At 46.8% G+C, this 144179-nt stretch overlaps 3 protein-coding genes and 1 pseudogene across 3 annotated transcripts; 1 reads left to right on the top strand and 3 right to left on the bottom strand.

Annotated features, from left to right (window-relative positions):
* The first annotated feature begins 16142 nt into the window (after positions 1 to 16142).
* LOC149343385 (uncharacterized) lies at positions 16143 to 18068 on the top strand. Its single transcript, XM_089542382.1, has 2 exons — positions 16143 to 16505; positions 17409 to 18068. The coding sequence occupies exons 1-2, from the start codon at positions 16169 to 16171 to the stop codon at positions 17744 to 17746; spliced, it is 675 nt and encodes a 224-aa protein (XP_089398508.1). The 5' UTR covers positions 16143 to 16168; the 3' UTR covers positions 17747 to 18068.
* A 14655-nt stretch (positions 18069 to 32723) lies between these two features.
* Positions 32724 to 83479, bottom strand: LOC149343384 (phospholipid-transporting ATPase ABCA3-like). The gene is made up of 17 exons (XM_089545891.1): positions 83345 to 83479; positions 82396 to 82568; positions 75035 to 75248; positions 71531 to 71704; positions 68206 to 68463; positions 59405 to 59592; positions 57131 to 57419; positions 55424 to 55577; positions 53102 to 53227; positions 49711 to 49968; positions 46723 to 46971; positions 45611 to 45765; positions 40184 to 40342; positions 38741 to 38922; positions 35825 to 35998; positions 34286 to 34508; positions 32724 to 33049 (listed from the first exon to the last, which is right to left on the bottom strand). The coding sequence occupies exons 1-17, from the start codon at positions 83453 to 83455 to the stop codon at positions 32828 to 32830; spliced, it is 3309 nt and encodes a 1102-aa protein (XP_089402017.1). The 5' UTR covers positions 83456 to 83479; the 3' UTR covers positions 32724 to 32827.
* An 854-nt stretch (positions 83480 to 84333) lies between these two features.
* On the bottom strand, positions 84334 to 97670 carry LOC149343383 (phospholipid-transporting ATPase ABCA3-like). The gene is made up of 10 exons (XM_089546949.1): positions 97526 to 97670; positions 96487 to 96782; positions 95094 to 95345; positions 94351 to 94654; positions 92752 to 93000; positions 89656 to 89844; positions 88464 to 88648; positions 87044 to 87169; positions 85768 to 85885; positions 84334 to 84527 (listed from the first exon to the last, which is right to left on the bottom strand). Exons 1-10 carry the CDS (start codon positions 97668 to 97670, stop codon positions 84334 to 84336), a joined length of 2058 nt encoding a protein of 685 aa, XP_089403075.1.
* Positions 97671 to 116996: 19326 nt separating this feature from the next.
* On the bottom strand, positions 116997 to 121617 carry LOC149343382 (uncharacterized; annotated as a pseudogene).
* Positions 121618 to 144179: the final 22562 nt, after the last annotated feature.

The following is a 144179-nucleotide window of genomic DNA, read 5'->3' as shown; positions in this document are numbered from 1 at the left end:
TGGCCCCGGCGGCCACGTTTTGTCCCAGGCGCAAAAATTAATCTGAAGCCCTGAACTACGGCGTCCTTTATAGCCAATGTGTCGTCACGGGACGTTAAAAGACAGAATTTACAATTTAAATCCATTTGGCGAAACCGAAACCACAACTAATTTTTCTATCTAACCTGAAGTTGTAAGAAGCTTCAACGAAGCCAAGCCAAGGCGAAGCCAGGACTTATTTGGCACAGGGGCCCAGAAGCAGCTCTGGTGGCTGTCGTCATCGTGCCTGGAGTATACTGTCGGCACTATACTCTCGTGTTCGAACGCGCGCTGGGTTTGGTTTGCAAAGGTGCACTTCCAAAGGCTCTGCCTACGGAGGACGCCGAAGGGTTTCAGTTAGTGAGCTAGCAGTGGAATCAACGTGGACGCTTTTAAAGATCCGGAAATTAGGTGAAAAATGGCAGAGCTCGTGTTACCAGAAGAACCTCGGACGCTTGCTGCATGACAGCGTGAGTACCATGCTTCGTCTTTGTCTAAGTGGAAGAAATACACCTGCTATGCGTTGCACCTTGGATGCCAGCATGGAGAGAGCGTTAAAGCCCTTAAAGCGAAGAACAGGAGCTGGCGACGAAGGCCATTACCCTAGGCGCTGGAGCCTCGAACGCTTGATACGTGCCTCAGCTCCGAACGCGCCTGCTCCACGGACGCGTTCACAGAATCCTGGCTCGTCAACCATGTAGCCTCGTCGAACAAGGCTTCGCGGGCCACGAGGCTTACGTTGACACAGTTTGACCCGGGAAGACAATTTTGATACAGTTTGAGGCGAGGAAGACTCCATTGCGATGGCGGCTACCAAAATAACGGCGCGTTCTTCGTGGCTTGGCTTCCCAGACAACACTGCATCGACGAGGTTCGAGTGAGCGCAGCACGACCGAACGAACGCACTTTGACTGGCTTTGGTTCCTGTCGTCTTTCATCGCTGCGCCGGCGCCAATCCTGCAAGGCGTGGTGCTGCCCTGCCACTACTTGTGTGCGCCTGGAAGCGGATTTATCCAAGCAATGCGCCCGCCACAGTAACTGCGTGACCTCGACCTCGCAATAGTTAAATAAATTTATTTTGACCAATGGAAATGCCGGGTATTTGTCGTATATCGGTGGACGCTCCAACCGATTCGTGGGGTACGGGGCTGAATGAGGATGAGAGAAAGAGGCAAGTAGAGGTGGTCTCCGGATTAATTTCGGCTACCTGGTGTTACTTAAAGTGTACTGACACAGCACAGCACACGGGCACCTTTTGGATGTCGCCTTTATAGAAACGCGGTCGCCGCGGGCGGAACTTCACCTGGCGCTCTCAGTTTCAAGAGCCTACGCCTAAACTACTGAGCAACCGCGGCGTGTGACAAACGCTACCACAGATATTAATTCAAGTATAGTGACAAGACCACGAGGTAGATAAGTGACCGAAATGGCAAGGCGCCACGAAAACTGACGAGTGCGCCGACAGGTTTGTCCATTGCTTAAGAGCACCATTTTAGGCGTTGGGATCTAACAACAACCGTCTCACGACTTTTAGGTTGTTCTATTGTATGCGGATGTGCCGTCATGATAAATACTGGGTTTATTTACATATGGAGTAGTACATCACTGCTACCTAAGAAGGAGATAGATTTCTTCGGACTTGGTTCTACGTGGTGTCTAGCTCGAGAGCATAGCCGCCGCGCCAAAGAAACACTACGATCTTAAGGCCGCAAATTATGAGACTTGCGCACTGTTGGAAAGTGCAAATTGGTCTTAAGGTTTGGTTTGGTTTATGGCGTTCAACGTCCCAAAGCGACTGAGGTTATGAGAGACGATGCCGTAGTGGTAGGCTCCGGAAATTTCGACCACCTGGGGTTCTTTAACGTGCACTGACATCGCACAGTACACAGACCTCTAGAATTTCTCCTCCAAAGAAATTCAACCGCCGTGGCCTGGATCGAACCCGCGTCTTTCGGGTCAGCAGCCGAGCACCATAACCACTGAGCCACCGCGGTGGCAGTCTTAAGCAGAATGCAGCACTCAGGATTTCGCCTTTCACCAATTTAGCCGCTAAAGTTCCTCGCAATTTTTTGGAGACTGTTACTGGGTCTTAAGGAAATGACGCAGTAACTGTCCCCAAAGAATTACGAGGAACTTTATAGCGGCTAAAGTGGTGAAAGGCGAAAGCCTGAGTGCTGGATTCTGCTACGCGATTGTTTACTTCACATTCTGTTGGTGCATTAATTAACTGCCAATAAATGAATCTTAATCTGCCTTTAGGAGTGGAACGCGACAGCGTGTCGTAGCGCTGCCAAGGAGTCCACGGAACGCCACCACCTGTTCGGCGCGATGCGTTGCCCTTTGAACGCAACGCTTTTTGAGGAAAGGAAATGGCTCTCTAATTCTCTGTCATCTTTGCGGACACGTGAACCGCACCGCACAGAAAGGAAGTAGATTGAAAGAAGAAAGGAAAAGAGGGGCCGTAATGAAGTGAATGAAAATTGTATTTGAGGAAAGGACATTACGCAGTAACTGCCTCACATAACTCGGTGGATACCAGTCGAAAATTGTATTTGAGGAAAGGAAATTGCGCACTAACTGTCTCTCATATCTAGGTGGACACCCGTCAAAATTCGCGAGCAGTGACGTCACGACCATTTCGACCAATCTGAAACGCGGGCGAATTTGCTAACACGTCTTGGTCACGACAGTATGAGCCATTAATGGCTTTGAACAGACAAAGGCGACGACTGATTTAGAATAGTTGCATATCTAATATTACACAATGTAGGTGGGACAACGCAACGCCCACATGAATCATCATACACGCCTTCTGCGGAAAACTGCTACAGTATCGATGGTGCCGCACAAGCAAGACAGGAGCTGCCACCTGTCGCGCGGCGGGCAAAGCATGTCTCATATCTGGCATCCCACCTCTTCCTTGGCGACGAAGTCCCTTAGTAGTCAGTTGCTGGAGTTCAGTGGTAGAAACTCCTAATCTGTTGTTGAAGAATGAAGTTGTATCTTAACAATGCAAACAAAATTAATTGTTATAGAACTGTCACATTTTACGAGTTCCAAGGTATGACATATGAGTAAAGAAAAAAAGACTCTGAATCATACATCATTCCAAAGGAGTCCCTCAATCACATAGGAGTCCAAAAAATGGCTGGCGTTTATTTCATTTGTACCAATGAGACGAGCGTAAGACCATTCGTTATCGCTCCGCACAGTTGAGCCCTTAACGGCTCCGACTAAACGAGCGCGGAGGCGCGCGCTCTAATCACGTGCTCATGGCACATGTTGTGAATGTGTAGGTTGCGCAACCACGGGACAAACCACGAAGAAAGAAACAGACACACACACAAGCGCACTAGCAGCTGTTTACTTCTTCCTGGGAACCCATACTTATACGAGGTCTGTTAGAAAAGTATCCGACTTTATTTTTTTTTACGAACACCTGATGCATTTGAAACAAGCAGGCTCGCATGAGCTTACCCTGAGCTTTCGTGCGCATGCACAAATTTTTTCTCGTCTGTGGATAGCGTCAGTCACTGGCACGCAGCGTTTGAGTGAGGCTGTGCGCAGTGCTCTCGTCGGTTTTTTATTGCAAGGAAAATGGCGGAGCGACAGCAGCAGCGCTACTGCATGAAATTTTGCCAGAAACTAGGGGACAGCCCTGTGGAAACCATTCAGAATATTCAGACGGCTTTCGGTGACAATGCTATGACCAGCACCCAGATTAAGCAGTGGCACAATTCGTTTAAAGACGGCCGCACATCGATGCAGAGAGAGCCACGCTCCGGTCAGCCATCAACATGCCGAAATGACCAGGTCATTGCCAAAGTGAACGCTGTGGTGACGCGGGACAATCGTGTGACTATCCGGGCAATTGTGGAAGAGGTGGACATCACCGATGTTTCTGCACATTCCATTATCACCGAAAATTTGGCCATGGAGAAAGATGCGGCGAAATTCGCGCCGAAGCTGCTCACGGTGGAGCAAAAGCAGCTTCGAGTTGAAGTCTCACAGGCTATGCTGGATTCCACAAACAGTGACCCCTACTTCATGAACACCATAATCGCTGGTGACGAGTCTTGGGTGTACAGGTATGACCCGGAAACCAAATCCCAGTCGTCACAATGGCAGCATTCCTCGTCACCCAGACCAAAGAAGGCCCGCCAAGTGCGCAGCAATGTCAGAGTGATGCTGACTGCTTTCTTTGACTCCCTCTGTGTGGCACACCACGCGTACGCACCCCACAAAGTAAGCATTGACCAAAAGAATACTACAGGGATGTCCTCCGTCGCCTGCGTGGTGCTGTGCGGCGCAAGAGGCCGAAGATGAGGTCAACAGGAAATTGGCGCATCCATCATGACAATGCTCCTGCACATTCCTCGCACGAAATTCACACTTTTTTCGCGAAAAACCAGACTACTGTAGTTCAACAGACTCCTTACTCTCCTGATATGTCCTCCTGTGACTTCTGGCTGTTTTCCAAAATCAAGAGGTAATTGAAAGGAGCGCGATTTGAGACAAGAGAGGACATTATGGCTGCAACGACAGCTGAGCTAAACTCCATTCTGAAAGGGGCTTTTTCGGAATACTTCCAACAATGGCAGCACCACTGGGAGAAGTATGTGGAGTCCCAAGGAGACTACTTTGAAGGTGATTAGGTTTCCAACGCTCCAGTTATGCACGATTTTTTTCTTCGGCAAAAGGTCGGATACTTTTCTAACAGACCTCGTACACCTGGCCACGCATGCTCAAATGCAATCTTTAACAACAATAGTCATGCCAAGGGCTGTTAACGCAGACGCGAACGCAAAAAATTGATTTCGGCTACGTACAGAGCCACGGACTTGTCATTGATACAGTCTACAGCGTTTTCCTTTATGTGGAAAGCTTCCAAAGTAAACAGTTGTTAGTGCTCTTGTGTGTGTCTCTGTGTCTTCGTGCTTTGTCCCGCGGTTGCGCAACCTACACCTTCACAACATCATGCACCAACTAGGCCCAATGCAAGTTTTATTGAAGTTCATGCCACATGGTAAGGCGCAGGCTCGGTACAGCGGCTCGGCATAGTTCGGACGCTGAAGCTTCCGGTTCAAAACCAAAACTCTTATGCGGCTCGGTGGCTGCCGCTGGCCTTGCGGACGACGAGGATACATTTGTGGTTGGCACTCAGCGCTGTCCGCCCTTGAATCGCTCAGTAAAAAAAGGGACGAAACTTCTTCTGGGTGACTGATGACGTCAGCAGGACATATGGCTTCAGCTGAAATACATGTATCGTACTATGCTTGCCGAGATGGTTGGGTGAGAATGCCAACACACGAAAATATTTTATTGTTTTCGTTGTTATCGCACTGCTCAGTGAAACGATAAGCACCGTTGAATCTAGATGCGAATTCTCATGAGGCACAGACACTTGGCGTTTGATGAATACTTAGCACCAATTACAAAACAGAGGGAACGGCGACTGAGATCATAGTTTTCTTCGCGAGAAACTTAGGCTGCTTCCGAATCGCCTGCGGTTTCAGGGCGTTTCGTTGCAATATCAAGAAGTCGGTCAACCACCTCTGTTTCTGAAGTGGGAGTTGCTGCTGAAGCGAAAGTTTGGGTACATGTCCAAACAACAATTGGAAGGGGGGCAAAGTTGGCGCTGGCGTTCACTGATGTATGGATTGCAAAGGCAGGTTCTTGAAGTTTTATAGGTCAGGACTATGTTTCCAGTGCACAGATCCTGCGAAGAACTGTACAGTTCCGTTACTTCTTTCAACAAGGCCATTTCTTTCTGGTCGATAGGCAGTTGAGTAGTGAATCTCGACGCTGTGAAGGCGGATGAAAGGTTTGAACTCAATGGATTGATATGCTGAGCCATGATCCATGAAGGCAGTGGCTATGGTGTGCTTAAGTGTGAGATATGCGGTATGAATGATGGATGACACCATGTGCTGAAATCGAAGAAACGGCTGCTGGCACGACGAAGCAATGTGCAAGAGTCTACAACGTCCGAAATATCTCGTTCCGAACCGCAATGTGTTATGGTGATTTCAATGCTAACTAGAGAAAGGGATGTCTGAGATTGGTATTTTGAGACGGTACCAAACACTACGAAATGTAGGCCGATTATGTTGTTTGCAGCATTGGCCGCATGACACATTCATTAACAGCCTACTCCACGTTAGGCCACCATAATCGGACCTGCACCTCCTGTATGGTTTGTTTTGAGGCCAATTGTCGTGTACTGTAGTGTACAGGTTGCAAAATGGCTGAGCGAAATGTGGCTGGGGCTACCATGGCATATGTTCCCTGCTGAGGGCGACGATATAAAATGTTGTCAACAAGGCTGAACGCTGCTGACTCGTCTGCTGCTAGATTATGAACAATATCACTGCAGTTGGGGTCGTCTTCTTGCACTGTAGACAGTTATGGAGTGGACAGTGTAATGGCACAAAACAATCGCGACAGGTGATTCGCTACTACGTTCTGACAACCTGGGCAGTGCTGTACGCAAATGCTAAACTCTAATAAATCTATGAGTGTCGACGTAGTACAGCAGGATGGTTTTACAGTCTTAGTCAAGCAGATGACAGTTCAGTTATCAGTTAATAATAAACTTCCCACCAAGCAAATTCTGCCGGAATTTCGCAGTTATGGCGCAGTGTACAGCGATACATTCCCGCATATTACTGTGATGCTTACGCTTTTCTGTTGTCAGGCGGCGACTGGCGTATCACACACTCTGTCATTTCGCACTGTGGACAACAATGATTAGTTTAGTCGGGGAACCTGCTTCGAGGTACGCAAGAAGAGGCGGCTGTGTGAGGGCATTACGGATCGCCTGAAGAGGTTGCTCATATAACAGAGTCTAATGAAAAAGTAGATGACTTTAGAGGGCTTGGAGAGGAGCTACGAGTCTTGCGAAGTATTTGATAAAACGGCAGTAAAAGTTGGCTGTTTGTACCCACAATAGCACTTGTTTCTGGTAGAAGCGACGTGGAATGCGGGTGGATCCGCTTTGCAATTGTCACTAACACCGATACTTCGAAGTTGCGCATACAAAGGCGGATTCTGCTCTCGAAATCGACATGTACCGACAATATTGAGCATCTGCCGCGAAGGCCAATCTGGGCAGAGCGTAATGTGTTGACTTCTAAACCATGCACTGATAGGCGGCTATGTACAAGTCTTTCTATGAGCTTTAAGAAACAGGATTTTAGAGCTCTCTGCTGAATGTTATCAATATGGAAACCTTCCTTAAATCCTTTAAGAGTAATGTTATTTTCGCCACCTTCCAGGCATGCAGAAGCCACGTAGTTTCCAAAGATTTATTCACCACATCGACAAGGTACTGAGTGAACTCTTTAGCTGCAATCTTCAGCACATCGGCCGTGACGCAGTCCCAATCAGGAGCCTAGGATTGCATTGACGAAATTAAAGTTAGTAGCTCTGCTTTGCCAACTGCCACATAGTCTCTGCAGGGGTATAGGGCTAACAAAGGTGCTTTCCGCTGCTCCTGAAATGCAATGCGAGCCCTTGTGCGATTTGCTATAACTCATCTTTCGCCTCATGTGGAAACACCAAAACCGAGCTTATTCACTGCATGGCAGCGCAGTTCATAACCCGTTCCATAAAACGAGACGAAGCCTTTCTGTTGTTTGGGTTTCACAAATATGTATTCAAATTTTGATTTTATTCTCTCGCGCTGGGTTTAGGTACCGTAGTTTTCATGAATTTCCATTCAGGTGGCGCTAACAGATAATCTCCGCTGGCTACTGCATTAGAGCATTGCACCATCGCCGCATCCGAACATCCCGCGTGCGTCCTACCGCATTCAGAGTCCGTAAATAGCTTTTGAGTGCCCCCGTAATTTTTTGCTAATTACAGCTTGTGAGCATGGACCTACCTTCCAGTGAGTTTATGCTAAAACGTAGCATTGATAATACACTAAATGTACTACACTAAAAAGTTTTGTTTTCCTTTTACGCCGCCACAGTTAGTTTCTTTGCCCTGCTAAAGATAAAACGAAAATCAAACAGATGCAGTCCAGGCCCCGGCGGCCACGTTTCGTCCCAGGCGGAAATTAATCCGAAGCCCTGAACTACTGCGTCCTTCATAGCCAATGTGTCGTCACGGGACGTTAAAAGAATCTACAATTTAAACCCATTTGGCGAAACCGAAACAAAAACTAATTCTTCTGTCTAACCTGAAGTTGCAAGAAGCTTCAACGAAGCCAAGCCAAGGCGAAGCCAGGACTTACTTGGCACAGGGGCCCAGAAACAGCTCTGGTGGCTGTCGTCATCGTGCCTGGAGTCGGTGGTCAAATGTTTAGGGGAATCCCCCAAGGTGGAGTAGATTTGTAATAAGGGAGTAATTACTCATTGGCATCCACCCGAGCGCAGCCATACGGCTACAAAGGAAAGCTAGACAGCTTTCTCAGAAACTTCGTAGTTAAAGAAAAATTCGTCCTGGTCCCGGGTTCGAACCCAGGACCACCGCTACACCGGAGCAGTCGCTCTACCAATTGAGCTAACCAGGACGGCAAGCTTATGGTAGGACGAGAGCGAATTAATCAATAACTCGAAGTGGGAACGGTGTAGCGGTGGTCCTGGGTTCGAACCCCGGACCAGGACGAATTTTTCTTTAACTACGAAGTTTCTGAGAAAGCTGTCTAGCTTTCCTTTGTAGCCGTATGGCTGCGCTCGGGTGGATGCCAATGAGTAATTACTCCCTTATTACGAGTATACTGTCGACACTATACTCTCGTGTTCGAACGCGCGCTAGGTTTGGTTTGCAAAGGTGCTCTTCCAAACGCTCTGCCTACGGAGGACGAAGAAGGGTTTCAGTTAGTGAGCTAGCAGTGGAACCAACGTGGACGCTTTTGAAGATCCGGAAATTAGGTGAAAAAAGGAACAGCTCGTGTTACCCGAAGAAGCTCGGACGCTTTTTGCATGTAAGTGTGAGTACCGTGCTTCGTCTTTGTCTAACGGGAAGAAATACACCTGCTATGCGTCGCACCCTGGATGCCAGCATGGAGAGAGCGTTAAATCCCTTAAAGCGAAGAACAGGAGCTGGCGACGAAGGCCATTACCCTAGGCGCTGGAGCCTCGAACGCTTGCTACGTGCCTCAGCTCCGAACGCGCCTGCTCCACGGACGCGTTCAGAGAATCCTGGCTTGTCAACCATGTAGCCTCGTCGAACAAGGCTTTGCGGGCCACGACGCTTAGTGACACAGTTTGAGCCGGGAAGACTGTTTTGATAGAGTTTGAGGAGAGGAAGACTCCGTCGCGATGGCGGCTACCAAAAAATTTAGGGGGCACTCTGACTGTTTAAAGTGGGTAGAGGCGGAAGCGTTTTCCGCACCACCTTCGCTGTTTCTGTGGCACTGGTGGCGTCACATATAATCGAGTACTAATTACTATGTGATGACAAATCACTAATTAATGGTTAATTACTGATTAATTCCTGAATACTAATTAACTGCTAATTAATGATACTTAAGCTTCGCCTTTAGGAGTGGAACGCGACAGCGCGTTGTAGCGCTGCCAGGGAGTCCACGGAACGCCACCACCCGTTCGGCGCGATGCCTTGCCCTTTGAACGCAACGCTTTTTGAGGAAAGGAAATGGCGCAGTAATTCTCTGTCATCTCGGTGGACACCTGAACCGCACCGTCGAGGAAGGGAGGATGTGGGAGTGAAAGAAGATAGATAAAGAGGAGCCGTAATGAAGAAAATGAAAATTGTATTTGAGGAAAGGAAATTACGCAGTAACTGTCTCACAAAATTCAGGGGGGCACTTTTTTTTACCTAAAGTGTGGTCACTGATGTGTGGTTAAGATGTTAAGCTTCGCCCCTAAGAGTGGAACGCGACAGCGTCTTGCAACGCTGCCGAGGAGTCCATAGAACGCCATCGCCCATTCGGTTCTACGCCTCGCTCGTCGGTAAATTGGTTTTTGAGGAAAGGAAATGTATCTGTCTCTCATTTGTCGGTGGACACCTAAACCTCGCCGGAATGGAATGGAGGAGGATGAGAGTGAGTGAAGACACCGTATTCACTAGACGCGCCTTTTTTTCATTCCAAACCATCGAGCTGGCATGGCGGAGTGGATAGCATGCTCGTCTCTCACGCCGAAGACCGGGGTTCGATTCCTGAGCTCGACGAATTTCTTAATCGGTTTTATTTATTTGTATGGCCTCACTAGTAAAGCTAATTAGGCTAATTGGGTAATTAAGCAATTAACCAAGCTCAGTCCCACTTACTTGGAGCATCACTATACGATCCCTTCAATGGGTTGCATGGTTACTAGCCAAAGTACAATTGGCCCCGTTTGAAATTCGCGCACTGTGACGTCACGACCGTTTCTACCAATTGAAAAGCGTGACATTTTCTGTCGACAACTGCTGCTTACAACGATGAGACATTAAAGGCTTCCGGCTTAAAATAACGGCGCGTTCTTCGTGGCTTGGCTTCCCAGACAACTCTGCATCGACGAGGTTCGAGTGAGCGCAGCACGACCGAACGAACGCACTTTGGCTTTGGTTCCTGTCGTCTTTTATCGTTGCAACGGCGCCAAACCTGCAAGGCGTGGTGCTGCCCTGCCACTACTTGTCGTCGCCTGGAAGCGGATTTATCCAAGAAATGAGCCCACCACAGTAACTGCGTGACCTCAACCTCGCAACAGTTAAATAAATTTATTTTGACGAATGGAAATGCCGGGTATTTGTCATATATTGTTGGGCACTCCAACCGATTCGTGGGGTACGGGGCTGAATGAGGATGAGAGAAAGAGGCATGTAGAGGTGGTCTCCGGGTGAATTTCGGGCACCTGGGGTTACTTAAAGTGTACTGACACAGCACAGCACACGGGCATCTTTTCGATGTCGCCTTCATAGAAACGCGGTCGGCGCGGGCGGAACTTCACCTGGCGTTCTCAGTTTCAAGAGCCTACGCCTAAACCACTGGGCAACCGCGGCGTGTGACAAACGCTACCACAGATATTAATTCAAGTATAGTGACAAGACCACGAGGTAGATAAGTGACCGAAATGGCAAGGCGCAACGAAAACTAATGAGTACGCCAACAGGTTTGTCCATTGCTTAAGAGCACCAATTTAGGCGTTGGGATCGAACAACGGCCGTCTCACGACCTTTAGCGTGGTGCTATGGTATTCGGATGTGCCATTTTGATGAATACGGGGTTTATTTATATTTGAAGTGGTACATCACTGCTACCTAGGAAGGAGATAAATTTTTTCGGACTTGGCTCTATTTGGTGTCTAGCTCGAGAGCATAGCCGCCGCGCCAAATAAACACTACGATCTTAAGCCCGCAAATTATGAGACTGACGCAGTGTTGGAAATTGCAAAGTGGTTTAAGGAAAAGAAATGACGCAGTAACTGTCTCCAAAAATTGGCTGTGGTTTAGCTTTGGTTAAACCTGGAGGATTGCGAAAGCAACATCTGCGCGCTGCCATATACTGTTGCGTGAGCTACATTGCCCACAGTCTCCCCGTTTCGCGTGCTCTTGAATGACCCTACTGCGCATGCGCGAGGAGCAAGTGACGTCACTATGCACAGCTGGCGTGCTTCGCCGCTCGCGCTAGCCTTCCTTTCCTTAAAATGACCGGGGTTAAAACTTCGACAACGGCAACGCCAATGAACACAATGAACACCGATGGCCTATGGCTTCAGTGACGCATTTCTGGCACAACCTTGTCAATGCCTGCTGCTCACATCTTTCTCTCATCACCCTACGTACCTATAAGCTGGATTCAGGCGTCCACTGACCCAGGGAGCCATTATACGCACTTCCTTTCCGTAAAATGATCGAGTGTAAAACGTGGTAAACGCCAATGAACACAATGAACGCCAACGGCCTTTGGCTTCAGTGCCGCATTTCTGGCACAGCGTTGTCAATGCCAACGCATGCAGCGCACACCTGTCACTACCGCCACTTAGCTTAAAGCACGATTGAGGTTTCCTCTGTTCCAAGAAGACAGTTATGCGCATTCCTTCTGGTTCAGGTGTCCACCAAGATGTGGAGCCTTTGCCCTCACCTCAGGTACGTATATCCTGGCATAGCATAGCTAAGCCACTGCCAGTTTTTTATAAATCACAAACAACGTAGACGGTGAGGCGCAATCGTTACTGCTCATCAGAGAGTGAGAGAGAGAGATATTGTCGGCGAGGCGATGGAGAGCGCGCTGCGGCGCCGGCCGCTCCGGTGGCGGCCCCGGCGCGCCAGCTGTGTGCCGCGTGAAGCCACCCGCTTCCCGCGCATGCGCAGCTTGGCCTTTCCAGAGCTCCGCGAAATGGCTCGGCGACTAGCGTAGTGTTGCTTTCGCAACATTATCTTGGCGGACACCCGAACCGTGTCGTAAGTGAAAGGATAGAGGAGGGAGTGAAAGAAGAAGGAAGAGAGATGACGAAGTGGAGGTAAATTATTTTTTTGGAAAGTAACTATCTCCCATATCTCAGTGGACACCTGAACCGCGCCGTGAGGAATGGGAGGAAGGTTCGAGTGAAAGAAGGGGGACAGAAAGATTTGCTGTAGTGGAGGTCTCCGGAATAATTTCGAACAAACGGGGATCTTTTAACGCGGACGGACATCGCACAGCACACAGGTCCCTTATGCGTTCCGCCTCCATCAAAACGCTGCCGCCGCAGTCGGGATCAAACCCAGGTACTCCGGCTCGGTAGACGAGCGCCGTAACCACTGTGCCACCGCGGCGGGTCTGTAGTGAAGGTCGGTAGCGAATCGGATACGTTTAAGTTCATTGCGAAAGACTACGCTCATGAACGGCGCCTTTTGCGTAGTGGCGGACGGTAGCCACATTTCACCTTTAGAATTACCTCTGACGTCATACCAGGGTGAGAGATGGGCTACCAAGTCTAGTCATCGCGCAGCGGCGGCCGGTAGCCACGCGTGACCTGTAGTCGCGGCGCACTGCGTTCCTTCTGTTGGAGGCGCTGCGCTTTTGCTTTCATAACCTACCAGGCTTAACCAAAGCTAAGCCCCTACCAATTTTTTTTTCTTTTTCTGCAGAAAGGAAGTTGCGCAGTAACTGTCTGACTGTTTGATCGACACTTAAAACCTATCGTAATTTGAAAATTGAGACTGTCAAAAAAGTAGCTAATTTTCAATTTTAAATTTTGGCAGAAGTGGCCCTTGAAGTAGCAACTACCTCGAAACTCGCCAAGGTCCATAGTAAGAGACTCCATAGTAAGCGATGGTGAAGTTGTTGTTGTTGCGACTGTAGGAAGAATGGAAAGGAAAGTGCACGGGCCTGCCCACTGGCTCGGGCTGAGTCACAGTCGCTGCCACATGCAGATGAAAATGTGAGAGGACAGAATGAAACGAAAAAGGCGCGTGGCAACAACCGCGTCCGCCGATGCGACGACGCCGGCTGTAACAGATGCCGCAAGCTGAAATCCCCCTGGGACTCGGTGGAGAAGTACACGCCACACGCTTTTACATAGCGAACGGCGCGTCACGCGATTTCCGGCACTTACGAGTGTGCCGTCGGCTCCGGATCCGCAGCTGCGGCGAGGTGCTGCGAGTCACGTGGAATGACGTCAGAGCCAAGCCTCTGCTCCTCCTGGTGTGAAAGGTCAAATTGCAAAGCCACCTGACCTTCAACTTTGTACGGGAAGAGTGGAGCTATCGCTCTAAAATTGAGTCGAGGGCGAAATTATAAATATCTGGGCCCCCGCGCACCAGGCATTGGCATGGCATGGCCGCTGAGCGCAAGTGCGCCTCCATTGAGCGGCCGTGGGCATGGAGTGAAGGGGAAAACGAGCTGGTTCGAAGTTGCACTTTGCGTCTGGCTCCAATCCACCTTCACACGCACACAACTCGGGCAAAGACAGCCTGATGGGATGCAAGGATATAGTTCAGTACTATAGACTAAACCCGAAGCTCTACCCGGAAGCTGATCGCAAGCTGTGCAAAAAGGAGTAAAAATCGGGAGTCATGTACAGAGGGGCACATACCCGAATCCGCACATGTGAAGCAAATTGTATCCGGGCAATACGACGGTAAATACAAACTTTGCAAAGGAAAGGCAAACAAGAGCCACATCCTATGAACGTGCACACACTTGGCCAATATTCAGGGACCATTAGAAATGTAGAAACATGGGAGGCTCCGATGCTCAGCTATGACCCAGATAAGCAGAAAGAAGTGATCAATGAAGCACAGGCATGCCCCATCTCCCAAGGGATCCTGGCCCACTCCTAGCCTTGCAGTTTCACGTGCCCACAGAGGAGTATTTTTCTGAATAATTTTTGATAACGATCAGAAGAAAAAAATGCTTGTGAGAATTCTTTCAGAACTGTTAAATGGCTTCACTCGATAGAGAAAGGTAATAGCTTACTGTCCCGAAAGTTGCTTCTGGACCACTCAGAAGCAATTGTCAATCATTAATATGCTTCAGATGCACGAATGCCTCCATGTCTTACAACATACTATGTAGGTCTCGGTACAGTCGACTACGCCATCAGGCGTCCCCCCTTCCGCCATTTTGTGTTGGGCGCTGTGGAGAAGTTTGAAGGCCGTCGCGATTTTAATCGTATCGTACGCCAGCATATCAAATGCTAAAATGGTAGCCGAGAAGGACTTCGCATGCATTACTTGCATACAAGTTTCGCACATTCGGCCCCTTTAAGCTTGTCGATTATCTGAACCTATGCAGTTGCCCTTTAAGCATCGCATTTCTTTGCGCTTTTGCCACTGCCTGCTTACAAGTTGACCAAGTTGCTTTGTGCAGCAAGTGACTATGTGTCCAAGCGGCCCGTTCCTCTTCCCAAGTCGCACACTATGTTGCGCAAGTTAATTAGCGTTAACTCTCAGTCAGTGCTTACATTTTACACACCTTGCGCAGTTTTACACGCATTCAGCATGAAGAAAACTCCTTTATGAATTTCCCTATGGCCCTGCCTCCTTCAAAAGGGCACATGAAGTGTTATCGCCGAATCTGATAGGCAGAACATCAGACTCAAACGAGTATGGTCTTGTTTGATCTGCTTTTTGGTCTTCCAAGAATAATTTGCAGTTCAATGAGTTGTTACCATGAGTACGTGAGCATCCGGCTGGAATATTGAAGGTGGGGGGTTCGATTCCCAGTTCCGCCTGGTCCCCATCAGTTACAAAATGAGTACAAGCTTTCCTCAGCCTGGTGCTCGGCTTCTTCAGGGTGAAATGCTTCGGAAATGGGTCTTTGATCTCTCCACCTTGAGCAGAAGGAAACAACCTTTCGTTATTGGGTTCTTTGGCCACAGATGCTTTTTCAGGGTGAAATGCTTGGAAAATGGGTCTTTGACCTCTCCACCTTGAGCACAAGGGAAGAACCTTTCATTATTGGGTTCTTTGGCCACAGATGCCCTTTGCGCCATAAAAATTCATCATAATTATCATTATTTATGGGCTGTCTCTCATGGAAACGTAAAGCAGTGCTGTACGTTTTGTAGAGGAGTGAATAATGAAAGTTTGCAATGTGTTCTGCACGGCAAATAATTTAAAGTAGGTGCTTTGACCAAAGTAAACGAATCTGCTTGAGGTGCCGCTCAGCAGCGGCCTCTAAAAATATAACACTAAACACAATTATTTGGATGCATTCTATCATCCTTGGACAGCAAATGAATAAGAGTATCATGATTTACTGGTGCCTTAAATATCAAGTCGATCGGGAGCCGTGGCTGGTTTTCCTCTTCAAAAATGAGGCTAAATTCAGGACAAGGAAGCAGTAAGTCAAAAAGAAAAACCTGGAGAGAACAAGTGGGCTCCGCCTTAAGGGGTTGACCCGATTGAGTTAATGGGTTTAATCCTATATATACGGAGTTAATAATTATTGACTTTGCATTCATAGTGGTGCATAGATTGAGTGATGCGCCACTGCCCTGCGATGGGAGGTGCTGCCACCGGTGGGGCTTGTGCGTACAGGAAAATGCACGGCAAGTCATAAAACAGCGTCACTCATACCTGCAGGTTCTCTTGTGATGTCCGTTCTAATGAACTCTGCAGCGAAGTAATAACACCCAACATCCTGCCTAGCCCACTTTTTGTACTTTCGCATCTGCCTTGTTCGTAAAAAAAAACACTCACATGGTGGTTTCTTTGTTTTCTGCAGTGGCCCTAGTTTATCCTAAAAGGTGCCTCTGCGGCCCCGCGTTCCATGTCGTGGAGGAGCGTGGTGGCAGTGGCGTGTCGCACGCTTCTACTCCAAAGAATTTGGCGTCATTGGCTCCTCACGTTGCTGGAGGTCGGCTACGTGACCCTCTGCTTCTACGCGACGCTGGAAGCCGACGTTCCGGAGCCGCGGTCCCTGGCTGACCTCAAGAGGATGGAGTCTGCCAGCGTGGCATTGGGATACGCGTCTGTACACCGCGTACTCTACACCCCTACCACTGATTACTCCGATGAGCTAGTTAGGAGGGCTTTCGCCTCCGTCGACGACCCTTACGTCAGACTGAAGAAAAACGCCGTCCAGAAGGGAAGACGCCAGCTGAAAGGTGCGCAAATTTAATTTTGTGTGACACCGAGATGTACGCTGATATATTCGTATACCTGCGAATACCATTCTCCTGTGAATGCTGCATGACAAACCAGGTATACTTCTAGACGCATTATCGCACTCAGTGTAAGCTGCAACGCACATTATGCGCTAGGAGCTTAACAAAACAAAAACAATGACAACGCTGACAAAAACAATGTGCAATGAAAATCATTGCACGCTGTGTGCTCTTTGTGAGGACGCATTCAGTTACATTAAAGAAAAACAGCTCAGCTCGTTGATTTTTGAGGAGTTGTGTCATACTGAGTTGCATGAAGGCCAAGCAGCGTCGGTCGAATGGTATAATGATCAGCCGTAGAAAATTCACCGATAATCTCTGAATTTCGATAAGAACAATTGGCGGGAAACAAATGAATTTTAAGGCACCTTTTCCGTGCAAGAACAGCCGGTTATATCTTGGGATTTGTAAGTTTTTGAGCAGTAATACTAGTGTAAACTTCGATTCGTTGCTGCATTAAACACATCAGTATCCACACTCGCCAGTTTGCACACTTTATTCGGAAATACGCTTTCATCTTCCGGTTGCTACCACACCTATAGCGCCACCGGTGATCTGCTGATAATACACCCCAACTAATTGCGCTTCAGTTAATGCAGATTAATGTAGAATGTAGTTAACGTGCTTCAGTAAGTCATATGAAACTTGGTGTGAGCATCAGCATAATTTCTCCAAAACGCTTCCACTAGATTTTTTTTTTTCAAGCCTCACAGTTCAACTTTATATTCCGGCGCCTATCTTAATAGATTTTGTGCGCTATTTGTCTGCACGTCTAGAAAGAACTCAGAGAAATGGAAACAGAAAACTAAATGTTTCTTCGATATTCCACTTCTAATTTTCTAGGAGCACAAGCGACCAACACTTCCACAGAACAGTTCAAAGCGGCACAGCGTCCAGGTGACTTCTACACCGGGAAAGTGGACAAGTTTGCCGTGTTGGAAGCGTGCGAGGCGGCTGCTTCGAGCGAACCACGCCTACCGTGCATCCTGTTCCAGGACGCGTCAGGTGGCGGGAGCCTCGAATACAGCCTGCTATCGTTTGTGCCCGACATCGAGTTTGTACCAGAGAAATTTCCACTAGGTCGAATGCCGCTCATGAAGCAGATGTTCTTCGACAAGAAGGTACTGGGTAAGAACCCAATGTCCTTCATCGCATATATACGGGAGAGAATGATGATTTGAGAGAGTGAATATTCGAAAACAAATATCCAGTTTGGTGTGGTTGGCGATGGACACGAGTGAACGAACAATGCAAGCAACTGTAACAGTGAAAACACTGACAATTGGGGCGATTTTTTGACGGAAGAGCGCAAAACACCAGAAAAAGAGAGAAGCGCAACGCTTGTCCAAGCTGCTGCCCAAGCTGCTGTCCTGATTGGTAGGACACGCTCAGTTGGGCAGCGCTAAAGATGACAATTTTTTAGACGAAGAAGGGAGGTCGCTCTGTTTGTTTTTCTCTCTCTTGTACAAGAGAAATTGTCCTCTTTAGCGCTGTACATTTCAAAAGTCGTAATAATAGTTTGTCGATGCAAAAGCTGTTCATTGATAACGGTGAAATGGTATAGTCACATGCTGTGCAGCTGCCCTTGTAGCCTTTGTTTCCTTGCTAATATACCTATATTGATCGTCACAAAATGAACAAGGGAGGGGAAAACCTCAGGTTGCTTGAGCCAACGTTTCGGCAAGGGGACTTGTCTTCGTCTGGGCAAAGCGTTCATCATTGGCAGGGATTAAATAGGGCCTTCGCTCCGAGGAGGAAGGGCCCGGGGGTGGGGAAGGAAAGTGGTGTGAGAGGGGATGCGTGTCAGGAAGGGGAGGGAGGTGAATCTTGATTCGTTAAGCTGCAATAGTGGAAAAACTTATATCCCGAGGGTGTGTAATGAACAAAGGCTTTGAAGGGGCTGCGACGGGGGGTTGGCGCTGGGTGGACCTGAAAAACTCAGATAAGATGATTATTCAGCGTGGTACAGGGAAATGAGAACAAGGCAAACAAAATAGGCTGGCACTGGAAGGAGAACGAGAGGGGGGACATTTCTAAGGAAGGACAAGGCAGGGGGGGGGGGATGGCTCGAGTTCAGAGAAAGCCAAAAGTAGGGGGCAGAGGGGGTAACAGGAATGTCATGGTTTCCGAGAACTGATACTAGGGGTTTGGAAGAGAAAAGCCGGAAATGTGGTAGAAGATATGACGTGGGAAGGGTGCAAAGAGCGATAGTATACTCAGAAGTACTTGTATTTGGGCGTGTTGGTTCATAACTTTTCAGGACGACACAGGGGCGCAACAAAAGACACGGACATAGAAGCAGACAGGGGCAAGGGCTTGTCCCTGTCTACCTCCACGTCCGCGCCCCCCATCGCGCCCCTGTGTCCTCCTGAAAAGATAATATACTTATGCGAGGTTCTAGGAAATGGTCTGACCACGTGCAAGACATTTGTTAATTTTGTTGGGGTGCATTTATTAGGCGTCCTCAAGAGACCGAACCGCTGTGCAGGGTCTGGCAGCGTAGACGGGCGTAGCCAGCACCAAGAGAGAAGAGAGCGGGGGAACTTCGTCGTCGTCAGGCGCAGCGCAGTGTCGGCGCATGGTGGTAGCGGAACCTGTCACACTTGGCACACTACAGTTTCCCCCGGGTGAAAAGGAGCCATCCTGGCGTCTTAAGGGGAAGGAAGAACAGAGGGGTCGTAGTACGGCTTCAGTCGGTCGACGTGGACGGTTTCGCGGCCACGGCGACGCAAGTCCGCAGCGGGTGCAACAGGCTCAACAATATAATTGACCGGAGATGTTTGCTTGAGAACCCGGTAGGGACCACGATACCGATGCAGCAGTTTCCGCGAAAGGCCGGGAGGTGTGGGAGGCACCCAGAGCCACACAAGGGAGTCGGCAGGGTAGGAGGTAGAGGCCGCGGAAGTGTCGCGGTCATGTTTTTGCTGCCACTGGGTCTGCGTGGTAAACGAGCGAGCAAGCTGGCGGCATTCTTCGGCGTACCTGGCAGCGTCGGACAGTGGCGTGGACTCGGAAATGTCGGGTCGGTAGCGAAGAAGAGTATCCATCGTGCAGGGGGGCTCGCGGCCATACAGAAGAAAGAAGGGAGATAATCCAGTGGTGGTTTGTGTCGCAGTGTTATATGCGTAGGTGACGAAGGGAAGAACTTGGTCCCAGTTGGAGTGGTTGGCGTCGACGTACATGGACAGCATGTCACTGAGGGTTCGGTTGAAACGCTCGGTCAGGCCGTTGGTCTGAGGGTGGTAAGACGAAGCGGTTCGATGGATAATGCGGCATTCCTTGAGGAGGGCCTCAAGAGCGTCAGACAGGAATACGCGTCCACGGTCGCTGAGCAGTTCTTGAGGAGCACCATGGCGAAGAATCAGGTTCTTTAGAAGAAAGGAAGCCACGTCGCGGGCGGAGGCAGATGGTAATGGAGACGTTTCAGCATAACGTGTGAGATGATCCACGGCCACGATAATCCAGCGGTGACCAGCGGGAGTGGGAGGGAGGGGGCCGTAGAGGTCTATGCCAACGCGGTCAAACGGGCGGGCAGGGCAGGGTAACGGTTGCAGTGGAGCAGGCGAGGTGTGAGGCGGACATTTACGCCGTTGACAGGATGGGCAAGATCGCACAAAGTGGCGAACAAAGCGGTACATGCCACGCCAGTAGAATCGAAGACGCAGACGCGTGTAGGTTTTCAACACGCCGCCGTGGGCACACTGTGGGTCCGCATGAAAAGCGGCGCAAATGTCGGTGCGTAGATGGCGGGGGATCACTAGGAGCCATTTGCGTCCGTCGAACAGGTAATTGCGACGGTAGAGGAGACCGTCCCGAATAGAAAAGTGACGGGCTTGATGTAAGAGAGAACGGGACGAATTATCAGTCGTAGGACTCGAAAGGAAGTTAATAAGACTGGCGATCCAAGGGTCTTTCTGCTGCTCGGTTGATATGTCGGCAGTGGCAAGCGAGGACAAGTCGTAAGCAGACACAGGAGCAGGCGATGAAGCACTAGGTAGCGGCGAGCGGGAAAGAGCGTCCGCGTCATTATGCTTGAGGCCGGAGCGGTAAATGACATGAATGTCATACTCCTGCAATCGCAGAGCCCAGCGAGCTAGGCGGCCTGACGGGTCTTTGAGAGAGGCCAGCCAGCACAGGGCATGGTGGTCGGTTACTATACAGAACGGGCGACCGTAGACATAGGGACGAAATTTTCCAATGGCCCAAATGATGGCCAAACATTCTCGTTCGGTAACAGAATAGTTGGCCTCCGCTTTGCTCAAGGTCCGACTGGCGTAGGCGACCACATATTCACGGAAGCCAGGTTTGCGTTGGGTGAGAACGGCACCCAGTCCAATACCGCTGGCGTCAGTGTGGATCTCAGTAGGCGCAGTCGGGTCAAAGTGGCGCAGGATAGGAGGCGAAACCAAAAGGCGGCGCAAGGTGTCGAAGACGTCATCGCAAGCAGGCGTCCAAGCGGAGAGGTTGGAGCTGCCTGCGAGTAGCTGGGTCAGAGGAGCGATGATCGAGGCGAAATTTAAGACGAAGCGACGGAAGTACGAGCAAAGGCCAACGAAGCTACGGAGCTGCTTCAGTGAGGTGGGCTTCGGAAATTCGGCAACTGCACGAAGTTTGGCGGGGTCCGGAAGAATGCCGTCTTTAGAGACTACATGTCCTAAAATGGTGAGTTGTCGGGCAGCAAAGCGGCACTTTTTCAAATTCATCTGGAGCCCAGCGTCAGTAAGACAAGTCAGAACGCGCTCCAGGCGGATGAGATGAGAAGAAAAGTCCGCAGAAAAGACGGCGATGTCATCGAGATAGCAAAGACAACTCTCCCACTTGAGTCCACTAAGGATGGTGTCCATCAGGCGTTCGAAAGTTGCCGGGGCGTTGCAAAGGCCAAACGGCATGACGTTGAACTCATATAAGCCGTCAGGTGTTATGAAGGCAGTTTTTGAGCGATCAGTGTCAGCCATAGGCACCTGCCAGTAACCTGACCTCAAATCCAGCGAGGAGAAATACTCAGCTCCTTGCAAGCAGTCCAGGGCGTCATCGATTCGTGGCAGGGGATAGACGTCCTTGCGTGTGATGTTGTTGAGCCGGCGGTAATCAACACAGAACCTGATGGAACCATCTTTCTTTTTTACCAACACAACAGGAGACGCCCAGGGACTGTGAGAGGGCTGTATGACACCCCGACGGAGCATGTCGTCCACGTGATCAGAAATGACGCGGCGCTCAGAAGCCGAGACACGATAGGGGCGCTGGCGAAGAGGGGCGTGTGTACCGGTGTCGATGGTGTGCGTAACGACAGACGTACGGCCCAAGGCAGTCTGAGGAAGATCGAAAGAAGACCTGAAGCGCTGGAGGAGGGCGACGAGTTGATCACGTAGCGCGGGTGGAAGGTCAGCGTCAATGGCACGGTGGAAGACGTCGGAGGGCGGTGGATCATTCTTAACATCACAGGAGCTGAGCACATCGACATCGAAGGAAGCGGTGGTATCAAGAATAGGGTAGGGAGGGCAGGAATCAAGTTCTTCAATAGGCCCGAGGCATTCACCTCGGAGCACTGCTGACGGGCACGAAGATGGGTTCGAGACGTAAATTGCACTTTGTCCATGGTCGATCGTCAGAACAGCAAAGGGAAGCAGGAGGCAGGGATGGCGGGAAGCGGTTTCGGAAGGCGTGAAGAAAACAGTTGAATGAGTGACGCCGGCACAGGAGAGGGGTACGAGGGCAGCAGAAAACGGAGGAATGTCGGTATCAGTCGCGACCACAAGTTTGGCAGAATGCGTAGGTACGTCGCAAAAGGGAGCGTCACACAGCGGAGAAAAGGCGATTTCAGCTCGAGCGCAGTCAATAACGGCATGATGGGCCGAAAGGAAGTCACATCCCAGGATGATGTCGTGTGAGCAGTGAGACAGCACAATAAACTCGATGGTGTACAAAACATCTTGAATGAGGACACGGGCCGTACATGCGGCTGAGGGATGAATGCGCTGTGATGAGGCGGTGCGAAGCGAAAAGTCAGAAAGTGGGGTAGTCACTTTGCGGAGTCGGCGGCAGAGAGCTTCACTTATAACAGATACTGCAGCGCCCGTGTCGACGAGGGCGAGAACCTTGGCACCTTCCACGAACACTACGATTACATTAGCGGGACGACACGGAGGACTTGAGGAGTTCGAAACAAGCGCAGTTCTTGCCCCCGGAACTGCGGCTGTTAGTTTCCCTCAAGTGCGGAGCTAGAACGTCGCAGCATCGGAGAAGGGGAACGGCGTCGAGGGGAAGACGATCGGCGAGTGGTGTAAATTTGGCGATCAGGGGAAACAAAGGGGGGACCAGGTGGACTTCTCGGCGAGGATAGTTCGGCATCGTACGGGTAGGAGCGCAGATCAGGTCGAGAAGGCGGAAGGCGCTGGCGGCAAAGCCGCGCGACATGGCCGGGCCGACCACAGGCGTAACAGATGGGTCGGTTGTCCGCAGTACGCCAGGGATTCGTAGGATGTGGGCGAACTCTTGAGAACGGAGCTTGAGACGGGGGCTCAGACGGCGGCGGCGGACGGAAAGAAGGGGCGGCCTGGTAGGAATCGGGTGCCGGCGTATGTCGTGGCCTGGCCACTGCTTGGGCGTACGTCAGGGGTGCTGTCACAGGCGGGAGCACAGGGCTTGACGGTAGCAGGTCAGCGACTTGATCTTGCACGACACGGCGAATGGTAGGAGCCAAAGACCGGGTCGAGTCAGGAACTTGGCGGGCGGGGTCTTGAAAATGTGATATGAGGGACAGCTGGCGAGCGACCTCTTCACGAACGAAGGCTTTGATTTGGTTGGGAAGAGGGGAGTCCTCAGGAGAAGTACCGCCCAGGGCCAGTGTAGAGAGGGCCTCGTCGCAGACACCGGCACGCCGTGTGGAAGCGCGCTGCTTGCGGAGCTCGTCGTAGCTCTGGCAAAGCTTAATAACCTCACTGACGGTGGTAGGATTTTTCGCGAGGAGCATCTGAAATGCGTCGTCAGCGATGCCTTTGAGGATGTGGTGGATCTTGTCCGCTTCTGGCATGGCGGCGTTGACACGTTTGCAGAGGTCAACGATGTCCTCAATGTAACTTGTGAAGGTCTCGTCGGTGTGTTGAGCGCGGTCCCGTAAGCGCTGTTCGGCACGGAGCTTGCGCACCGCAGGGCGGCCGAATACTTCCGCAAAACTCTTCTTAAATACGGGCCAAGTGGGTAGGTCCGCCTCATGGTTTCGAAACCAGAGGTTCGCCACGTCCGTGAGATAAAAGATTACGTTACTCAGCTTGATAGTGTCATCCCATTTGTTGTAGCTGCTCACTCGCTCATACGATGACAACCAGTCGTCAACATCTTGGTCGGCAGTGCCACTGAAGAGGGCAGGGTCACGCTGCCGGATGGCGCCAGAACAAATGACGGTGGTTGAACTGGCCGCCGGTGTTGGGGCAGTCTCATTTGGCATGGTTGACACAGGCGGCAGCGTACGGCTCCGGAGTTCCAGGTTGGTAGGGGACGAACCCAGCACCTCCACCAATTGTAGGGGTGCGTTTATTAGGCGTCCTCAAGAGACCGAACCGCTGTGCAGGGTCTGGCAGCGTAGACGGGCGTAGCCAGCACCAAGAGAGAAGAGAGCGGGGGAACTTCGTCGTCGTCAGGCGCAGCGCAGTGTCGGCGCATGGTGGTAGCGGAACCTGTCACACTTGGCACACTACAATTTAAAATGACGCTAACCCTGAAATGTACCTGAGAGATTCCAGGTTTGCTCTGGACATGTTAATCCCTGTTGGTTGCAGTGTTTTAAATTTGTGGATTAGGAATGCTTCTCTGTATTTTCTGTCCATAGTCGATTTGAAGCCTGACTGAAGAATGAACAATTTGAGTTCGTCGAATTTGTGATGGCGTTGATTAAAATGGGTCGACACTGCCTTCTGTTCATTCCGTGTTGTGTCAGCCCGGTGCCCGTTTAATCTGGCACTCATTGTTTGCCCGGTTTCTCCGATATATTGTTTCTGGCAGAAGGAGCACTGGAGCATGTAGATAATATTGGACGATGCGCAGTCAAAACTGGTCTTTATATCGAAACTGAAATCGCTTGCCGTACTTTTAACCGTAGTGTCCCTTTGTAAATGTTTGCGTCTCCCTCGCGCCATACACACCGCGCTTATTCTGAAACCCCTTCCTAAGAATGTCCACCCTGAATACCATCAATCCCGCCGAGTCGTTCGAGCCAAAGCTCTCCATAAAGAATATGGCACTTCAGAGGATGTGCGCTGGGTGGACGCCGCGTGTGGTCCAGACCGTTCGGTAGCTGTGGCTTACCATCCAGCAGCCCCCCTATTTACCCATTTCATAGACCCACCTTGTACCCCGGAAGAAGCAGAGGAAGCAGCTATAGCAATAGCCATTGCCCAAACCAATGCGGCTTATATACTAAGCGATTCCAAAACCGCCATTCTTAACTTCGCCCGCGGACGCGTCCATCCCCCCGCGTGGCAGATATTGAAAATGTGCACCCTAAATCCCGATAGGCGTATTGAGCTCGTGTGGGTGCCGGCTCACTCTGGCAATCCCGGAAATGAGGCCGCCGATAACATAGCCCGAGGACTTATTTGCCGGGCAAATGGCGACCCCAGCCGGGATTTCTCGAGGGAGCGGGCACACACGTTCTCAGAACTAACTCAACAAGCACGCCTTGCCCGTCGACTCTATCCCCCTCCCCACCCCCGCATATCCCACTCCCAACAAATCCTCTGGAGGCGACTCCAGACTCGAACTCTTCATACCCCTCAGCTTCTATCCTACTTCCGCCATGTTTCCCCAGAGTGGACTCTCTGCAGAGAACCGCACGCCACCCTGGACCACATCCTCTTCGGCTGCCCTACCGATCCTCCCCCGCAGGGACAGCCCGCCATCGGTACATGGGAGGAATGGGAGGCCCTCCTTGCGTCACAGGACCCAGACGCGCAACTTCGCTGTGTGAACCGTGGTGCCAGTGCCATGGCCCTACGAGGCCTGGACACATGCGCGTAATGTGAGGGCTGTGCGGTGGCCCTGAGACCTTGTACGGTCCAAACTCACTTGCTTAATAAAGTTTTCCATCCATCCATCCATACAGGGTAAGAGGCGCATACAAGTGACCAGCATGGCGGCAAGGCATTACACTTTTCAATTGCGTGGTGCTAGTTGATCCCTCGCGCGCTATTACCTCTCGTCCCCAAACATTCGCAGGAACATAATTAATAATGCGAAAACCTTTTTAGGCTATGTCGGCGGGGTAGTGCCACCAAACCGTGTCCGCAAAACGTCTCTGCGAAACGTGTCCGCGGCAGTTGTGACGTTGTCAGAAAAGGTAGCATAAGCGAGTGGCTGTAATCGAAAGAGAATGATGTGACGATGTTGCGCAAAAAATATTACGTCGATAGGAAGATTAGTTCATTAATTATGGCTAAAAATGTCGAGAAAACGTCGAAGTTGCGTGTCCATCGATATACTTTGAGCGGACCGGAAAACAGCCGTGGGTGGCAAAATAGTGCAAAAATAGGCAAAGGAGTGAAAATAACGTTTGAAATGAATTGAAATGTGCTGAGTGATAATTAGTGGAACAAAAAGTTTTATTGACATAGATTAATTATTTATTAGCAATAACCATTGGAAGGTTCAGTAGGCTGGACGCGGATATAGTAAGTAGATGGGAAAGCGATCACGGCGCCAAATTTCAAAAACCAAAATGGTTTATTGAGATAAAAATGGTGTAATTACTCTTAATATATCGATCTTTAATTAAAGCATAGGATAATTACGCTAATTCAGGAGTTAAATTAACAAACAAAAAGAAAATGATAAAGAGAGGCAAAAAGACGCGAGAAGTGCGGAGAAGGCGTGAATGCTTTCGCATTCTCCCAGTGCGGGTCCCCGCAGTTATCTCTAACTGTTCTGAACCCTTATTAAGCATTAGGCATTTACTCCAACATTTTAGTTTAACAATAACGAGCAAAGCATACGCCGAATCGAAAAAAAATCTAAAAAGGGAGAAAAGGATTATTTTAAGGAAATTACAATCGAATACTTATATATATTCTGTCAAATTCAGCTACATGTTCACAAATTCGTATGATCCGCATTGCGCCTTCTGCGTTGAAGTGGCTGATTTATACCATATGGTATGGGCCTGCCAGAAAATTTCAGCCATGCCAAGAATCAATGACCCAACAACTGAGTACTGGGAGGCGGCGCGGCCCAGCTCACATTCAGAAGACCAGCTTTCGCTGGTGAACCGGGCCAAAGCGGCGGCAAAAGGCAATGGGCTCCTGGAATGCGGGCCCACCCAGCCATCTAATGCATTAAACGTTTTAGAGCGCAGCTCTTTGGCGTCCGTTCCTGGGTTTCGCGTCGTCGTCGGCGTTGTCGTCGGCCTCGTAACCAGCTCCGCCCCCCTTTCATCCCCCCAGCGCTAGCAGCGACCGACTGATACCGCTGGATGCCGCTGACGCCGCTAGAGAGTCAAGATAACGTGACTGCATAGAACACCGTCGCCGCCATGCAGAAAGAGGAGGAAAGGGTCCCCCCCCCCCCCTGTTCTTGTGTGGCTATAGGGTGCTCTTCAGTTGCCGACGCGCCGGTTATTTCACGTAAGCCCCGGCACGTCGACGAATACGTGACCACCTTCCCACGGCTAGACCTGGTTCTTAGCGCTGCGGAAGCGAGGGTATCATATTGTTTGTGTCGGCATCGGCGGCGTTGTCCCTGAAACCAACTCCGCAGCTGGGGTTGACTCACTATCGGCGTCAGCGGCATCAGTCAGTCGCTGCTATCTCTTCCCTCCTCCCTTTATCGTGTTGTCCGCTTGCTGCGCGCGCTTCTGCCCCCATCGTTTGCCGCTGGGTGTACACGCCGCCCCCCTCCCCCCTCTTCCTGCGAAAAATAAAAAAAAATTCTGTGGTAGCGCATACATGTGTTGCTCGATTTCTTTGCCTCAATCTATCGAAAAGGTGAAACAGCTTATTTGCTGCGCTCAAATTTCGCATTAGGAAGTAACGTAATCGTCGGTAATTTTTTTTCTCTCTCTCTCTAGTTGATTACTGGCGACGCGCATTAGCCTCACTTACGACTGTCTTGTGCCTAGTGTGCTTCTGCTTCCATTCGGGATTCTTCTCTCAGCAGCCGCACACCCAAGCAAAGATTGTGCTTTTAAAGAAGTATAGACACCTTACCTTCGGGTGGGTGTTTGAGACATAATGCACTCTTATACACGGATTACCACGTGGTATCCTCCTACGACCGCTATATAATTTATAAACGAATTTGTTCCTCATGCTGTTCAAAAGGGTATGACAGAAAAAATTTGGCAGTAGCTTAGCTGAGCTAGGCCAGGATATGCGTGGCGAAAGCAGTTCCGTCTACCGACATTTCGGTAGCGTCCCGTCGTCGTCGTTCAGCAGCTTGGGGGGGGGTCTCTTCGCGAGACGTTTCTCTCATTCTTCGGGTGTCTCGCCCACCCGCTTAGCCTTTCTGACGCGCCGCAGAAGCTGTGCGTGGTGAACCACCTGCGCCATCTGCTGGGCCAGCGCTGAACATTGCGTGAGGGGTGCCGTATGATGGCGCTTCTACTACACGCCAAGCATGGAGGAAATTGATAGGAAACGTAGTAAGTTTGGTACTCGCATGATTGTGACGTCTGCAATTAACATGACCATAATTACTCATGTAGGACTTAATACATATCTCGAAGATATATTTTTAATAACTGTGCATTCGCTACACGCGCCGTTATTCACCATCAAGCGTTTGTCCGTACACACACACACACACACACACACACACACACACACACACACACACACACACACACACACACACACACACATATCTATATATATATATATATCCTTTCTGTACATAACCATGTAGAATTATTACCATGAAAGAAAACAAACAAGTGTCGTGGCAGAGCGGCAGCGTCCCCATCTCGCGCGCCGGCGGCCCGGCTTCCATTCCCACATAATCGCCAGTTTTGTTTCCTTATGACTGTCAGTCCGCGCGGTGCCATGGTTGCCATGGTAACGGTCATAGTGGCCGGTGCCAGGCACCGCGAAATTCGCTTTTGTTAGCCTAGTGTAGCTTTCGCTATAAAATTCTATGATAAATTATTTAGCTGCCGCAGGCGAATACCTCATGGAGATTCACGCATAGTAGTGTTTTCGACATCATTATAAAGAAGAAAGCATGCCGCCAAAATTAGGCGTAAGACAACAGCGCGCGCTTGGCATTGGTTACCTGCACTTTCAATGCCGCCTTTTGTTTTTGCTTTTATGGGTCAATATTCTCTTTCTGGGCTGTGTCGCTGTGACTGCGATAGGTTCTTCGTCATCTGCGCTGAGCTGCAAGCGCGAGTTCCTTAATTGCTGGGGCGAGTTTACGGCACCTCCTCATTCGCTCTAACCGTATAGCACGGCCACAGTTGTGCTTTGTCTCGTTGTTTGTAGTGTTTTCTAGTAGAGCGCAGCAGACCATGATACAGGAACAGATTGCCCCTTTTTTAGCTTTGCTGGCATCTGGGACGAGTTGCGTAATTGCAATGCATATGCATATTTTTGACGGTAGCACCGCACTCGTTCGTAATATGCGAGCGTTCGTTATATCTGTGGCCGTTTTATGTAGGCTCGACTATATTCGTCGGGTACGGCATCACATATTTTCGAGGTTGCATATGACGCCAGAAAACCCAGGAAAATATTACGTGGGAGAGGAAGAATCTATATAGAAATTTATTTTGAAGGACGTGCTGGTAAAGTTAGTGTTTTCAGAACTATTTACAAGAATTTCTCATACGTCTCATTTGGTAGAGGACCGCATTTCAACAAAAGCGGCCCGTGAAAACTAACATTACCAGCATCATCAGCCTGACTGCGTCCACTGGAGGGCAACGGTCTGTAACATGTATCTGCAATTAACCCTATCCTTTGGCTGCTGCGGCCACCGTATCCCCGGAAACTTCTTAATCTCACCTGCCCGCCTAACATCTGCCGCCTCCTGCTACGCCTGTCTTCTCCTGGAATCAACTCCGTTCCCCTTAAGGACCAGCGGTTATCGTGCATTGCATTACATGCCCTGCCCAAGCCCATTTCTTCCTCTTGATTTCGATTAGGATGTTGTTTGTTCCCTTACCCAGAGTGGGTGAAGGAACAAACGCTAACAGGTGACGGTTTATTGCATTGCTCCAATAAATACTGGAAGAATAAAATAAAAATAATAAAAGTAAGCAAGGAACACCTTAAGTAAGCAAGGGTTACCTTTGCTGATACTGTGAGGAGATGCATGATCCGCAAGACGCCCGCTTTCTTCCGCAAAGGCTACGAAGCAGCAACGGGCACATCCGCTGCCTTATGGTAGGTAGCTTTGAAGGTTGAGGCAATCGCCATCGAGAAGCTGCTTATAACAGCGCTTTTCGCTTTAAAAACGTCATAGCGTGCACATCTAACAGCCTTCTTACTGCAAGTCTTTTGCAGTCTGTTTTTTTTTTCCAACCGCCATGAAAAGGGGAACAGTACGAATTAAAGCCCACATAATTCAGGCGGGCTTATTGTATTTATTCCATTTTTGGCCACAACGATTTCTCTAAGTAGAATGTTTCAAACTTTTTTTATTTCTTTGTCCTCACTTGACGACACCAAGAAACTAAGTACGGTAACCGAAATTAATCCTCACCCTTCATGAAGTTAATCCCTCGAACTCAAAATGCAAATTTGGGACGCTGAACTATATATCTGGGATGCGGAACCACATATCTGAACCACATATATCCCAGAAAAGCGATGAATTTAAAGGGTAACGGAGTGGATTTCGAAAGAAGGAAAGACTTGCAAAGGGACGTAGGTGGGAGCGTTGAGATCAGGTGTCTTCGGCAAGAGCTGGCACAGGACAGGGTTTGCTGACGAGATGCTTAAGAGGCCTTCGTCGTGCAGTGGATGCAGTTATGCTAATGATAATGATACAGGGCCAAGCACGAAGGCAATATTGGAAGTGGTTAACAAACCTTCACATATGATACACAAGAAAAACCACACTGAAAGCAAACCACGCCCGACATAGAATGTGCATGTGCATGTGCATGGCAGGAAATGTGCGGAGATTATGCGACCTGCTCGCTGGATACGGGCACGTAAGTTATGGGGTAATTCTCGACAATTGGAGCTTTATCGTTGGGGCAATTATTGGTGCTGTTCCTTGATTTAAAAACGATGTGCATCGGTGTTATGCTTCCGTCAATGGTTTTCTTATGTTATTTGTCACTATTAAGCTTTCCCTGCCGAGGCAAAGGAAGTTGTATAGTACAAGACGATTTGGTCATACCCTGAATGCAGATATTTCTCCATGGGCACTGGATGTTCTCAAAGGAAAGATATTCTCAGAGGGGCTGTCAACTAAGGTGCGGTATTCCTGGGACGTCAAAGGACTGCGCTTCAGAAATATGCTCAGCAAGAATTTTCTTAACGCTTTTTGTAGAAGCTGAGTTGTGTGTAGTCAAAAGCCGAGTTTCAGCATCTTCGCGTCTTTCCTTCTCTTCAATCAATTATTGCACGCTCAAAGGTCGGCCCTCCTTGATGGCACCACCACGGGACTTCCCTGTGGGCGGACCTTCATGACCCGCCAGGGCAACGCTGCTGACTAACCACGGGAGCTGCGTAATATGGCAAACCAACTCGCCCAACAAACTACACTGCTAAACCAATAGAGGCCTCTGAACTAAATTACGCAGCAGCCCGCTACATAGGAGAGCGCGAGCATGAAAAATTCAACGGAAAGAGCTGGCAAAGTTTGGCGCGACCTTGCGAGTTCTGTGCTTCGTGTTGAAGTGTGTTACTTGGCTCATGTGTTCATGACGAGAGAATATAAAGTATAAATTGAGCGAGTTTATGTACTTACCTCAGAAAGTTTTTCAGAAGCCCTTTAAGTTGGTTCTGGCATTCTCAACTCCATCGCTAAATGACGGAAACATGATGCCCGGTTGACACGCTACTATTCGCTATGCTTATACTGAACACAGAAATAAACAGGCTGGTATATCAATCCGCTATGGGTTGTGGTGTGCTACAAAGCCCGAACGTCAGCTTACTTACCCTTGGTCCTCGACAAGACGAGTTTGACTTCAAACTACTACTTCGCTACTGAGGTGCCCAACAAACGGCATCGAGAGAGAGGCACGCATTTTCCGGATAGAGTATCCTACAACGAGTGCACAATGAAACAGCGTCGTAAGCAACGCAGCACTACAGGTTGTATCTGGGGCCCCTAGGTGCTGCGCTGCTCTTAACCACACAGCTTAATCAGCTTTGCCGCTCCAGTAGACAGCATCAAACATGACAATCGCTAAACATTGCTTGCGCTACGCAAAGCTGTCCACGGACCTAGCGTTAAAAGTAAGAAGAGAAAATTTTTCAACACACGGATCGTGAGAAACGTAGATATGACTTTTATTTATTTTCTAAGACCCAGCCACATTCAGGGGCAGGGCTTGGAGTACGTTGCAAGTTACAGCAGAAGAAGCATTTTCAATTTAGACCGATAGTAAATTTCGCTTACCAAACACACATGTTCAACAATAAAATACGCGAATATAAACTTATAGCAAGCGAACCACAACACACCTCAGGATGTTAGCACCCATGTCTCGAGCTGAAAAAAAAAATCCGGGCATTATGAGTGATTCTCACCGGTAGAGCATTTACGTGGACTATGGGCTACGCTACCACAAAAACAGCAGTGTACAGAGTGCGGTCGGCAGTAAACATAGCAGGGATCTTTCAGCTTCAGAAAAGCTTTTGTTTCTGCATGAAAAAACAATAGTCCCACTCCAACCTAAAGCACTGCATATTATCGGCGCCTTTCTTGCTCAGAACGGCATGTAAACATCAGGAGAGTAACCTGACAGGGCATGAAAGGAACCTCAATGTATTGCATATTAGCAAGGCACCAGTTGTGTGCTCATGTGCCAAGTCATGTAGGTAACAAACCGTATTAAGAGGCACCAGTTGTGATGTAGAAGGTATTTCCTCTTGCGTGCGGTGCTTTCATGACAAAACTTGCTGCTTGTCCCCTTAGAGATAGCAACGCCAACGACACCTTCGCAACAATGCCATTTTGAAGACGTTCTTTAATTTAATAACTCCTGTTAACTCCCCCACCCCCCTTTCGGTATGCGGTGACTCAAAGCATTGAGGTCAGATGGGAGCGTGCAGCATATATTCTTGTGGGCACCGGTTTACTAGTCCCCGCTGCCTTCATAGTCCCAGCGTGGTGACACCTGTCTTGGGCGGCTCTGCCGCAGCGGCAGCGGCTGCCTCGCTGGCCTCCTTGCGCGTTACGCTGAGGAAGATCTGCTCGAGCGAGGTGTCCGTGATGAAGAAGTCCTGCAGCTTGAACTTCTTCTTGATCTGCGCCATGCCCATGAACATGTCGCTCCAAAGCATGCGCACTCGGGACATTCTAAACTCCAACAAGCCCTGCGTGCGAAAAGAGACGTTTTGAGAGACGTCTGGCATCTGGCTGTTGCTTTGAAGTACCAGCAGCGCTTTCCCCGAGAAACTTTTCTGGGAGAGCAGAGGAGGCTCTCTTGCGTACAGGCAGGCAGGCTAAAATTCTCTGCTTATATGCTCAGACATCGGGTAGTCATGTGAGTAATAGCTGTTACAACGGTAAAATGTGGCGTGCATTGCTATCCGTGCGTTATTTTATGACCTGTAACGTTGTCTATAACGTTTTGTCATTTTTGTCATCTTCTACTGACTCCGGCATTCGCTGCGCTTTGCTCTCTGAAACATGTTTTTACCGCCCTGTTCTAAATTTCAAATTTTTTTCTTTAAATGTTCACATATAAGCTCCTGCCTATATTTCCACGAAGCAGGATTCAGTGCAGGCGAGAGGAAGAAAATTCGTTAACAAGCTGGCAAAACGCAGCTTGCTGTTCTTTTTCCAGCTAGATACGACAACGCACTTCCCGCACCTCAAAACCAACGTTCGTTTCGGTACTTTAGTAACTATTTCAACTGTAACCCGCAGACTGCCCAGAAAGGAGCACATTGCTTACGTGTAATTTTCAGCTGCGGTCAACATTTTTTTCTTCATTCCTGGCGACAAAGCGTTCATTGTTTTCCTCACGTAAAAAGGTGACTACATAAAGGCGTCAAATTGTTTTAAGTTTCTATTCTTCACGCAGCCCAAAGGCGCTTAGCGAACGCAGAGAGAGTGAGAAACAGTGTTTAGAAATTATAAATGAATCATTGGAGACAAGAACCCAAAGGAATTCACGAACACTTAGGCTCGGCACTCATACCATTGCTTGCCTACACGGCTAGCAAAAAAAAGTAGTTATGCAGTTTTCTACGCAAGACGACCGTACCCGAAAATTCTAACTAAATAAAAAAATGCGAGTTTAGTCGGCTTCCATTTATGTCTTTCGTTTCTTCACTTGGCGATTGCGAATGACCATGTCCAAACATTCGCAATTTTTAACAATATTTTCTTCAAAATTTGTGATTGCCTTATTGTAAATAACATTTTTGGTTAGGATACAGAGAACCCCATAAATAGATTAAGGTTTAGGATTGTTAGGACAACTTAAAGAAAGATCCTATCAACACTTACCGGTCTGTCCGCCACCCTCATTAAAAATATTTTCCGTGGCCGCAATTGCCGCCTTATACCAACCGGCACGTGGTGCTCGACTTCCGAATCCTCACCTCGTAGCTGTGCACGAGCTCCGCCCGGCGGAAGACCTTGCGCACAGTCTGCGCCACTTCGCGTTGGTAGTCGAGGTCCTCCTTCCGGTCCGGGTACGTCTTCACCGTGATGGTGTAGCCCTTGCCGAACTTGTCCTTCAGGTGCGCCAGGGAGCCGAGGCACTGGAGTTTGCCTCCTCCCAGGATAGCGATCCGGTTGCACAGAAACTCCACATCCGACATGCTGCACGCGTTACAGGAAAATGTTAAGAGAAGCGAGAAAAATGCCAAGTTTCTGATTTCAGAGACCATCTCATTGCAAAATACAAGGAGGTAGGTCGTAACGAAACGAAAAGGGTGCGTTTTAAGGAGCTTCAAATAGAATTAAATTTTTTTCAGGAGCAAGCTGTAAGCCGCAGCGGAAGTCAGTTATTTTAAAAATCAGTGTAGATAGGGAGCTAATTAACTAATTAAAATTTTATTGGCACAGTACCATGGTCAGTGCCATGAGAATTTCAAAGCCATGGGCCATGCGATGGCAGATCAGTTTTTGTTTTTGCAACGTCATTCTCTAAGTTCGGCTCAACGAGGAATCTCGGCGCTTTTTTCCGCATAAAATCGGCCATGAGCGAACGAGGTGCGAAGGAAGCTCGGAGCAAATGCAGTGACCGCTGATCACGTCTTTTAACTCCATGCAATGCCCGATTCTAACTGCCTGCGCTGTTGTACGACGTCATGCAAATTTTTTGGTTTACTACTTCTTACAAAGAAAAATAAAGTCGTCGCAGAGTGCATAGCCGCTAAGCGGAAGGTAGTTCATGCGATGGTGCTCTTGAGAAGGGAGTTTAAATTTTGGACTCATTAGTGGAACGTCGTCAGTGGAGGTTGCTTTTGCGTCTAGCTCCCTGCACGCTTTGAGCACTCAGTTTCGGTTTTGTGCAGGAAAATGCGCCGGCTCTCCTCGCACTTTACAGCTTTACAGGAGCACTTTTTCTTCCTTTAAGTAACTAATGTGGCAGAGTGTTGTCCGTGGCTTACCATTCCCAACTCCCCATTACCACTATCCACCATCCTACGTTAATTTAAAAGTTAATGAATTTCAGTTTTGCAGCAATTGAGTTTGGATACTGTTTGTTTCTTCAAAGATCTTGCTGATTCTAACTCTGTATATTTGGCAGTTTTTTAAAAAGTTCGCTGAAACCCCGGTCGGTATACGACTATTCTAGAGTCGTTCGTAAAACACGAGGCATAGAATACGAGGGCTAAGCTAAACAATGGACAACCTTCCAATCGCAGTAACACGAGTGAAAAAACAACGCTGTCTGCAATGGTGGAATTACATCGTAATGATGCTAGCTATCGGTGCCCAGTGTACTTCCATTAGTGATGAAGGTTCCCGAGAGATTGTACACACAACTGCGACACGGCAAATCTATTCACGATGGCCCGCACTTCTTCGTCCTCGTGAAGAGCATTAAAGGTGGATACGTGACATGAATGAGAACACGGTGAACATCTGCTAAGCGCCCTGCATAGAAATCGTATAAAACAAGAACTGACCTGTGGGAGGTGAGAATAATAGAAAACTTGGCAGCGCGCTGTAGGGCGCTGATGTAGTTGACGATGCGCTTCCGTGACGTGGTTCCGATGCTGGCGTAAGGCTCGTCCAGCAGAACCACCTTCGGCATTCCTATCATTGCGATGCACAAAGACAACTTGCGCTTGTTCCCCGCGCTGCGAAAAAGCACATAGAAAGAATTAATACACTCGAGCACAGTTTTATGAGAACATTCAGAACGAAGGCAAAGCCTTTGAATTTTTTATGTTGAATTCATTAAACAGTAACGCGCAACTCAAATTTAGCAATCAACCAATGCGTAGTTTGCTTCCATCTAGTGCACATGCAATGTCTTTTTGCTTCCTTGCCTGTTAAACGCAGGACGAACAACTTTTCGTTAAGCGAGACTAGTGCGCTGAGGGGATTCTGCGATGACCCAAGTCGAAGCCTTTAAATATGCGCCTTGTCCTAGAAGCGGTGCCCTTCGAAGGCGTTTTAATACTCCGGCGAAAGTCTTCTAGCGTATGGTATGGAGCGTGTATTAAGCCTAGGAAAAACAAAGGGGGTAGTGGAGAGGGGATTGCGTGGCTTTAGGAGTTGCTTAGGTAATGTGAGCGTATCTGCGCAAGACACGAGTAAAAAGCGGTTGATGGATTAGTGGCAGAATATAGGTAAAAGAGGCAAAGAAAGATTGTTTCTGCCAATTTCGCTGTGCCCGAAAAATTAGTGGACTATGTCGTTCATAAAGAATGAATATCTCAACAGCGTTGTTAAGTAAAAACTTGAAAACCGGAAAAAGAGGGGCTAGAAGTAACAGCATCCCCGCCCCCCCCCCCCCCCCCTCTCCCCCCCTTCGTCCCCACTCTCCATCCGAAACATAGCATTATATAGAGACCGCACGAGCGAGCGAGACGGGTATCCTTCCACTCATTCGCCTAATCTCACCATAATATTTGTGAAATCAGTCAAATATCTGAGGCAGAATAAAAAAATGGCATGATATTAAAAAAAAAATTCCGCCAGATATTTTAGCGCTTACTGGGTCTATGAAGATGCAAAATCTTTAAGGGCTTTACTGCCCATCGGAAAGAGGTCGCTACTCTTGGCTCCGCCACAAAATTCTATTCCTGTGCCCCGACGTTGCGTACCTAATGCCACGCTTTGATTTATTTTTGCAAAAGGTTAGCTACATAACATGCCTAGAGTTAAGTAGTAAACAAGATGCGCACACGCTGCCTGTGAGAGCAAGCCAGTGGGTTAGAAAGAAAAAAACATAAGAAGCACAATACACGATTGAGGTGACCACTCGGACAGATGCAACAGCAAATGTTCGGCAGTTTATCGTTCATTAACAAAGTGGGGTCAGCATGTCAGAAATATCTGCTTGAGCAAAGGACTTAGTGTTAAGATGGCACACAAAAAACCGAGGACAGGAAGGGCGCTGCTCCTGTTCACGGCTTTGCTTTTTTTTCGTTGTGACTGACTGATTGGAGACCTTTTAAAAAATTGTCAAGCGAAACCGAAATGAACCGGCACAAAATGAACTTCAGGTTCTAGCTAACCTAAGAAACAGTGAAGACCACCCATGTCTTTAAACAAGTACACTGCGTAGACATAGGTACACATAGGTAGGATGATAGCTGATTTTGACATGCACGTAAGTCCGGCTGAAAAGGAAGATGAAGAAATTTATCGAAGGAAAATTTGAGAAATCACAGGAGATTTTGCGGGTATTCCTAGGAATGCATTTGCAGCGGCTGAAGCCGGCGTGTTGAGCATGCATCTACGAGTTTTTTTCTTTCTTTTCAATAGTAATAACGTAGCCGCTGTGATCCCAGAGAACACCTATCATGTCCGCTGCCTGTGCTGTGTGCAAGCCGATAACCATGGAGCCAGGTTACGGGAGGGATACAAATCACAACCATGGCCGTTCACCACTACTTCGGAGACATTTTGCGCCCTCCCCGGATGAGCTCATAATCCTGTGCTAATGGGAACCTTGATTAGTGGCTTGATCGTTGGGATTGGTGAAATTTACTTCATTTTATTTGAGAGAGTCAATTTTGAGGCGCCACAATATTATTTCGAAATGCCACATTTTCGGACTACATCAGGAAATTGTCTAATCCATCTACTTGGCATAAAGATAAAACTTCAGGCAGAAATTTACTCCCTTCATTTTTACGCGAAATGTGCATGCAGTTCCTTAAGGAGCAGCTAAGTATGTTTTAGAATTCGACGAGTTTTAAGGGATGGAATGTGTGAAACTTGCCGGCAAAGCATGCGAAGTCTGTGCTAACACGTAATCGCCGATTAAAGGCCCGTCGGCTTTCATACTTCTCTGCAGTACACAGCAACGGTTACAGTCCACGGTAATTTCATTACGTACGGCAGCGCTACGTTTCCAGAAACGATTTATTCAAGGAAGAAAATCAACTTCGCGGAAGGTAACCCACGAAGCATTGTTTGGTGGCACCGGACGACGCACGGAATCATGTGGGCGAAGGCAGCGGACAACTAAAATTTTGCTGATGATGACGTCATCACAAGGTTCTCCGCACTTCCTCAGCGCAATAAGGAGAAGACAGAACAATGTCGCGGTTTTAATCGGCGATTTCGTCAACATTTTAAGTGCTACAGCAAAACTACTTGGCGTGCTTTACCTGAAAGCATTATACGTTCCACTCCTTGAATTACACTGAATTCTGAAAAGTCATTAACGCTTCTCTTTAAGAGAAGAAATGGCGTCGCGCAGCCAAACAACGGCCGTCACCTTGAAGGGACGCGCTGTCGTCGAGGCAGCTCGGAAGCTACGACCTCAGTGCGCACCATACACCTGGGAGGGAGTGCAGTCGGCCACACAGTCTTCTCCAGCGCTCAAAGACGCGCCGCACATACAGTTTCACGTTAGAACGCACCTGTAAGTGGACACGAGGTGGTCCCTGATCTCATCCAGGTGAAAGATGTCCATGAGCGTGTCGAGGTACTGCATGGTAAGCGGAATTCCGCGAAGCCTCGTGTAGAGCAAGATGGTCTCCACGCCCGTGAGCATGTCCAGGAGACCTTCTCGCTGTGGGCAATAGCCCAAGTACCGTCGGAACTGCGAAGCGCGTGGCGGCAACCGAAGTTTATTATGAAGACACTAAGCTGCACAGGAAGGACGACTTTATTATCCCTTACTTTATGCCGAAGAAATAGACATCTGCCTTGTTGGGAACGAACGACTTTGCGCTTGCGGGTGTGATTTTGAAAACTCCCATTTTTTCCACATATCAGTAGCGCGTGTGTACCTCTCTCCAAAAATTAATTTCGGTTGTTAAGTTAATACAACAGCCTTTCATCTTGAAATTATAATTCGGAAAAGAGTTGGCCGACATTACGCTTCTTGGTATTGCGATTGTGAGGGCAGCTGCTGCGGAATCTGAACCATAGGCGACCGTATACAGAACACGTAGTGCTAAACGGAGGCGGATATGGGTTTCGGGTTTCTGCAGCACGCACAGCGACACGCTGCCGCTGAGCTTAAAGCTCTCTCTCATTGAGTGAATGCTCACTGAAATCACTTTAAATGACATTACAGACTTAGGCAAGTGAGAACGAGGCAAGAAAGTATATAAGCTCAGATTAATGCCATTCGTCAGAAATTGCACTCATTTCCCCGCTTCAAAGTTGGCTAAGGCAGTTACTTGGAATTCAGTGGCCTCTTCAGCGCAGTTCGCCACCTTATTGGCTGTTTGTCCACTTGACCGATTCCGTAAATTTCGAAGGAATTGTCTGCTCCGTTGGGGGGCACACAGCCTCATGCAGATTACGAACAATTCGCACCGTCTTTGCTCGAAAGTACTTCGAAGACTAAATAATTGATCTGGCGGGCCATGTATAATACACAACACATCGCACTATGCGCCGGTGGCGGCGTGAGTACTCTTCTGCCTGTGCAACGTTCATGCTGCATGTTTGCATAGCCAGAGGTCGTAATCGCAGCTTGCGTTCGACTTCATCACCACAGGATGACATTCAAATCATTTACTGGAATGAAATAGTCGTACAGATATCAATACCAAAAATTAATGTGCTGACTTCAGGACGAGGCCACAAACCGTAGAACAGCACAAACGACAGTTTCATGTGATTTTTCATTTATTTTACACAGTCTAGTCACTTCTTGAAGTTAGCGTATTCTTTACATTAATACGCATAACACACTAGCCCCTTTTAAAGCAATACTGAAAGGTATCAATAAAAACTACGAGTTATTCTTTGCCTCCTACCACCGTCTCTATTAAACCATCAGACCACGTGCTCCCTGGCTGCGCAGGGGACAAGACAAAAAGGGCCGCTGGAGAGATGCGCTCGCTGACCTCCTTCCCTTCGTGCACAACAGAGAATCCGCCACAGAATGCGTCTCCGTCGTGTGGAAGGATCTGTCCCGTGAGTATTTTGAACGTGGTCGTCTTCCCGGCTCCGTTCACGCCCAGGAGGCCAAAGCACTCTCCTGAACGAAGCGTGAAGCTCAAGCCCTGCGTCGGTGAAGACATCCTCAAATCACGTTATGCACTTCCTGCTGACCTATGCCGTCGTACCGTGCCCTAAAGAGAATACATTAGAGACATGGAGAAAGATTTCATGCTGTTTCGAAGAGGAACGAAGATGACACAATTGGTGTAGTGCATCAGCGTGGTACTCGAGGTAGAATTTTTTTTTTTTCACAATGTGTTCATTGACAACGGGCATACAGCGTAGAGAGGACCACTCAGAAATCACAAAGATGCTCGCGTGAGTGCAGTAAAGAGCACACTTAGCGTTAAAGCTCGTCATGCAGTGTTTGCCCAATTATTGAGCAGTGATCGCGTTGGAGCCATGTTCTCTATACGAAGTAAAATATTTCCTTGCATGTATGCAGAGTCTGCACTGAATAAAAAGTAACCACGCTGCAGAAGTAGGCGGCTGCCTTACACTTACATAAAGCCCGATGCTCGTGACCACATCGCTGTTTTAATACAGCAGCGATTTTCAAAAATAGTTTCCGGAATTACCAATTCTCGCGCAAAAAACTGATTAAGAAACCCTGTACACCGGCAGACAGTGCTATTCGTCGCCAGGAATACGGACGTCTCGACGGCTTTGGTATTTCCTGCGGTTGTTTTATGATTGTTGCCCCTCCCTACGCCGGAAAAATTCAAGGCACGCATTATACAAAAAGGCCTGCGTCCTCCGCATTTCAGTGGACGTGAAACGCAAAAGGCGCCCATGTTCTGTGCAATGTCAGTGCATGTTAAAAATCCAAGGTTGTCGAAATTATTCCGAAGCTTTCCACCATGGCACCTATTGTCTCCTTCGCTCCCGCCTTCCCTCACGGCGCTCTTGAGGTGTCCACCGAGAAGTGAGACTATGCCATTTCCTTGTTTAGAAAACCACTAATTTACTCCAAAAGTTCATCGCTCACTTTTTGATTGTGAAAGAAATTGCTCCATGAATCTCTAGGCAAGATCCGAATATGGACAGCAAACACCTTGACCGCATTTTCCTTTAAAACGTCATTATTACAATAAGATGAATTTGTTAAAATGAGCATGCCTTCTTTCTTCTTAAAGCAGCGCGAAACACAGGACGTAGTCCTGTGTTTCGCGCTGCTTTGATATGAATCCGTTCCAGCTTGCCAAGGTTCCTGTTCTCGTTATGGCTTCTTTTAAAGGTTTTTTTTCATTTAACTCCATTCTTACAATCATTTGCCTAAAGTATGGCTATATGTCCGCGATATGCCTAATATCTCGTTTATATGCTACTCCGAGGCTTTCAGTTATGTTAGCTACAAAAAGTTCTGAAAGAAATCAATAATTTTTTGTTCTGGGTTAACAAACAAGACATGCTCATGCTTTAACCATGAGCATGTCTTGTTTAACCCAGACTTTTGTAACGTATGTGGCGCTAATTAACAAGCAAATGGACGTAGCAAGCGCTATATATGCAGCAGGAAGTCTTGTAGCTTTAACAAGAAGCACAAATATTGAAGTGAATTGATCGGGCCGAAAGTCAAGAACGTAAGTTCACGACTTTGTTCTGTTTTGGTTTCACACTGAGTCGAACGAGGGGACCGCGCATCATTTGGCCCGTATCCTAAAAGCAGCAATGGAAGTGCTGCTTAGCCGTCACGGAAGCTAGAACATAATGGTTTCGTGCCATTTGTGCATGGTTTCGTGTTGACAGTTGATCGTTACGTTTCTGAAAGTGCCACTGTGCTTACATGCAACGCGATATTTTATTTCATCATGCAAAAGCCCTTCGCCGGTTACAAGGCTGTGCACGAAACGCTACTCCATACGACGCCGTTTGGCTAGGAGCTGGAGCCTACCGATCAGTGACGGATTGCCTCAGTGCGCAGATCAAGGCCGCAAAACTCCAACAGGGTACTTAATTCCGAAGACATTTGTCTCATCGCGTTCCTGGTTCCAGCACTCTATTTTCTCCCCTGACCTACAGTGACCGGTACTGAATTGCCAGATACTTGTGACAGGTTGTCAGGAATACTGACCCGTTCGTGTGACCAGCTGGAACTTGTGCTGAGTAACAGCTAGTCATGACATGCATGTCACTTGGCAGCGTTTAGGTTAGACAAAATTACGAAGATATACTGCTAGGGCCGGGATACATGGAGCGATTTTACGCCGGCCGCCGCCAAAATGGACCCGCCAGATATTTGACACGCGGCGTCCGGTGAGACTGGAAGCGGCGGCTCCCGCTACCAATAGCAGTGCAGGAAGCCCGCTTTTCTGGTTTTGCTGCTTGCGCCTACCGCCGCTAACGTGCTGCCTTGACCGACAAGCTACGCAGTGATTTTGGCGAGGAAATGCTATGATCTTGAAAATAAACGCTTGATCAAGCATTAAATGTCGCTTTTTGGATAGAACGCGACCTTATCTTAGATCTTAATGCCAGCGCTTCCCCCTTAAGCGAAGGGGGTCGAAGAAAACCGCGCCGATGGCATCCGCAGCTGAGCGGGCATCCCAAAGCACCCTTCCTCATGCATTCGAGAAGGGGAATCCTTACATCTATGCGCACGGGCTAAAATTGCTGCAGTGGTGTCGAAATGAACACTTCGTGATTTTAACAGAAGGGTCAGAGTCGCTGCTCTCAATGACCTGCTCACTTGTGGTATTTATGTCCTGGTCACAATTGCTTCCGCGTCGAGGGATACACGGCGGCGCACTGCCGCTTCTTGGTTCCATATATTTGTGGACGGGCATCGCACCGTTGCGAAGTTTTCTGCCGTGCGAACTTCGTCAAAAAAAAAATTGGCTGAGACCTAGCTGGGTTATGCTCGGTAATTGCGAAAGGAATTTCCCCTGGCTGCGCCTAGGTTGGCTGGTGGTGTGTCTTGGTGGTGCTCTTAGTAAGGATTATGTTATCAAAGTTAGTTAATGACGCTTAAGGGTCGCCTTTAGGAGCGGAACGCGACGGCGTGTTGTAGCGCTGCCAGGCAGTCCACGGAACGCCACCACCCGTTCGGCGCGGTGCCTTGCCCTTTCAACGCGACGGTTTTTGAGGAAAGGAAATTACGCAGTAATTCTCTGTCATCTCGGTGGACACCCGAACCGCACCTTACAGGAAGACAGGAACGCCACCACCTGTTCAGCGCGATGCCTTCGCGGTAGGCGGCATTGCAACGTAAGGCCGCCGGCGCGCTGCGCGCCCGGTTTCGCGGCAGATGGCATGACATCAGACCGCTAAGCGCGCCGCGCGCGGCAGGAGCGGGAGTTAGGCCGCGCTTGGTAGCTGCGTCCTCGCTACGCGACGGCTCAAGTTGGAGCCCCGCTCTTGCAGCTGTGACGTCAGACCGCTAAGCGCGCCGCGCGTGGCTGGAGCAGGAGTTAGGCCGCGCTTTGTAGCTGCGGCCTCGCTACGCGACGGCGCGAGTTGGGCCCCTGGTTTTTGCGGCAGATGGCATGACGTCACAGCAGGGGGTCAGGCTAAAGGTCATTGGTAGCTACCGGCCTCGCTACGCGACGGGCTGAAAGTGCAACTAGTATTGCTTTCGCAATAAAAAAGTCGCAAGTATCCCGGCCTTTAATGCGTCCCCATAGCCGCTTGGCGGCCCCTTGGCTCGTGCTTCCGCATACACCGACACGGTTATTGCCATCATATAGTGCTTTATTACACATCATCGTTCATATTATTGGCGGCGCTAAATTAAACATCATCGTCCATATTATCGGTGACACTAATTACTATCCGGCATAATCTAAGTGTTTTGGTAATGGAATTCTACTGCGCGGCGTGAAGTGCTTATACAAAGCCCCCATTAATCCTTCTAAACTAATGTGCCTCGGAAATGTTGAGGAATCATGCCTGGCTCCTGGCCCAAAGAATAGCGGTTCGATTATTCATAACCAATTTTGCTAGTTTCACAAAAACTGATTTTCTGCACCACAAGCCTCTCGACCAATCAGGATTTTCCAATCACACCGACACCTAGTATTCAGCCGAACAGGACACGTTAATACTGACTTTCTTCCTAGCTTACTGGGACTCGTACTGAATAGTCAGCACTTCGTGGCATGTACAGCATTCGTGACATGCTTGTCACCAATGCTGACCTTTTTCTGCGCCGCACTTTTAAGTACCTTTATATTACTACCAGTAAATACTAAATACTAAGTACACTTTGGCACTTGTTATTATGTCAAATGCTTGATTTTGCTGTCACAGCTAGAAAGACCTCACACAACCACATCTATACTCCATCACAGTAGTTACTCGCAGCACTACCAGAACTTCGATGGGTGCACAGGCAGCATTCCGACGCCGCGGAATGTTGTGCCAGCATAAAATAAGGGCATGGGAACATGGGATAGTATTCTTTAGTGCGCGCCTAACCCTCTTTCACATCGACCATTAACGTATGCTCGCGTTACCTAGGCTATTTCCCGTGTTTGTAAGCGCGGTTCTTGCGTGCTCTGAGATAGTTTTGAAGATGGCGGCGCCCTTGAAGGATCCCTCGCTTTGGACTGAATTCGTCGCTGTTACTGCCGTTTTCAGTAGGTTCATTGGCTATAAATTGAGAACCACGCTTTCGCTTCGTCTCAGCGCCGTCACAGCCCTAAAAGGAAGTGTTTCTTTGTTGACCAAAATGCTTGCCGTCTTAAGAACCAAATGGCGCCGCCACTGTGTTGAGCTGAAGATTCAGTATTCGTATGTCTAAGTTGAATGCTAAGTGCGAATGTGCCAAATGTCGTACGTTGCTAGCGTCGTTTTAGAATCTTTTCTAGCCATATCTCTGTACGCCGCAAGCAGGACGAGCAGAAGACTAGGATGGGAGGAGGAACACATGGCACTTCAAACAACGCACAGTTCTTATTGTATAACTAGAAGACACTTGTTTGTATTCACGCATGCTGCACATTTTCAATCTCTGTTTTCTAACCGCTCCCCTTATTAACAATTTTGTCTGTACTAGTGTCGTCAATAAACGAATGATGCGATCTGTATTTGGAACTGAAGAGCCGTAGCACTTCAATTTGTTAACGCATTTCCAAATAATACTGTGGTTAAAATAGTTATGAGATCAATATCCCCGCTATTACGATTAAAGGCTTTCACCATTATATACGCGCTGTTACCAACGGATACAACGATGCAGAGATGGACGCGTGACAATGTTCTACGAAATAATGCTGAACAGAACTGCGCATTCGTTAAGCGGCATTAAGAAAATGGCTCCCCATTATGAAGCAATTATAAGCTGTTTCGTTCGGACGTCTTTTGCAGGCATGTTCGCCATCTGGGCTTGCCTGTAGAACTAAGTTGGTTTCGGTGTAGCCATAGGCCTTCTTCAGGCGACACACAATCATGGCCGGTTTCATATTCTCGGGCGCCGGCTGCTGCTGGTAGACCATGGCCGCCACCACCTTGTCCTCTTTAACCACGTCCGTGTCCTCGTGCTTGGCTGCCTAAAGAAAGAGAACATTGACCTCAGTAACTTGTAACTCAGTTGCTTGTAATTTGAGCTCACTAACTTTAAATGGTGACACACTGCGAAGGCTGACTGACGAACAACACTAAGTAAAAACTTGGACATGAAACCAGCGGTCACATGCACACACACCACATTGCACTGAGCTGTGGAGAGAGTTCGCCTTATCACAAATCCGCGTGAACTGTTAAGATATAAGTCTGCTGCGATGAGCAACGATATCGAAAACGTCACTGCTCAGCCCGCTTGCTGCTCCCAGTCGGGCGATGCGAAAAGAGCACTTGATAACTGCGCCGCTGTATGACGCGTGTTCGTATGCGTGGCTGGCGCTCTTTCTCGTCGCATAGTTTCGGCCTCACCCATATGCGACCACGAAAATTAATTACATTGCAGCGGCGACGGGAGCGAAAATAACAAAATTATAAAAACTGATATAGATGTTACACTAGGCTACGACCCTCTCAATAAGCAAAAAGTCTGAGAGTAGAAGTTAAAATAGTTAATTATTCACTGCCAGTTAACCAGCCTGTTAGTTTCGCGACTTAGCTGCAAATGAAAAATTGCTATGCCGAACTTATAACGCCTATTTTTATAATTAGCTTACAGTATTAAGTGGACATGTGGTAGAATCATTATTAATGCAGTGATGAGCATCAGATCTTGTTGTTTCTTCTTCGTAATTTAATTCTGTCGAAAATGACTACACGTAACAATACTCATAGCGTACACTTTACCACTTCTCACTGTAAGCCTACATTCCTTTCGTACGAAATCATTACTGCCACAAAGGAAGAAACACTCGAGAGATGAGATTATTCGAAAGGAGCCGGGAGTTTCCAAATTGCATGATGACTCAAAATTAAAGGAAAATAAAACTGACTAGCTATTTTTAGACCAACTTGAAATTCCCTGCGTGGGGACGATGTGAACCTACCTTGGTGGCTTTTCCCACTCTGAGTCCATGAACCACGGGTTGGGGTTCAAGCTGGAACTGGTCTTCTGGTAGCGGCTCAGTCAAATACCGGTACAGCTGGCGCAGCCAGTAGCGTTCCCCAACGAGAATGAGAATGAAGAGAAGCGGGCCCTCCACAACTAGCGTGACCACCTCGAAGAAGACAGAGTAGGGGTGCACGTCCAGCGGGCCGATCGCGTATATCGACGGATCGGGTTCTGTTTGGTCTGCGGAGAGACCAGAGCATCCTTTCAGGATGGCGCCACTCTTGCAACATAAAGAGCGGAGTGGTTTGCACGGTTAGGACAGTTTTACAGGCAATGTATGAGGCAGCTGGCGCGACATGATTTCAACCCTTCCGCTTGGCTGCACCTGCCACTTAACCCGTTTTGCTGAACCAACAAGACTTCAAAGACTTCACCAGGCTTTACCAGCATGCATAACGGCCTTTTCGCTCGTGACCCACCGAGTGCTAGCGCACGAAAAGAACTGGAGGATTTTCCTCTCGCTACTTTGCTACACGCAACCCGCCGCTTGTCAGTCTTCGTGTTTCTTCTACCACTTGCATTTTCCGCTTCTCTGAAGTTGAGAGGGGGATTTTCTCTATATACACATTGCAACCTGCCAACCATGGCAGGTGGTAGCTGGCAGGTGACGCCGTAAGTAGGACACACAACGGCCTTTTCGCTAGTGACCACCTAGTGCTAGCGTACTCCACCTGCCAAACGCGGCAGGTGGTAGATGAAGGTTTCATCTGCAAGCTGGACGGCTTTTTCGCTTGGGTGGCATCGAGTGCTAGCGCAGTAATTAGCAATGGCGCCTGAAGGGAAAATGGAGAAACCTTGTACAACACCTGCTTCTTTTCTGTGCCAGCCACATTACTTGACGTTCAAACAGATCCCATTCCTCAAGTTGCATTCGTTTGAATGGTTCCGATCGTTTACGTCTCGCTAAAAGCCGTCGCCTATATGGAAGAGTAGCTTCCGTTACAGCGCGATCTGCTGATATGACTGCCAAATGCTCCCAAGAGAAAATAAAATTATTTGTCCCTTTTCCGCAGTATATTGCTACTGATGGGACACCATTTCCCAATCACTGCGAACGCGCAGAGGGTGCAAAGACGAGCGAATCAGAGAGCGGAATAAAGGGTAACAGGAAGCGGTTCGATATATTGAAGCCGTCTACTTTGAAATCGAGGCGTTCACCCTCTCTCATAGTGCACACAGTGCACCGAGTGCCCCTCTCTCGGAGTATCCCGGATTTTTGAAACACCGCTCCTGATGATTTCAAGGAACATGGTGTATTATTTGGTTGTTCGTTTTTGGCAAGCTCAGACTCCGTAACGTTATTTTCCAAGAAAATATAGTGGCATTTTGCCCTAATGCTTGATGTTTACTACATTCTCAGGAAACTAAGAAATGACTTACTACCCACGCCGAGGCATCGCTATATCAGGAAATATGTTTATTAGGCGCGTAGGCCTTGCAGCGTACAATACTTTCACGACGTTTCTAAAAACGGAGGTGTTCAGAATTGTTCGAAATGATTGTTTTCTAAACCATCTTAGCCGAAATAACTTCGTAACAAAAACTTAGCAGCTGTTTCCGGATTGTTTTGGATTAGGTCAGGGTCACGTGCGTTGCCTAATGAGAATAAATTTTTCACCTTTGAGCACGAACTTCATATTTTTTGTGCACTGAGCGGAAGCCCCTTCTCACAATTCAATATTTGTGTGCTAGATTATGTCAGTATAAAGATCACAGGTTCTCTTCTTTCCTTCCTCGCACCAGAGGTGCCCCGCCAGAGAGGGGTGCGTTCACTCGAAGACTGAAGCTTGATCTTCGCACCAGGGGTGCCCCGTCAGAGACGGTCTTGTGAACAGTTGAGATGCAGGGGTAAGGCGAATACTTGAAGTTTATGTACAGCTATTTACATTGCATACAAGTTCAGGCACTAGAGACAAATTAAACAGCAAAGGACAAACAACAAAAAGGTGGAACTGGCTAACACTAGAGGAGGCCCCTACTCGGCATAGCCGAAGATGCATAGCACCTGACCTTAGCGCAGAACCCTTTTTCTGGCTCCGGGGACCGGTTTTAAAGCCCTAAAGGCCCGGCCCACATTTCGTAGCTTCCAATCATGTTGTGCTCTTAACATGATTGGTTCTTCCTTCAACAAGGTAAACCACCCTCTCTACCACTAAATAAATATAAAAGAAACACAAATACACATTCGTGCCAGTACGTGCGCGAATCGGTACCGCGGGCGGGGGAGACCCGTACTTCCTGGCGCGTTCGCGAGCGACCGCGTTCCGAGAAAGGTGACGCTTCGCTTTGAGCGCTCCCAGCCGCGTTCCGATGACCCCGCGTACACTAACAATCCCTTACAGTGTCACAGCCAGATTTGGCTCACAGCCAGTTTTGTGTCCTTTGTGCAACTTATATCTTTAAAGAACACATGTAACTGTGCATGAACACAGGGAAGGCCTCTCAAGGGCTTTGTCGATAATGTGCATGAATCGCTGGAAGAAAAAAAAGATATGCAGGAGTCATAAAATGATGCGACAGGTCTGTGTCATCAGTATGATTTGTACATTTGTACATCCCGGTTTTCCATTCACCGCCTCCAAACTGTGTATTAAAATTTAACTTCGCCTCGCTTTAATTTCGCGCGCGCGTACGCACACGCACGCACGCACACACACGCACACACACGCACGCACGCACGCGCACACACACACACACACACACACACGCACGCACGCACGCACGCACGCACACACACACACACACACACACGCACGCACGCACACACACACACACACAAACCCGCATATCGTATTTTGTCGAAAAAGGATTATACTGTCAGTACAGTAAAAAACAGGATGCTATTCTCCTTGCTGCTTTCTTCACTCAGCGGAGAGCACCGGCGCAAGCGTCGACGGAGGACGACAAGCCGACACTCACGCTGACAGCACTGTTTCACCGACTTCTTCGCCTCGATGGTCCTGGCTTGGCATTCAGAAATCAGCGCCTCTCCGCCAGCCTGACAGATGGCGTTCTCGGCAGCCAGCTGCATCAGCTTCATCATACCGCGCGAGTACGAGTAGTTGGGCAGCAGCCGCGCGATCTGCAGCACCAACTCGAGGAGCACCGTCAGGGGGAAGCTTTCGAGCGTGGCAGCATAGTGTTCCATGAACACTGAGCCCAGGCAGCACAGCGACGCTGCGAAGGATGCAGGAAATGAGAACAGATGTGCTACAGCAATAGAGTCAGGAGCTGATTCCGAAATAATTTACTCAACTTTAGAATTCAGCTTTTTCTTGGACCCATCCTGGAAGATTTGTGCTAAGTAATGGTGACTGAAAGCTTTGCCAGAGTCTTCAGCCAAGACAGGCACCCTAGGACTTCAGGCTTTCTTTCATTCTCAGTTATTTTGGTCATATCGTAGAAATTATAAAATTGCTTGACCCATATCAATTGGCTTGTTCTGGGTCCATAGTCAACACATGATACATACGTCATTAGAAAAATGTTTAAAGCATCGATAATGCAACCTTGGCTCCTTGGCTCTGGGGCAGGTAGTTTTTAGAGTCTCGTATACACCGTCTTTTAACGTAAAAAGAAAGATAATCTAAATTGAACGGCTTTAGATGGAATCTTCGAGATGTTTTCAAAAGGCAATCAGTGCTTCTTATGTGGCCTTGCGGTACGCTGCACGCTGATTTCGTTATGGTTAGCAAAAGCGCTATTGGGCACTGTGGCGCTTGCACCGACCGAAATGAGAAGTCCACAGCGGAAAACTGAAATTCTCCATAATCTATTTCCTAATTTCCAATGCGTGAATGTGGGTCCAAAAAGCCTTGCAGCGAAGTCGACCATGAGGTGGAAAAGATGTGAATCCTATTAATTAGGATTGGTACCGCTTTTTGCCAGGTCAGGAAAGCAATTTCGTTGCTCAGACAAATATTTCTTTCGCCATCAAGGTAACCAAACAGCCAAAAGTAAACACCTTAAAATATTTTAAATTTTTCAACGCGGCTACAGTGTAGGCGTAGATTTATTCACAATTCGGTCGCACCATTGGCTTCTCTTTGAGGTACCAGTTCTCAGTAATACCTTTGACCTTTAAAAAGAACGTCAATTTTTATGGCAATACTGTGAATCCTTTTTCTGATGTACTACATATCCATAAAAATAGAGCAGCTGTTTGGCCACATGGACGTCGATGTTCTGAAACGTCAGCCAGTTTTCTGCGATGCCCTTGAACCTGGTGCAGTAATAGTGCAGTCCGTTTTTATTGTCCAATCGCAGGACTTGCTAATGCTGAATGAGATAATCTAACCACGCCGCGTACGCTAGACTGTCTAAAAGGTAACGAGGTATATTAGTACAAATTTTAAATCATTTCTAAGTTTCGCATACACTGTTTGAGCCCGTTAAACCGTATCTTTACTTTTACAAGAAAATTGTGCCTAATGTGGCACGCATTTCTTTTATTATTATAGCGAAGTTAAACTCTCAAGTGATCCACAACATTCTCAGAACGGTGGCCGCAAGACCATAGAACCTCTTTAGAGAAGCGTCAAGTGTTCACGAGAAAAGTGCGGTCACTCCTTCAGACTCAGTCTACATTTTATCACGAGAAATACGCCATCGTTCGCATCAAAGCGCACACAGGAAGGCATACGTCTTTTCATGATGTTCTATCACTCAACATGAAAAAAAAGTCCCTGAAATGAAACGTTTGATGACAGGGCTTTTATGATATGTTTCATAAAATGCGCTTAGAAAACACTCTTGCCCTGAGAACATAAAATGCTCTAAGAAAATGCCCCTGTCACTCGTTACATGTAAAGTTATTCGCAGCGAATGACATTACGTGCTAATGACTTTTTTTTGCTGCTATATGTGCGCAGCCAATGACATTTACAGGCGATAACATTCGCCTAGTCAATGTGCTGCCCAAATTCATTCAACTTGCGTACTTTTGCGTACGCAAGTACGCAACTTGCGTAATTTTGCAAAATCAATAAGTAGAAGACATAAATAAAGTAAACGTTGTAATTAATTGATAAAATTAACATTTAATTATATTTTCATGCACAGCACGATATTTGAAACAATGTACGGAACTATATTCTTCCCAGTCACCGACGGCTACTGTCGGCCATGTTTGTATGCAGTCGTTGGCGAAGCGAAGATGGCGTAGGAGCGCGGTCGTGAATCATTCTCCAGCAGCGTTTTTCGTCATGGACGACGACTGTTCAGCTTCTAAAGCGCAGTGTGAAAAGCAGAAGGTGTACTGGAGCGACGAAAAAACGCGCGCACTCAAAGGTTTGGACGGGCGAGGAAGGAATCGCTGGCTTCTTTGATCTTGGCTTGCTTTGGATATTTAAGCAAATTCTTTGCCAATTTATGCTGTCGTATGGCGGAGCAATATTTCTAAATAGTTTTGGGATGTTTTTTACTGCATTACTAATAATAAACACCAAACATGTTTATAAAAGTGATTACTTCAAATTTTTTTTATCATAGCAGCCAGTTGCGAATGCCATTCTGTATGTACGCCTGTGTAGACTGGAAACGCCAGATCGCAATGACATTCGGTGTAAATGTCATTCGCAGTGAATGACGTTGCATGTACCGTGTGACAGGGCTATTATATGATACTCCCACACGGTACACGTCCTCGCTCTACAAGTCATATACGCTAATATGCTCTCGTCTATACTTTGGCAGCCCTAAAGGCCTGAAGATTTGCAAAGAACTCGTTTATAATCCCTACCAAACAACTGTTAAGTTTTGGGGTAGAATTGGTACTCAATACCTCGGTAGCGAGCAAGCACAGGACTGCGGCGTTCATGAACTGCACATAGAATGGCCCAGTACCAAAGCACGTAGTAGATTGGAGCTTTCTCCGCCCAAGAAAGCGCTGATTACAGGCAGTCTGCCCACAAGGCTCTGCAGTGAAAATTCTACTGTCTTGACTATAACTGCGGCACTCTTTTCTATGCGGTGGTTGATGGCGCCGCGGCAGCTCAGGCCATAAAGCGCGAATCAAAAATGTGGTCATAGGCCGGGAAACTAATTTATTACATTATAAAAGCATGTTTACTTAAAAACGCAGAAGAATAAAGCGTGTGCTGTTATTTCATATCAAACAGGATTATACTTCTATCCAGCATAATTTCATCCATGGCTTGCGACGCGGTTCTCTTGCGATTGTATGTCCTTGTCGATTGCGTTAAAAAAGTAATCCCATAGTTCCGGCCCCTGCCCCCTCGATTACATTGCGGGATCAAATAAGCATACTGTATCTCTCAGTACACGGTCCATGGAAGACCTATACACTTACAAATAATAAATGTTGCGATTGCAAGCGTGGAGAATCCAAAGCCCGGGTTGTCAAAACAGAAGGAGCATACGTAGATGAACGGTAGAGCGGCGAAGCCGTGTAGAATGTTCATTATAAATATTTGTTCTGGAAAAAAAGGACTTAATGTTAACACCTGTGCAAAAAGAGCGTACATCTGAACATGGAGAACAGATTCTGACTAGAATGTATAAGGTTAGGTGAAATCATAAAACTAATGGACGTTCGATATTTAAAGGCGGCCGCACAACCACTGCGGCCTTGGTCCGGGACCAGCAACATGGGCGGTAAGCTGCAATAAAATATTGATTTCGCTTTTGGAGCCATTCACTCAATTGGCTCAAACTCGTGAAGAAGCATTTTCATTCATAATGATGTGAATGCCTAAAACAGCAACCCGGCCGCGGCGGTTGAATTTCTTTGCAGGAGAAATTCCAGAGGTCCGTGTACTGTGCGATGCCAGTGCACGTTAAAGAACCCCAGGTGGTCGAAATTTCCGGAGCCCTCCACTACGGCGTCTCTCATAGCCTTAGTCGCTTTGGGACGTTAAACCCCATAAACGAACCAAACCAACCAAAACAACTTACGTCTCTTCTCCGTAGTTCATGGAGTAGTGCCCGACCGCGGCCACAATTTGAGTAGCGTTGCCCGAGCTCTTCTTAGCATTGAAAGTTCCCGAGAGTACTTAATCCATAATCTCGCTTCTAACCAACCACCCTTATTCCATACTAAATATCACAGAGGTCATATTTTATTCTAGTGAAGAAATTAATTTCAAGTCGTTTCCCTGGGACTTAGCTGCGCGAATATTTATCAGCGTTTGTTAAGCAACAAAAAGCTATTTTAGAAAGTGCGCCATACGAAGAGGAGAGGAAGTATTCCAATTAGTTTTAGCTGTCGTTCTTGCGTCACTAAAGTTTCGCACCATTATTTCATTGGCGGTTTGCAACACTCCCTCTTCTACCTAGCTATTAGCTATACAGTTCGTTTCGAAATGAGGCGAAATGGGGCCCATCTGGACGCCCCGGTTAGCCACTCGTCGAAATGTAACGCCACATATGTTTAGCGGCAGCTTACTTTGTGTGAAACCCAGGAGAAAAAAATACGAGGGGACACTTCAGCTCACCTTTAAAGCCATGACGCGATTGCTTAATGAGTTAGTTTCCTTATATGCAGAAGGTCATTCTCTACATTTATAGATCCCTTGCAGCACTGATACCCCTTCTGACGCAATGGCGCAGCGGTTAGCAACAGGTCACTGCCCTGCGGTGGCAGGTGCTGCCAGTGGTGGGCCTTTTACGGCCCAGGTTTAACTGCCACATGTTATGGTGAGAAGCTGGCTCATTATGCGGTGGGCAGGTTGTGATGACGCCACAATGTCACGGGACCTATGTGGCCCGCCTGCCTTTTACGTTGCTCTTTGGGACCAGCTGCCAAAGCCATCACCGTGGTTTTTCGCTCACAACGCCCACACCGATGCCGACAACGTCGACATCGAATTTTCAGGTGAAGGGGGCCTTTAATGCTATCCGTTAAGAATTTCTTCGCGAATATCTCGTGAAATGTTTTTTAGAATGCTCCCTCCTCCTCATCGTACTTGCTTAGCAGGCATAGACTAGCGAATAAGAGACCGCAAGATCGGAAGAAAGTGTACTCGGGGAGGGCTTAATGTGCAGAAAGCTGCCAAGTGTGAATTTTTAAACGTGACCGCGTTAAGGATCCCGTGTCGGAGGAAAGCCGGCGTCCGTCGTCGGCGCCTTTGCCACGAGCGACAAATCCATGCAAAACTCAGAGAAGTTGCCTGTGGGGCAGATGGCAACCTGCCCACGGTATTGTGAGCTACCTGTCCACCGCGGCAGGTGGCAGCTGAGTTAAAGATTGGTCGCGAGAAGTTGCTCGGGAAGAGCAACCTGGTTCTCAAAAGCCCTGCTGGGGGCAGCACCTGCCATCGCAGGGCAGCGGCGCATCGGTTGACAGCTGCAGCACTACTAGGGCAGTAGTGTAAGCACCCCCAACGATACATTGAATTTCAAGTAGAGAATGACCGATTACGGTTATATGGGCATTACCCAATGAAAGTTAAAGCTTCATGATCTTAGACGGATCCTCAGTCTCCCCTTAAATTTCTCTTCCCAAATGCAACATCGAGAATTGTAGTTCACCGGTGATATATGGCCGTTCTAAATTTTTGTTGTGTTCGAGAACTACTGAAAGGAAGGTGTCGTGTCAAATATTCGGTTCGAGGTATTTATTGCACTTCACGCCGTGCAGATAGTGCGCTGACATTGCACTGTGTCTACTTACGTATGTGGCTGAAGTCCAGCGTTTTCGATTGGAAATACGCGATTGGTGGGAGGACAAATATGGCGGTTCCCATGTAAAACATGAAGTCCCAAAGGAAACTGGTGGCCCAGTAAAGGATCGGACCCACGCCTGCCACCACATGGAGGTGTTTAACCTGCAGAGAAGAGCGCGTCAGTCCTGGTTCTCTTCCACGGCGCGGAACCGACGCTACCCTGTAACCTGTATCGTGTATGCGGTGCTGCAGGCAGTGGAGTCGACTCAATATGAATACAGAGCTAATACCGTTCCCTACATCTAAATCGGACTAAGAATGCTCGAAAACAATTCCTTTGTACATAATATGACCGGTGATGAAAAAAAAATGTTTTTCAAAGCGCACAGTCTCATAAGACCTTAAGAACGATCTTGCTCAGGCGGTTTAAACCAGGAACTAACACCTCAGCAAGTCCCGCAACTGTCGTTACAGAGAAGTCGTTTGTTCAATAGAAACTATTTTACCCACTGCCTGAAAAGGTTAATTTAGTAAAGGAGTGAATCATAAGTTGAATTGCCAGAAGAAAGCCATTGAAAGGCGGTAATATATCATAATTTGCGTAAAGGCATTTGTATTGGTGGTTCGCAGGTTTTATAATTGCGCGGAATGACTGTAAGAGTAAAGAGTCGAATCGTTTTCTTGGGAATCGGCGTTTCTGAAATTTAATAACGTTATTGACAAGAAGAAAACAGGTACATATTTATGGGAACTAGGGAGAAACAATAGGTTTGTACATAATCAAACTCAAATGCCAAAATTTCACCAGACTAGTACAAATAATGACGATGCATACATACAGGACCTAAATATTACACTTGCATTAATGCTCTGCCCCTCCGAAATTTCCGAACAAAACCGAAGGAAAACTGTTCATGTTATCCGTGTCATGGAAGAAAGAGTTTGCGAGATTCCCTTTATACTACTCATTCGCCTCATGTGTGATTACTCATGCCACTCAGTGTTACACTGAAGCGTAGACAACAGTCGCGATTCCGTTTAAAATGGAAACTGTGCAGCTAATGCGCGGCACATCAGGAGCAAACTCGCTATGCTGCCCTTGCGCGGTTGTCTGACTAATTTTGCCACCTCTTCTTGAAGAGACATGCTCGCGGACACGTTTCTGAACGAGATGAAGGCTTATGCAGATTATTGCGCACTGGGAACATTGTTGGTGCAGGAAAACATGCAGTGTGCCATTCGAAAAGTATAAGCTCCTACCAACGGCACTGGGCCGCTAGTCGGTAAAAGCAGGCATGCCTGACGACGACGCGCCTCATATTGTTGACGTCCTGGCTTGAAAGTCAATACTTCTGACACGCTCTCTGAGTTATGCTCCATCAGAAAAAGTTGGGTGAAACCAGAAAGAAAAAATTAATTACATAACGGGGCTTAAACGGGGCAGTGGCAGATATGTGATCCGCCTGGGATGTTTCTAACATCCACCCATGCATAACTGCAGAAGAGTTTTCGTGCCTCACTCCAGTGAAATTTTTCTGTGTTGTTGTGGGTACCACAACTCTGACTAGGCTAGAAGTTTCGCTCCCTCAAGACTTCGCCATTTGTGTAAACTGAGCAGACAAGCTCGGCGAACTTGTCACACAGACACCAAGGGTGGGAAGCTGTCTGCGTGAACAGAGCCCAGTGTCCCAAGATCCCCTTGCGGGTAGGCACACCTGCAGCGCTCGCTCGGTGATCGGAAAGAGCACAAAGTTGCTGCACATCAGGCTGGACACCATAGGCAGGAAGATGGAGCGCAGAACCTTAGGCATCACCTCCCGGTACACGCTCTGCTTGACGGTATTCTCGTCCTCGGGGGCCTGGGCACCGTAGTCCAGCTCCTTTACTTCGAAGCGGAACACGGCGTCGTCCAGCCCGGTGACGTACTGCAGGCGGGCCTCGTTGTACAACGTCATCAGGAGGGCCGCCCCATGCCGGATCTCCCCGTTGTACCAGAGCGTGCCGCTGCGAATGAGCGCATGTCCATTGACTTCTTTCGAAAGCATATGTACCAACGGCAGACTCGTCTGTACAGTTTTTTCAGTAGCCATCGTATTGAGTCGTACAGTAGCTATCGTATTGAGGCGGAGATAGTTGTCTCCCAGGGTTTGATATTTTCCAGTGTAGGGATTGTGGTTGTATGCAACAGTCAATGGATGAATGAACTGAACGGCGGACAGACGCATGGACGGACGAAAAGGGGCTTCCCGCCCGAAACAGTGTGGCGGCGGGTTCTGTCAAAATACTTCCTTTTTGATTTCATTTTTTGTTTTATATTGCGGACCATTGTCGACTTCTTTCTTATAACATTAACCCAGTCTAAGGCCTCTCCCTCATTCAGACCACCTTTCATTATACTGTTGCAAGATAAAGGCCTCTCTCACTATTTTCGAATTGACCCTGTCCTGAGGCAGCCACGACCAAACTGCTCTCGTAGACTTCCTGATCCCACCTGACCATACTACAATCTTGCGCCCTTTGCTAGGTTGTTCTCGAGGAAGCCACATTGTTGCCTTCTGTGATATTGCGTTCGCATTGCAAGCCGTGCCCGTGCCTATAAGTATAAAATTGCCTATTGCCGAATTCTGCTTTATTGCGCACTTACTGGCAAAACTTTTAGTTGTTATCCGCCACTGACAGTCGGCGCTTATTCGATTAGTATGATCTAGGTTTTTTTTGGGGATTTTTTGTTCAGATCTAGATTCTCTATTCATAATAATTAGGCCGTGCTGGTCACGGGCATTTATTGCTGGCTTCTGGTTTCTGTCTGCCCGTCTATATAGATCTTCGATGTCATCATTATTATCACTCAATTAACTTTATCGTTACCTCTAAACTGCTGAATAAAGGATTTTATTTGACGGTCCTTGTACACTATGCAAATATGACCGGTTCCTAAAAATGCTGCTCATATTTCTCATGTTTTTTTTTGCTTTCACTGGCCCTGACAGCCTCACATGCCCTTCACCAGCTAATTTTATTGTCAATACGGTCCTTGATGGATTAGCATGTCGATACCACCCGTTTCTATTTGTTAAGCCCCCCCCCCCCCCCCCCCCCCGCCCCTAAATTTCCACTTACGACGAAGCACAAAATAGCATAAACAGAACACTTCTTGGAAACTGCTAGCGGCGTAATGGATAAAGAGTGATGTTTTCATTGTGAAAGACAATTGTTGGAGCCCTCTTCACTACATGCACTATGCTCGGCTTGCACTATGATAAAAATTCACGGCCTACAAATAAGTTAAGACCTTTCCATGCTGTGTTGCGCGGCGCCCATGGGGTCGCGTATGTAGATCTTTCAGAGCTAACCTCCTCCAGAGCGGTGTTAGTAACGCGATGCCTGCACAGTGGCTCAGCGCTGGCTTCCTTCTTGTTAAGCACAAACGAAAACGGTCCAGGAATTTCTCAGTTTCTAGTATATTCTGCTCACAAAACTACAGTAGTAGTACATGGCTGTTGCTGCTGTGTTCATTTGTTCTTGGCACCGCCACGCTGTTGCCATGTTTACTAAAAAAACTGCCCATCCTCAGACAAAGAAGCCGCCACGGGCTCGTAAGTATTCTCCAATGTCAGGGAGCGTGCAGCTATGAAGAACGCCGTAGTGGAGTGCTCCCGCTCAAATTATACATCTCAACACTTTCAACATGCATCGAAGTCTCATATTTCATATTTCGATTTCGCACTCAGTAGCCAAGGAAGTTGAAAAAAGAATAGTGAAACGACTACCTAGACACCAAGGAAAGAGATGACGTGGGTTGCGCCTCAGTAGCATAAAAGGTTCCTTGGTACGGGAATTCACCGACACGGATACTCGTACTACTCGGAATTGCCCATACTGAAAGCAGTCTAGAATGACTAATCCTGAAATGTTTTAGTTTGGTAATTTTCTCGGCGAAAGGGCTAGAAACGAGGCATTCAAACGCTTGGTTAAGAGACATACTGTACCTTGTTTCGTTGACCATCTCAAGTCCAAACAGCACGCCGAAGACGAAAAAACGCAAGTGCTCCTTGGCGAACGACAGCTGACCTGCCACCAGGTCCGCATCGGGCGAGATGTCCATCAAGTAGGGGTCGGGCAGCTTGGGCTTCATGTATTTAAGGTAGAAGCTCTTGTCCTTCAGCTGTGTGAATCCCTGTTGCACAAGTGATAAGTAGAGGCTCGTCGATTTATTCTTATTTGATTTTTTTTCGGCACAGTTTCTGGCCAAATAATGAACACTGGCCGCTGTGACATTCCAAAAGCGACTAAGAGAAACGTGGACAGGGCATTTCAGTGTTTGCTTTCTTGGAAACGAACGGCCAAAAGCCTAAGCAGACATTCAGACATATTTCACACGTAATCTGTCGTTGGACTAGACGATACCTACACAGGAAAGGAGAGTAAAAGATGATCTGAGAAGATCTCCGAACCGCGTGCGGTTTTAGTGAACATCAAACATTCTAGAAAATAATACAAACTATTTTTGGCCTGCTGACGTCAGTAACAGTACAGCTCGCTACCACCCTAAGAGAGCTGATCCACCGAAGCGAACAACGTGCTAAAACAACCTCGACGACAGTACCATTAGGCCCACATTGTCTGAAGCGCCCTGCAGACATAACATTCTCATCCCTGGCTCAAGTACCCTGGCCTAACCACAGCACACGGCACACTGTGGTGACGCCGTTTCTTCGGTAAGTTTGCCACGTGCATCTCTGATGCAAAAGTTTAGAAATTGTCGGCCTTCGCAGGCATGAAAAGAATTCCATAGTAAATTAAAAAGTTGTTTTTTTTTGTGTGTGTGAAACGCTTCAAAAGGTCTTTATTTATTGATGGGTTTCTTTAGAAGGGTGCACAGTCGTCCACAGGCACCTCTCAAACACTCGAACGACGCACCGCGTAGTATACCATTTGGTCATTCACAAGTGGACTATGTTGCAAAACATGACTTTATCGAGCATGCACATTTCCATGAACATAATTAACTCCCAATGTCTTTTAATGCTGTATCGGGATGGCCATCTCACGGCGATTATCATAATTGCAGAACAGAGCTCGCGGATCGAGCGCTCTAGGCAAGTGTTTGGACAACGGCACATTGCCACCTGCATAATCTCAAGTAACCATCTTTCGTTCCTTCTGCGTCGGGCCCTGTAGAAGTTACTGGAAAGTGAAAGAACTTGATGAAATAACAGCGCAAGGAACGGGACGAAAACACGAAGGAAGAAGACACAGACACGGGCGCTGACTAACAACTGAAATTTTATTTCGAAGCAGGACACATATATAAAGTACAAAGAGGGGGGTGTGTCCAAGGCGATCCCGCACAATCACCGAAACAGTGTAGTCACGTCCAAGGGTAAAAACGATAAAAAGGTGAAAAAGCCGAAAGAAAGACAAAAAGCGATAAAACCACGGTGTAAGAGGCCGGGACGGAAGTAAAAGCGATGAAAACGATGAAAACGGATATGCACATAGCCAAAAGACTTCCGTCCCGGCCTCTTACACCGTGGTTTTATCGCTTTTTGTCTTTCTTTCGGCTTTTTCACCTTTTTATCGTTTTTACCCTTGGACGTGACTACACTGTTTCGGTGATTGTGCGGGATCGCCTTGGACACACCCCCCTCTTTGTACTTTATATATGTGTCCTGCTTCGAAATAAAATTTCAGTTGTTAGTCAGCGCCCGTGTCTGTGTCTTCTTCCTTCGTGTTTTCGTCCCGTTCCTTGCGCTGTTATTTCATCATGGATTACCAACTAGCCCGGCATCTTGCACTTGTGAAAGAACTGCATCCAAATTTTGGTTTCAGTAAAAACAGATTCAATGGCTCTTTATAGGTACGTTTGTTCGGCTCTCGGTTGAAACTCAGTACGTCAAACGTAGAAAGTTATGCATGATAACAGTTTGCGAGTGTGATTTGCGCTGTAGGTTGGTCACACGTATCTGCAATGAAGATAACGTTAATGAAACTCCGCAGTTTCCTTAAGAAAACTGGCGGTTGAGGCTGTATATTACACATAGCGGAGAAAAAATTTTGAACGGAAATAGTCGATGACATTAATTTTGTACATATTGTAAGATTTCACTGTAACAATCAATACATCCGCACGTCTCCCATCGGCAGGTTTTGCCTTTTTTGCTCTTAATGTTTTTTCTGCCATCAAAAGCTTTCCCCATTGATTTTCTATGGCAGTCTTAAGTGCTCGATACCAGCGATGGAAACACTATAGAAGGAAGATTTTGCTACATATCAGGAGCATGAACCATAACCTTGAATATTTCTGTTCCAGTACCTGATGGTTTTCCAATATTCATTTTTTTTTTGTTAGAGAATGTTGGAAATGTTGAAAAAGTTGATTCACGACTTATTTCTTAACACGTGGAATGTATCTCTCCAGCGTTAATTCAAGCGGAAGGCGCCGTGTGCAGACTCCAGTGATGTGAAGCGGATACTCCTATAGGCCTGCCGGTCCAGTTCGTAACACGAGCAGCCTCCTCGCTCGAAAACCGCGGCGATTTAGGGCAGATATAATAGTCAGTACTTTTAGGTATGGCAGGAAAGTGAGTCATCTTTTCAAAGTATTTTGTATCCGAATTTCATTGATGAAACTATTTCGCGGAACGTCCCAGACACCAATAACGACCATAACTGTTTACATTGAAAAAAGAAAAGAAAAAATGGCCTCGTTGTAGTCTGAACGACGTATTTCGCCAGAAAATACTTTTCCGCACGTGAGCGCTCTTTGAAGTTTCAGCGATGAAGCAAAGGTTGGATGGAGTTGAAGATTTATTAATTGTGAAACAGGATACAATGAAAAATAGTAATTTAAAATATTTCGCTAGTGCTGTTGTTTCACGGGACTTGATTGATCGTTGAAAGAATTTACGCGTATTTTTTGGTTCTTCAACGAAACAAAAAAATTGCTATTTATATCTTTTTTTTACACGAACACTTAACATTTCCGCCACATTAATTTTTCTCACCTTGAAGTTGTTGCCGTAGTTTGTGCTAAAAATAATTCCAAAATTGTTAACCAGAGCGCCTTTCAATAATTTGTTAGTTACGAGAAAGTAGGTATTTGTGAGGTTCAGACTAAAATCTGGATCACGGCCCTCCAGACAAAAATACCTGCCTTGGGTCATTATACAAACTTCTCTCCTTGTAATCTAGAAATTTTAATTCGGGTAAACTTTCAGGCGAGAGAATTTGATGTCCAGAACCATCCTCTCCAGTACATATTGCCGAGCTGTGCCTACACTGCAGAAGACACGTGGTCCATCGACTGCTTTTTTTTGGCACGTACATGAACACTGGTTTCATTATATAAGGGGGGGGGGGGGGGTTCTGGGGGTAAATGGTGTTACATTCCCCGTTTTTGCGGCTCGCACGCTGATGCCCCCGCAACCCTATTTTACGGTAATACGATTGTGCGATGAAAACAAACCATGGCTGCTTTGAAGCCGTCGTCTGGACCGGAGAGTTATCAGAGACGAGACATTGTGCCCTGCAAAGCTTCTGTCTTTTATGAGTATACGGCAGATCAGAAAATTACGAGGTATGGAAGAACCTGGTTTATCGGCACTCCGCGCCAACCGTCGCAACTTTTTCAAAGTAAACTGTGGTCACGTCGGGCTTGCGTAAATGGACAGCGTCTGCATTTATACTATCGGGCACATTCAAAGCCTTCTTGTGCATGTGATGAACCGACAGATAAAGACGCTTGCATGAAAGGCTGCTTTTGGGCTGCATTAACCCATTTTCTACGTTTATTATAAAGAGGCGGCATTCAGCAAAGCTCGAGATGGTGAAGCAACATCTGGCAGAAGAAAACAAAGCTCATTAGTTCTATTGCGGACCTTTCTCACAAAATGAAAGATTTTTCACTCTTTGCCTGCTTGAGGATGACAGAGGACTACAATTTATTGGCGGAGTGAAATTTCTTCTCCACTTCACACCGCAAAAGTCGTCGGGTCGGTGAAGGCGGCATGGTTAAACTTCTGCGGCAGCAGAGGCGATCCTACATAGGTCATATCATGAAGAGATTAAATCACCAAAGCATCTATTTGCCTGGGTCGAGTATATTGGGAAAGAAAATAAGTATGGCTGGCGTAATCCTAAAAAATCACCGTTGTAAAGTTGAACATGACTAAGTGAGAAAACTGAAGGTAAAGGAAACAACTGTGAAAATTTCAACTTTGCTGTGCATCCGTGGGCCAGTTCAAGGGCGCTTTTCGTTCCGGTGTGAAACAAGAGAGAACAATGCCGCGGTGATTTTCCTGCCTCCGCGTCGGACACAATTAAAGTTGGCCACTCACTGCCACTCGCTAAAAAACTTGCACATCGATGTTGTCTGGGCATGCCTGACCCACCATAGTACCTAAATTAAGACGTGGTGAACTGATGCAGACACGTCTTCTACTATGCATTGATACGGATGTCAAGTGATGCATCAGGCCCAATGCATATTCGGACCGGAATAGGTGGCGACACGATCTCGGTGACGAAACAGAACACCCGTTTTGAAAAAAAAATGGGAGAACATTTCTTCTTGTTCTTGCTGCAGCTTCGACAATGCTTACCCATATTGTTTGAAGTGTCACCTTTTTCCATATCTCCGGCATGTTCCATCAACCGCACATTCAAACATCGACCACTCTGGCCTACGTACACTTTTCCGCACGACAGGGGGACCTTGTACACTGTGCCCACTTTGCCCATTTTTTCCAAAACGGGTGTTCTGTTTTGTCACCGAGATCGTGTAACGCAAGAGATTGTGGAAGCCTATCATATCGCGGAAATGGGGCATATATGCGTTAGTGACCCGTCGGTTGGCTTGTCTAGCAGAGAGATAGGTTTTTTGCAAAAGCGATTGAAAACAGCGAGGTAATCTTTTCTTGCACATCGGTCGGCGTGTGGCCTGTGATTACTCTGGGTTTTGTTTTGGTTTTTGTTGTATATATAGAAGCTTCCGAATAAATAATTTTTGTAGTTGCGAGTAAGCGCTGTGTTCCCTCTGTGTCGTTTTTTTGTTAGCGCCTGGATTTTTCACAATGCCCTTAAGGAACACCGGTTATCTTGCCTTCGCATTACATGCCCTGCCCAAGCCCATTTCTTCCTCTTGATTTAGACTAGGATGACGTTAACCCGCGTTTGTTCCCTCGCCCACTCTGCCCACTTCTGATCTCTTAACGTTACACCTATCATTTTTCTTTCCATAGCTCGCTGCGCTGTTCTTAACTTAAGCTGAACCCACTGCGTTACCTTCCACGTTTTTGCCCCGTAGGTGAGTACCGAAGATACAGCTGTTCTGTACTTTTTTCTTCAGAGATATTGGTAAACTGCCATTTATGATCTGAGCGAAGCTGCCATATGCGCTCCACCTCATTCTTATTCTTCTAGTTACTTTTCTCTCATGATCCAGATCAGCGGTCACTACCTGCCATAAGTAGACATAATCTCTTACTACTTCCAGCAGCTCGCTACCAATTGCGAACTACTGTTGCCTAAACTGTTGAACATTACTTTGGTTATCTGCATGTTAATTTTTAACCACACCGTTCTGCTCTGCCTGTTTAACTCATTGATCATGCTTTGCAGTTCATGTCCTGAGTGACGTAGCAATGCAATGTCATCAGCGAATCACAAGTTCTTAGATATTCTCTATTAACTCGTATCCCCAACTGTCGCCATTTCAGGCTCCGGAATACTTCCTGTAAAATGGCGGTGAATAGCATTGGCAAGATCCTGTCTCCCTGCCTGACACCTTTCCTTATTGGAATTTTATTGCTGTCTTTATAGAGGACTAGGGTAGCTGTGCAATAGTTATAAATATCTTGAAAATATTTTCACATAACACTCTTGTACACCCTGATTCCACAATGCCTGCATGACAGCTGGGGTTTCCAGTGAGTCAAATGCTTTCTCGTAATCAATGAAGGCTATATATAGGGGTTGGTTATAGTCTGCGCATTTCTCTATCACCAGATAGCGTGAATATGGTGTGTTGTCGAGTATTCTTTATGAAAGCCTGCCTGATCATTTGTATGATGCAAGTCTAGGGTTGTCCTGACTCTATTGGCGATTACCTTAGTATATACCTTGCAGGCAACTGACAGTAAGGTCATCAGTCTGGAATTGTTCAAGTCCTTGACGTCTACCTTGTTATGAATTAAGATAATGCTAGCGTTCTTCCAAGCTCGCTTTAGTATAGTAAATCAAAGCCCATTTACAACGAGCACTTATCTTGCACAAACATTGAGTGTACAGGTGCCGCCAAAGTAAATGGAAGGCAATATTAGCGAAAATATTTAATCATTGCCCGCTCAATTCATGCATCCTTGAATGCATATGTGCAGACTAATTGTGATTGTGCGAATTGCACTGTGCACCAAGAAACATGGACCATTATGCTTTAGATTTAAAGAAATTAAATTTTTTGACAAAGTCGCCTTCCATTTACTTTTGACGACGACTGTACATTGTGGTTTGTACCGATGGCTAACTACGCCAATTTCAAGCACCATTGGTTTCGTACTGCTTTATGAACTTAGCTTTAACCATATCTTGCCCTGTAGCTCCTATTGATGATGATAATAGGAGATTTGAAGTGGAGACGCATTAAGGCAATGCCTGTCGGTGTGGCTGGTAATGATCTTGAAATGTGTTCCCCGGCCTCAAACAGAGTATGCTGGAAATAAATATTCTGGACTTGGTGTATATAACGAGTCATCTCAAGTATTTTTCTTTGGAGAACCGTAAGCCTTAATTAAGGTTTTTATCTCAAAAAGAACTAATTTTTGAGCTAGGTATATAACCCAAAGCGTCAAATTTCGCCGATCTTTGTTTGTCCGAAGTCTCTCTGTGACTTTGATGTTGCTCGGGAAGAGAAATCTGGGTCACACAAACCCCCCCGGTCGCAGCATTTGTCTTCACAGGGAAGTAGCGCATTGCTTGACAGCTGCTCCACTGTGCCAGGGGTAGTATATGGACTCCGAGCGATCTGTGTAAACTAGAGAAGCACCGAATCCGCCTGTAGGGGCGTTACCCCATTAAATCTGTCGTGTTATTCTCTTAAAGAGGAAGTGAAGTCCGATTTCGCCTATCTTTGTCTGAAGCTTGCTTGACCTTATAAAAAAAAACTGAATCTCAAACTAAAATCGAATTGACGACCGATGTGCTGGCGCAGCTGATTAACATTTGGACTAACCACAATAGATCAACCACTCTTTTTGCGAGCTTTCGAACAACATTTCTTTAAAGTACTTCGTTTAAAAATTTCCAATTATTCTCAGCATAAACCACACAAGTAAAAGCGAGAAAAAATCGTGTAGCTTAAGGTTGAAGCGTTATTGATGTTTATGTGAAAAAATTCTGAAAACTCAACATACGTCTTATTTACTGAGCCAAGCAACACGGAAAATTTTTTCAAGGCCTCAATAATGAATTTACATGAAAGAAAAACGAGCCGCCGCGGTGGCTCAGTGGTTACAACGTTTGGTTGCTGACCGGAAAGACGCGAGTCCGACCTCGGCCGCGGCGGTCGCATTTCGATGGAGGTCAAACGCTAGAGGCCCGTACGCTGTGCGATGTCAGTGCACGTTAAAGAACCCCAAGTGGTCGAAATTTTCGGAGCCCTTCACTACGGCGTCCCCATAGCCTGAGTCGCTTTTGGACGCTAAATCCTCATAACTCATGAAATAACTGAAGTTTGGTTTGATTCGGTTTATTGGGGCTTAACGTCCCAAAGCGACTAAGGCTATGAGGGACGCCGTAGTGAAGGGCTCCGGAAATTTTGACCACGTGGGGTTCTTTATCGTGCACTGAGATCGCACAGTACACGGCCCTCTTGAATTTCGCTTCCATCGAAATTCGGCCGCCGCGGCCGGGATCCCACCCGCATCTTTCGGGAGTGAAATATCTGAAAACATGACTTTTCATTGCATTGTTTCATACATCATTCACTAAATTTTAACTCCAACCTTGTTTTGGTCCTTGGCGGAAGCGTAAAAGAGCGGCCACCTGATTAAAAATTTTTTTTAGAGAAATATACTTTGGAGACATTACATGCATGCAATCATCAACAAGGCAGTTTTTTACAAAACAATCGGCAGTGATAGCTTTTCAGGTTTTGGTACGTTTTGCGTGGAATGAACAAGAACTGAATTTAACCGCGCGCCTGGTTTTAAAGAAAATGAGATCGTTATTGTTTTTCGCACGCAGAAATTTAAAACCGCCCGTGCCTGCCCGCTCCGGTAGTTCACTGTCACCTGTAGCTGTCTTGCATACAGACAATGCTTACAGTAATTTGCATGTAAGCGGTTTGTTATCATGTATACACAACGCGTTTCACATTCTTTAACAAACGGACGGAGGTTATTTACACCTAAGTCGCTATCATTAACGGACACGAATCTGGCGATCTTGAAGCCGTTCATTCCTCCATGGCATCTTACACCGCGTTTTTATCAGTGTGTCCTTGTACAAACATGAGAGAGCATCATAACGCCACAGAGACTGTTCGGGGACAACGGTGGTGCAGCAATGCTCTCCATAACCATGGGGAGACTACTGAATTTGCGAACGCCTGAAAAAAGGTAAATTTATGAACAGTCAGCCTTATCTCTGGAAGGTGTGAGGAAAACAGATAAGGCGAGGGCCTCTCTAGTGGCCGCCGGTCTCAAAGGGACAGACCCCACGGTCGTCATCATTAAGACACGAACAAACATATAATTCTGGAGTGTTCTAGAAAACTACGGCGGCGCCTCACCTGTGGCCTCTGTCCCAGTTCTCCGTACGTGTAGAGGAAGGAGTCGCCGACGTTGGAGACGATCCTCTCGGTGCGCCGCATAGCCTGGATCTCGAGCAGAAAGAGCAGCGTGAGCAGGAGTGGTGGGAGCAGCCAGCTGAAGAGCGGCTGCTTCTTCTGGCGCCAGACGCAGGTGGCCCGCTTGGCCAAAAGGGCCCACACGCGACCCATGACGCCAGGCTCCGCGGACACGGTGGTCGCCATTATCTTCACCACGGACTCTGCCCGAAACACCAAGACCCAGGTCCCCGTTGTCAAGAAACACTTCCACGGACAATATTGTCACCGACAGTGCTTCAAGCATGGGCGAGCGAGAATCCTAACTCTACGAAAAAACACCAACATAACATCCACGCCTCATAATTGAGGCGTCGATGTTGTGACCAGAGTATTATGTATAACTGAATGTTTGCTTTCTTGCTTTTTTGCCTTAACTGGTGTCCTCTAACCTGAAACGAACAATTCATAGGCACTGTGATGCAAGAGCTTTGACAATGGCTCGATTACTGTTGAAACGCTCGCAGAGAGTGAGTGCGCCAACACAACCGTACAAAACAGAACGGCCGGTAGCGCTTTACTTCGGCAACAAGTGGCCGCCGGTCTGTGCGACAGGGGAGCTGGCTGATTATTGCTGTATCTTTCATAAGAAACCTGAGCATGCGCAGTCGGTTGCCTAGTGGCACAGATGCAGTGCGTTTTTTTTTTCCAGCGCTCCGCGCCCCTGGACCGCCGGCTCGGGCCTCGGCGAAGGGACAGCGCAGGAGAGACCCCACACAGGGAGAAACAGGATTTCATGGTTTTTTAGCGAAATGAAAAACAGCGCGTAACCCAGATCTTCTCTTGTGAAGAAGTGTTATGGATTAGAAGTTTATAGGTGGAGAAAGCAGGCCACGCACGACCTTGGCCTTTCCCTCAACCCTGAAACCTTATCAGATGTACATGCCTGAAAACGAACGGCCGAACATACTAACACTACATTGTCCTGCTGATTATTGATGCAATTTATTATAATTATATACTTCGCCTTTTGTGAGATTTGAGCACCGAATGCCAAGTTGATTTTTGTACAAGAAATCACGACGGAATGAACGCACGGGCTGAATAAAACACAGAATCTGCATTGCTCGTCACCTGCCTTAATTCGCTTGTTTTAAGTGACCAGTCCCTTGTCCTAGGCCGGTAATACGGATGACGAGCGCGCGTATCAAAGGCAACGATCGAAATAGTCGTTTCTCTAGTATCCAGGTGAATGTGTATCTACTTCTCATGGTATGGAAGTGTTGAATACGAAAGGTAAGAAATGACAAGGCTTGGTGTACACGGCCGCTTCCTTAATAAGCCAGGGAATCCTGCCAGGAGTTGTATACATTACAACCTGCAAACAAAACAGAACCTACTGCACTAATTATTGAGTCTAGCTGACATTTGCTGCTCATAACGAGGTAGTCAGGGTCTTGTGGGTCTGGCGTGCCCATGACATCACTTCTGTCATAGGGTGAAACCACCCCACGAGGGAACGCAGCACTCCTGTGGTGATGGCCAACTAGAAGGCGTGTACTTGCAAATTTTGGGCAAACCTCTGCTAAGAACTACCGAGTATTTGTTCTGCACAGTCCAACCGGCAACATATCAGCGGATGGGCATATACACGCTAAACGAAATTCAATACTCTCAAATTGTCATATATATTTCAGGCGCGCAGCCGTTTAATTTCATATGGATGAATCTTTTCCCGGGATTGAAAAAGAAGGGATATTGTGCAGCCAGCTTTCTCAACTCTTAAGTTCAATATTCAACACGTGCATATCATGAGAACTGGGTTGACCATTCTGTTTCATTCCATGAAATACCACGTTCAGGCGCCGAATGCAGGCTGCAAATTAAAAGTAACACATACTGCACGGCGGGGAACTTGTCGAGGGCTAGACGCGAACATTTCGGCGCCTTGATGCCCGTGAAAAACAACTCAACTACGTTGCGCAGTGTTCCCATCAAAGAGAATTGACCATATGTTCTATATTAATGGTCCGTACCAACCTAATGCCCCATATAGAAAGCCTTCCGAAAAGAAAGCTGAGAACGACATATCACTGCGACCACTGTGCTGGTCTACGCTGCACTGGAACCTGCAGATGTGGTTATCCTTGAACTGACCTCACTCGCAATTTCCGTTCGGACTTTTGACTTCAAACAGTGTGTCATAGTCCACATTGTCATTTTCGTTTTCCGCATGCCACCAGCAAAAAATGGAGGCAGTGCTATGGTTTTGGCAATGTCAGAGGGTGTGAATCTGAAGCTTGCACTTGGTCGACGACGGAGCCAACGGAGCCGACAAAACGTGGAGAAGCATTAAGAAAAAATTGAAGGAGACGATTAAACTCCACCTGAAGTGTACGACGCGATAGCGTAATCAGTTAATTGCCGTATTTAAGCAGAAGGTCATTCTCTGCTTTACATTCATAGATCCCTGATAGAACTCATACCATTCCCTGCCCAGTGCTGCAGCTGTTAAGCGATGCGCTACTGCACTGCGATGGCGAGTAGCCCAGGTTGCTCCTCCCAAACGACGAATCATTATTTTAACTTCCACCTGCCACGGTGGATGGGCAGTTTGCTCAGTATCCGGTGGGGAGATTGTGGTGGCGCCGCAAGGTGACATGACCTAGGTGGTCAACCTGGTTCCTGAGTTGCTTTGTGGTAAACACTTGCCAGAACCATGCCAGCGATTTTTTACAACGAAATTTCTGTTGAACGAGGACTTTAACGCTGTCGCGCAAAAAAAAAAACTGCTGCGCGTCTCCATCTCTAGGCGAAGACCTTGGATGCTCAGAGGAGGTTCCTTGTGGAAGGTTTTGTAATAAGCCTCCCCCACTCGACACGACTGCCTCGAGGGAGATCATGGATTCAGGCTTCTTGTAAAGAGAAAGACTCCATTCAAGCAGGGAAGTGAGGGAAGGAACCTCCGAGGAATGTCGGCGGGGGATGGGGGACCAGTTTGTTTTTGTCCTTTGACTTGCGTGCATTAAGTAGGTTATTGTTGTTTCAAAATGTAATGGGATTCAAAACTTCATGAGAGTAAGATAGAATAGCACTTCCTTACTATTTTTGAAAACTGATAAAAGCGGAGCGTTAAATTGGTTAAATCCTCATGCCGCGGGGTAGCTTTACAGATTCACAACACTAGCATTAGCGAACTGTCCTTCTGCCCGCTGTTGCCGAACACGTGCGAGTGGTGGCGGGCTTGCTCCTTTGCATCAAGCACACTGGAAGTTTTATCCAGCAGAACTATACCTTTGACTTCAATGACGGACTGCTCGTTCTTGGCGACGTCTAGCTGCTGCTGCTGCTGCAGGTTGTGCAAGTGGTGCTCCTCACCAACGCGAATAAGCACATCCTCGAGCGAGGTCAGCGTCATGCCCACGGACTCGATGCCAAGCTCCTCACTCTGCTGCTCCAGGCCCTGGAACATCGAATCGCAGGAAGGGGTTTGTACAGGGCTGCCTCGGAGGACACGTATCCGCACGAATATAATGCAGCTGCTGCTGTAAATGACTAGCTTCAATAACTACCAGTCATAATGGGCCTCAGGTTTACTTACAGCTTACGTTTCTCGATGCCTGGTGAAGTCACAAGTTTTTTCCCGGTAGGGATGCGCAAAGCAGACAGCGTTTGCTCTGGAGAAAAAGGTGTGCAACTATCCTGAAGACTAAGCACAGTCACATTTCGTCATGTAGATTCAGGTATCTGCTTCAGTTATTGAACTTTTATGTTCAACTGGAAATTCAGCTGGAAACGTAATTATTATTGACGATAAGCTAAACCACCGCAGAGGACTAAACAGAAACACATGAAAAATGCGCTGCAGTTCACCGCAGTGCGGTAGATAAAGATACACTGCTGAAGCCTTTACAAACCTGCGAATATGTTCTGAATCTACAGCAAACAAAGTGGGAGCATGACGCTGAATATGCTCAAAAAAGCTGCAGAAATAGATCTTATGATTAAAGACTTCCTGCTGAAAAATGTGCGACAGGCAGGCACTCGACAACCCAAGTTCGGAGTTGAGGACAGGACAAATGAAGGTAATCTAAAGGCGCCAAATGTATCAGAATTTTCAGGCCTGTTAGGCGCCATCCGTCAAGATTTAAGCTTCAGTGGAGATAGTGATATGCATGGGCTTTATGGTAGTATGCGAATATACTTTTTACATAAGGCTAGCACGGGGAAACAATATGGAGGGATAGACTTTAGGCCTTTAAAAAGGAACTTGACGAAAATAGAAGGCGCCAACCAAAAGAATAGATGCGATGACGTTTCGGCTCCCCCACGGGAGCCTTGTTCAGAATAAGGCATAAAGTAACTGCGTCGTTTATTTATACACGGCGCATGAGCGAACCAAGGCACCTGGCATAGATTGGCGGCAAGTTTCTGTCATTCCGGTTAAACTGTGCGCTGTCGTCTGAACAATCAGCGATTCCACACAGAGCCTTGATTTCTTGACCCTTTCTTTTGCGATCACACGTGCTTATGCCCAGTTTATGTTGTGTGCAGCAGACGTCGAGTGCTCGGCAAGCATTTTGATCTGCGCGCTGGTTTCCTGACGTCACTCTGGTGATCATGTATTCTTCGCTCAAAGTCACCCGACTCGTCGTGTACACAGACGGGCAGTTTGCACATGGAATCGAATACACAACACTTGGGAACTTTTCCTTCTTCAGCTTGTCTTTGATTTGCACAATCTGGCTCTTCAGTTTTCGAGCTGGCACATGCTCGGTCATTACATCGTAGGACCGTAATATGCGCGCCCGACGTTCGTTGATGCGGGGAACATAGGGAATCGCGGCTCGTTTCTTGGTAGCGGTATCAGATTCGAGCCTCGGACGTCTCATTTGGCGCTGTACAGAGTCCATGACGTGTACAGGATAGCCACATTTGGAAAAGTCACACCGTACACGCACATCTTCAGCAATCCGGTGTTCTCCTCTGGAACACATTTCTTTGCGTCGGAGGAGCGATGACACCACACGTTTCTGGCAATCAGGGTGAACGGATTCAAAATGGAGGTAACGGCCGGTGTGCGTGGGTTTTCTGTAAACGGTGAAATTTAGACGTGAGGGCTGTCTGGAAACGAGAATATCTAAAAACGGTAGGCGGCCGTCGACTTCTTCTTCAACGGTGAACTGTATGCTAGCCTCAGAACTGTTAAGGTGAGTAGTAAAGTCAAGTAATGCCTCTTTCGTCCGGATGCACAAGCAGTCGTGCACGTGCCTCAGGAACAATTTTGGGGCAGGCGTGAAGGACGCAAGAGGGCGGCCTTCGATTTCTTCCATGGCCATATTAGCGACTGTCAAGAAAATCGGTGCACCCATGGCGGCTCCGTGAATCTGCCTGACCGGTACATCCTTAAAAGTTGACTCCAATCTAAGCCAGGTGCCTGGATTCGCTTATGCGCCGTGTAAAAATAAACGACGCAGCTACGTTATGCCTCATTGTGAACAAGGCTCCCGTGGGGGAGCCGAAACGTCATCCCATCCTTTCTTTGGGTCGGCACCTTCTATTTTCGTCATGTACCATCCCCACCAGACGGGTTTCCGTCAGCTACTATACTTCAACTAAAAACCTATTTCTGACCTTTCTGGTTTGGTTTGGTTTATCGAGTTTAACGTCCCAAAGCGACTGAGGCTATGAGAGACGCCGTAGTGAAGGGCTCCGGAAATTTCGACCACCTGGGGTTCTTTAACGTGCACTGACATCGCACAGTACACGGGCCTCTAGAATTTCTCCTGCAAAGAAATTCTAGCCGCCGCGGCCGGGATCGAACCCGTGTCTTTTGGGTCAGCAGCCGAGCACAATAACCGCTGAGCCACCGCGGCGGCATTTCCGAGCTTTCTCAACACAGCCATAAGGAGTTACTCCTCAGACCTATGAGTTTTTCAGCTGGTCAGGTACCTCATCTTTATTCAGAGCAAGTGGAGTGACATGTTATTAGTGCAGATAGGTAATCTTCATCGCACTCCTCAGACCACATAAAAACAGTCGTACAATTCCTGTAATTGGTTATTTAGCATTTAGAAAAGTACAGAAAACACGGGAACTTGGAAAAAATTCGCATTTGCAAAAAAGCTGAGACAACGCGCGGGAACGTAGTGAGTACAACTGTGTCGCATTTAGTATTCTTGCTTCCTTAAATCGATCCATTCTGCAGCACAGGCTAGTTAAGGATTCTCTTTTATTCCTTTAGTAAGTACGAGCTGCCAAAATTAGGGTTCAACATAGTTAAACCGAGTAGGCATGCGAAAGCAGGTGTTCATTATATAAGGAGGAGGCACTTAATCTCCGCCTTAAGGACATGACGTGCTATCTTTAGTGGGTTGATGCCCATGTATGCAGAATTGGTCATTCCCTAGATAACATTCATAGATGGTGGTGAGTCCTGATACCACTACCAGCGCAGTGGCGCAGCGGTTAAGAGGTGCCCCACTGCACTGGCAGATGGCTATCAGAGTCACCTTTAAGGATTGTGCGAACCATTTTGCTGTTCCCGAGCAACCTCTTGCGCAGCTGGCGCGATGCTCCTGCCAGCTTACGCGAGTTACTCGGGTAAACTCGGGTTGCTAGGCAACGGCATAAGGTCGTGCATACGATGACAAGATTCTTGGTCGCATGGGTGAGCTGTATGACTGAGTGCTTTCGTACTAATGAAAAAATCCTTACCTACGATGACGCCATTTTCAGTGTTCCGACAAGACATGACCTTTATAGCATGAACACACCAAGTGAGGTTCGTTACCTTGAACATGGTGATGATGCGCCGCGTGGCAACGATCTGGCCCAAAATGAAGACGGCCTTGTTCTCAGAGTCGGTCTGCAGCCTCACCCTTGGCGCGTACTTGCGCAGGAGGCCCTCGATTTCAGGCACTTTGCACCCGTTGGGCACCTTGTTGATGACCATGTGGTAGCCCGTGCCGAAACGCTGCTTGAGGAATGTCGGGGAGCCAATGCATCTGCAAAGAGAAAAATGTTATCCGTGGAGCTCGATGTTTGGTAAAAGACAACTATAGCCTGACAGCACATTCAGAAAAGCAGTTGAACTTTCGCAACCAAGTAACAATCGAAAAGCCAGGAGCATGTCAACAACACGCAGATTTCCAGCGGCAAAGACAAAGTTTAACATTTTAATTGCGGTCTTCTGCTGAGTAATAGCAAGGCATGAGGCATTGAGGCCTTGAGCGGTGCTTCACGCCTTTTGTTTGTACATCCAGGGAGAAACCAAAATATCTTTGGTAAAGTAACCTCTGTGGACTCAGCAAATTACTGGAAATATCATTTTATAATGCAACGTTGCCCACGTTTGACTCACTCCCATGGTGTTTACTAATTCAACAAATTGTTGAAGGTGAAATTCTAGAGGCCCGTGTGCTGTGCGATGTCAGTGCACGTTAAAGAACCCCAGGTGGTCGAAATTTCCGGAGACCTTAACTACGGCGTCCCTCATAGCATGAGTTGCATTTGGACGTTAAACCCCAATACCCAAACCTAACCTAACCAAATGGTGGAAGAAAGCAATGTCTTCTGTCACAATCAATACACGCATGCTGTTGACAGCGTTGTAGTACATGATAATGCAGCTACGACATAAAAACTAGCAGAATCATTACCTAATATTTAGTAATATTGATTAACTAATATTGAGTCTTGTCCTCTTTATTCCTTGTGGTTTGGATAGTTTGGCGCTATTTCAAGTAGGCACTAACTATCCCAAAAAGAGGTGTTAACTACTAGTGTTGTGTTCCTTAGTTATTGAGAGCCGTGTAACCCACCCTAAGGTGTATGCATATCCATTTTAAGAATTTCTAAAACGTGGTTACCCTCGGCGCTGCGGCCCCAAAAATTCTGCTTATTTGGCAAGTTACGTGCGGTGTAGAAGTTTCTTTGCTGCATGCTTTTTGAAAGTGCATATATTTTGTCGGGATGTAGACAAGTTAGTTAGGCCGCAGTGCCGAGGGTAACCGCGTTTTCAAAATTCTGAAAACTGATGTAGATGTCACTTACGGTGTGCTACACGCCTGCCAGTAATTAAGGAGCCTAATAAATATAGTTAAAGTTACTGTTCCGTATTTGTTAACCATCCGGCTAGTTAGCACGCCTTAGCCGTATTCGGATGAGCAACACTCGTGTCAATGCGACCGAAAAAAAGCGCTCTTGTAACTCAAAAGCCCATTTTTAAAAATTGTGTGAAGACTTAGGTGAAAGACCCTATATGGCATGCAACAAACATCCAGCAACATTAAAAGCCCAAACAAGCCATGAAAAAGCAAGCGGTTTAGGACCTGCTTTATGCAATAGGCCAGAATGAAGGCCACCGCCGGATCGAGTAACATTCTTCTTTCTAAACATATGTAAGTGTTCTGAGCGCAGGTCTGACATTATAAGTTATTTACTGCCTTCGAGAAAAATAGAAACGGTACAGGATTCTTCTTTATACCTCTTCAACAGGAAGCGACAGAATATTCCTATTCTTCGGCTGCAGGAATCTATTAGTGGAGAACGCTGAGGTCGCACACCCATTTTTGTAGCCCATTCAGTACGGAATTTAACTGGCACACGAAACTCGCAGGAAAATTCTATAAAGAAAGGCGTACGCGTACCACACGTCTCTAATGCGTAGTGTTAAGTTCGTGCTGGCCGCTAATAAGCAAGCAGGTGAACACAAACCTAGAGAGATTAATGAGAAAGCGCCACCAACCAGCATGTGATGTGTATATTAGCTCTTCAAATTCCAAATAACGGAGCTTCAGGGTACAAAGCTCAGATGCTAGGGTGGAAGGCACCATGATGATTAGCAAATTGAAACAAACGTCATAAAGACAAAGGCATGTCCCTGTCTATTGCGCGTGACTAATTTTTAACGCTTGGCAGAACTGGCAGGTACCCCATTTCGCAGTGTGAAATACTCGCTAGTACAGGTTGAACGCCAGCAATGCCGACACAACGTGGCAGTAATTTTATAGATGGGTAAAAATTTCGCCCATAATGTTTCGTACATAATGGGAGCCATATTAAGTCTTCGGTTAGAAACATATTTAGGCCACTTTTCTCTCTTTGTCACCGATTTTTACTTAGCGGTCAGGGCACATCGCTGGTGAGAGGAAGCTGGGTGAACAGTTTTTATTAAAAGTACTTTAAAACAAGATGAAAAAAATTGTAAAGTTGTTTACGATTCTCCCTAATGAGAAATTCGAGCACAGCTGTGTCGGTGCCCCAGGCTATGTAGGCTCATTCTTTTGCTTTGCTGGGCCGACGGAACAACAGGTGACGTGTTATTAGCTCGACATTAGTATTAGTTGAAGCCTATAACGATGTGCAATGCACAGTGCGAGTGTGTGTTGCAGTTTAACACGATGTATAATTAACTGCGCGATAGCCAAGTGCTCTCGTGCAGTGGCCAACGAAGCTGACGTGTTTACGGCGCGGCTTGTTCGAATCCTATTTGCTGCAATACTTATTTTTTGTTTATTTATGGTGTGGCTCGTTTAGTCTAAGGCGGCGACGAGGCCCAGCCAACGAACGAGCGCTTGAGAAGTGCGCTCAAAAATCCATTGTTGCGGCCCACAGACTCAGCGTTGAAAAACCTCAGTCGCCCCGCGGCTGTCTTTTGTTACGATCTATTCTATTTCTCAGCCAAAACATTCCCCACTTGTCAAAAACATTCCCCACTGGTTGTCTGTGGCAGTAGTAACTAAAATACTGCAGCGCAACGCACAAGAAAGAAAAAGACGACACATAACTGTCCGATGCCATATATGAGAACACTCTGAAAGAAAGATTTTGCTACATTTCAGAAGAACGGACCCCTAGCTATACAATATTTCCTTAAGAGTATGTTACAATTTTCCAATTTAAAAAAATTCTGTTCGAAAATGTTGTACATGAGAAGATCATTGCTTCTGTCACCACCAGAGTCTACAAAAAATACCTCTCCTGTAACCGAGTGTAGAGCAAGCATGAAATGTTTACGGGCATAGCACGAAGCGTACGCGGACACCTCTGGGAGGCCCGGCACAGCCTCGTCCGCCGGTGGCGCCGGCAGAAGTACAATCGGCAACTCAAAATCCGCATCGCGGAACTCACCCAACAAGCGGCAGAGTATGCGGCCCAACTCGCCGACTCGAACTGGGTAGACCGATGCAACACCGCTGCTCGGCAAATGTCGAGCCGGAGCACGTGGCGCCTTTTCCGCGCTCTCATTGATCCGACCCAAACCCGCACCGAAACACAAAAACATCTTCAACGAGCAATTCACACCTTCAACGGAGACACAGCTAAACTGGCTGACGCGCTCCGGGACAAATATCTGTACACAGACCAGGATTCGCGTGGTCCGGCGTACTCTTATGCAGGTTCTCAGAACGCAGAGCTGGATCGAACGTTCCAGCTTCACGACCTCAAAGCGGCCCTGGCCAAAATGAAACGAGGGACAGCCCCGGGCAGGGACAAGGTAACTGTGAAACTTCTCGCTAACCTACCCAAACCGGCCTACGAGCGGCTGCTCGAATACGTCAATGCCATCTGGACGGGAGGTACGCCTCTCCCAGTGGATTGGAAGACGGCTCTCGTCACATTCATACCCAAACCAGGCAAACCTCTCAACACTGACAACCTCCGGCCCATATCTCTCACTTCTTGTGTGGGGAAGTTGATGGAGACCATGGTCCGTGACAGACTATACACCTACCTAGAAACGCACAACGCCTTTGCAGACACCATGTACGGGTTCCGCCCACACCGGTCCGCACAAGATGTGCTGCTGCAACTTCATAGAGAGATTCTTGATCCCGTCGAGCACCCTAGCGATGACAAGGTGGTCCTCGCATTGGACTTGCGGGGGGCTTTCGACAATGTTACTCATGATATCCTCTCCCACCTGTCCCAAATGAACTGTGGATACAACACATTCCAATATATCAAGCAATTCCTCACAGATCGGCAAACATATATCCGAGTCCAAGACAGTGAACATGGCCCGTACCAACTTGGTACGCGAGGGACTCCACAGGGAGCAGTCCTCTCGCCTCTTCTCTTCAATCTGGCCATGATGAAGCTCCCTACCCTGCTGGGTGAGGTCCCGGGTGTGCAGCATGCCCTGTACGCGGACGACATCACCCTCTGGGCAACACACGGTTCGGTTGGAGAAATCGAGGCCAACCTGCAGCAAGCGGCGGCTATTGTGGACGATTATGCACACCGCTGCGGCCTTGAGTGCTCCCCGAAGAAATCGGAATTCGTGCACATACGTCCCAATCCAAGGTGCACAACCAAAATTGCCCTCCCCCTGCTTAGTGGCCCGATACCTGAACAAGATGAAATCAGAGTATTGGGACTCTACATACAAAAGAACCGCATGATTGACACCACGCTGAAGAAACTCCGCAAGGTGGGGGATCAGGTGGGCTGTATGGTCCGCCGGGTATCAAACAAACCAGGGGGGTTGCGATGCAAAGACGCCCTGCGGCTGGCGAATGCATTCGTAACCAGTCGAATCCTGTATTCGGCACCGTACCTCCACCTGCGCAAATGCGATGAGAACGCTTTCGAAGTGATTCTGCGAAAAATCTATAAGAGAGCTCTCGACCTCCCAATTGCAACATCCAACCAACGTCTCCTCGGCCTGGGGATGACGAACACCTTTGGGGAGCTGCGCGAGGCTCATCTCAGCAATCAATACTTGCGGTTAAGCAAAACACGTGCGGGTAGCCGCCTACTGACCCGCCTCCACATAAATTACAAAACCCAAGAGGAGAAGCGGGTATCCATGCCCGAGGCCTGGCGCTTCGCACTAAAGGTTCGCCCCCTCCCCAATAACATGACAAAAGATGCCTATGATGGCCGCCGCCTCGCGCGAGCAGATGCCATTTCCAAGCAGTATGGTGCTCGACCAGGGGTATTTTACACGGACGCGGCAGGTCCACACCATGGGGGTTGGTACACGGCTGCCGTTGTCCACCAAAACAACCCAGTTCAGGGCCTCACCTTCCGTGCCCCCAACATTACATTCGCGGAGGAAGTTGCTATTGCACTTGCAGCTGCGGATCCAGCGTCCCGAGTCATTATCACCGACTCAAGAGAAGCTTGCCGCAATTTTGAACAGGGCCAAATTCCAGATCGTGCTTTCCAAATTTTACACAGTTGTGAGTACCGGGATTTCCCAACCCGGCGTACCATCATCTGGGCCCCAGCACATGCGGGGATAGAGGGAAATAAGGTAGCGGACACTACCGCCCGCGCGCTTAACCACCGGGCATCGCCTCTCTCGCCGCCTGATCCGGCTACTGATTTTAATCCGGCTATTACTTTTCGGGAGATCTCTCTCCTGTATCAAAACGCTCACGGCCGATACCCACCCCCCTGTAAAGGCCTCAATAAGGCAGAGGAGCGTTGGCTACTTCGCCTCTACACCAACACGGTACTGTGCCCGGCAGTGCTCAAACATTTCAATTCGGCCTTTTCGGGCGAGTGTCCACACTGTGGGGAAGTGTTTGCGGGCACGTATCACATGGTGTGGGCATGCCCTGCCAATCCTGCTTTCTCACCCCACCCCCACCCCACCCGAGAGGACTGGGAGGCTGCCCTGCTCGGCTGCTCAACTCTCCAGGACCAACGAGCCCTGGTGACAAGAGCCCGGGCCGCCGCGGAGGCCACAGGGGTCCCGGACTAGGGATCCCTCCTAGTGATTGTGAGGGCCGGGCCCTTCAGGTACGGTCCAAGCAATACCTCTCTTGTATATAGTATAAATAAATGTTTTACACCACCACCTACGCAGACACGACGAGACGCAGGCCTGACATGAATGTACTACATGCAACGCGTTCGAAACTGTCTAAAGTACGTAGAGGCGAAAGCGTTTTCCGCACCACTTTGCCTATGTGACACTGGTGGCGTTACCACTGAATTATGTCACACATATTTGATGACGAAGTAATGAAAATTACTTATCAATAACGAATAAGCGACTAATTACTGAATAATGACTAATTAACTGCTAATTGATGACTTAAGCTTCGCCTTTAGGAGTGAAACGCGACAGCGTGTTGTAGCGCTGCCAGGCAGTCCACGGAACGCCACCACCCGTTCGGCGCGATGCCTTGACCTCTGAACGTGACGCTTTTTGAGGAAAGGAAATTACGCAGTAATTCTCCGTCATCTCGGTGGATATAGGAAGGGAGGAACGCCACCACCCGTTCGGCGCGATGCCTTGCCCTTTGAACGCAAGGCTTTTTGAGGAAAGGAAATGGCGCAGTAGTTCTCTGTCATCTCGGTGGACACCCAAACCGCACCGTACAGGAAGAGAGGAACGCCACCACCCGTTCAGCGCGATGCCTTGACCTTTGAACGCAACGCTTTTCGAGGGAAGGAAATGGCGCAGTAGTTCTCTGTCATCTCGGTGGACACCCAAACCGCACCGTACAGGAAGAGAGGAACGCCACCACCCGTTCGGCGCGAAGCTACCGGCGCTTGTATGCCGGTTCTGTAGGAGGGCTTAGAGAGTCTCGTTAAATCTCGCACGGTGCCCGGATGCTCTCGTTTCAGTGCCCGGATGAGTGGAATTCAGTGCCCGGATGTCGGCTCTCGGTCTCGGTGTGACGTCACCACACTGCCGACGACGGGAGCTAAATTTCTCTAAGCAGCCTTCTCTCAAAGCCCCTAACAGATCATGTATGACAACGAAGTGTATTGTGGCATCTATGTGCTTTTTGCACGCGTTATTAGAAATCGGAAATTATAATTCCGTGCATTATCAAATGCACAGCTCGACTGATATCTTGATAAACATTAAGACACTGGCAGCAGTTATTTTTTGTGACTCGTTTGGAGAGCAACCGGCGCTTGTATGCTGGTCCCGTAGGAGGGCTTAGAGAGTCTCGTTGAATCTCGATAAGTCTCGTACGGTGCCCGGATGTTCTCGTTTCAGAGCCCGGATGAATGGAATTCAATGCCCGGATGAGTGGGTTTCAGTGCCCGGTTGATGGCTCTTGGTCTCGGCGTGACGTCACCACACTGCCGACAACGGGCGCCAAAAGCATTTCATGCTTAAAACCTTAAATCTATAGGCATCGTTTAAGCCTGACTTTAGGCTGGAGGTCTGACACGCACCGGATACGAGCGCTGGCCATTACGGCGATGCGGTCTCCTAGCACATCCGCTTCGTCCAGGTGCTGCGTAGTGAGGAAGATTGAGCAGCTACGGCGGATCTTGAGGAGCAGTTCCCACATCTCGCGCCGGCCCTCGGGATCCATGTTGGCTGTCGGCTCGTCCAAGATTATCACCTGCAGAGAACATCAGTTTGATTTCTTGGAGGTCAAATCACACGCTCAGTGAGCAGCAAAAGTTTACAGGTTGCAGGTGTGCGGGAAAACATTATTCGCCGGCTGTCTTGAGTTGGCTGGTATGCTCCACCGTTGGTGTAAGTCGAGATTTGGTAGTAAGTCGGGGCTGCAATAAATTGGTTCCCAGCCCACGCATCCCCGAAACTTTCGGTACTGGCTGTACTTTTTAAGCTGCATCCACAAGATTAACCAAACGGTCATGTACACGCAAGTACGCACTGCGGCCTGAGCAAATTACTCGGGGGTCCGCTAGCTTCGTACTAGAGTTTAGTTATGCACCGTTGTTGCTTGGCAAAATTCGCTGACCTTGTGGGTTTCAGTAACGAATATGACTCTGCACCGATGCAGTGCGCGGCTTTGCATTTTGACACAGATCGCAGAACGTTCAGGGACATTCGTTCAAATGGGAAAACGTTGGCGACATTAATCCATTTCCAAATAAGGAGAGTAGGAGAAACTGAACGTCATTTTCTAGAGGCGATTTCTAATGATCGTGATTGTTGTGATACCATGTGGCACGGTATCGTCGGTACGGGTATTTAGACCTTGGTAAACAACTGCTTAAGACCATAAAGTGCAAATTCAGTTAATATTAAACTAACTTAAACAGAAGCTTTGTCCTGACGAGTTTTTTATATAAATAAGATACACATGTGACATTACTTTGGTTTATGTGATTAATGCTACGCAATTCTTGCACTACAAAGGGCACTCACCTTCGGCTTCGAAATAATTGCCAGAGCGGTGCAGAGCCGCCGCTGTTGACCGAGGGACAGGTTGATTGCCAGCTCTGAGCGGAAGGGCATCAGACCAACGTCGTGGAGCATTGTGACCACTTCCAGGCGCACCGCGTTGTAAGGAGTGCCCTTAACCTGCGCACAGAATAGGTGACGGCGTCGGTGGTAGAGAATGGGAAACCAGCTTCAACACTGCATGTGCCGCCGGCGATTACGCTTTTAGCGCTAGAGCTTTATTAGCGTGGAAGAATACTCGCAGCCAACATTATCGGCACTTTTTTTTCCTGAGGCTCTCTTTCAGTATCACAGATTAATATTTTCTACCCAGCTACGAGAACATTTTTGAAGCACTAACCTTCAAGCTGGATGTATCCTTTCACAAGCTCGAAGATGTACTTGATAAAACAGTTTCTATATTGTAAATTTTTACCAGCAAAGTAAAATATTTCCAGCATTCGATGCACACTCCCCATAATCGCATCGCTTGTTAGCCTGACACTTGCAGAGGTCTAATGATGCTTTGCCTTCGACAAACTATGGAGACGCTCTCCACTGCCTTTAAAATGAAAAAGTTATACTGCGCTAATGAAGGCCGAAGACGGAGACATACAATTGAAAGGAGGAGTGGTGTAATTCAACTTCATTAGGTATTGAAAACTTTACTAAATAAGTAATTATAAGGAAACTATCCCAGAAACGGATTTTATGGAACTACCAACTTACATTGTCTAAGCGGCAATCAGTCACACGGACTGCTTTCATTCATTCATTCATTCATTCATTCATTCATTCATTCATTCATTCATTCATTCATTCATTCATTCATTCATTCATTCATTCATTCATTCATTCATAAAATTCATTTATTCATTCATTCATTCATTTCGTTTGAATAAACTTGAGCATAAGTTCTGTCTTTACACTGTCAGCATTGTGCATCAACAGAAAGTCTGCCTCTGTGCTTACAATCATGAAGTCATCCAAGAAGAACAACAAACTTTACTTACGACCGCAAAAAAGAGCAGGTGTTCCTCGACTGTAAGGTCGTCGAAAAGGATGTTATGCTGGGCGCAGAATCCGATGCTCTCGCGAGCGTCCTTGGTGCATTTCATTATGTCGTAGCCCCCGACCACCACGGTGCCCGCAGTGGCGCCGGTGAATCCTGCAGTGAGAAGGGTTCGTTGGGGAAGTTTAAGACACTCGTTCCAAACTTGCGATAATGCTGGATGCAGCAAGCACTTCCATCCCTATTTACACGCAAAGCGCGTCATTGGTTAGCTTAAGGTTAACCCTCTTCTCTTTGCCGAGAACATTGAGTAAGAATTGACTATGGATTCACTATAGGCTTGGATAACAAACAGTAGGCTGGTTAACTAATATGCATCCTTATTTACTGCGAGTTGTGTAGTCCGCCGTAAGAAATATACTTCTAGATATGTTTTTCAGTTTCGAAAAGTCAGTTACCCTCCGCGCTGTGGCCAAATAAATTTCGGATATTTCGACGTGTTACGTGCTCTGGAGGGGTTGCTTTTCCTGCATACTTCTTGCATGCATTTTGGCACTATGTAGCGAGAATTTGTTCCGCCACAGCGCCAAGGGTAACTGCGTTTTCAAAATTCTACAAACTTGTATGGAAATTATTTACGGTGAGCTACATGTATCTCAAAAAATAAGAAGACTGACAATAATAGTTAAAAGCTGATGAAATGATAATTGTTAACGGGCCTTCATGGCTCACAATGCGATGCCGAAAAAGGCGCTCTTCAAACTCAAAAAGCGCATTTTTAAAAATTATCGGAGATCCTAGGTGAAACACACAGTATCTATCGTGGCCTTATCATAACAGTCGTATGCATATTTTATACAACCAATTGCAATCAACCCCAATCAACTACAGGTATGTTCTTGATGACACAGCTACACGCCTACGAGACCATCTACTTTAATTGGTTCGTCTGTTCTTCACTCTATGCTAAGAGTGCCAGTGAGCAAGAATAGTATTTGTGTACGTTATGGCACTAAAATGCCCTTGAATTACAGGTGGACCATAAGCCTATATATATATAATGCTCTGAGCTTTTCGCAGGGCCTAGAGAACCGAAAACAGTAATTCTCAGAGATTGCTGGCTGAAGAAAAAATATATCTGCGAGGGTCAAAGTCTCACCAAAAAGAAAAATAAAGCCTTCTGAGCTTTTTATGAATTGATTTTAATATTATGGGTTCATTCGTTCATCTTGCAAAAAAAAATCTCAAAGCCCACTGCTAACGATTCGCAACTTTGTGGAATTCTATTTGCTTTGTCGTGGGCGTATTGGTATTAACTAAGGAAAACGAGACAGGGATTGCAAGCGCGGTACAGCGATGACTGTCTAGTCAGCTAGACCACATGTTTTGGGCTCACCGGTGACCATGTTAAGCAGCGTAGTCTTGCCGGCTCCGTTGTGGCCGAGAAGCACAGTGATCTGGTTTTCGAAGATCCGCATGCTCACGTCTTGGACGGCCAGCACGCCGTCGTAGTCCTGCAGATAATCCCCGTGATGAATTAAATACTGAGCGCCCCTGAACATGCATCGCGGAGGGGATAAGGGAACGGTAGAGCCAATATTACTTTAATTGAAGTAGTACTAATTCAATGAGTACTACTTCCTACGTAGGAAAGGTATTTTATCTTCGCTGACCCTAGTGGCGAACTTCAACGCGAACGCCGGGCCGGCCATTAAAGCTTCGCTCGGCTCAAAGCAAAGTCACGTATATGGTTTGGTTTTTGGGGTTTAACGTCCCAAAGCGACTAAGGCTATGAGAGACGCCTTAGTGGAGGGCTCCGGAAATTTCGACCACCTGGGGTTTTTTAACGTGCACTGACATCGCACAGTACACGGGCCTCTAGAATTTCTCCACCAAAGAAATTCAACCGCCGCGGCCGGGATCGAACCCGCGTCTTTCGGGTCAGCAGCCGAGCGCCATAACCACTGAGCCACCGCGGCGGCCAAAGTCACGTATATGTCCTGCAACATAATGTTTTATGTGTTTTAACCTCGCATACTGACTCAGGCTATTTAGGATGCCGTATTCGAGATCTCCGCTAAATTGTGACCACCAGGGGCTCTTTAACGTCCACGGACATCGCACAGTAGACGGGCCTCTGGCATTTCGCCTCCATCGAAATGCGACCGCCGCAGCCGGAATCGAACACATGTCTTTCGGGGACAGCGCCGAGCACCATAACCACTCAGCCACTACGGCGACGTATTGCAATATACTATATTGTACTGTACCGTACTACATGCGCATCTGCGAGATAAAGCAAGCTGGTGTGCTTTCGACGGCCCTATGGCGTAGCTGTGCAGTGTTAGATCGTCATTCAAATTTTTAGGATGATTTCGAAGTTAACGACTAAAATTATCAGGATATTGGCAGCTGGATTCTCCGGCGCGAATGACAAAACGCCGCATGACACGCCGCCGAAAAAAAATTAGTGCTGATATAACGTGCTAAGAAGATATGCGAAAAATGTTTCTCAACTTGCTGGGCCTGCCTCATTCGCATTAGTACGATTAGATTAAGGAACGCTCTCATGCAAGGAAATGAAGAAGCGGCGTGTTAAACAGGTAGGTTTAAAGCCGCGACGGCATTTAATTTACTGCCTTTTGTAAGCCCGCAGAGCAAAGTGGACTTACTTTGGTGGCGTGGAACACGTCAATTCCGACCGCTTCGTCCTTCGGATCCGCCTCAAAGTTCTCCACCTCTTCCGGGCTGAGTACCGGTGGTGGGATTATTGTGATGCTGGGCACCCAGTAGCTCATCTGCGATGTTTCAAGAAATGAGTTGTCTATTGTTCAGCAGTGCTTGTACTAGGGCTGGCTGGTGTAATATTGGATTGCTAGAGAAGTTTGTGCGCTGCCTAGGAATTTATAAGACAAAACAATGAAGATGGAACAGTGCGTATCGTACGGACTAAAGAAGGTTGCCAGGAACCATAAAGTAAGAGTCGTGATGTCAGCCCCGATAAAGCTGAAACGGATGTGCAATGAGACGAGGCAAACAAGAAAAGGTGCAAAAGCCACGCAAGGGCATGGAACATTAAGCACAAGTTTGTCTATCTCTTGAGAAATCAGAGTCGCGTATAAGATTACACTTTATTGAGGAAAGGCCAACATCGACCTTGGTGCAAGATGCGCTAATGAAAGAATACCAGAACATAAAACAAGCATGTCGGTAACAGCACTGGAACCTTTTCACGAATCATTGTTAAACATGAAAGAAGGGTGTTCCAAAGTTTTATGAAGCAATCACTCTTGCGAGCGCAAATGAAATATCAGAGGTATGTAGAACGAGACCAGCAAAACACGGCGCATACGTCAGTGGATGTTCAGCTGCCCTCACGGATGAGAAGATGGAAATCCTAGATTGAAACGCCTGTCTCAAAGCGAAAAAAAAAAATCGTAGAGCCTCGCAAAGAAATGCCTTTCCAGATGACCGCCATTGGCTGATACAATTACAACGGACGCTTTATCGCACATTTTTGTTTATGTGTTCAACAATTTCGCCGCCGGCGGCGGAGAGGAGCCGATATTTGTAAGTTGCGCTTTGCTGAGCGTGCCTCGTTCTCTCTTTTATGTTGTCTTGGGAGTATCTAAGAAGCTCAAACTTCTTTACCAACGTATTCTCTTTTGAGATTGCGGTTTGCAATGACCATTAATTTAAAAACCACTGGCAGTAAATCGAATTCGCGCATTGGGCCCTTTTCCATCCTCTAATTATTGGGCTCCAAGCTTGCTCCAGTGCTGTAGTGCTACATGCGCCTCCCTTAATTAGCACATCGATTTGAGCAGCTCATCATTATCACCATCACCATTCAAACTACGAACAACTCAGGAAACAAGCCCCCTCCATGTCTCTAAATTAACCTCGCCCAGTGCCAGTTGCGGCCAACTTATCCCGGCAAACTTCCTACTCTGCCCTGTTCACCTGCCTCTCGGTTGCAGCTGTTAATCGATAAATTTATAGACAGCACTTCTCGTCAACAAAGTCCCGTTGGTTAAAATGAACACATTTTGGAGAATGTTTCTGCTTCTTAAGGGCGTTTAGGTTGTGCACCTTGAACGGGAACAGTAATGGCTTGGCGATCCCCGGGCCGGTGGGCATTACGTTGTCGAGGTACCACACCAGTATGGCGATGAAGCAGTCACACATCACGCCAATGAACACGATCTCAGCCAGGGTCACGTTGTCCGGTGTAGCAGCGCGGTCATAAAAGTTGGCCCAGTTGGCACCGAACTCCCCTGAGAGTCCAAAAGTGAGCTTATAACGCTTGTACGATGTCGCAACACATATAAGCGAGCATGTACGATCATGAATAATGGAATGTAACCTACTTTAACCTATGAAAGTCATGACTCGTAGTCATAGTCATAACACGTACTCTTTCTATAACGTATCATAATACCACTCAACAATACTTAGCAAGGAACATAATGTAAGGTTTGAAGCGTGTTTAGAAATCATGCGCATTCATCGTAGTCGTAGAATCTAGAGTAATGAATGACTATGACTACGAGTCACAGTCGTTGCGTGACTAATAGTCATTGTGCAACGTATCATTGCGGCAGTTAACGAGTAACATTATGTGTGTAGAGTTTTTAAAAAGCATGCGTAACCACGACTCTTAGTAGTAGTCATGACTCATGACTAAGTCATTCTGCAAAGTATCTTTTGACCAGCACTTAGAGGAGGTGTATAAGTTTGTACAAAGTACGCGTAGTTATGACGCAGGATTATAGTCATGACTCATTCTACAACCTAACATGACCCACTTTATGACGCGTAGTCAAGTATTGACGCATGGCTCGGCACTGTACTTCTGCAACGTGGCACGAATGACTCAGTACTTAACTAGAAATCAATGTAAGACCATAGAGCTTTTACAAAGACGTAGCCACGAAACATAGTCATGACTCAATCATTCTGGAACAAACCATGACTCAGCACTTTACAAGTAGTATAGCCATACCGCGCCGTTATAGCTATAACGCATGACTCAGCAAAGTAAAAAGCAACGTAATGTAAGGCGTATAAAGTTTTTTACAAAGAATGAATAGTCATGCCTTGTAGTCATGCTGATGTCTCGCAATCATTCTGCAAAGTATCACAACTCCGCACTTAAATACTTTCGCATTCTCCCACGTAAGCAGTAGTATGTGCCTGCCCAATTTTTTGGCTACAGGGCATGGGTGCAACGAACAACAAAATGATGTTCGCAGCGTGCCATGCTGAAGCAAGCGGTTCTCACCAAACTTTTCGAAGCGCTCAAGTACGCGGAAGCTCCAGTGCAAGCTCATGCCAGGAAATACTGATGTGGCCAGCTTGTGCCACCGCTTGATGAAGTGGTAGCCCTGGCCGCCAGCGTTCTCCAGCACCAGGAAGGGCATGAGGCAGCTGAACGTCCAGTAGAGCATGGCGCCGGCTACCGCGGAGTGCGCTGCGTGATAGGAGTGACACTTCCCAGATGGAACATTGCAATTTGGAGTTGCTGCATTTTCTATCGACAACTTTCCACCGCAGGTTTGTGTTTATTCTTTCACATCATTTCTTGCACCTTCATCAAACAATAACAGTACTAACAGTTACTAAGCGTTCGGCATTGCATGTAGATGTGTGTTACTATACGCACAAAAATATTTTATTCCACGCCATATTGCACGGCAGTCTGCCGCTGCACAATTTGTTACAGGAAGGTCGACAGATTTCGCACCACTGCCAATGTAAAAAGAGAACTTAGCCGATGCCCATTCAACGAACGTCACAAAAGTTTAACAAAATGCTCTCATGGTTCTGCCGAAAACAAATAGGCACAACCGCCTCAAATTGCTTACAGGAAGCGCATTAAGTTTCTGCTCGAAATGGTCACGAACTGAAGGCGTGACACTACTGCAGCCCATATTTGCTAAAACACTCACTTATTCCTTATACAGTTAACGACACGATGTAATACCAGAAGGTGTGGTTTGCTGCAGCACAGTGCAATTGTTTTAGAAAATTTTGTGTCGCAGTTATATTGCCCTAATGACTCTGCGGGTATTGTAGGAATAAAATATAAGAAAAAAAAGTATTATTTTAGATGCGGTTTGTTCTCAGGATGCTTTATTTGCCTTCACTGCTTATCATGAACACCACATCGTGCTCACAAGTTGAGTTAGACGGAGATAATCTTTTTTCCTTTCCGTAGTTAGGGTAGTCGGTAGTTAGGTTTACCTATGATCATTATGCCCATCCACTGTTTATCCGCTCCTACTGTGTGGTTAATTTCCTTGCGGACAAATGCTAACCATAACCTGCAACAAACACCATAAGAATTTTGACAGCACGGCTTGTTTTATAAATCGCAACATGATAACGATGGTCTCGGATACAGTACAGTAATGGCCGTGAATGGCTGCACCATGACAATCCGCAAGTCTGTCCTGATATGTCTGATAAAGTTGATTGTTTGCTGTCGTCTCAGAGTTATGGCGTGCTCTCATACGATTTGTCGCGAACGCTTTAGACAACGCAGAATCCACAAGCATCGACAAAGGGACCATGACGCAATTGTTACCTACTGGTAAATTTTAGGGGTGCGCGAATATTCGAAAGTTTTGAATATAATTCGAATATTATATTTTAGTATTCGAATTCGACTCGAAATCCAAGTATTCGTGTCGTCTCGAATATTCGATCAGGCGCGAATATTCGTATATTGCCGAATATTCTATGCGAGCACCGCCGTTCATTTCGGCCCGCAAGTCATATCGACAGAGACAACAACACGGCGGCGCCCAGAGCAATGCGTAACGTTGGGCCTTGCCGTAGCTGACTGCGCTGGTGAGCTTCTTTGTGGCTATACCTGCGAAGCTGGTATAGTTAGAGCTGTGCACGAAGTACCTCGCAATACGTGTCAGTTCAGTGCCAAGTGAGAGGGCATTTTCTGTGGCTCGAGAAGTCGTTTCAGCTAGAAGGGAACAACTTCTGCCTGACCATGTGGAGCAGCTGATTTTCCTTCACAACAACCTTTTATGTTCATCCCAGCAACGCGCTTTTGTGCTTATGGCAAGCAAGCCTTAATCAATGTTGTGTACTAGCCATTTTCTCTGATATTTCCACACTTGTAATAATAATGTTGGAGACTTTGATACACACACCTTTTGTGTTCATTTAATCATTGATAGTTGAACTGTGATGTTCTCGGGTGCTCAAATAAATGTTTTGTAGTGGTAAAATGCGTCTGTCCTTGATTATTCGATATTCGATTCGATATTCGGAACCAAGTATTCGTATTCGATTCGTATTCGAAGAATTTGATATTCGCACACCCCTAGTAAATTTGCTTCAAGTACACCCATCAAATACATATGAGGGAAAAAGTATAAAACAGCTGTATCTTACTGGTAGATACATACGGGGCAGAAACTTGGAGGCTAATAAAAAGGTTTAAGTTAAGAACAGCGCAAAGAAAAAAGAGTGGGGTAACATTAAGATACAGGAAGAGGGAAGAGGGCGTGAGGGATCAAAGTTAAGTTAATGACATCCTAGTCAAAATTAAGAGGAAGAAATGGGCTTGGGTAGGGCATATGATGGGGAGGCAAGAACACCGATGTTCATTGGGAATCACAGACCGGATTCCGAGAAAAGGGTAGCATGTAGCGGCAGAATGTTGGACGGGAGGATGAAATTAAGAAGTTTGCCTGGACAGGTTGGCCGTAGCTGGAACAGGAACGGTTTAATTGGAAAGATGTCGGATAGATAGGGGGCGAAGACTGGCTGATAATGATGGTGATAGCAGCTATCAGTAAAATAATCAGAATAAATTAACCGCTCTTGGTTAGAATCGGTGAAAAAATTTTCAGTGCCGCAATCCCCCTCTTTCCGCCAATGGTTCTGGAAGAGGTATGGCAGCCGCTTTCTCTCCCTCCCAGCAAGTAAATTATGTCTGCGTTGCTTTATATTTCTGCGTTCGTAGCGTCGTATTATAAATTTCAAAATAATCTGCGTAGCTAGCAGAGGCAGCTCGAGTGATACCATGAAAGACACTCAGAAGAAACTCGAAATAATGCAGTACCTAGAGGAGAACTCGGAGGCTTTGGAGAGCCGTTACTCCATGAAAACCTGCAAAGTTTTGCGCTCGCTGTTCTGGCAACACTGGCTACGGTGGCCATATTCCTTACAAGCACGCCGGCGCGTGGAAACGGAATGCAATACTCTAAAATTTTTCATTGACTTCACATCCGGTGTATCATGACAGCCTCCTTTCACCTGTTTATGGCATTTACGAATTAAACGATAGCAACTGCGTTGAAATCAGCAAATTCTATAGAGCCGAAACATGTTGCTTGTTGAGCTTCTAACTTACGGCTCTGGAAGAACATGGACAGGAGCGTGGCGTGCCAGAGACAAGAGCTGCAGAAGCACATCAGGATGCAGAAGAGCACCAGGGGGTCGCTGAATTGGATGAATGCCCGGCCTTCTTCGTTCCTCTTGACGCACAGAAAGAGCATCATGAGGGTCACGATGATGAGGTGCATGAAGAAGCCGCTGATGTAGTGGCTCACCCAGTAGACCCAGTCATCCACGCCAACAATCCGAAGCAGCTCCTTCATACCTGCAGAAGCGCGGTTTGTAAAAATTCACCTTTCCTTCTCTACATAGTATCAGCAAGGCTGAATGGAGGCCCAAGTCATAATAGACGGCCTCAATTTTTTTTTTATAGAGCCCGTTGTAGTAACTCAGGTGTAGGTCAATCTGATTTTTTTTTTTTTTAGAGAACCATGCTTTCGAAACCCAGGGGTCAACCAATACGCAAATCGCGTCCAAGGCAAGCGCCAAAGCCTTCTCCCGATCCAGGAAAGGATGGCAGAAAAATTTTATTGTGGAACGTTCCGCGCTCTGGCCGCAGCTGAGTCTTCGCGAAGCGCGGAAGTTGCTGCCAGCGTTACTTTACAAACGCTAATCGCGCCGCTTCTTTTATAAAACAGGTGCGCATTCGGCTCTCAGATAATACCGATACTAAGGTAAACACATAGCCCCACTGCTAAAGCCCCTTGATGAATTTCCACCCACGGCATAATTATGTCATCGTCTGTGGTGTTCAGAGGCCGCATAAAAAAACGGAGCTTCTCAAAGTGGCTCATGGCTGAAAAGGACGAGAAAAGAAAAGAAGTAAAGACGCGGACGCCCTTTCTTCTCGTCGTTCTGTCTCCTTCGCGCTTTTTTCAGTCATGCATATACATCAACACGCCCAACTTTCTGCTCTTCAAAGAGGCTGACCTGCGTGGCTAGTCAGGCCTTCTGAATGTCGTTGACAGTTCTCCGCAACATGTAAGCGTGCGATCATCTTACCCGCGGACCACCGACAAATTTAGGGACACAAAGTGATTTCGATGTCACCGACAGCTGCGTCCGATACTGGGAAAGCAGAGGAGCGGCTTCCCTCTGGTGTGTTTCTAACGGCGCAGCCAGATTTCCGGAATGTAGTGTGTTCTGCCGGTCTCCTTAATAGCACGCTCGCGGCTAGGACCTTCAGTTGCTCAACTCAACTCTTGTTCTCTTTTTCGGCTCCCAAAGTTGAGGGAGGGGGGGGGGGGGGGGGGGGGGGGGGGGCGGGGTCTTCATATACGACATAAAAGGCGATATGCGAGTTAATACGGTATTTATTGAGAGAATGGCTCGTTAAACGAAGTAGGCTGAGTGTATTCGGGTAGTTTAATGCTGAGACTGCAGAACTAACGACAGTCTTGATCATTTCTGGCAGAAAATGTAACTGAATGCCATAATACAAAACTTGCTAAGCTTATGAGTTTCAGTGTCCTTTCATTTGCACCCGCTGTTTCTTTGTTTTCCTCCCTTTCATACGAATCAGGATCGGCTGTCCTTTATTTCACGGGTTGTGCTTTTGTGCTCTGTGTTAACTCAGCGGAGAAAACCAACCAAGAAACAAACATTCTGTACCTACCTGTGGATTTCTCTTCGCTAAGCCTGGCGACGAAGACAGCGAACGGTATGAGCATGCCGATGCAGAAACGCGTAAGCACCAGAGCGTAGTTTTTTGTGTCCCGGTGTTCAATGTAGGACGGATAAGGGAACCGCCGCATGAGCGCGGGTTCCAACTGCTGCGTGTAGTTGAACAGGCCCGCCTGCCTCTCTAGGTGCAACTGCTGCAATGCCCCCATGATTGGAAGCAGGGTGTTCATCTCTGGAAAGCGCTCTTCCGCTGCAGGTCCCGCCGGCTGGGACAGAATCCGCTGAGAGTACAGGAGCTATAGAAAAAAGAACACGCGATAAAAGTGGTCAGCTTAGGCCTGCATCCGTCGCGATGCAGGAAAAACCCTAAGGGCTCAAGAAAAACTGTAGGAAAAAAGGGGGATGTTGGACAGAGATCGATTCAGTTCATGTTCAGTTTCGTGTTTATGATATTACCCTAGAAATACCACGCTAAAAGCGAGCGCATCCAACACCTTGACGATCATGTTCCAGTTTGTGCCTTGGGACACAGACTCGCTTTACGCCATCAAATTGAGCAGCTAACTTGGTACTAATAAGCGAATAGGCCCGTAGCAAATAAGGTGTTCGAGCTTCCACAAGCGTCAGTGGTTTCTCAACAGGCTTATCAATCTCACTGCTCCCTTTTTTAGACACATCTAAACAGATTCATAACAGCCGCAGCCGCAATGGAAAAGCGAAGTGACGTTCGCCTACCTTCACGTCGAAAGGCAAGCGTCCACCGAAGAACGTAACCCGCAAGCTGATAGGCACGGTGGTGGTGTCTTTGGGAGCCACGTTCGTGTATGCCAGTCCCACGGTACTCACGGGCGTCTTGTTCTGCTTCAGCATGGCAGCCACAAGGTCTTTTTTCGACGCCAGCCCGGTAACCTTTGGCACGCTCAGCTCTTTCATGGCGGTGCGTGTCAGCCAGCCGAGGTACTTGTTGGCGACGGGTGCAAAGTACACCTGTGGCAGAGCGATGCCAATTGTGATATCAGAGGCGTTGATTGACGCCGAAATAGCGCTATAGTTTACCAAAGCCTTTATATATGAAAGACTGTAGATAAGAGAAAGAGTGGGCGAAAGGCACCAGCTGCGAAATTTTTGTCAAAAAGTTTAATTTTTAATTGATTGAAAAAGGTTCCTCGAAGGTAATACACCCCCAAAGGAATATATCAATTATAGAGCTGTGAAGGGCTACTGAAAACGTGCTGTTCACATTTAACTCCAGTCTACAGCTCAGTAGTAACTACCAATCGCGGTTCAGTGAGGCTAAATGCATTGTGGTACGTCACAAAATACATTGTGAATTTCAGACGGTATAAACACCCCTTATATTAAAAACAAATTGCTTACAGGAATGTATCGAGCGCACTTATTTAATTGTATGCTGCCTCAAAACTGCGGCGCATGTTTGGTGGTTTGCTTTATCATGATATATGCCCATTCGAACTATAGAAAAGCGCCTCGCACTTAAGGACAGCTCGAGCCTGCATTACCCAGCAAGTGCTATAGCGAAGCGTTTTATGGTCCAATCAGAGGCTACTCACAAAAAAAAAAACACATGAGAAATCGGCTGCTAATTTTCGGTCTCGAGAACAGCTTGCTTGCCAAGCAGTTGTATTGCAAGAAAGCTAATGGGAGTATTTTGGCCAGTCATGCTTACACGCCACTACATTCGTCCTACTGTACTGTGTCGGCAAAGGGAGAAATGAGCTTTCGGCCATTAGAGGCTCGACGTGTTTGCAAGTAAGTTTTGAAGGTAATCGGCGATCGCGCAGTGAATTATCAATCTTTCGGTCCCCAAAAGGTTTAACTCCTACTACGGACCAAAATTAGGAGTACTTTTGAACCCAATGGAGTCGTAACACTCCATCTTTCAGGGCCTCTGCTCTGGAAAAATCTAACTTGGGTTGTGAGTGCATCCACTTCTCATTCACTGTCCTCGCAACGGCGCATGCTCAGTAAAGCTCCTCCGTCACCCACATCCGCCTGAAAATATCTCCAGCGCCACCTAATTCGCACTACTGTTGTGCTACGTCAACTGCGCTAGAGGCTGAAAGCATAAAATCCCGCTGTCCTCATCGTATTCATAAAGGGGGCACACCTGTTCGATACGGGCCATGTCGGGTTGCGAGTTCCAGAATGTGTTCGAGCGGACGGGCATAAATATGGTGTCCCCTTTTCGAATGAACGGCTCGCGGACCACAGAGTCCTCTTGGATCCCCAGCAGCAGCACCACCATGAGCACGATCTCGAGCAGCGTCGTGGTGTAGTGGCGGCAGATGCGCTTCAGGTAGATGTTCTTCCACAGCACCATCATCAGCTGCAGCCACGACGACGATCCAGTGCGGGCCTTAGAGGGCTCGTTGGGCGCGACGTTTTTCACCGACAACAAAGGACCTGTGCGACACAGGCATGTGCGTTCAAGGTGATTCGGCACCTCTTAAATGTCTGATGACCTAATTAAGGCACTCGGTCTAGACATGAAAGTATCGACTTATGGCAGTTGGAAAGAAATGTCTATCAGGGTTTAGAGTACTTTTCGTACATAAGTTGCATTGATTACCCGTTGGCAGCTGATCAGTTGCGTCCGAAAACGAGACATTTGGCTCAGTAACTGCGAAGCGATCTACCGCACAAACATTTCTCAGCTTGAGGGTAAGAAAGCAACTACAAAGTTTCGTGTAGACTATCTGCAAAAGGCGTTCACTGATATGCGCCAACAAACATTTCGCATAGTCACGATCAAGGCTGCTTCAGAAACACAATGTTAACCTGATAAAATGTGGCAACCTCCCTGTAATGCTAGCCCCGTATTAGTGTAAAAATGGCGCACTGGAAAGCAACCTCAGCAAACCGCAAACGGCAATCATGTGCGACAGAAGGCTTAATGAGCTGAGTCTGACTGCTCTGAACAGAAAAAGAAAGCATTCACTGCATCTGTCTGCGGACGCACGCGCCAGCATCAAAATATGCAGCAGAAACGAAGCGTAGCGCCGGGGCAGGCATCGCGTTACGCCGTGCGAATAGGCCTAGCTTACAACAATGGGCTAACTAACTCACTTCTAGTCGAAACAAGTCTATCACGCGAACGCTTGTATCCAATGAGAAACCTGACAATCGCTTCCACTGCCTCCGCTCACCTTGCTCAGTAGCAGCACGAATCGTTCCGGGTTGCATCTTGTACGTTGACCGGACGTTCCAGAATGGACGAGACGATGTGCACGTGAAGGTCCGTGGCAGGTCTCCTTCTTCTTTGGTCACGTTGCCTCGTGCAGTGTTGTTCATCTTCATTCTCTTTCTTTTCTTTCTATATGAGGCCATATTTTGACCTAATTGTTCCCTCACTTTCACGAAGAATCTTACGCTGACACCCCTATTCGCATAGACGACAGAACCGAGGCGGCTGCGTTGAAGATTATCATTCGCTTCGAAATCAGGCGGAACATGGCGCAGTGATCTAACCACCCTCAGTGATTAGATCACTGAGGAATTTTATAGCCTGAGTATGCGAAACACCAATAAGGCACTTGAGCTCTTGAATATATGCGTAGCATGTGTCTTAAACTTTAAACCTCGTGAGCAAGAGCAGTTTTCGATGTACTATTTCTACAGCAGGGGACGGCAGAAAGTTAGGTGGGCGGATGAGATTAAGAAGTTTGCGGGGATAGAGTGGCGGCGACTGACAAAGGACAGGGTTAATTGGAGAGACATGGGAGAGGTCTTTGCCCTGCAGTGGGTGTAGTCAGGCTGATGATGATGATGATGATGATGATGATGATGATGATGATGATGATGATGATGATTTCTACAGCTATAAATCTTCTTGCCCTCGCGCTCCATGTTTTCCGTCTTCTACTAACTCTGCATATCCTCCAACTTCATCTTCTGCTAATCCACATCGGTACCTGGTGACTAAGTCTTATGAACAAAAAGCCATGAGGCTTTTAGACTAAACCGATTTCAGTGTTCAGTGGTCACGACACGCTGACCACTCATGACTTACATGCTGAAGTGAGGAAATCGAAGCAGTCTCTGTAATGTAGTGATTTTTCTCTCCAAGGTGAATAAACTTAAGGGGGATTATTGTCTCCACTAAGGCTACAGAATTGTGTACAATTTCTGGCACGCTGAGGCAAGTAGGCAAAGAATAAAAAACGCAGAGTGTTGAGCGAGCGCTTTGTCTTTGTCAAAAACAATAAATAAAAACTCACCGAAAAGAGAAAAACCCCCGCAAATAACAATCGGTAATACTTTTCTTGCGAGTTCAGTTTCTTCCTCAGTAAGCTTAAAAATTCTCCGTCCCCAAAACCAAATACTATTTTTTTTTGCCCCTGTTGGAGGACGCCAGCACCGGATGCATTAAGCACAGACATTCTGATACTCGCCTTGAGAGAAAGCTGATGAAGTAGGGCTTCGTAAACCAAGATCATGCCGCGAAGATGAAGTTTCATATTGGGCTTGGCTAGTGTTCGCCCGAAAACGTGAATTTAATTGCAACACTTGAACTTTTCCTAAGCCTACCCATAAGCATTGCGTTGACAATTTCTATACGTGTCTGATACCAAATATTCATTTATGTTGCGTTCGTTGAGTAAGTCTAAAACGCTGTATCTTCACAGGGTGGAGTATGGTGTGTATCTTCACAGTTACAGCTCCTTCTCTCGAGCGGTGGGAGACCGTGCTGGCTAGCTCTGACCCCAGAACGCAAGTTTTGGCGGTGGAGTGGGCTGACAAAGTCGTCGAGGGCTATGTACTATCGACCACTTAACGCGACCTCTTGCCAAGCTCTTCCCGGCGAATAAAATGTTTTACAATCACAGGGTGGAGAACCGTGCGGGTGCAATGGGTGGATCTAGCTAGGGCTTCGCGGAGGAGCCCTGGTCCTGCGGGAGAATGCACGTTCTTGGCACTCACTAGTGAAGCCAAATACAAAACCTCATCTTCCCGGCATGCCCTTTGGCGGATGACGCAGTCTTTGTATGAAGAATAAGGGGCATTGTGACGCCTGAACGCCTAAAGAGATCGCCGAAATCGTAATATATAAAATTTTATTTTCTCCACAAAGGCTTAGTTCGAGCCGATGATGTTGAAACGGAAAGTCTATTTTCGCAGTGGAACAGAGGCAGCATTTTGATTGGATGCTTTCTTTGTGATTGGTTGGGCGCCTAGTTTGAATCTGTTTTCTTTATACTCGCGAAATGGATGCAAAATATTGTGTCTCTTAGTACTGTAAGCTTTTCGCGTGCCACAAAAAACTGAAAAGAAGCTATTAAATCGAAGAAAAAGAAACATGAATAAAGCTAGGGGCGACTCTTCCATTCCACTTCAAACTCTCCCGAGGGCGAGCGCTGTCGCTCAAACCACATCAAGGCAGCGAAAAAAAAATAAAGCCTGTAGATGCACCTTGCCCAAGTATGTGAGGAGAAAGGCCGGACAGGAGGCAAGGTGTGCGGAGGTGGGTGAACCTGTCAGCCTTAGAATCATCACCAGCTTGACTACGCCCCCTGCAGGGCAGACGCCTATGCCATGCCTCTCCGATTAACCCTGGAGTTTGCCAGCTGGGGCCGCTTCTTAACACCATCTACTCACCTAACTTTCTGCCGCTCTCTTGTACGCTTGCCTTCTCTTGCAATCCACTCTGTTGCACTAACGGACCAGCGGTTGTCTTGCCTTCGCATTACATGCCCTACCCAAGCCCATTTCTTCCTATTGATTTCGACTGGGATGTCATTACCACGCGCTTGTTAACCCACCTCTTCTGCCCGCTTCCGGTATCAAAAACGTTAGGCCCATCATTTTTCTCTCCATAGCTCGGTGAGTTGTTCTTAACTAAATGTTGAATTTCGTTTCGTTAGCTCTCACTGCCCCATAGACGAGTACGGGTAAGATACAGTTGTTGCATACTTTCCTCTTGGTAAACTGCCATTCATGATAGCAGAGGACAGGTGCTCCACCCCATTCTTATTCTTCTACTTAATTCGCTCTCATGATCCGGATCAGCAGTCACTATCTTCCCCAAGTAGATGTATTCCCTTACCACTTCCAGCACATAGCTACCAATTTTAAGTTGCTGCTCCCTTGGGAGACCATTTAACATTACTTTGGTTTTTCGCATGTTAATGTTAGGCCCACTGTTCTGCTCTGCCAGTCCAACTCATTCATCATGCTTTGCAGGTCACTTCCTGATTGACTTAGCGTAATGAAGCGAAAGCTTCATTACGCTAGAGAGATGTCTACCCTCTCCCTCGCATCGACGACACACTGGATCGGCTCTGCAACAGAAGTATTCCTCATCTATGAAACTCAAGAGCAGCTAGTAGCAAATTTAGCTCGATGAAAGAGATCACGGGAACACCGCATTCATCACTCCGCCTGGCCTCTTCGAGTTCAAGATCATGCCATTTGGTCTCAGTTCCGTACCATCGATGTTTCAGAAAATAATGGATGCGCTTCTGGCAGATCTGAGGTGTTTAACTTGTTTACTATATTTACACGACACCGTTGTCTTCGCCTCAAACTCTTATGACCACCTAAAAAAGCTTGGAACAGTGCTGGGAGCTTTCAGGTCGTCCGGGCCAAACTTCACAGCTGAGAACTTCCAATTCGCGAATAAAGTGCCGCTGTTTCAAGGCCACATCGCAAATAAAGAGGGAGTACGTCGAGACCCGCAGAAAATAGTCGTTATTGCATACTTTACACCACTGGCTAGGAAAGTTGTGCGCCGATTACTAGGACTGTGCGCATATTACCGACGATTCGTCAAGAATCTTTTGTATCCAGGAACCTCTGACAGAACTGACAAAGGAAAACGTGCCTTTCAGGTGGGAAGTGCCAAAAACTGAAGTTTTCAAGTAACTTCAGCGTCGTTTACACCTTCTGGGTTCCATGAGAGTTTTGATGAAAAGGCTGCGGCAAAAATTCATACCGACGCAAGCAGCGTGGCCCTCGGCGTCGTCCTCGTTTAAAAAGCGATGGACTGGAGTAAGTAATTGGGCACTCTGTGCATCCGCTGTGGAAACCCAAGGCCAACTATTCGACAACCGAGGAGTACCCTACCATCACCTGGGCTACGCCGCAATTCTGCCCCTACATGTATGGAAGCTCATTCAAGGTAGTCAACGAACATCACAAACTATGCTGGCTTGCAATTTTGAAGGACCCCTCCGGCCGCCTCGCTCAGTAGCCTCCAGAAGTTGACATCACCGTCGTGTACAAATTCCAACGCATGCACAGCCATGCGGACTGCTTATCTCCAGTCCTGTCGAGAAGCTGCGGCAAGAGGAGGATGAGGACGAGTTTTTGAGCCAATAAGCAACAGATACTTTGCGCAACAGCATCGCTTGGACCCAGACTTACAGAGTTTCGTCCAGTATCTGGAAGGCAAGCTCATTAACCCCCAGCATTGTTCAAGTGTGCTTTTCCGCTTTTTGCCTGGATTATCAGCAAGGCTTTAGAAAGGGTTGATCAACAGAAGCAGCCCTTCTAACCCAAAAAGGGGTAATCATAGAAGAATTTAGTAAGAAATATATAGTGTTGGTGATTTGCATCGATTTTTCAAAGACATTCGAATCGATAAACCATACTCTTCTTGTTTCAAAGCTGCATAGATACGGTTGTCGTGGAACACCATATGCACTAATTGATTCGCAACCTTGCCAACAGCAAGCAATATGTAGAAATAAATAACATTAAATATTCGTTACACACAACATGCGTCGTTCTGCTGCAGGGAAGTATACTCGGGCCGCTTTTATTTTCTATTTACATTAATGATATGTGACGTTGTACCGAGCTCGTAATTTTCAATTCCTATGCTTATGACACCAATTTTGTTGTCCTGGACGACGATAATAAACACTGTTGCGCCGGCGCCCACATTTCGCTGGCTGGCCTATCTGGAAACCAGCGCTGCGCGCCCGCCGTCGCTCAAAGCAGGCCCAGACTCTCTCGGACATGTCGCGGCTTGCAGCGCGAATCATCCCGACTCGTCGGCGCCTGGCGCGGACCCTTCCTCCTCCCCCTCGTCTCCGTCGGCTCGAACACCTGCGACGCTTCGCCGGCCGCCCGTTCCTGACTGCAAGCCTTCAACTGCCGGGCGCCTCTAGACCATTCGTCTAATTTGAACGGTGGCCAGTGCCGTGACCTGATTGGAAGATTTGAACTGCTGGCTGCCGCAACGGACACCGGCGGCTATAAAACCGGAGCCGCGCTGAACCCGCGCGGCAGACGGGCTGCAGAAGAGCCATCACGCCGGAGCTACGCTCGCCGCCGGGGCCGCCCTTCTTCTTTGTGCTAGCCCGTGGTGCTCTTGGCCCTTGTATCATGTAAAACCCCTTGTACAAAGTGTACATAAAAGTCATTTGACTCACCATCGCCTCTACCGTTCCTTGGCTCGGAGGCCCAGTCCCAACAACACCCAGGAACGAGCAAATAACGCACCTATTAGCTTCAGTGAAAGCAGATTGCTAGAAAATTACCATACACAAAATAAAAGCACTGCGTTACTCACCGAAACGGAAGAAATGAACAAAAATATGGACATACGATTAGGTGCAGGGCCGACTTAACTGGTAGGGTTTGTGACAGCCCTCGGAGTGTCCTTTTCGAGGGACGTGACTCGGCACAACCGCACTGATTATTTTGAATTTAAACCGTCATCCACCATTGGCGCGATCGCTCGAAAAAGACACCTGATACCTCCTAAATTCAAACTTATGTTGTGCAATGTTTTTGTTTTGCGACTTCTTCACTTTATTACAAAGTGAAGAACGGTATATCACTCGCGGCACCTTTTGCCATCCAAACAAAGAGCTTTTTGTGAGTGCTGACGCATTTCGTCTTCCGGTTATTTGATTTCAGACTAGTGATAATACGCAAATCTTACATCAAATCAACGACAGTGCTATCATTTCACTCCAATGCTCAAAGCAAATCCTACAATCAGACAAACACGCCATAAAGAACAATACGTTTTCCCAGTGCCTCGAATGTACTCATATACACAGTCAGTGCATTTCACCGCTGCAGCAGAAACCATAGAAGCAGGGATAGTCATAAAGCACCACGACAGGATGGGCACAGAAGTTCACGTCGTCCCCGGCTCGCAACAGGCCTGCCGGAGCTCTACCATCGGGCGAACACCGTAGCCCCTGGCTCAGAGCTTGGGCACAAAGCTGGAAGAATCTTGTGGACGCTGGGCCACGCGGGACTGAATGGCTTTGAAAGGGCGAACGCTTTAGCTCGAGCGTTAAAAAACCGAGCGAGGCAAAACCAATGTCGATCAATCCCCATCCTTTACATTCGTGCCCCTGCATAAGTACGGCGAATGACTCGAGACCCACCGGCTTAACCGCAGCATTTTTCCTCCCCTGCACGACAGCTCAGCAGCACTGAAGACGCTGTAGCTCTCAGACTTATTCAAACACATTCTCGAACCTAAACAGATACAGCGAGATGTAGCCACTAACATATCGTGGCGCCTGGCCACTGGTGTGCCGACACACGTCCCGCACTTTTCCGCAACTCGTGGAGGTGCGGATGCAAACCCCGATACTTAAAGACGCCTAGAAGGTCATTTCAGTGGTGGGAGGTAGAGCTGTCCGGCGATATCCCGGCACAACAAGAAGCGCTGATCTAGCAACCTCAAGTAGCAGCGCAGAACGTAGACGGGAGTACTAGACGAGAAGGCGACACAACGTGTGCTGCTTGCGTTTCACTCTCGACAGCGCTCGTTGTGTCCCCTTCTCGTCTCGTGCTCCCGTCTATGTTCTACGCTGTTACTTGAGGATAAAAAACCAGCAAGCACAATCTGCAGTTCTCATCCTGCAAGCCCGTCGAGCAGCCTTGGTCAGTGGAGTCCTGCACTGAGGAAACCACACACTCGACGACTCGAACGAGATCAATGATCTCATTCTAATAAATTTTCTGCTCCTCCTACAAATTGTTAAGCAAGTTTTATTCTGCTAGATTCGATCCAGTGTTCGTATCTAATCACCAAATCAGTCTTTTTTGTCCAGAAAAATTATGAATTTAAAACTTTTCTTTCCACTTCCTCTTCATATCTTCGCTAATTAGTGTTTTATGTCTCAGCATCGTTTCTGTTGTTTGCTCTTTGTACTTCTGTGCTGTATTTACTTAAATCATCTTTTTATCTGACAAAGAAATAGTACAAACATAGATGTATTTAGCCGTGAACATGCAAACTGTTTTTCTCCTGTCTTCGTACCACAGGAATACTAAAGGGGGTCAGGACCCCGTCAAAGTGTTTTCACAGGTTTTAGCCCTAGCACCTTCCTTTCTTGCTAAAAGGAAATAAAATATAATTGACTTGAAATATGACGCCGTCGCAAAGAACTTTGCCCCGAACAATACCGCGTACCTCCTCGTTGTTCCTAACAGTTTATAAGAATAAATTCTACAGGCTTCGCTCGTCGAACCAACAGCTGGCCAATACGCGTTCACCAGCACCCTACCCCGCATTTAGCATTAATACTACTGGCCACTACTGTCTGCCTACGTCACACCGTAGATCAAAACATGCCGTGAGTGTCAACGACGAAAGACGCCATCGATCAAAGCCAGTGGACTACTGAAGCCCACACCACCAACGCGCAAGCTGTTTCAACGGATTGGAATGGATCTCTTAGGCCCCTTTCATTGTCCAGACGAAAATTTTCATGTCAGCCGAGGAAAAAATTCAGCAACAATTCCAGAATTTTGAGACATACTCTTCAAGAAGGGTTGTTTCTTAAAAAGTTAATTACCACCACGGTGTGTAGAGGTGTCGAACCCGTTATTCCCTAAGTTTTATTTGCGGAAAAATGAGCGCATAAGACAGCCAAATATATGAGAAAGGTTGATAATTCCAAATTGCTCTTCATTTATTAAGAAACAAAACACTTTCAAAGGAGCGCTACGCTTCCATTCGACCGCGGGTGTCTGGACCACACGAGCCAGGATCGGTCAACGGACGACGTGTTGTTCCATTTTCTGGCCTCAGCGCTGGAAAACGAAAACAAAGATATTATCGCTTTTTCTCAGAAGGCATATCTTTATGTTCTGCGCGCTAGCTGCCAGTGTTAAAACTACGAGTCTGCCTACTGCAGAAGAGAACTAAAAATCATTGCAACTAATACAGTAACGTTATGTGCATTCTCCATATATATATATGGGGCTTACCTACACTAACAGTCGTGACCAGTTCCGCGGCGCATTGTTGTATTCAAAAGGGGGAAATATTGCTACCTTAGAATTGTGTGCTTTTGGTTTGTTTTTGCTGCATTTCCTGTAGTTCATAAGGTTTTTCTCACGCGCGCAAGGACGCGTACGACGTCGTGCAATACACGGCAACCTCCTGGCTGAATGCTCAACGCTGAATGCTTACTCGAAGCTTAATTGTAAGGTGTTTTAAATATATAAACATGTAATAACGTTACTGCAATGATTCACCTGTATTCCGACATCTGCCACCATATTTAATAATTACATCGGGAAACTACCTACTGCCGGATTTTGCTGAAACCATCTGCAGGCTACATCGCAGAAGTCGGCCTTTCAAGTACGCTGCTATTCGTTTGTTGCCGTCCTAGCCAAGTGAGTTATAAATCCGTGGCAATTATTTTACGAGCAAGACATTTTCCTATTTATGTTTGCCTTTCCCTTTCGCTTTTGTTCATTGATAATCCATAGCAACTCACATTCCTGAGCGCCCAGTTCCAGGGATTCAATTTATGTTCGTCTGGAGGCACATCACTCAAATACGTGGTTATCAAGTGGCGGCCTACGCCCTCGCACAATGTTATTATGGTAGGCGTGAAATAAATGGGACCCTGTGTACGCAGAGAAAGTAGGCCACAACATTATGCTTATCAGGTTCTAGGTTTCACGCCTTGCATTAAATGTACCACCACTGCTTGTTTAAGCTTAAGTGAAAATTTGTTATCTAGCGTACATCATGCTCATGAAGTCTGCATAGATTCTCCACGAACAAAAAGCATGTGAAAATTCCAACTCTTTCTAGCCGTAAACAAATCGAATTATTTGTCGTTAGCCGTCGTTAAAAGCACATAACTTATGCCTTTTCGCACTTCTTTGCCAACGTATCTGCAAAGTGCAGACAGTTCATCAACATTTGTTTAAAACTGCTTTATTTGGGAATGCTTGTGGTATAGAACACAAAGGTGTGAATGAAAAAGTAGTTACTTTGCTTTTTACAAGGTATTATTTCGTTCAAAGGAAATTTTACGGCGTCTGCATTTACCCCCCCCCCCTCCCCTCCTAGTGAAATAAGTGTTAGGCGCCGACGGCAGGATGCCACGCCTAGAAAGAGAAGAGGCAAATTGGAGAGCTGGAAATGGTGACCAAGAGGGAAGGAGACAAGATAGAGAGAGAGGAAGTGGGGAGAGGACAAATGGATTGGAGGGAGAAGGATGGAGAGACAGAAATCAAGATCATCAATTAGAGTTCAGGGGTGGGAAGGCCACGAAGCTAGTGCAGCGTGCCACGGAGGGGTCAACTACTAACGCATCCTTTGCCCCATGAATAGCATTGATCGCCTGTGACTGTTTTTTTGGAACTGTTCCACTTTTCTTTTTGCGGTGAGTCTTTACTCCTTTATTTAGTACAGCATTAAAGCAGGCGAAGGGGGTTACCCCATCTATTAGGGAGATAGGAATATAGGAGGGCAGCAGTGTGCATGTGCAGAGCAATAACGCCCCTCATGTCATTGTTCTGCAGATCCACTCTGGCGCCCCGCTGTTCCCCTGTCTTCCTAAGGGATAGGGTCCCCCTATTCTAAACCTGTCAAGAATCTTCCTGTTCCACGTTTTATAGTCATCCTGTAAAAGTTCGTAACCCCGATTACATCTGGCCCGCTTGCAAGTGTGTTATATTTTTTATGCATTTTAGTTTAGATTAATTTTGTATTCACTTTCTTTTCGTCAGACACCGCCAACAACCTTGGCAAGGTTGCAGAAAGCAGTTAACCCATTGCTATTGCAATTACGTCATCCGAAGTGTGACCGGTTTTCTTGATTATTTACAGCTTACAGAAACGTACCGAAAAATTAGGGCGGAAATTGATTCCTGCTACGCTATTTTCATACATTGTTCATTGGCATAAACAAATACACATGCACGAGAATGAACTGATGCGGCCGGCTTCCCCTCTAGTCTATGGCAGAACTTTGGCGATTTCAACTGGGGTTATTTTTCTTTGATTTATTCGGCATTTTGTTGATGTTTCCTTGTAAACAAATTAGCAGCGGTACTGAACAGCATATCGATGTACGCGCTGCGGGAAAGTGTGCTGCTTTACCATACGAAGAGCGTGCACACCACACAAAGCTCCGAGCATTGCTTTTGTTATCGCTCAGACGGAGCAGAGCCCAAGCTCAGTAAACATCACCTTCCTTTGTGCGGTCGTGGTTAAATGCAAAACGAAAGCGCAGAACACCGGGCTATTCATATTTAGGCTGCGACAGCCTTCACTTGAGACATTCTCGCGCGCGGGATCTCTGCACCCCTACCGTGGTCGCTCTAACGCTGGAAAGTTCGGTGCTACAGCTTTGTCTGCCAATCAGTCTAGGTTTTCGAAGTTATACGACTGGTTAAAATTTGTTTTGTGAAACAAAATGGCACACATAAAAAGTAATCAATTATCAAAAAAATAAATTGGGTTATTTAGAGGTTTACAAGTATCAGTGCATGACCAAATTCAAAGAAACCTTAAATATATTACAAGTAACCAATTACTTCTAAAACCTAATGTACAAGATTCTCCCCTATCTAGTGGCCTATTGGGCGTTTAGCATACTCTTAAATAATAAAGCAAAATATTAAGCGGCCACTTGAATCAACAGCTGCGAACAGAACTAAAGAACTATATTCCTGCGTCACTTCTACGAGCCAGCTGAAAGTGTCAAGATTACCTTTTCATCTTCACCAGCTTCGTAGTCTTCGCCAGCCTCGCTGCCTTCCCCAGCTTCGTCATCTTCGAAAGTTCCACCAACAGCAGTATCGTTCTTCGCCAAGGACTCCAGTTGTCGTGTTATGACAGCTGCAGGCTCGCTGCTCGAATCATTAGGAGGTGGTGCCTCGCTCTGACCGCTGCTGGGCGACTCTATCTCGCCGGAAAATTTTATTTGCTCGCTGATCGAAGGCTTTGTCTTGTTCGACGCAGGATCTGACCCGGTATCCGTGAAATTGCTTTCTGGTACCGTCAAATTGCCTTCTGGTTCCGTGAAATTGCCTTCTGGTACCACAGAGTACGTCTCCGGAGAGGGGGGCCACGTGATGACCGGCTCCTTCGTGTCATTTATCCGGGGCCTCATTGTGACCGAAAAGAAGGGTGGTTCCTTGGGAGTCTGCGCTCCGCCCGCGTCGTGGGTCTGGCGCCGAGCGAACTCGACCCTGAAGCCGGAGTCGTCGGATGGCAGCGAGCCGTTCTCCAGCAGCAGCAGCGAGGGGTCGAGGACGTCCTCGCCTCCCTCCCTCGGGGCCATGCCGAAGGTTCCCCGCATCAGGAGCGTGATGACGAGCGCGCTCGCGCTCACCAGGCTGAACACAGTGAGCGCCATGAGCAGGTGTTCACCCTCCAGGCGGTTCTCCCGCTCCCTCCTTGGAGTGTGCGACGTCACTGTGTAGTCCTCCGGTTCCGCGTCGCTGCTGCTGCTTGCGCCGAAAGAATTGGTTGCCGGTTGGCGACTGCGGAGAGAATATATTTCGTGTACTCAAGTGCGGTGTTATCATCACACATGATGCACTACGATGAACATCATAACGCGAGCAGGCTGTGCGAGGAAATTATGAACTAATGATATCGCGATGGAATGAAACAAATGAACATGGCAAGGCAGTTAAGTCAGTGAGAAACAGCCTATGGTGCCCTCGGATAGCGCATTGCATTCCAAAGCCAAAGTCGACGCAGCCGGGAAGGGTCAAAGGTGCGTAGTAGATTAGCATGTTTAACATAGCTAAAGTGGTTACAGGTGGCTCAGTAACACTGTGTAAGATATATAGGTGCAGGCAGAAAGGCTGGCACCGTGGAAGTATTAAGTCTCGTTGTTCCTCTATGGCACCACGAGGCGACTTTTCGCTGAACGTCCCATTTTCGAACGTTTTTGAACCTGATACACCGGTTAGAACCGGCGCGTTGATGACAAAGCAATAGCTGCTGCCTATACTCCGTTTCATACATAGCTGTCAACGCCGCCAAAGGTACGAAAGTAGTGCGCTGCAAAAAACAAGCAAAATGTATCCGTCCGCCTCGCGTTGTGGCTGAGTGGTATGAAGCGCGCGCCTGTGTGTTCATTTTACAAAGGGCCTAGGTTCGACTCCCGGCGTGGCTGTTTTTTTTTTCATTTCTTTTTATTTTTCTTAAAATTATCATTACGTAGAAAGTCGAAACTGTCAAACTCTAATGCCTACTTTGAAAAACACTGCGCTATTTACTTGCGCTGCTTACTTGTTTCGAAGGGAAAAAATGGCTGAGGCTTAACTTGGTTAAGCCTGGAGAATGCGAAGCATCATCGTGTCGCGTAATTTGGAGGCGCACAACCACAGAGACGGCGCGAGGTGGGCTCCCGTTTCTCCACTGTCGTGACGTCATCGTGTCGCGTGGTGTGACGTCATGTATCACGTGATTTGGAGGCGCACAACCACAGGGACGGCGCGAGGTGGGCCCCCGTTTCTCCACTGTCGTGACGTCATCGTGTCACGTGGTGTGGCATCCTCATGCCACGTGATTTGGAGGCGCACAACCACAGCGACGGCGCGAGGTGGGCCCCCGTTTCTCCACTGTCGTGACGTCATCGTGTCACGTGGTGTGACGTCATTTTCTCCCCTGTCGTGACGTCATCGTGTCATGTGGTGTGACGTCATGTATCACGTGATTTGGGGGCGCACAACCACAGCGACGGCGCGCGGTGGGCCCCCGTTTCTCCACTGTCGTGACGTCATCGTGTCGCGTGGTGTGCCGTCATGTATCACGTGATTTGGAGGCGCACAACCACAGCGACGGCGCGAGGTGGGCCCCCGTTTCTCCACTGCCGTGACGTCATCGTGTCACGTGGTGTGGCATCATCATGCCACGTGATTTGGAGGCGCACAACCACAGCGACGGCGCGAGGTGGGCCCCCGTTTCTCCACTGTCGTGACGTCATCGTGTCACGTGGTGTGACGTCATTTTCTCCCCTGTCGTGACGTCATCGTGTCATGTGGTGTGACGTCATGTATCACGTGATTTGGGGGCGCACAACCACAGCGACGGCGCGCGGTGGGCCCCCGTTTCTCTACTGTCGTGACGTCATCGTGTCACGTGGTGTTACGTCATGTATCACGTGATTTGGAGGCGCAACGGTGAAGGGCTGAAGTGGTAGCTAAAGTAGTATGCTTCGCATAAAAGCAGTGTAGTGTATTGGCGACGGACGTGATAGCGACGGGCTGTTCTCGGGCGTTCAGTGACCCTTTTGCATGCGGCACACAATGAATCATGAATTGTGTGGTGATAGAATTCAGTGCGGCGTCGATTATTCCGAGCAGCCTCGGCTAGCGGCAACCCGGCATTGATCGGTGTACTCAGCGGCTTTAAAGCGAGCGGCGTCTGATTCGGGAAGTCTCCACTTTTGAGCTGTTGTCACAAGGAAAATTCTTTGAAGTGCTTCCGTTCGTAGTAATGTTTTGTATTAGATGTTGAATTCGGTGTGTTATGAGTGTGAGCTAGTGCGGTGAGATGGGGATTGTTGAAAGCTGTGTATTTGGGCCGTGAGCAGATTCCGCTGCGCAGGACATGGAACGCAACAAGTGGTGTCGTATATTAGCGCACTTGACGCTGCAGTTGACATTATTATTGTGAGAAGCCAACGACGAGGTTCCGTGGTTCCTGAATAGGGCGCACAAAGAGGTTGACGAAGCTCGCTGTTCGTTCTCCACACAGTAGCTCGTCATCGTCCTAGCTCTCGCGGTAACAATATAAACGAATAAAAATTCGGGCTTCTTACACACCAATGAGATGTAAGCGCAGCATGAGTGAACGTTGTGGCTGGCATTTAATTGTTGACATCCGCACTCATGCTTTTAATCTTTGTAACTAAAGTTGTGCATTTGCTCGATAGTAATCTACTATCGTTGTTTTTCACTGCTGCCACAAGTCACAAGAGTGTAGAAACTGGTGCTGTAGGTTATGGAATGGTATATATAACATTTGCTACGTGTATCATGTGAGCGTCCTGCAGCGGTTGTACGGCTGGTGATTTTTACAGAAAAGAGAACAGCGCACCAGGTCTCGGAGGAAGGAAATGCTTCAGGTGAACCACTCAAGCAGACGACATGACCGGCCGGCCTGCGCGGCCGGCCTAGCTGCGAAAACCTGATACAGGAGGTACCGGAAAAAACCCCAAAAAACTAAGGCACTCTGTTTTGTAGAACATAAAAGAAAAAGCAATCTTTTTGCAAAATAAAACACCGTTATTATTATACTGCAATATCAACCAATATTTCCTTTAATTTTGAGTTCATTACGATTTTTACTTTTGACGCACTACATTACGATGCGGACGAGGAGCGCGAACAGGCGCCGCAGCCTTGGCTGCGTTGACTGCTATGTATGAAACGGAGTATAGCGCTCTCTGGTTATTTTGTTTGTTTACCCGATCGTTAGTTGACTAGTTTGCCACTGCTTCTTGCATACATCACTGCACTCCTGATCTTAAACAAACAAGAACAAAAAAGAAACGCTCATAGCACGGCCTTTTAAAAAGTACGTTTGAGCTTCGGTTCTCACTTTTTTGAATTCGTGTTGAATCAAAAGATTAACCAGAACCAACATGTGTTGAGTCTATTCAACAGCGGTTGAAAAAAAATTTTTTTTCCGCTTTACCCAAATGGTTTATCTGGGGGCAGTTGTTAATTTTCAGGGGTTTTTTTGCAGACCATACAAAGTGGACTTTTAAGGTCATCGATGGGTTGGTTTCAAACTGGAACTGGACTCCACTGAGCAAGTACTTGGGAGGGCAATCCCTCTACTGCATCGCATATTTCGAGATATTAGTGGCCAGATCCCATGTACAGGGTGTTTACGGGAAGCCCACGAAAAAAATGTTAAAAGTTGGCTTTTTCAGGTAAAAAATAACGTTTTCAGCAATGAAATAATCGTTCTCGAAGACGTTCAAGAACAGGTGAATCTTATTATATAGTAAACCGGTCAAGTAGATTTTATTGGCTAACCTTTAACTACTACAGATAGGCACCTGGTAGTATTCAGAGATCAGTAGGTTGCATTTAGAGATTAGTAGAGATCACATTTTCAAAAAGATGATATTCAGAAAAAGTTGGAAGCAGTACCAATGGGCCAAAAAGTAGACGCAACTAGAGGCCCCTATAGGCCCTAGAGACCCGTGTACAGTGCGATGTCAGTGCTCGTTAAAGAAGTCAAAATTTCCAGAGCCCTTCATTACGGTGTCCCTCATAGCCTGAGTCGCTTTGGGACGTTAAACCCTATAAGCCATAAAGCATAAACCGTTGTAACCAGCAGAGGGACACCTTAGTCGTGCTTTAAGCTACGAAACCAATGGTGTGGGAGCTTGGTTGTCTGTAACTGTACACACATGTCTTGCTCGAATTCTTTGCCGCAATCTATTGAAAAGCTGGAACAGGTGATGAGCTGTGCTCGAATTTCGCATTAGGAAGTAACGTAATTGTCGGCAATTTTTTTTCTCTTAAAAATGCCGTGGTTGCTTTCTCCTGCTTCATTTTTTTTCAAGAATGTGAAAAAGTCTTAATAATATGCTGATTATTTATCTTCTGGCATTGCACGGATTTCACGAATTTCCTCTTTTCTATGCGCCTTTAAAGGCCGTGGTCTTGCGCGTGCTGGTTTGGTAACGAATTTCGTTTGGCACTGAACAGTTATGCATGTGTTGTGTTGTTTGTGAGATGTATGAACCAGGATGTAACCCCCCAGGAAGCATGTTTACTAGCCACCTTTTGCCGTTCCTGCGTGACATACATAAAATTACGGCCAAATAAATTGTGTTTCTAATTGCGCTTTATTCTAAGCGCGAAAAGCAGCCGTTCAGCCCAGAAGTGAGGAGGATGTAGGAAAGAGTGGATTGAGTGACGAAGAGAGTTTCCGGAATCGCGGAGGCAAACGTAGAAAATTAAGTTGTTACATCAAAAAGACGTTTAAAATGATGTAACGATGGGGATCATAACATAAGCATATAATCATGCACAAAAGCATTTTTGAGTGCGAAGATGTATAAAAACATTTTTTTTTTTCATTTAATGCAAGATTTCACTATAAAAATCAATATATCCCCAGTTCACCCAAAAGTAGTTCCGCATTTTTTGCAGCGTTTTTGAAATCGTGCAAACCGCTCCCCATTGGTTTCCTATGCCAGCCTTAACTGTTCGATGCGACAAATGGAAACTCTTTAAAAGAAATATTTTCGTAGATATAAGAAGAATGCTCTATTACCTACAATATTTTCCTAAGAGCATCTACAATTTTTTTGTCGTAGAATGTTGGACACGCTGGAGGAAGTTAACTCCGTCAATGTAAGATCCTTGAGCCCCTCTCGGCAGTATGCTTGCCATTAGGCAGCTGTGCACCCACTGGGCACGCCGTCATTATTTCGCATCATTCCATCTTGACTTCTCCACAGTAGGCACAGCCGAGAGAAAACAGGGACGGCATAACAGTTGCTAGCTCGTGAGGTCGAACGCTGCTCTGCGTTCTTTTTCGAGAACTTGCTACAAAAACTGTGACAAAATGAGGCCCTCTGGACACACTGAATGATACAAAGAGATAATCGCGCTTTTTTTCTTTATTTCCTTTTCATATTTTGTTCTGATAAAGTATATCCTGTAAAAATTGTTAAAAAGCATTTACCTCACTATTTGCACAATCAATAATATTAGCATTGCCATCAATTGTTATGGCGCTCGACTGCTGAGTCCGAGGACGCGGTTGGGATACAGGCCGCGGCGGATGCGTTTCACTGCAGGAGAAAAGTATGGCACCCTTGTTCTTTGCTGTATGAGCGCAGGCTAAAGAACCCCAGTTGTTCGAAGTTCATTCTGAGCCCTCTTCTACGGCGTACCTCATAAGCAAAGTTACTTTGAAGTGTTACACCCCAATGAATACATATAGCTATACCGTAGCTAAAGAGTCCCTCATTCTCTTTTTTCTGCGTATTACGCACAAGCAGTATGTCATTATGAAGCCTTCGAGTGTTATCGCTAAGTATGGCTCATTAATAATGACATGGATCGGTCTGCATAACATACCGGAACCAAACGTCACAATACTTACTCTGCCGACTCATATAGAGGGTCAACTTGCGTGACCTGGTCGTTTGGCAGTGATCCCGACGACTTCGAGGACACGTATACAGAGACTGCCGAAGAGCCCGGGCCCGAAGTGGAAGGCGCCAAGGCCATGTAAGCACTAACGGATAAGGCCTGGCGCACGGGGTACTGGGCACCCACGGAACTCGGGCCACTTTCATGCCCGGATGACTGGTCCGGAAAGCGGTCCTTTGCTGAGTGTGCTGCTGTCACAGACGTCGGAGAGCGAGGAACAGGACGCTTCGAGTGCAGAGGCAGCATTTCCAATGGCGCCCTGATTGAGGATGGATGGTTGAGGATGGCGAAGGCAGCGCTAGCGTCTTTCTTCTTCTTCGCGACTATTTGAGTTCTTCTTCTTTCTCCTGCTAGTTATGCTATTTGTGTGTGTAATATAGCGGTTTTCAATGGGTGCCATCTACTCTTAACTGTGCTGAGCTGTACGCGCGGACAATTTCCTTTCCGCCAACTCTATTTCCGTCGTTTCAAACCATGCTCTATTCTTCGTGCTATCTTCACGAATAACGCCCTTTCTCCGGCACGTCCTTCGTCCATTCTGGTAACATGCCTGGACCAACGTAGCCTTTAAGACGCGAATAAATAAAATATTCCTTTCTCGTCTTCTTCTCCAAGTATGCAATGACACCTACATCTAGGAATAAGTCCAAGCGAAAATATTTTTTTTCAATGAATGCGAAGAGTACGCGAAGTTTCTGTTTGTCCAGAAAATAATGTGCATGCTGTAATTCAGTCTGTGTAGTTTCTACAGTGTAGTAGCAATAGTCTTCGTACTTTTTAGGTATCAATATTTTTACCTAGTGCACTGCACGGGCTCGGGCCAGCCCGAAAGCCCGGGCCCGGCCCGCGGGCCGGGCCGGGCCGGGACGTGATTTATATTGCCGGGCCTGGGCCGGGCCCGGGCCTGAAGTTGCGGGCCCGGGACGGGCTCGGGCTTAAAGCTGCGGGCCCGAGTCAGGCTTGGGTCCGTACAGAAACGGCTGGTGTCCGACTTTTCATTCGCTATTGCAGATTGAAGTGCACAACTGCGGCATTGAAGCAGCGACACGGATGAGCTATGGGTTATAGTACGCGCCGAGAAAAAAAAAACTAAGCTTTATTCATTGACTTATTTATTTCCTTATTTACACGCCGTGGTGCAGAACGAGTAAAATTCAACCGGCCTTAATTGGCCATTGATCGTTCGTCATCCCAAAACATACCTATACACTACTAGAAATGCATTCGGGAAGAACATATCAGTTTATGACGCTTATAGTCTTTAAGTACATACCGTGAAATACTCAAGCCTTTTAGCTTTTCGTTTCTGCTGAAAGGCGACCAGTTCGGCTATGAGGTCAACCTATGAGATCGCGTTCACTAAAAGAAATGTCATCCCACTGCTTGCTAGGCAGCTTTAATATTTATACTTCGCGGGCGGCATAATATGACTGATTAAAATCAGGGGGGAACGCAAAGTAGACTACTAAGAGTGTATGCAGCCCTTTTTATTTAGCTCTCGGTACTTCCGAGTTTATCTTTGCCCACCTACACGAGATCACTGTCCAAAAGACGGGCCTGGCGAGCACTACTCTTCATCTGTACCTTCTGGGTTAAAAAGAACCAAATTTCTGAAAGCCAAACTGCGGTTTCAGAACCTTCGTCGGCCAGTTTCTTATCGGTGTAGTAGCGGTCTACTTGCTCAGAGTGAGCAGTATACCTGAAGCGTTACTGTCAACCGGGCCGGGCCGGGCCCGGGCTGGGCTTCACTCCGGGATTCACGGGCCGGGCCGGGCTCGCTAGAGCGATAATTTAGCGGGCCCGGGCTGGGCCCGGGCTTGAAGCCGCGGGCCTGGGCCGGGCTCGGGCTTCAGGTCTCGGGCCCGGGCCGGGCTCTGGCCTCAGATTGAGGCCCGTGCAGTGCTCTATTTCTACCATTTCAGCATATTTGATGAGGATGGGAAATGTTTTGTTCTTAGCCACTACTGAGTTAGTTTTAATTGTTAGTGTCGTTACATCGATAGGCTCCGTTCAAAGAGCGTATAGGCATCTTTTATCGTAGCTTTAAAACAGAAATGCACAGGGAAGGAAAATGTGTACATATTTAGGCGTCATGCACTCTACTGTCAAGCACCGCATGCCTCAGAAGAAAGTTTTGCATTGGTATTGTCTAAAAGCTATTACAGGACACTGCTTCAAAACAACGACGGTTGCAATCAGTCATTCACTCATTGTCAATATCCGATTAGCGGGAGATTTCTTCCGTGGACGCTAAGACCGGTCGGTCTCTGTAGTGAGACTTATGGCTTCATTGGTCTTTACGTCACTCTCGTCCAAGGCAGCATAGGGCACTTGCGCCATTGGCAACGCGCGGCTTCTGTTTGCGTCCTCGGTCTCCACGGTCACGTCGTCGGGCTGGTAAATGACGAGGGTTATGTAGGCAATCAGCGCAGAAAGAATGATGACCATGGCGCAAAAGTATAGCGCAAGGAAAGGCAACCAGTTTTGGCGGCCACCGATGGCACTGAGCGTTCCCTGAGTCTCTCTCTCCTATGCATCCACTGCAATCGGGGGCTGTTGTGCTGCGCCGCCAGCCCCTTGAGGTAGCAGGGGTCTTGGTACCTGGGCTGTTGCTTCTGCAGGACGGGCCGGGGGTGGAAGGAGTGGGGCTGGAGGCTGGAAAAATGTCCACCACATTGCACTGTTAAATCGGAAAGTTAAACATTATTTTTTCTCCCAAAATGTCAATTTCTAAACCTTACATAGGGTTGAGGGGTGGGGGTGGCATAGGTCACTCTCTCATGTTATCATTCACAAAAATGCGAGCAAATAGGATAACATAAAGTAAAATAACCAAGAATCTCAAGTGATGAAAATGCGAATAATATAACAGACACAAAACATTAGCAAACGGGTTATAAAGGAAGTAAGGCAATAACAGGCTAAACAGATTTGAGTACGGGGTGCTGCGTGAGGAAAACGAGCGACTAACGATTGCTATTGCTAGTTGGATTGGTCTAATAGCAGCTGTCTGATTCCCGGAAGGATTCAGCTAACTGACGAAGAGTTTTGGAAGATAACTGAGTTTTCATAATCGGTAAGTTGAGCCGTGAAAACGCTGACTGCTCATGGATTTTACTAACAGGCGAGATGATCGTATAGAAGCGCGTAAAAGTTTGCCTTGAAGTGCTGAAAATCCTAATTGTATTTTTAGGGGGGCTAAAAAAAGGGTGAGAAAATTTTTAGATGAAGCCCGTTATTTGCCGATTTTTTTTTTTAAATTTACTCAAAAGCACGCTATCCTCCAAGTCACTAAATGTTCGAGAAAGGAGAATTTCTTAACGTTCTTCAAGCACTTCAAGTGCGCTTTCAGGTATTCAAAATTAACCCAGCTTTTCAACGCAGCAGCTCAATCGAGAGAAATACTGCTGCAGTCTAGAGAGTCAAATTTCAAGTGAAGGCTCATTCATGCCAGGATATGTTACTGCAGTAGCACTACTAGGCGCATTTTCCGATCTTGGACTTAAGCGCGTATGGACGTACAGTCTTTGCCAAAAAGATACAGCCAGAGAGGTTTGCTTCCAAGCCCTGTAGCGCGGCTCTTAAGCACATTTGACGCTCCTAAGTTTGGGAGGGTTGAAGACTTCAGTTGCTCCCGCTTTGTCGCGACATTAGGGTCCCTGAGTATGCAAGAGGAGAAGCGCGGCAGGGCTCAGAAGCAGACCCCTTGAGCTGTATACTATTGACAAATACTGTACGTCCATGAAGCCTGCTTTGAGGCAGGCGGATCCCCTGCCCAACGCGTTGTGGGGTACATGGCAAGTGTGTAGACCTGGCAGAACTTCACCTGAGTGAAGACCTGGGTGAAGTCCTTCAATGTAAAGCCTTCAGAGCAAAGGCATTCAGGTGAAATGCCGTTGAGATAAATGACTTTCGGTAGAAGGCATTTAGGATAAAAGCCTTTTGGTAAAGGCGTGCACGGCAAAGGCCTTTAGAAGAAACGCCCTTACCCTGTAAGGGCCTTAAGTGCCCACCATAACTTGTGGTGCTGCTGCATGATATTCCGGGCTTAACCATGCTAAATCACCTGCTAATTTTTAAGAACGAAGCTCCTCCATAAGTGAAAGAGCTTCTTCAAACATTCCTTTCGGCTTGAACATGCTGCCTGACACGCAGAACTGAGCGATGCAAAATTTAATATTTCGCTTGAAACAGCGGAGAACGACTGTTCGCATCGTTATTTATAATTGAAGGAAACCACCCGCGTGCATAACTGCCGAGAAAGCAAAGGGTCTGCAAGTCCATACATTTTTGTAGCGAAATACTTCGCCTTAATATTTTTCATTCCGTATTTCACCACCTTCATCGTAACAGTTTTCCGTGCTCTATTCATCTCTTTTCGAGAGCATAATAAAAAAATTGCCAAAATTTGTACGAAATTTGTGTTTGTTAATTTTACCGATGAAAGTAGAAGGCAGCGATGCCGTTTCTTCACAAATTGGCCTGGTCTCTTACTGAGAGCGACACAGCTCATAAACCAAACTTCCAGTTCTTCATTTGGCGGCAAATATTTTAGGCAGCAGACAGGAAGCTACACAGGCGGAGCGTGTCGAACTCTGTCACTCCACCGATAGCTCGGCCTCAGAACAGCCGCCTGGCACGCTGCTCCGTTGCTCGCGGTGTGGTTGATGCGCTTTGCCTGTGCTGTAGCTGGCGTCATCAATGGAAGCTTCTTTCAAGCGGACGTACCTAAACCATCTACTTTAATGAAAGAGACTCTTCTTGCGCGCATATATATAGTTTAATATGTGTTGTTACGTGAGAAGTATTAGCAATAAAAATTTTTTCCCAGAACCTTGAATGAAATATGTATAGTGGCAAGTAAAGTAATAGCTAAAAATGATGCATGATCCAGCGTGCTTACGCCAAAAACGAATTAGATTCGCTGGCATTTCTGTTTCGACTCGGGCTTCAGTTTTATTTAGAGGCTCAGTTTTCAAGGTCAAACAGGCTTCAGATAGAGATCGGGGAAATTGGTTAGTGTTGGCCTTATTGTTCCAATAGACTAAATGTGGGAGGGGGGGACAAATTTCTTCCGCCTTAATTAAGGCTCTGACGCGATAAATTTGTTGAGTTCCTGGCCATATATGCGGAATTGGTCATTCTGCACTTTACATTCATAGATCCCTGGGAGTCCTCAGACCTCTCCTGGTGTAGTGGCGCAGCGGTAAAGCGATACGTCAGTGTCCTTCGATGGTAGGGGCTGCCACTGATGTGGCTTGTGAGACCCAGGTTACTCTTCCCAATTTGTAGGGGGGCTTAGTGCGAGAGAAACAAGGACGTGAGAGGGACAGAGGGCGAGTGCTAACTTGGAAATACGCAGTGGACGGACGCTAACTTGGGAATTAGCGTCCGTCCACTGCGTAGTTCTTATTTAGAATGAAAGACAGCAAGGTTTAGTGTGGACGTCGTGTTTATGACACCTCGAAAGCTGTCGAGCATTTGTGCACCTTCAAGCCGAACCCGTAAGAAACCGGCAGGCAGTTGCCAAGTTTACTGAGCGCAATATTGGTGTTGTCAACAAAGTCCCTCTGAGCTGTGCTCGTGCCTATATAGGGCAGACCGGTGAATATTTAAGAGAACATGGTTCCTTTTCTAAAACATAGACTATTATCCATCCATTTCAGCAGAGCTTAAGTTAGCATTGCCATGCACTTTTCGGAAAAAACTTTTTTTCTGTCGCTCTAAAGGACAGCTAGCAAGGCAGGTTCTTGAGGCGACATTCTTTTAACGGTACTGTGCACTGCAACCGGGGACTTTATTCCGCTCCGCACGAAGAGAGTACGTCTTTGGGCGCTTTAACTTTCGGAACCACTGGTGAGAAAATTTGTCGTGGAGTCGAGAAAGAGAAACTATATGCCACTCCTTTTCTGTCAGCATCTCGGTGTATATAGACGCACGCCTAGCTGTAGGAGTAGGAGTAGGATTAATTACTCGAAGTATTAAAATTACTTTGAGTAGTAGTCGGGAGCAGTTTAGTGAAGCAGTGGTATAGTTGGTGTAACGTTGTATTAGAGATAGCACGAATAAAAAAGTATTCCTATTCTATAAGTCCAGTTAAATACAGGAGGCCGATATAGAATACTTAATATTGGCAGTAATTAGTAGTAGTGCATTCACATATTGGTAGCAGTATAGTACAAGGTGTAGTAGTAGTAATTGCAGTAGTAGATTTTTGTTGTTTGTAGTAATAGTAGAGGTAGCAGCAGTATTAGTATTAGCAAGAGTAGCAGCAGTAGGTGCTGTTGTAGAGATAGCAGTGGTGGTAGTACTGTAGCAGCAATGGAGTTGTTTTAGCAGGACTATTTGTTGTAGATATGAGTAGTATTAGCAGTAACAGCAGCAGCAGTACTAGTAGTAGTACCACCGTCAATAGTAGTGGTAGTACAAGGCATTGAAGAAGTTGTAGTGGTCGCAGCAGTAGTGGAGTTTAGGGTTTATGGCGCAGCGGCAGCTATGAAGGCCACAGCTGTACAGATGAATGCAGAAGGTACGCGACTTATAAAAGTATTTCATTCCTACAGCTGGAAATTGGGCGCTAAATCAAGGCTGTGCTTCGCACAAGAAGATCACTCACACGCGGCTGGCTTTCCTGCGGACCTGCCTTGACCGGAGCCTGGGAGGGCGCGTACGGCACTGGTGCCGCCGGCGGGACCTTGGAGATCGGCGGTCCGCCACTTGGAGCCACACTGGCAGTGGGTTGCAATACTGGAGGCGGTGCCGCGGTCGCAATGCCCGCTGGGATTGCATTCAGTTCAGTAGGTGGAGTGGAATAAACGCTGTCAGGGGTCTTTACTCCAGGACGCAATGCAGCTGGCGTTTTGCGTTTCATGCCGTCTGTAGCTTCTGTCATTAAAAAAGCACAAAAACATCACAGCAAATCGAGGGAGAGAGGCAAGAACCATTATTATAAACTAAGGTTAAGGTGGCCTTCAGGAAGTCGAGCCCTGGGTCCAGGACTAAAATTCCTGTCACTACCGGTTGATCAGGTTACGGTGGTCGCCAGAGCTGTGCTGGAGAAGGCTGCTTTCCACTGGGAGGGGCAGCGGAGGGGCGCGGTAAGGGAATTGAGGATTGAAGTAGAAGCGTAGTGTGCGATGGAAACATGTGTGATAGTACACGATAGGGTGTTGCGCCACAAAAAGGGCATATTGGGGGGAGGAGTTGGGTTATTAAAATATGTCTAAGCGCAAGATGCCCGACAGTGAAAGTCCATAGTTTGCGCGCTCAAAGGCCGCCTTATCTCGGCAGACAATTTCGTAACTCCGGAGATGAACTGCAAAGCATGATCAGTGAGTTAGGCAGGCAGGGCAGAACGGTGGGCCTAAAAATTTACATGCAGAAAACCACAGTAATGTTCAATGGTCTCGCAAGAAAACAGCAGCTCACAACTGGCAGCGAGGAGCTAGAAGTGGTGAGGGAGTGCGTCTACTTAGGGCAGGTAGCGGACGCCGATTCGGTTCATTAGAAGGAAATAACTAGAAGAATAAAAATGAGCTAGCGCATATGGCAGGTTCTGTCACATCATGAATGGCAGTTTACCAACACCCCTCATGAGAAAAGTATACAGCAGCTGTATCTTACCGGTACACACCTAAGGCGCAGAGACGTGGAGGCTAACGAAAAAACTTCAGCTTATTTTGCGGACCACACAGCGAACTATAGAAATGAAAATAAGGGATAACGTTAAGAGGCAAAAAGAGAGCAGAGTGGGTCAGGGAACAAACGCGGCTTAATGACATCCTAGTCGAAATCAAGAGGAATAATTGGGTGTGGGCAGGGCATGTAATGCGAAGATACGATAAACGCTGGTCCTTAACGGTAACGGAGGGAATTGCATGAGAAGGCAAGCGTAGCAGGATGCGGCAAATAGTTAGGTCTGCGGGTGAGTTTAAAAAGGTTGAGTCCGCAGTTAGCAAAGCACAGGGTTATTTGGAGAGACATGGAAGAGGCCTTTGTCCTGCAGTGAGTGTAATGAATCTGATGATGCTTATGGTGATGAATAGTAGCAGTAAGATGCATGTGTTAATTGTGTTACTCCCTTTTTGATTGTCTTTTGCTACAGCAGGGTTGTGCAGTGACTCAAATAAAGAAAAAATTAGCCACCTTTTTAACCATTATTAACAAAGGAAATGCTATAGCATTTAGGCGGCGGGTTTTGCCATCTAGGCTGTAATTCCGATGTCTTTCCTGCGTTTAAATTTGGTATCCATCGCGATCACTATTTTATGTGGACCGGAACATTTAGAGCACTTGTAGAAAGACTCCGACCAGCATCCTTCCTATACGTGAGTTTTTTTTAGGCCATTAATGTATGGAAAAAAAGAGAGGAGAGCCAAGGACGACATCTTTGGTGCTTGCTGTGATACACTGTAAGCAAAAAAACACCCAAAAGGGAGTAAATGGCTTGTCCTCTAACGAACACCCAAAAGGAGTTTTTTTTTACTCCATATGTATGGTGTTTTTTATTTACTCCCTTATATAAGGGAGTTATTTTGGAGTATAAAGGGAGTTATATTGGAGTGAAAAGGGAGTAAATTTTTTACTACCCACAGAAATGGAGCCCAAAAATGGCGTCATGCTTATTTATCCCCATTCAGGCTCACTATTACAGCAGTGACAGCGGCGGAAACGGGCAGTAGCTCTGCGGGCCGCCGGCAACCCAACTTGGGAAACGGCGCTGCCCTAGACCCCGCGTCACGCATTCTTTCCGCCGTCTGCTAGCCCAGCGGCGGCGTACGCGGCAGGAGTCGTCCGCTTGTCGTCTCCTTTTGCTGGTCGAGCTCGTTACGTTGGCCATGTTCGCAGATAAAGGGATGTAACCTTATAATCAGTAGTTCAAAACTGAAAAGGAGACACTGGGTAGTTTTCACGGTCATGCACCACACTATATTTGACCCAAAACCAGAGCAGAAAAGATGAAAATACACCTGTTGGTAGTTTGGAATGGCAGTGTTTGATTTCATATATTCACTTCATTAAGGCTTGGATTTTAAACATGGCTGAGGAAAAATGTGGCCTCATGAGCTCAATCAAGAGCTCAGCGTTGACACTATGTTCTATCACAGTTCCTTGTCCATGCAACACATAATCTGCTGCAACACATTGCGAGGACCACACTGAAAAAAGCCTGTGAGAATTAGGCCTAAGCGGGGGCTGTAACGGGGTGGCGACACAAACCAAGGAAAGTTAAGTACGGTTAGAGCACTGGAGGCTTCACAGGAGCAATTCAATTATGTACCGTACTGTAGCGGAAAACGGCGACAAGCCGATAACTTGTACTGCGGCTGGCGCCCACGAAGGAGCAGAAGTCAGCAGAGATCCGGCGACGATGGTAACCAAGCAGTCTTCACTCACCGCCGTTATCAGACGACTGACCAGAAGCAGACGAGACGCTAGGTGGCGGGGCGGATTGCACAAAATGGTGTTTTTTACTCCAGTTCGGCATGGTGGAGTATTTGGCACAATTAACTCCCTTTCTAGACTGGAGTAAATGCTGGTAAATCCTCATTTTTACTCCCTTATTCCCTCATGGGAGTAAAATGGAGGACAGTTCACCTTTTTACTCCCCACTCATTGAGTAAATGTTTTCACAAATGGAGTAAAAAGGGTGGCCGCCACCCTTTTTACTCCCTTTTGAGTATATTTTTGTTTACAGTGTATATATAAAGGCAAAATGAGTAGCTATAAGCATGGGCCACTTGTTGAAGGCGGCTAGGATTACATGGGGTTCACAACAGTAGGACGCAAGTTAAAACAATGAACACTTCAGCATCATATTTATAAAAGATTTTATGGCATGCTTTTTCAAAGCACTCAAGGTGCAAGAATGTCAAGTTGGCTATCGCAGAAGTGCTTTTAGAAAGCGTGCCGATTTTGAACGAATAATTTAATGGGCGAGAAAAATCAAGCAGCGTCCGAGTACATAATACCTTCCACAATTAAGAACGCAAGCTGTTGATAGATAAGGGGCTACAGTTGCTGTGTAATGACTGACAAGACACATATAGGACACCTGGGTAAAAATATTGTTACGTCGCGTAGCGCCTTGCTGAGGAGATTGAGGAAGAAGTGGGAGACGCGCTCAGACTGATCTGGGTTCTTTGGGAACGTTGATGCTGTTGGGAAAGTTGAGCGCGTTCCTTCCTCGCATGTGTACGTCCAAAGGACTTCGTGATTTCTTCAACAAACCTGCTCCAGGTGGTGAGCGTTTCCTCGTCGTTGTCAAACCAAGTCGGAGCCGTGTCAGCAAGGAAGAAAACAACGTTGTATGCAGAGTTCCAACGGTTTGACTTGCTGCACCTTTCATAATGTCGGAGCCATTCTTCAACGTCCTATTCAGTCTCGCCGTGGAAACTGTGCGGATCTCGCTGATGGGGCAAGGTGGTCTCTTCTTCAGCTCGCTGTCCCTCGGTCTGCGTCGCTTGCGCGGTAGCCATTGAAAGGAACTCTTGAGGTGATAAAGCTGCAAACAGGCTACACGGCGGCTGCGACGGGGTACTGGCGAATCCAAGACGTGTTCACCCAGCACCTAGCATCAAATGTAGCGGTTGGAATGGGTTTATTACTGGTGAGAGCTCGACGAAACACAGCCTGCCGCAAAAGGCTCAGAGCCCAGATCAGTGTGCGCGCGCCTCCCTCTTCTTCCTAGAACTCTTCAGTAAGCCTATACGCTGCGTAACAATATTTACATCGTAAGTTCTACATCAATTGATACACACTGCTCTCTGTACTTTTTTCCTGGTGTTGCTCACAGATTGAACCGAATATACTCTGCGGCTTATTTGGGGTAAAGCAGCTTGGTGAAATTGCACAAAGGGACGAGCAGAACACAACTTGAATTGCTGCTTTGTGCAGTGGTGTTTTCTGTATTTTGCTGTCGTCCTTGTTCAATAGCGAAGTTTTACCAACGCCAGAGTGCTCATTTTTCAATATTCTGTTTAATAGTTACAGCGTCAGGTTAAGCCAACTATTATTTTTCATCCACCTTATTTCGGTGCCTACAACACATTGCTATAATCAGCCTGCGAAGTTTGCAACTGAAAGATTACTGCTTGTGTTACTTGGTTAAAAACCAATATTTGGCGCTTGTGACGTCATCAAAACTAAAGAATTAACCGGACTTTCGTGTATACGGCCGTATTTCGTTAATATACGCCCTATAATACTGACGACGTGAATTATGGAGAGTTCTTTAGGGAACGAAGCTTTTTCAATGCATTTATGCCTTGTTAACAAGCAAGCTTTCTGTTTGGCAAATGGAGAGGGTGAAAGTACTCAAACTGAATGGGGCCTGAATATTTTTGTCTCTTTAATATAGAGAGCATTGCAAACAAGACGTCAAGTGTTGTAAACAAATAGTAATATGCAAGGGAAGCAGTGTTAAAAATGTGTGAACTTCAGTAGAACACCAAATACAGACTAATCACATTACGCGGAGCACCATGAAACTACCGTCGTACCACTCGCAGCAGAGCGCGCAGAGTTTTTTGTTATGCATTGTACAATCATGCACATTGACTTTTTCCACTTACACTTTCGGAATGGCAAATCACTTATCTTTATTTTGTGAAAATCACTGACAGCGAGCCTCCACCGTGAGGCCGGACAACTCCCCTCTTGGCGCATTATGTTCATTGCACAAAATTATTTAGGCCGCCCGGTTAAAATATACCCCTTCTGTTACAGCCTCACAGCTTTCTTCTCGCAACACTCAGCTAACGTTTCTTTTAATAGAGCACACGGCAAGAAGAAAAGAAACTCCTTTGATTTCAACCATTTCGGAAAAGAACAGAACTTAGGGCAGATGCAAAGCAGGGAATCTGCGAATACATCCGAGCGTAAGTAAATGGGTTCAAATAAATGTATTCTCTACGCCACTGCAGGCCTTTTAGCAACGGCTCAACGTCAGCATTTCGGAGGCACCCACCGTGCAATAGCACATCACACATTTTGAAAAAAAATTGAAATACACGTTGTTATGTGGTTGGGAAATGTGCACGAAATTGGTCCTGTCGCAACTACACCACAAATATGAGCAGATAAGGGCCCCAATTAACCTATTGCTTGCTACTCTGAAATTAAAAATAAGCATATATGTTCGAGCAAACAAATTTAGCAGGCGGCAAGTGCAAGGAGGACGAGGGAATCAAGGAAGTAATCTACAACAATGCCGGCAGATGTAATGTTCGTATATGTCCACCATCGGTGCCGCTAAATAGGCAAATAATGAGGTTCATTGCAGGCACTCTCAGGTAAATTATAGTTGCAGATAACATGTGCAGGTGCACCGATAACGTGTATCCGAAGGCTTCGAGAATATCTGATACAAGCTGCTGCAGCTTACCCAGGAAGCGTTGCTTAATAACTGTTCTACAGCAAAAAAGCCGACTTGTCGAGCACCTCGGCAACAAGAGTGTTGTGAAAGCAACAACATATATGAAATCAGACACCATATCAAAGAGTAGAGCTCCGCAATTGAGCGTTACCATCCCAGAACTTTTACCCTTCAAGATCACTGCATTTTACCGATGGCTGTGCCGACCAAGATAATAACTTGGTATTGGAATACATTTGTCTTGTAGCAACTTCGGTGCACGCTTCTAAACAAAAAAAAATTCTATCACAGCAGTTTACTGAAAAGGCATTCCTTAGTTTTAATGAAGATTTGCTATTATGAACAACTCGGCCTATCCACAATTCGATCACGAACATGGGTTGGTGCCGTTGAAAAGCGTAAGCCCCTGCTGTACTCTTTTTTGCCGTCACATGAAATGAAATGCTCATGAAAAAGAGATGCATGTGTAAGGACATATAAGCGATATGCGACATTACTAGGCTTCAACAATGATTATTTTTCGTACATAAGAGTTTCTGATCTGGTGACAACATGCCACAATCCAAATCGAACACTACTACATTGGATCAGCCTACGATCGCATGCGGGGGAAGTTCGTTTGTCCACTTTTTGTTAGAAATAATAACTACAGAGACTGACCGGCATATCCGGCACGAAATAAAAAAAAATGGCGCTCTCGATGTGACAGCTGCCATGCACATCGATGTTTTCATGCCGGTTACCCATTGGCGCCGGCACACCATAGTAATTCGACCGCCCATCGTCGCAAATGAACTTTATGAAGCAGCAAGCAACAGAATGACGGCGACCGTTCTCTAGATGCAGGAGAGAACAGCTTGACGGCCGTGCAGCCGAGACCGTGTCGTGCGCTGAAAACGCAGTTTAAAAAGAGGTCAAGTCACACTTCCAGCAGTTCTCAAGCACACGAACCGCGATCTATATCGGTGATGTATAACGTCGCAGGAGCAACGTCATGCGCTAAGAAACACTGCGGACATCGTAGCAAATTTGAAAAGTTGTTCAGCTTCAAGCGCCAACGATATAATCACCATAAAGAGTTGCCCCTCTGTGCTCTTCATGACGATCCTTGCGGAAATTAGGAATTGTTGCAACAACCACAAATGGCTGGAAACAAAAACTTCGTGACACCGCCACTGCGCATGTCTTCCGTCTTTATCCACGACTGCGCCCCGCTGATCACTCCTCTCCTTGCTGTATACTTTCGCTCTTGCTCTTTCTATCTTTTTCTTTATCTCTTCCTCCCTTCTCTCGTTTCTGCCTCTTACTCGGAGCTTCTTTTGGCATTCCTTAGCTTCGCGCCTAGAAATACAACGGTCTTCATTACACAACCATTCAGGGTTAACGACTATCAAATATTCTTCTTCTTCTTCACCTCTTTATAATGGCACATACCCACGTGGGGGGATTGGCCAAGGTATAGTGGTATAAATAAGGAAATTTTCATAGGATTACGACAAAATATCGGAGCAAAACTTGAATTTTGAAAAATGTATTTATGAAAAACGACAGACCAATATTTGAAGTGGAATAACAAAGAACATTTTGGCCAGAATAATAAAAAAAAACTCCAAGACTTTTAAAGGAGTTAGCAAATCAAGCTACCAGTTGCAACTATGTAATCATGGAGATTCCCACAAATTTGACCCAATGCAAATCCTTTGGCGCTCGCTCCGAACGATAACAGCACTGGCAGAGAAAACGGGAGCCCTAACCTGGAGAGAGGGACTTCCAGGTAAATCTTTCTCTGAAGTGCGAACTTTGGACAATAGAGAAGGAAATGGTCCACAGATTCAACGTCCCCGTAAGAGTCACATAGGTTTTGCGGTGACCACCCACATCTGCATAGGTATAAATTTAAACTGGGAATCCTGCACCGCAGTCGCGTCATTGATACCTCACACTGCCTGGTTTTACACGAACGGACGTTCCATTTATACGCTAAGTGCTGATAATCAGTAGTATTTAGTAAGGGATCGCGTAAACTGGTTGATATGTGTTGGAACCGCTGAAACCTGGAGATCACCAGCAGACTGAAATTCGGGACGGGATACGTTACTAACCCGTCAAAAGCTGACCTTGCTAAATAATCAGCCACCTCGTTTGAATGAGTGCCTGCATGACCAGGAACCCAGACAAAACGGACCTCCTTTAAAGTGGACGGGACAAAAAATCGCAGGAAACGGCACAAAAAATCTTTTTGGGAAGTTTCAAGGGCGACTAAAACTGACAAACAATCAGCCAGGATGATAACGTGAGATACATGACAGAATTTTGTGCAGGGCCATTCCAAGAGCCAAAAATTCCGCAAAGAGGAATATAATCTGGGATGCGGACAGAATAGCTCTATGCCAAATCGTGCGAATAGATGCCAACTGCAGCTTTTTGGCAGCTGACGAAGGCATCGGTAGAAAGCACCACATGATGGGGAAATTCCCCTATATGACCAGAAAGAATGCCGTTTAAAATGTGTGTGGGCATTTGTTTTATCATGAGATGGGAAGATGTGGTCAAAATGGAATTCCACTGCTGCCTGCGTGTCGTCAACCCACTGCAAATAACTGAGATCAACAACAATCGGTGTTAAAAGTTTCTGCGTTAAGATAATTTGTGGCATTTGATATCGTGGCCAATGATGGTAAAAAAGTAAGGCCGGCTGAGACAGAAAAATAGGAGTACTGACATTAGTCATCGGGTCCAACGACCTGAGAAGAGTTTGCACCGTGAGTATTTTAAAGCGGGAAATTAAATCGGGCATACTGGGTTTGAAATCAAGCAGGGTGTTTGAAACTGATTTTGGGACACCAAGGCAGAGACGTAGACTACGCCTTTTTAGTAAGATTAAGCGTTGAACCTTGTAGTTTGCGCTACCAGCGAACAAAATGCAACCGAATTCAAGTATAGGTCTTACATAAGCTTTGTATAGTAACAATAATGCGTCGCGGCGCATCCCAAACCTTTTATTGGCGATTCGTGTCAGCCGGCCTAGAGCGCGTTCTCCTTTATGCACGTTGTTCTTTATATGAAGGCTTTATATATCTAAGGTTGGATGGTAACTAACACCTAGATATGTAACAGATTCCACCTGTGGAATCAGATTAGAGTGATGGGCTAATGAAATGTGGGAAGGCGTGTCTGGAGGAAATACCAATATGCCACATTTGTTAACATTCAGGGATAAATCAATACGGTGCAACCGAACTCCAAGAGCATCCAAATATCCGTGCAGAATCTGGTAAAGGGAATGGATATCCGTGGCCGAGGCGAAAAAAGCTATGTCATCTGCATAAACAAAAACTGTTATATCAGGACGGATGGGACTGTCACTGACCAAAACATTAAAAAGCAGCGGTGATAGTACCGAATCTTGCGGCACTCCTCTTGATTGATGATAAGTATTAGAACATAGGGTACCCTGTGCGCAGTAAAAGTATCTGTCCTTTAGAAATTCAGATATCCATGCATAAATGTAGGTTGGATGATGTAACTGCGCAAGTCTGTTAAGTAAAATAGTATGTTCTATACTATCATAGACTTTTGCAACATCAAGAGGCACCAAAGCTGAAAGTTCTCTTCTGCGTATCGTGAGCCGGATTCTATTCTCTAGATCCACATGCGCGGTCCATATAGAGCATCCGCGACGAAAGCCAATCTGTGCTGAGCTAAGGCCATTAATATCCTGAATATGATTTGTGAGACGACTGTGTACTACCCTTTCAATTAATTTGACTAAATTTGAAGTTAGCGAAATTGGCCGAATATTATCTAAGACGTACCCTTTACCTGCATCTTTCCTCAATAGAATAATTTTCGCTATCTTCCAAATGCTTGGAATCCATGAATTTTTCAATGAAGTATTGACAATATCTAAGAGGTTGCTTGTAAAATCCTGGCCTAAAATTTTAATCATCCAACAGTGACATCATTTTGTCCGGGAGCTGCAGGGTGCATCATTAACAACACTGAAAGGAGCTCTGATGCATCAACCTCGGTATAATCCGAAGAGGTTGTGATTGCGCGCAGAGGGACGTTTCTTTGAGTCTGGAAACGTACCGCTAGTCCATGAGCAATACTCTGCAGGGTTTCCTGAGCCTGTTGGGGTGATAACACTGTTGAAGAAGTGAGGTGAGGGACTGGAGAACTCTTGTTACGTTCCATAAATCTATACAGGGCCTTCCGATTACGAGGATTTAAAAGATAAGTGTTCAAATTTTGGTTATAGTCCTCCTTGGCTTTTGCAACTGTTCTTTTGAAAGATGCAGAGAAAAATTGGTAATTTAACCAATTTGCTGGACTCTGGTTGCAGGATAGCCTCTTCCAGGCCGCTTTTCTGCAACGATAGGCCTTCTCACATTCTTGTGTCCACCAGGGAGACGGCTGTTTATTAGAGGCTGCTGCGGGCACAGTGAATATTGCATGGTCTACTGCACTTTGCAAAAATGAAACCGCCTGCTGAGCTCTGTCATCCCGGCTAGTACTGACTATAGAGGCAAGTGAGGCGGACATCAAACTTTTATAAATATTGTGGTTGACAAATTTATGGTTTACACAACTATTTTTGTGCGGAGATAACCGGATAGTGAAAGTTATAGGAAAGTGGTCACTAGAAGTATCCGAATCTTCTGTGAACCAGTCAGTCACCTCAAGCCTACCTGCCGATAATGTTAAGTCAATGGCTGAGGGAGTACCACTCCGCATAAATGTTATATCTCTTGAATTACAGCAGTGTACAGCATTTGCAGACAGCCACGACCAGAGAAGCTGGCCGCAGGATTAAGTGCGACTTCCCCATTCACTGTGGTGGGAATTAAAATCTCCTGCAATAACTACACTGTTTGCGCGAGCCACCAAGCTGTCTAAGCAGTCTGCCCGGTGTACACCTAAAGGAAAGTAGGTATTAGCAATTGTAATATCAGCACACTGCGGAAATTAAATTTTGAGCGCTAAAAGCTCACAATCAGGGAGAAGAATTTTCTTAGAGATAGATGCCTGATGACATATGTGTTTAGAAAGCATGATTACCAATCCGCCTCCCCTACCAGCATTTCGATCAAATCTGAAAATTCAAAAGTTTTTCATTGAAAATCATTTATGAGGTGATAACCATGTTTCTTGTAAAAGCACGATATCAGGATTGTGTTTCTGAATAAGTAGTTCTAGATCTGGAAGAGAAGAGAGTAGGGAGCGGCCATTCCATTGTAACACTTTGATACCTGCCATTATTACAGACCAATTGAAGAGGCAGACACCGCCTCTTTGAGGATATCAATATTGGGAAGAAGTTTTGGTGGTCCTTTTCTAGCTTTCATCTGATGAGAACTGGATTTAGATGGTGACGAGGAAGCACGACGCTTCTGCGTAGGACACGACATTTCAACATCTGTTGAGCAGATATCGGTACAACATGCATTGCTAGGAAGAGAGATGTTAGGTGGGACCTGGGAAGCATCAGGAGGTGATGCTGAGCTGCTAGCAGTAGTGGCACAAACTGAAACAGACGCAGGCTTCGCTGCCAGAACGGATGGAGATGGTGACACAGATTGAACTGCAATAAATTGAGCCAACGTCTCAGAAAATGTGTTTAGCATTCGCTCAACAACATTGTTAAGGGCTTTTTCTGCAGTGGTGACAATGGAGGCAGTCAAGTTGGACTCAATATCCCTAACAGAAGCGCGCACACGACTAGCGTATGAATCCTTTTTCCTGTTAAGAAGAGCGTAAGCATCGGCTCTTGAGCACCGCTTATTGCTGCAGAGGCAACAATGAGGCTGCTCTGAGGTGCAGTTATCCGCAGCATTACCTTCGCCACACATACGGCAGCGGGTCTCTGACTTGCATGCTTTGCCGCTATGCCCGAACCGCCAGCAGTTGGTGCACTGAAGTGGGCGCGGTTGCAGAGTGTCTATACCATATGAAAATGCCACATACCCATGCGGGGGGATTGGCCAAGGTACGGTGGTGAATGCCAAGGAGGTATATGTGCGGGAAAAAAAACTAAGTAAAATAGTAGAATGTTTGAAATTAGAAAATATGTACGCATTGTTAAAAATCTTCAATAAATAAACAGATTAAATATTTCAGGAATAAAATAAAATACGCTTTTGGACATTCGGTGGAATTTTATATGGATTTAACACGGGAAGCGACGAGTTGCAATGATGTAATCATGAAGGCAGCCGAAAATAGTGCTTGACGAGAATCCCGTGGCGCTCGCACCAAACGAGAGCAGAACGGGTAGAGACAAAGGGAGTCCTAACCTCGAAAGAGGGACTTCCAAATACTGTTTTCTTTGAAATGCGAACCGCCGGCAAGAGAGGAGAAAATGGTCAATTGTTTCAACTTCTCTGCATGTGTTACAAAGGTTTGTCGTAGCGAACCCGCATCTGCATAAGTACAAGTTGAGGTGGGGGATTCTGCATCGCAAAAGCGTCATGGACACGTCCCACCACCTTGTCTTACATGAACGGACATTCCATGGGAACTTTAAATGTTGAAAGTCCACGGTATTCAGCAACGGATAACCCAAGCTGGCTGATATATGTTCGAATCGCTGGAAACGGGAGGTCTCCAACATAATAAGGTGCGGTACGGGATATATTACAGGGGCAGTGAGAGCTGACCTTGCCAATAAATCAGCCACCTCGTTGAAATACATTCCCGAATGACCAGGTACCCAGACAAAGCGGACCTCCCTTACTGTGCGCGGAACAAAAAACCTAAGGGAACGCATCAATAGAGAGGTGCCGGAAGTTTGGAGAGACTAAAACTGAAAGGCAGTCTGCAAGGATAAGTACCCGTGCTACATGCGTCAGAATTTTAAGAAGAGCCAAAGCAAGTGCCAAAAACTCTGCAAAGAATACAGAAGTGTAATCCGGGATACGAACGGAATAGCTGAAAGCCAGATCCTGTGAATATATTCCAATTGCCGCCTTCTCACAGCTCCCGGAAGCATCAGTGGACAGAACAGCATGACCTCGTTGCAAGGAGGTCAGATCGACCTGAAGCGGGGCCAACAGGTTCTGTGTAAACCTAACTTGCGTGAACTGATAACGTGGCCAGTGAGAAGAGAAAAACAGGTGTGGGTGGGATAGGAAAATGGGAGTGTTAACACAGGGGCCGGGTCAAAGGAACTGAGGAAAGTGCGCACCGTGAGCAGTTGGAAGCGGGAATATAGATCGGGAATACGGGCTTCCAGATAAAGGAGAGCATTGGAAGCCGATCTTGGGAGCCCTAGGCATAGCCGTAGGACTAGAGATGCGAAGTGCTGAAAAAAACGGGAAAATTCCGGAAAAAAACTCGTTTTTTTCCGTTTTTTTCAGAGCAGTTCGAAAAATTAGTCAAAATTTCCGCGAGGAAAAAATGTACAGAAATAAAGTTTACGCAACACGCAGTGCTGAATGCGAAACCGAAACACCGAACGTGAAACCGAAATTCCAATCGACGGCTGAGCAATCGCCATCGTGACCACGTAATGTCAGCTCCGCCGTCGGCGAAGCAAACGTTGGGCGAAGCTTCGTCGGCTGGATACAGTTTCTCTTGTTGTGGTGCTTGTTTTGTACTCTTTTCGCTTTTCTTCGCACCCCTGTGCAAAGTGTTGCGGAAATCCTCATTTATATCCATGTTGGAGCGAATTCTGCAATGGTGCGGCCACTTTCCAACGTGTGGATGCACTTCACGGTCGGGGAGACCGTTGGCGAGAAACGGGGACCCGCAGTCTGTAAGTACTGCAACAGCAGCTATGCTTTTCCCAATGCCACTCGCCTTTCTGGGCACATTGCTCAGTGCGTGAAATTCCCAAGAGAGGAAGTAACACCACGAAGCCGCTCTCCCAGCCCTTCATGTAGCACTCGTAGTTCAAGCGAAGCTCATGGCGTAGTAAACAGCACAGCGAGCAGCGCAGCGTCAGCGAGTGAAAGGGTGACTCAGTTCGTCGACACGATGACACCTCAAGCGCAGAAGAACGCCGATAAAGCGCTGGAAAAGGCGATATATGCTTCCAACTCTCCCTTCACCTTGGTTACAAATGACTACTGGGTGGCTGCATTTAAAGCACTCAGACCTTCTTACAAGCCCCCAAGCCGGCACAGCTTGGCTGGACCATTGCTCGACGCAGAATACGAGGCTGCTACCGTATCAGTGAAAAATTCCATTGAAAAGGCTTCATGCATCACCCTTGTCACTGACAGCTGGACAAACGTCGAAGGAGAATCGGTTATAAACTTTGTGCTGTGCACACCATCGCCACTGTTTTTCAAGTCAATCAACACCGGCACAAACAGGCATACCGCGGCCTACCTGAAAGAAGAAATCTGTGCAGTTATGAAATCGGTCGGTAGCTCAAAGGTAAAGGCGCTGGTAACCGCCAATGCCAGTATTATGAAAGCAGCATGGGCTCTCGTTATCAAGCGGTTTCCTCACGTTACAGCAATTGGTTGCGCAGCACACTCTCTGAACCTGCTGATGAATAATCTACTTACACTTGGCACAATTCAAGATGTGCATAAGCAGGCGAAAGATATCATCAAATACATTAAGAAAACTCACTTGGTGGTGGCCACACTCAAGGAAAGGCAGGCAACAAAGTACGGCAAAAGTGTGAGCTGCAGCCTGAAGCTTCCGAGCAAGACGAGATAGAGTGGTGTCTGTCTCTCCTTTGAAAGCCTTTTGCGAAACAAGGAGGTTTTGCAGGAAATTCCTATAATGGAGAACGTGAAGTTCGACAAGGCTCTTAGGGTTGTCGTCCTGGACGAAGAAGAGTTCTGGGTTGCATTGAAATCATGCCATACTTTGTTAGAACCCATCGCAAAGGCTATCAAAGCCGTAGAAAGTGACCAAGCCCTGTTGTCGGACGTCAAAAATTTGTTTCACAGTCTAGAAGAGGAGATTCAAACGAATCTGCAGTGCTCTGTTCTTCTGCAGAATGAACGGGATCTCGCCGAAAAAGCCTTAAATACACGCAAGGCGTTTACAGTTCGTCCTATACACTGTGCAGCAAACCTTCTTGACCCAAGATACAAGCGGTAAATCTTGACTGACGAGGAAGTCTTGTCAGCGTTTGACTGGATCTCTGAGCACAGTAAGCACATGAACCTCGAAGTCGGAAAAGTGTACTCCGACGTTGCAGAATACAGGACCAATGAAGGCATATGGTCAAGGTCCGGAATATGGGCCCCTGCTAACAACATGCGGCCTTCAACGTGGTGGGAGGGAATCTGCACCACTAAAACGGTGATGCCTCTGGCTCGAAACGTTTTACAGATTCCACCATCACCAGCTGCTTGTGAGCGAAACTGGTCCGACTTCGCCAACATTCATACTCTGCGTAGGAACAGGCTAAGTAATGACAAGGTGCAAAAGCTTGTTTTCGTGCACGCACATCTCAACATGATGAAGAAGGCTGCAGATGAAGCCAGTGATACTGACTCCGAATAAGTTGTATAAGTTCACCTTTTCACCGCCTTGGTCAATGTATCCAAAGTTGAAGCAATGACGAAGTAGCAGCCGCAGAAGAGGCATTAGAGTGATTTTTTTTATAAGTGCCATAACAGTTCCACAATGTCATGCCTATTTACAGAGAACAGACCGCTTTTGCTGGATGCTTCTATAATTCCTTCAATCTGTGAAATCCTTGCACTTGTTTGTGAAAAGGCAGGAAGAATTTCTTTTCTGTTATTTGCATTATGAGAGTTATGGCTCTTGACATTGACAATAAACCGTTGTCATGCGCAAAATAAATTTTGTTTCTTTTCCATTTTTTCCAAATTTTCGGAAAAAAACATGAAAAAAACCGTTTTTTTCCCGATTGTTCAAAATTTCCTGAAATTTTGCATCTCTACGTAGGACACGCCTTTCCAGTAAGGCTAAAGGCTGCAGCTTATAGTTTGAGCTGCCAGAGAACAGGACGCAACCGAATTCCAGAATAGGTCTCATATAAGCCTTATAGAGAATAAGTAAGGTGTCGCGACGCATGCCAAAGTTTTTATTGCCTACCCGTATCAGCCGGCCTAGAGCACATTGGCCTTTAATAACATTATTCTTAATATGCTGGCGCCAATCAAAACTTGGGTCGTAAGTAACACCTAGGTATTTAACCAACTACACCTGTGGAATTGGGGTGGAACGGTGGACTAGCGAGATGTACAAAGGGGTGCCTGGAGGAAATACCAGCACGCCACACTTGCTGTCATTAAGTGATAAACTAATTTGGTCCAACCAATCTTCAAGAGCAAACAGGTATGCCTGCAAAGACTGGTAAAGAGCATGAATGTTCTTTTCTGAGGCGAAAAAAGCTATATCGTCAGCGTATACAAATACTGTAGTGTTGGGATGAATGGGAATGTCTCGAACCAATATGTTAAAAAACAACGGTGACAGAACAGATCCTTGCGGCACACCTCTGGATTGGACATAGGTATTAGAACAGAAAGATCCGTCTGTACAGAAGAAGATCCTAGGTATTAGAACAGAAAGATCCGTCTGTACAGAAGAACATCCTCTCTTTTAAAAATTCACAAATCCAGGCAGAAATGTAGTGCGGTGGATGTAGCTGGGCAAGTTTGTTAAGAAGGACCGTATGTTCCACGCTGTCATAAGCCTTAGCAGCATCAAGTGTCACCAAGGCCGAAACTTCCCTCTTGCGCATTGAAAGTCTGATTCGGCTTTCTAGAACCACATGCGCGGTCCAAATGGAACAACCGCAACGAAAGCCAATTTGCGCAGAGCTGAGGCCATTTATGGCATTAACATGTTTTGTGAGGCGACTATGTACTACTCTTTCGATCAACTTGACTAAATTTGAGGTTAAAGCAATTGACCGTATTTTGTTTAATTGAAATCCTTTCTCTGCATTCTTCAAAAGCAAAATTATTTTCGCAATCTTCCAACTATGGGGAATCCACGTGTTTCCCAGTGACGCGTTGACGATATCTAGAAGATGAGTGGTGAAGTCTTCCGCTAAAATCTTCAACATACCCACAGTAACCCCATCAGATCCCGGGGCAGCAGACTGCATTGAAGAAACAATTGATAGGAGCTCCGACACATCAACCTCAGTATAGTCCGAGCTTGGGGCGAGTGTGTGTAAAGGTTCTGTTTTCTGCATCTGAAAACGCAAAGCCAGCCCCTGAGCGATTCGTTCAAGGTTTTGCTGAGCCTCCTGAGACAACACTATTGACTTAGTGTGGTTTGCGGCCAGAAAGTTCTTATTGTGCGCCATGAACCTATACAGAGCCTTCCTATTCTGGGGACTTCAGAGATACGTATTTAAATTTTGATTATATACCTCTCTAGCTCCTTCTTCTTCTTTGCTTCTTCTTGACCGATCTCCGCACACACTGGCGCGACTAAAGATTGAGTACGACAGAGACTGCTAGACACCTTTCAATAAAAGACGCAGGAAAACGTTTAAACTGAGATATATCGTTGAAAGAGCTACACTGAGGCGCGTGCTTTGCTGTACAAAATTTTCTTCTAGAAACAAGGCGACACCCATGCAAATCTTAATTTTATCTTTTTTTTGTATCTATTTTTACAATTATGGTTCTCTAAAATTTATTCTATTATATTATCTTTTCTCTCTTTTAGTCAGTGCAAAGTTGAACCATTATATGCGTTGCATTCGAATTCGCACATAAAGCCATCGTCCCGTCTTCGATCTCCCAGCTAACAGGTCCCCTGTCGTTGCGTTGTCCAATCTATTCCTTATTATTATTGCCTATTCCTTATTACTATTCCTTTTATTCCTCTGTAAACGTTCTCTTTCTAGCAGTTCACCGCCTGTATCTTGGCCACTGCCCCGTAGCGGGTATGCGCCATTTTATTTGAGGCCAACCAACCAACCAAAGCTGGAATGAACGGGAGTGCGTCTTCAACTCCTGGTATACTGACTGCGATTCAAGGTGTCCTACGGCTTTAAACCGATGATTCACTTCAGCAGAAAATTGTAGATAGTGGTACGAGGACTCCTGGGTATATATTATCTAATGTTCGGAATTATCAATTCCGCGTATATAGTCAACTCATTCACGCTATCGCGTCATATCCGTTAGGCGGAGCTGAAGGGTTCCCTCCAATTTTTTTTTTTCACTCCCGTGACCCGGATCTGCGATCACTTATTTCCCTAAGTAGACGTGTTCTCCTGCATACTTCTAGCGACTTGCTACCAAGTGCCTAGGCAGTTTCCTTCCAAGACTATGGAACTTTAGCTTTCTGCACAATAAATTGTAGACCCACCGTTCTGCTCTGCCTGTCGGGGTCACTGATCACGTTTTGCAATTTATCTCATGAGGTACCTAGTAACGCAACGGCACCAGCGAATCGCTACTAACAAAGGTATTCTCTACAAACTCGTATCCTTAACTGTTTCCCATCCAGCGGTCGGAATACCTCGTGTAAACGGGTGGTGAATAGCATTGCTGACATTTGGCTCAATGCCTGGCACCTTTTTTTTCCCGGCATTTTATTGCTGACATAACGGAGGGCAGTAACGGAAACTTTATGACGGAAATCAAACGGCAAAATATGAAAATAAAGCCAGCCAGTACCTTGAGCAGCATTTGTATAAGCCTTTGTTACCAACTAAGAATTTAGGAAAATGTCATGGCTAAACCTAGGGTCATTTTGCAACTACACGAAAGTATTAAACGAAGCGCGATGTTTCGCGTTGTTTTTGTTTTTTTAGTAATGCTTTAGTTCACGAGGTTCGAGCTCAAATTCAACTTTATTTCCTTTTAACAAGAAAAGGAAGGGCCAGGACTAAAAGTTGTGGAAACAGCTTGACGGTGTCTTGACCCCCTTAAAGTGTTGGAACAGCAGCATATAGGAGATAAAAATCAATTTGCATGTTCGTAGACAAAATTCGTCTATACTTGGCTAAAACATAAAACAACAGTACTCTAAGAAGCAATAAGGATTTGAATACAAAAGAAAACAGTTTCAACCTCAATACAACTATTTAGTACAGAAGAGTCTGATTTCGCTGTTTGACGCGCAAGCTGGAGCAAATCCGACAGTATGCAACCTATTCAACAATTTCGGTATTATGTAACGTAGGGACTGTATATATGAGTAGGTGCGAAGTACCAGAATCAGATATTTTTCTTTACGTCGTGTTTGTCTATTTCCAACATTTTCTCTTATGTCGGCAAGTAAGATGATAGCAGTGTGATTATATCTAATGTAAGATTTATAAGTTATTATCGGCCTGAAATCAAACAACTGGAATACATGAAGTACATCAAACTTAAAAAAAGGCTCTTGGGTGCGATGAAATAGTTAACGTCAGCGATATATCGTACGGCTCTTTTTTTGCAATAAATGTAATTTTGATAGATCAGTCACTGCCCTGGTACACCAAACTAAGGAACAATATTGTAAAAGTGGCGAGAGAAGAGCATTAGATAAAAGAAGTTTGATTCTTGAAGGTAAAAGATATCTCGTTCGTGCAATGGCGCCAACAGCTGATGATAATTTAGAATGAATATAATCTATGCGGTCATTCCAAGTTAGGTGCCGTGAAAAAACAGCTCCGAGAGCTCTCACCGAGTGTACAAGTTGAATTTGATCTGTTCCTAGCCTTATGTTTATATTTTCTAATAATTTCTTCCATTTCGATGAGTAACATACTGCTTTTGTTTTGCGTGTGTTAATTTTCAAGCAGTTTGCATTTACCCAAACATTTAAGTCATTTAACGCGGTATTTGCCCGTTCTTTAATGTCTGTTTCCGTGATCCCTCGCATAAAAATGGTTGTGTCATCAGCATAGGAATTGAATACTAAACCCTGGGTACAATGTCCCAGATCATTATATATATAAGAAATAAAAGTGGTTCGAGTATGCTTCCCTGTGGCACACCGCTAGGAATGGTTCGTGAAGAAGATTTAACGTTATTCATTTCTCCATATTGTTTTCTGTAAGGTATTACTTAAGTAGTACATGCGGTGTTCTGCGAATGCAGTACCTATGTAACTTTGAAAGAAAGATGTTATGACTTAGCAGGTCAAATGCATTAGAAAAATCGATTTAGATTCCTAGCACTATATGTTTATTTCTAAATGCTTCTATTATGATTTCATTTTGTGTTAGAAGTGCTGTTTCTGCTGAACGTGGTTTCCTAAAACCATGCTGATAGTCCAGGAGAAAAATATGTCGAGAAAAATATGATGTAATTCTGACGTGCAATATTTTTTTTAAACCTTTGGAAAATATTGGTAGTAGGCCGAGATAGCTCCATAGTTAGAAAACACATTTAGATCTCCAGATTTATATATTGGAACAAGTCATGCAATCTGCATTGCCTGTGGAAATACACCTGTAGACAGAATTACATTATATATAAAAGTGACGACGGGACAAATGATATCAAGTACGTGCTTCACAGGGAATAGCTGCAAGCCACATACATCCTCGGTTTTACTATTTTTGATGGTCCTGATTCCAAGTGACACCTCTGTACAACCAGTAGGAGAAAGAAAGAGAGATTGGGGGCTTACAAACTGAGACATGCACACGTCCATATCGCATACACTATTGCAACCAGAACCATCGCAGCGATCAGCCTGCTGTATGAAAAAAAAAAAAACTATTTAAGGCATCAGCTAATGGGTTGCCTTCAGTTCTTTTCCTTCATGAATAAATGTGTTTGGTATACTTGCTCGAGTGCGAGATCTCAATGGAGAATTCATGTTTCGCCAAGTACATCACACCGTTTTGCGCTGTCGTCAGAAAATATGTTTACAAAATATTCATTTCTTGCTGCGCGTAATCTAGGCGTAAGCCTATTGCGGTACGCCTTAAATTCAGAAAATGCTTGTATGTTCTTGTCTTTGATAAAATTGGCATATAAGGCATTTTGGGGTTTAATCGTTTTAAGTAGTTCTCCAGTTCGTCAAGGTTTCCGAGCTTTTTGGGTTTTTTTAATTGTATTAACGGAAAGTGTGTGTCATATAGAGCTTGGAACTTCTCAATAAACTTGCCATACGCGGTATCACTGTTTCCAGCTTCGTAAACAGAGTTCCATACTACGCTACCATCAGCACGACGAAAAAGACTCAAGATTGCCTGCTTTAATTTCTCGTATATATTTTCTTTGTTGCACTTTTTTAGCGATTTGGTAGGGTTTCCTTGCTAACATAACAGTTTGAAATGGTCACTAAGAGCAGTACACACGGCACTTGCGTTCACTAAATCTGCATTAATATTTTTGATGAATAACACATCTAATAATGAGGAAATGTCTCGAGTAACACGAGTGGGTTCTACTATGGCGTTCCAAAAACCGTTTGCATCGATGGTAATGCACAGCTTTCTTTGGGAGTATGTCGGCACGAGCATATTCAAATTTATATCGCCACCTAAATAGGGATCTAACCTGTTCTCGATGACGTAACTCAATAAATTCTCAAGAAAATGAATGAAATTGTCGATATTGCCAGAGGGCGGCCGGTATAAGACAGAATAGGCACTAACTTCTGCTCGTAAAGTAAGCACTTCATAATCTGGAGTGAATACATAGAATTTGGCCACTTCTTCACAGATAGTATTTTCTTGCACCAAAATGGCCTTCCCCACGCCTATCCAGGCGATTTCGCCAAAAAGACTGAGGTCTGACTGGCTCACCTAGTTTGTGTGAAGTTTACCTTGAGGGTTGACCACGTCCAAACTATACATGTGTGTGTGTGTGTGTGTGTGTGTGTGTGTGTGTGTGTGCGCGCGCGCGCGCGTGTGTGTGCACGTGTGTGCGTGTGTTCGTGCGTGCGTGTGCGTGTGTGCGTGCTTTCGTGTCTGCGTGCGTGTGTGCTTTCGTGTGGGCGTGCGTGCGTGGTGTGTGCGTGTGCGAGTGGGATTCGATCCCTGGGCGGCTTTAATAGATCAGCTTCGCTGGCCACTGCGCGAGAGCACTACGCTATCATCTCTGTTGTTCACGCCTTGTATTAAACTGCAACACAGAACACACTCGCTCTGTGGATTGCAAACCGTCGTCTTCATCAACTAATACTACTTTCAATCTAATAACGTCGCCAGACGTGCCGGCGACACAGCAAAGCAAAACAATGAGGCAGCCAGGATAAACACATATTTTCGGACATCTACTCGTTTTAAGCGCGCCCGCGTATAGCTCTGTGTGCATATTTCTGGTCAGCGGCGCCAACTGGAGTCTGGTTACGAGAAGCGACGCTATGGTGCTTCATGTCAGTGGCAAGAGGGGGTTAGGTTAGGGATATCCTGGACGGCGGAGGCAATTGCCCGCGTTCAGGGGCTCGATGAGCTCCTTCATTATGTGCTTTTGCTGAATATATTTGTCGACCAAGTTGACTATGTACCCAGTGGTTGGAGTCTCCATTTCAAGATTCGGTTGGTTGAAGCGGTGACGGCGGTGCAGTTTACAAGGCATTTCGAGCTCTCAAGGCCTACGTTGAGCAGGGTGGCCCTTGATGCCGAACCGACCCTTGATGCCTGCCATTCAGGTCGTTTCTATATGCGGTTTGAGAGCATCAGTCCACAACTGTCTGACGTAGCGAGTGACTTCTTGAATGAATAGAAAGAGGTCGCAGAATGAGCTGTCGTGAAGGAAGTTCTCTTTTGACTTTTTTATGTCTCTGGCCTTTTATATGAACGACAAGCTTCCTATAATCGAACCTTAAGTGTCTGTATTTACGTGTACTTGACAACCACCTTCTAACTCCGGGCTTCAATACCAACTTCGAATACCACAATGTGCGCGAACTTGCACTGCGTGGAGACATCACGTGTTAATCAATAGTTACATTTCATAGTGCTGTAGCTTGAAAAAATAAACTAGAACATCGGACACAAATGCGGCACTTCGTTTATTCTCATTTGCGATGGCTAACAGCCGTTCGATCCCATTCGCTGGGGAAACAGCACTCGGCAAAGAGTATAGCAACATGGTTTCGAACAGACGTTATGTATCCTGTAGTGATCTCCCTAGCGGTGATTGGGAAGCACAAGTCGTCGGGCGTCTTCAGTTCACGCTGATTCCACGTATATGGTTGTAGCC

The sequence above is a fragment of the Amblyomma mixtum genome, chromosome 5, assembly GCF_055824585.1.
Source record: "Amblyomma mixtum isolate Tamu chromosome 5, ASM5582458v1, whole genome shotgun sequence".
NCBI classification, from domain to species: Eukaryota; Metazoa; Arthropoda; class Arachnida; order Ixodida; family Ixodidae; genus Amblyomma; species Amblyomma mixtum.
The sequence above is the reverse complement of the archived record's forward strand: the minus strand, read 5'-3'. Positions and strand labels throughout refer to the sequence as shown.

Excerpts from the sequence above, each read along its gene's own strand:
- LOC149343385 (XM_089542382.1), top strand. The coding sequence starts at position 16,169 with ATGTCGTGGAGGAGCGTGGTGGCAGTGGCGTGTCGCACGCTTCTACTC. Across the intron at positions 16,506-17,408 it reads GGGAAGACGCCAGCTGAAAG|GAGCACAAGCGACCAACACT; the intron begins GTGCGCAAATTT and ends CTAATTTTCTAG.
- LOC149343384 (XM_089545891.1), bottom strand. The coding sequence starts at position 83,455 with ATGCTCCACGACGTTGGTCTGATGCCCTTCCGCTCAGAGCTGGCAATC. Across the intron at positions 45,766-46,722 it reads GGGAAAAGCCACCAAGGTAG|CCAAGCACGAGGACACGGAC; the intron begins GTTCACATCGTC and ends TTCTTTAGGCAG. Across the intron at positions 34,509-35,824 it reads ATTATTCTCACCTCCCACAG|CATGTCGGATGTGGAGTTTC; the intron begins GTCAGTTCTTGT and ends TAACGCGTGCAG.
- LOC149343383 (XM_089546949.1), bottom strand. The coding sequence starts at position 97,670 with ATGAACAACACTGCACGAGGCAACGTGACCAAAGAAGAAGGAGACCTG. Across the intron at positions 96,783-97,525 it reads TCGTGCTGCTACTGAGCAAG|GTCCTTTGTTGTCGGTGAAA; the intron begins GTGAGCGGAGGC and ends TGTGTCGCACAG. Across the intron at positions 95,346-96,486 it reads ACATGGCCCGTATCGAACAG|GTGTACTTTGCACCCGTCGC; the intron begins GTGTGCCCCCTT and ends GCTCTGCCACAG.